Consider the following 144,179-nt stretch of genomic DNA (forward strand, 5'->3'; position numbering starts at 1 on the left):
TCTTACAGCTACCTGGACTATTCCTCTTCCCACCCTGTCTCTTGCAAAAATGCTATCCCCTTCTCACAATTCCTCTGCCGCATCTGCTCTCAGGATGAGGCTTTCCATTCCAGGATGAAGGAGATGTCTTCCTTTTTTAAACAAAGGGGCTTCCCTTCTTCCACCATCAACTTTGCTCTCAAACGCATCTCTCCCATTTCCCGCACATCTGCCCTCACCCCATCCGCCCACCACCCCACTTGGGATAGGGTACCTCTTGTCCTCACCTACCATCCCACCAGCCTCTGAATCCAACGTATAATTCTCCCTAACTTCCGCCACCTCCAACGGGATCCCACTACCTAGCACATCTTTCCCATCCCCCCCCCCTTTCTGCTTTCCGCAGGGATCTCTCCCTACGCGACTCCATTGTCCATTCATCCCCCCCATCCCTTCCCACCGATCTCCCTCCTGGCACTTATCCTTGCAAGTGGAACAATTGGTACACCTGCCCTTACACTTCCTCCCTCACCACCATTCAGGGCCCCAGACAGTCCTTCCAGGTGAGGCGACACTTCACCTGTGAGTCAGCTGGTGTGGTATACTGCGTCCGGTGCTCCCGGTGTGGCCTTTTATATATTGGTGAGACCCGACACAGACTGGGAGACCGTTTCACTGAACACCTACGCTCTGTCCACCAGAGAAAGCAGGATCACCCAGTGGCCACACATTTTAATTCCACGTCCCATTCCCATTCTGATATGTCTATCCATGGCCTCCTCTACTGTCAAGATGAAGCCACACTCAGGTTCGAGGAACAATACCTTATATACCAGCTGGGTAGCCTCTAACCTGATGGCATGAACATTGACTTCTCTAACTTCCGTTAATGCCCCTCCTCCCCTTCTTACCCCATCCCTGATATATTTAGTTTTCCCCCCTCCTTTTTTTTCTCTCTTTCTGCCCATCACTCTGTCTGTTCTCGGTCTCCCTCTGGTGCTCCCCTTTCTTTTTCCCTAGTCTTCCTGTCCCATGATCCTTTCCTTTCTCCAGCTCTGTATCCCCTTTGCCAATCACCTTTCTGGCTCTCAGCTTCATCCCACCCCCTCCGGTCTTCTCCTATCATTTCGCATTTTCCCCTTCACCTCCTACTTTCAAATCTCTTACTATCTTTCCTTTCAGTTAGTCCTGACGAAGGATCTCAGCCTGAAACGTCGACAGTGCTTCTCCCTAGATGCTGCCTGGCCTGCTGCATTCCACCAGCATTTTGTGTGTGTTGCTATGTTCTTCCATGCTCTGTGCCCATGTTGGGGTTGAAGGAAACAAGGTGCCAGACCTTCTAGCCAAGCAATTAATTAAAATTAAGGATGTGAATGTGGTGCCTTTGCATAAAGCGGAAGCAAAAGCCATGAAATTAGGAGAGCCAGTCGGGGCCATGAGAAGGCCTTGGCGAGCAGGATTAAAGATAACCCCAAGGCATTCTACAAGTCTGTGAAGAAGAGGATCAGACTTGAGAGAATAGGACCAATCAAGTGTGCCAATGGAAAAGTGTGTATGGAAACAGGAGTAGCTGAGGTACTTTATGAATACTTTGCTTCAGTATTTACGACGGAAGAGGATCTTGGCGATTGTAGGGTTGACTTACAGCGGATTGAAAAGTTTGAACATTTTGACATTAAGAAAGAGGATATGCTGGAGCTTTTGGAAAGCATCAAGTTGGATAAGTCTCTGGGATTGGACGAGATGTACCCTAGGCTACTGTGGAAGGCGAGGGAGGAGATTGCTGAGCCTCTAGCAATGATCTTTACATTATCAATGGGGACGGAGGAGATTCCGGAGGATTGGAGGGTTGCAGATGTTGATCCCTTATTCAAGAAAGGGAGTAGAGATAGCCCAAGAAATTATACACCAGTGAGTCTTACTTCAGTGGTTGGTAAGTTGATGGAAAAGATCCTGAGAGGCAAGATTTATGAACACTTGGAGAGGGATAATATGATTAAGAATAGTCAGCATGGCTTTGTCAAAAGCAGGTCGTGCCTTACAAGCCTGATTGAATTTTCTGAGTATGTGACTAAACATGTTGATGAAGGTAGAGCAGTAGATGTAGTGTATATGGATTTCAGCAAGGCATTTGATAACGTACCCCATGCAAGGCTTATTGCGTAAGTAAGGAGGCATGGGATCCAAAGGAACCTTACTTTGTGGATCCAGAATTGGCTTGCCAACAGAGGGCAAAGAGTGGTTGTAGATTGGTTATATTCTGCATGGAGTTCGGTTACTAGTGGTGTGCCTCAGGGATCTGTTCTGGGATCCCTTCTCTTAGTGATTTTTATAAATGACCTGGATGAGGAAATGGAGGGATGGGTTAGTGAAGGATACGAAAGTTGGTGGTGTTGTGGATAGTGTGGAGGGCTGTCAGAGGTTACAGCGGGACATTGATAGAATGCAAAACTGGGCTGAAAAGTGGCAGATGGAGTTCAACCCAGATAAGTGTGAGACAGTTCATTTTGGTAAGTCAAATATGATGGCAGAATATAGTATGAATGCTAAGTCACTCGGCAGTGTGGAGGATTAGAGGGATCTTGGGGTGCAAGTCCATAGGACCCTCAAAGCTGCTGGGCAGGTTGAATCTGATTAAGAAGGCAAACGGTGTATTGGCCTTCATCAACCGTGGGACTGAGTTTTGAAGCCGAGAGGTAATGTTACAACTATACAGGACCCTGGTCAGACCCCACTTGGAGTACTGTGCTCAGTTCTGGCCACCTCACTACAGGAAGGATGTGGAAACCATAGAAAGGGTGCAGATGAGATTTAAAAGGATGTTGTCTAAATTGGGGAGCATGCCTTACGAGAATAGGGTTGAGTGAACTTGGCCTTTACTCCTTGGAGCAATGGAGGATGAGAAGTGACCTGTGTTACATACCCTGTGGGTATCTTGTGACTGTCTTATGACCATGATGTAATTGAGTATCTGGTGAGCATGATGTAATGGTCTTGTGATGGTGGGGTGATGTAATTTTCCCGCCAGTGTGAGGTCACGTGATGACATGTTCCAACAGGTACAAAACAGGAAAGCCTGCTGTGACGCAGGAGGTTTGTGTTGAGTCGTCGTTCAATTTGTCAGTTACTCCGTTATGCTGCGTATTTGTCTCATTCCACAGTTTTGTTTTAAAGTGGAGTTTTACTTTCTACTGTAAGGTACAAAATCGTTGTGCCAACAGTTTCACCAATCACTGCCAGTTTTGTTTAATGTATCTTTGATTTAATTTTAAAGTCTAAGTATTGGAGAGTGAAGACTTGACCAAAGTACGGGATCCCGAAGGATCGAATAAAGTTCGGCGCTTTAATACAGGATCAACCTTATTGAATCTTCGTTCAGGAAATAGTGACCTGCATCTGAAATAACTCCTACCTGCAGAGCAGAAAGGGTTGTGCAGTGTTATTCACCAAGAAAAAGGTCAGTTCCTTTAAACCGTTCTTATTTCCTTCGTTGTGAATCCTTCGGACAAAGCATATTTCGGCTGGGATTAGCAGTAATGTCATGTTGTCGAGGAATTTGGTACTCCAGAAAAGTCCCTCCTAATTGACTGTATAAATCACTTGGACTTTCGTATTTACCCCTTTAAGACTGTGTTCGCATTTACCACTTTAAGAACTGTTCCAGAGTTGCCGTATAGCAGTTAAATTCCAGTTGTTAGTTGTTTGAATACTTTTAATTTTTTTTTTGTTGAGCAGAGTTTAATAAATGTTTATTTGTTTATAAAACCTGACTCAATTCTATATTCTTTGTTGCTGGACACGTAACACCTGATAGATGTGTACAAGATGATGAGAGACATTGATAATGTGGATAGTCAGAGGATTTTTCCCAGAGCTGAAATGACTAGCACGAGAGGGCACAGTTTTAAGGTGCTTGGAAGTAGGTACAGAGGAGATGCCAGGGGTAAGTTTTTTACACAGCGATTGGTGAGTGCGTGGAATGGGCTGCCGGCGATGGTGGTGGAGGTGGATTCGACAGGGTCTTTTAAGAGACTCCTGGATAGGTACATGGAGCTTAGAAAAACAGAGGGCGATGGGTTACCCCAGGTAATTTCTAAAGTAAGTACATGTTCAGCTCAGCATTGTGGGCAGAAGGGCCTGTATTGTGCTGTAGTTTTTCTATGTTTCTAATTAAAAACTCCATTCGATCACTGTGGTAACAAAGTTGGGGTAAGGAAAAGGATGGCATTTGTATAAAAATCAGAGGATGGGGGGAACTCAACTAGGAGATGGTTATAAAAGGAGGGAAGAAGTTATACTTGCACATTTACGTATTGGACGTAATTCCTTGTTCAGAATTACTATGCATGATACGGGCATTTGTAGGGAGTGCACTTGTCAGAAACTGTGCCGCATAGATTGTTTGAATGCAGTTCCTATCAGGCGCAAAGGAAACGTCAATTGCTAAATTGAGATCTTTAGGACAGACACAGTTAATGTGGAAAGTTGGTCAGGATATACTGCCACTGTAATCCATAGAAGTGCAGATCTGACTTTCTGAAAAGAAATAGACTTTTTGATATTCCTTGATCTTTATCTTGGAGGGGAATTGAGGCAGATATACTTCCTATCTCTTTGCTCCACACTCCAGCTCAGTAACTTTCATTCACCTTACGTTGGTCTGCCAACCGGCATTAAACATGACTCAAAGTAGAAGAAGAAACTTTTCAGTGGTCTTCAAATATCGTGGTTTATCAGGTACTTTACAAAGGTCTTTCAAAAGAAGTGAGGTTTAAGCTGAGTGGTCATAGTATGAGTGGATAGGGTTAGAGTGGGGAGCTAAAGGCTTTGGCAAGAAGAGGTGGAGGCTAAGCTAAGTTTCTGGTGAGTTGCTTTCATTCCTTGTCTGTTAGGCCTAGCCAGAGCAGTGAGGATGGATCCGGGGTCAGTGGTGTGTTCTTCACGCCAGATTTGGGAGTTCTGTGAGACCTCCAGTGTACTTTATTATTGCTTCAGTGTCAAGTGCATCCAGCTGCACCTCCTTACAGACTGTGTTAGGGAACTGGAGATGCAACTGGCTGACCTTTGGCTCACATGGGAGAATGAGGAGATGATAGATGAGAGCTTCAGAGAGGCAGTCACCCTTAAGTTGCAGGAGGCAGGTACTTGGGTGAACGCCAGGAGACGGATAGAGAAGACAGTCAGAACGGAGAATACCCGTGGCTGTTCCCCTCAATAACAGGTATATCACTTTGGATACTGCTGAAAATCTGTCTGACCCACCACCCCTGGCAGTGCATTCCACCACTTACCAGTCCTGTAAAATATGTCCCTGTGACATGCTCCCGATGCTTTTGTCCAATCACCTTAAAATTATGACGTCTCATATTAGCCATTGCAGCTCTGAGATAAAGGCACTAGTTGTTCACTCTGCATTTGATTCTGAACATCTTGTACACCGTTATCAAGCCAGCTCTCATTCTATTTGCTCAAAGAGGAAAGCCATAACGTGCACAACTTTTCTTTTGTAAGACATGGGCTCCAATCTTGGTCAATCTCCTCTGCACCCTCTCTAAAGAGTTTGTGATGTGACTGAACTAAAACTGTGCTAATTAGGAGCTCAAACTGGGAAATATAAGTATTTGTTCACACAGTGAGGCTCTGGGAGGGGGAAAGAGAGAGAGAGAGAATATGAGACCCCAGGAGAATCAAAGTCATTGTTATTTTTGTTCTTAATTAGGACAAACTTGGCATCTGCTAATATTGGAACATTTTGTTACTGGACTACTGCTCAAACACAGTGTGCGCAACCAGGTTACCATCACAGCTTCAGGTTCCGGGTGAACCCCTCGTATTGCTGTCTGGGAAATGAAGTTCTTTATTATACATACATAATAAAACATCTTTCCCCGCCCCCTTGAAAGACAGACATACAATACTATGTCCTCATAAACCTGCAAGGAACAATAATCTTTTCCAACAAAGATATCTGCATTCCGTAGCTGGTCTCTTTTCTTTTTTTTTGCTGAATTTCCAGCTGTTCAACATTTCAACTTCAATTGTAATGAGCAACTACAGTCCCTTATCCACTCAACAACTTTCAGTCAGTCTCTGAGATGGTTTCATGGTCCTTTTGGTCTGGTAGTTGTTTCCACAGGAGTATTGCTTGCATTTGCTGCGTTACTATTTGTGTTTTTTTCCTGAGAACTCTGATCAACGTGGTCATCTTTTACAAATGCTGACCCCCTTTGCTGTACTGACAGGTAATGTCACAGCCATGGGTCGGAGCCTGTGGTCGTAGATCCATACGGTTCCTTCTCAGAGGTCTCCCTTGCTCTGTCTGAATCTGCTAGGAATGTGGAGTGACTTCCTCTTGCACGTATCCTGACAGGGACCATGTTCCAGAATTGTGAACTCAGATTGGAGTTTGATCTCCAGGCTTCAGAACTGGTAGGCTTTTCGTCAACTTGTCATGATACTGTTTCTGTTTTTCTTTCCCTTTCACTTTAGCCAGTTTGACCTTGTGTGCTGCTGCAGGTGTCAACATGTTTTCATGCATTGGAAGGTTAGTGTGTATGTGTCGACCCATCAGCATTTGGGCTGGTGAAAGGGCATTTTGCAGTGACACACTTCTGTAAATCATGAACACAAAGTACACTGCAGATGCAGGGGTCAAAGCAACACATACAACAAGCTGGAGGAACTCAGCAGGTCGGGCAGCATCCGTGGAAACGAGCAGCCACCTCCTCTCTTACCCCCACCATTCAGTGCCCCAAACAGTCCTTCCAGGTGAGGCAACACCTCACTTGTGAGTCTGTTGGGGTCATCTATTGCATCCGGTGCTCCCCAACCTTTGTGTCATCAGCAAATTTACTGACCCATCCCTCCACTTCCTCATCCAGGTAAGTTATTAAATCCACAGAGTAGGGGTCCCAGAACAGATCCCTGAGACACACTACTGGTCACCGACCTCCATGTAGAATATGACCCATCTACAACTGGTCTTTGTCTTCAGTGAGCAAGCCAGTTCTGGATCCACAAAGCAAAGTCCTCTTGGATCCCGTGCCTCCTTACTTTCTCAATAAGCCTTGCATGGGATACCTTATCAAATGTCTTGCTGAAATCCGTATGCACTACATCTGTATGCTCTGCCTTCATCAACGTGTTTAGTCACATCCTCACAAAATTCAATCAGGCTCATAAGCCACAACCTCCCTTTGACAAAGCCATGCTGACCATTCCTTATGATATGCCTCTCCAAGTGTTTATAAATCCTGCCTCTCAGGATCTTCTCCATCAACTTACTGACCACTGAAGTAAGACTCACTAGCCTATAATGTCCTGGGCTATCTTTACTCCCTTTCTTGAATAAGGGAACAACATCTGCAACCCTCCAATCCTCTGGAACATCTCCCGTCATTGCCAGAGGCTCAGCAATCTCCTCCCTCACCTCCCAGAGTAGCCTGAGGTATATCTCATAAGGTCCAAGAGACTTATCCAACTTGATTCTTTCCAGAAGCTCCAGCACATTCTCTTTCTTAATGTCTATATGCTCAAGCTTTTCAGTCCACTGTAAGTCATCTCTACAGTTGCCAATATCCTTTTCTGTAGTGAATACTGAAGCAAAGTATTCCTCGAGTTTGCACCGTAATTCTGAATTCCCACATGTAACTTTAAGTGAGGGAAATTTTGACAAAATGCTGCGTTTCTCCCTGGGGTGAAAGGCTTATGAATGGCCATAATCAGGGTCAAGGGCTGGCTTAGGTCTTCAGGGTTCTCGACCTGATGTTGCCTGATCACAATAGGTGCCATCCTAACAGATATATCTAGGTAAAACCTCTCCCAGAAATATCTCCACACTAATTCCCACACTACAAAATATAAATAAAGGGTACCAGTTAAACATTACGTACTTACAACCGCAGAGAATGTACTCTGCAATCTGCCACAGATGTGCACCTAAACTCATGAAGCCTGCTGTATTCCTTTGTATCAGTTACACCAAGACACACACACTCGCAAACATGCTTGCTGAAGTACAGTTCCTGGAACGAGTATACACGCCTCCACTGGCATCCCGAACCTTCAGTAACCATCCTTCGCAACTGGTAGCCCCGTCTAATGAAATTAACACACAAAGATTAGCCTCTTACATAAAGGCACGTGCACGCACGCACACTACTTTTATCTACCAGTACAGTTTTCTATTTGTTCGTGATACCTAGCGATCCCGTAGCCACTGACCTGAACAGGTCCAAGTGAGAGTGCTAATTTTAAAAATACTCACCCACTTAGACTGCTGAGATCATTTTCCCCACAAAGGGCCACAAGAAGGTTTCCCACTCCTGACACCAAATGTGGCATGGACAAAGTCACTGGAGAGAAGTAATGGTAAATATTAAGCAGCCTCTCTGTTCAACAAAATGAGATACAGCAGGTTTCAGATGGAGACCCTTTCAGAGGACAATGGTCTGTCTGACCCAACGCTACACGACGTTTTATGTGCTAAAGATCAAAGGAAAATTTTATATTTACAATGCATCCACAATGCTTTCTTTGAACTAGACACAAACCTCACACCTCCCGCTTCGCACCTGCACCACAGACATGTCAGTGAATCTTAATCAGCATTGCCTGGTTTTCCAAATAACTGTGGTTCACAGGAACCTGGGAGCTGCATTTTAGATTTAATCCATAGTTCATATTCGCATCTGAAGACTGGTGGCTCAAAGTCAGTTGCTGAAATTATTTGCCATATGTGCTGACTGCAAAAACATTCTAACAGAGGCCAACTCATTGTGTCTGTTTAAAACAGAGGTTGAAAGGTTCTTGGAAAGGGTAGGAGAATGGGGTTGAGAGGGATAATCAATCAGCTATGATGGGATGACAAGAGCAGACTTGATGGGCCGAGTAGCCTAATGTTTTACGGTCTTATGGTTCAATTGAAGAAGAAATTAGTGAAGCTGCACCTGAAGTATTATGTTCAGTTTTGGTCGCTCTGCTCTCGGAATGATGGCATTAAGCTGGAAAAAGTCAGAGAAGATTTACGAGGCTGTTGCTGGCTCTCATGGGACTGAGTTATGGACAGAGATTGTGCAGGTTTGGACTTTTGCCTTGGAGAATGAGGGGTGACCTTATACAGGTGTATAAAACCATGAGGGGCACAGAGAGAGTGAATATGCATGGTCTTTCCCATAGAACATTACAGCACAGAAACAGGCCTTTTGGCCCTTCTTGGCTGTGCCGAACCATTTATCTGCCTAGTTCCACTGACCTGCACCTGGACCATATCCCTCCAAACCCCTCTCATCCATATACCTGTCCAAGTTTTTCTTAAATGTCAAAAGTGAGCCCACATTCACCGCTTCATCTGGCAGCTCATTCCACACTCCCACCACTCTCTGTGTGAAGAAGCCCCCCCAATGTTCCCTTTAAACTTTTCCCCCTTCACCCTCCATACCTCTGTTTTTTTTCTCCCCTGGCCTCAGTGGAAAAAGCCTGCTTGCATTCACTCTATCTATACCCATCATAATTTTATACACCTCTATCAAATCACCCCTCATTCTCCTACACTCCAGGGAATAAAGTCCTAACCTATTCAACCTTTCTCTGTAACTCAGTTTCTCAAGTCCTGGCAACATCCTTGTAAACCTTCTCTGCACTCTTTCAACCTTATTAATATCCTTCCTGTAATTAGGTGACCAAAACTGCACACAATACTCCAAATTCAGTCTCACCCAGTCTTATACAATGTCACGATTACATTCTAACTCTTATACTCAATACTTTGATTTATAAAGGCCAATGTACCAAAAGCTCTCTTTACAACCCTATCTACTTGTGACAGTTGGGGAATCAAAAACCAGAAAGCACAGGTTTAAGGTGTGAGAGAGAGATTTAATAGGGGCCCGAGGGAAAAATTATTAACCGAGCGAGAGGTCCAAATATGGGACAAGCTGCCAGAGAATGTGGTTGAGGCAGGAACATACATTAACAACATTTAAAAGACACTCAGACAGGTTGATGGATAGAAAGGGTTTAGAGAGCTACAGGCCAAATGCAGGCAGATGGGAATGGCTCAGATGGGGATCCCTCTGCTCCCTCCCCCTCCATTACTCCCCTAACCCCAGGTCATCCAAACCAGCTGGTACAATTGGCTCAAGGATGATAAATGTCATTAACAGATCTGGCCAAATGGAATCCCCTGATTGGCTTTGGGATATTGATATCATTGAGAAATCATTCCAGACCGGTTTCTGTGATTAGCTGTGGGACAATAACATCACCAACTCCGTTGACCGAGCCCTTGGCTGTGAGTGTTCCCAGAACTCGCAACTCCAACAGTTTCTGCAGCAGTGACTCCTGCGATTGGCTGTTGGGTTGTGCCTCCAGTAATGCTGATTGGCTCCAGAGCTTTGATGTCATCATGCAGCCCAACCAATTTCACCCAATTTTAATGGGTTCTGGGTCCTCTCCATTAGCTTGTGGTCTGTCTCACTGGTGATTGGTACATCCACTGTGACACAGTGATTCTGTCCATTCTCACCTATCGATGGTGGGTGGTCCTTCAGCAACAGAATCAGCTATTGGCTCCTATCCAATAACCCCATTGTTTGGTCCACAGAAGGATAGCTACTTAGTGACCTCATTGGCTGGCATGTCATTGCATTCCAGCCTAACATCTTCGTACCACAATATCGATGGGTGCATCACGATTCCAATTCAACAGCTCCTATTGGTCCATTGACTCAGGAGACCAGCTTCTTATCGTCACCACAGTTTACTGCACACTCTCCTGCAGGAGTTTGAGACCCAGTTGTCAAAGGGAAGGCACGTAAGTATTGCCACCATCTGAAAAGTGGACTACTTCTCTGTGGTTACAGCTGTATATTTATAGATAGTAAGACCCATACATTACTGTTACAAATATCATTAGAACTGGTGTGCCCACCGAGTCTGTTGGTGCAAAACTTAGTTACAGATACTCCGCTCCCAGAACGCTGAGAAATTTAAAAACAAGTAGGAGGACAACAAGTTCATTTCTAAAAAAGAATCAGGAAGCTGATGCAGAGCAGTTTGGGCGAGAGTGATATGCTCTCTCATCCTGGTTTTAGTTAAAAGTCTAGCAGTGGTGTTCTGAATGAGTGCAGTTTGTCAAAAGATTGCTTTGGAAGGCCAGTTAAAAATTGCGATGCAGTAATCCAATCTATTCGATATAAAGGCATGAATTAGTTTTACAGCTCCAGTACATGACGAAAATGGCCATACCTTTGCAATATTTGTAAAGTGTAGAAATGCTGCTTTGGTTACTTTCTTCATGTGAGATTAAAAATTCAAATCTGAGTTAAGGATAACACCCAGGCTTGTTACTTCTGATTTTACAAGGGGAACCAAGTTCCCAGGTTTATCAAGAAGTATACTGTTTTATCCCTTCAATATCACCTAGTAAAAGTAATATTGGATTATGAGGAAGTTGCATTCCCGTAATTTGTTCCAATAAAAGTCTTAAATTTGTCCAAAAAGGTTGAATTTTAGGACAAGACCATGTAGAATGTAAAAATGTACCAGTTTCTTGGTTACATCGGAAACACTGATCAGATAAGCTTGGATTTAATTTATTTATTTTTTGTGGTGTAATATATAATTGATGTAACAAGTTATATTGCACTAATCTTAACCGAACATTTATTGTATTTGTCATACTATCAAGACATAGTCTTGACCAATTTGTTTCTTCAATTTTAATATTCAAATCACTTTCCCATTTTTGTCTTGACTTATGGACTCCTTGTTTAATTGCCTGTTTTTGAATCAAATTATACATACAAGATATAAATTTTTTAATATTTCCTTTTTGAATTAAAATTTCTATTTCATTAGATTTCGGCAATAACATTGTTTGACCTAGCCTTTCTCTTATGTAAGCCCTTAATTGAAAGTAACAAAATAAAGTGTTATTTGATACTTTATATTTATTCTTTAATTGATCGAATGACATTAATATACCTCCTTCAAAACAATCTCCTATGTATTTAATCCCTTTTTGAAACCAATTATATAAAAGTTGATTGTCCATTGTAAAAGGAATAAGTCTATTTTGAATTAAAGATCTCTTTGCTAATAAAGATTTTTTTGTCTCATCATCAACATTTATCTTATTCCATAAATCAATCAAATGTTTTAATATAGGGGATTCTTTCTTTTCCCGTATCCATTTAGATTCCCATTTATATATAAAATCTTCTGGTACGTTTTCTCCTATTTTATCTAGTTCTATTCTAATCCATGCCGGTTTATCTTTCTCAAAAAAAGAAACTCAAACTAAATAAATATCAGAAAGAATTCATAAAAATTGCACTGGCTGTAGCCAAAAAGGCTATTGCAATTACTTGGAAATCAGATACATATTTAAGTATAGATTGTTGGAAAAAAGAAATCTATGGCTGTATTCCATTAGAAAAAATTACTTATAATTTAAGAGATAAATATGAAACATTTTTGAAAATTTGGTGCCCTTATTTACAAAAGACAGGATTAAATATATAGGTGCTCTGAAGATGAAATAATTGGTTACTTGGGGAAAGAAATAAATATATATACTAAAGTTATTAAGAACTCCATGGAGCATGTGGAGACCTTCCAACAACCAGGCACTCTTTCTTTCTTTTTTTTTCTTTCTTAATTTTTCTTTTTTTATATAGGGAAGTTAGGGGGGAGGGGTTAAGGGGAGGGGGGAAGGGATATATACTTTTTTTTCCACACTTGTAATCACTTAAAAATGCAATTAAATAAAAAATTTTTAAAAAAGTATACTGTATCTGTTTTGGCTTTGGGACCAACTAAAAGTATTTCAGTTTTATCTTCATTTCTTGTTAGGAAATTATTGCTCATTCATTTGTTTATTGCAGCCATACCAGAAGGTGGAGAAGATAGGGTGTTATCATCATCAAGCTCAACTGAGATATGCAATTGTGTGTCATCGCCATAACTGTAGAAATCAAGCTTATGCTCTCTAATGAAGTCTCCAAATGGGAGCATGTATAAGGAGAAGATTAGGGGACCAAGACAGCTTCCCTGAACAACCCAGTTCTTAAGATTATCTAGGAGAAAATTGTAGCTGTTCTGGGGATTCGGGTCCATGGACTCAATTTCATTCAGAGTGTTGTTGCTTGTTTCTATTGTTTGCATGATTAGTGTTTTTCTTCTCTTTCTCTGCGCATTGGGTGATGGTCTTTTTTCTTTTTTAATTGGGTTCTTTTGGGTTTCTTGCCTTGGGGCTGCCTGAATGCAGACAAATCTCAAGGTTGTATATTTTATACATACTTTGATAATAAATGTACTTTGCATCTTGAATCAGAACTGAGACTGTTGGCATCAGTGCTGAGCCTGAGGTTGCTGATAATTTTGGTAAAGCCTTTAAATACCCTACGCTCCTTCAACACCTCATTTGATTCAAATTGCCTACACCTGATAAGTAATTCCTTCTTCTAAACCAAGGCCTCAACATCACTTAAAAACCAAGGTTCCCTAAACATGTTAGCCTTGCCTTTTATTCCAAGAGGAACATGCAAATTCCTACTTTCAATATTTCACTTCTGAGGATGTTGCAGTTGCGAGGGAAGAGCGTAATAGGGAGGGGGTGGGGGAGTGGATCAGGGAGTCCAAAGTGAATGGTCCCTGCAAAACCCCATGATATCCTTACACTGGAAAGAGGGCAAAGGAGATTTCCAGTGATGTTGCTGGGACTGAGTTGTGAAGGGAGTTTGAGCAGGTTGACTCTGTCTTCCTTGGGTTGAGGAGAACAATGAGGGATCTTGTAGGTGTATAAAATCATTAATTGATTTACTATTGTCCCATGTACTGAGGTGCAATGAAAACCTTGTCCTGCATACTCTTCATACACATCAAATCGTTCCACGGTACTTTGAGGTAGAAGGAGCTAAAACAATAACAGAATGCAGAATAAAGTGTCAAAGTGCTGCACAGGTAGACAAGAAAGTGCAAGATCATAATGAGGTAGACTGAGGGCAAGAGTCCATTTTATCATATTAGGGAACCATTTAATAGAATTATAACAGTGTAGTGGAAGCTCTCCTTCAGCTTTGTAGGACATGCTTTCAGGCTTTTGTATGTTCTGCTCAATGGAAAGGAGAAGAAATAATGTCTGGGGAGGGAGTCATAATAGGCATCCGTTAATCTCGAGAGGCCATGGTTTTGTGCCTTGGAAAGTTTCCAGGGTGCAGGCCTCGGCAGGGTTGTATGATAGACCAGCAGTTGCCCATGCTGCAAGTCTCCCCTCTCCATGCCACCAGTGTTGTCCAAGGGAAAGGCAAGGACCCATGCAGCTTGGCACCGGTGTTGTCGCAGTTAAGTGCCTTGCTCAAGGACACAACACCCTGCCTTAGCTGAGGCTTGAACTACTGACCTTCGGATCACTAGACCAAAGCCTTAACAACTTGGCATAGAACATATTATGAACAGCAGGGCATTAGGGAGTTTGGTGGCACTGAGGAATCTAGGAGTACAGGTGCATTGTCCATTGAAAGCAGCTTCACAGGTACACAGGGTGGTGAAAGAAAGCATTTAGCATGCTAGCGTTCATTAGGGCATTAGAGCAGGGATATGACGTTGCAGTTGTATAAATCATTGGTGAGGCCACTCTTGGAGTACTATGTACAGTTTTGGTCATCCTTTTAAAGGGAAGATATGGTTAAACTGGAAAGAGTGCAGAGGAGATTTGCAAGGATTCTGCCAGGATGAGAAGGCCTCAGTTACAGGGAGAGATTGACCAGGCTAGGTCTTTAATCATCGGAATGCAACAGATGATGCGTGACCTTGGGGAAGTGTTTACAATGGGTTGTTAAGTCCTCAGATAAGGTCTGGAATCAAAAGGTTGAGAATGGTACGACTAATGTTCTGAGCTGCGTATGTTTAATACAAGAAATATTGTAGGACAGGCAGATGAGCTCAAGGCATGAATCAACACATGGAATGATGATATTGTAGCCATTAGTGTGACTTGTTTGCAGGAATGGTAGGACGGCAGCTCAGTATCCAGGGTTCCATTGCTTTAGAGATGGCAGACGGGGTGGGGGGAGATTAAAGGGTGGGGTATGGTGTTTCCAGTCAGGGAAAATGTTACGGCCGTGCTCAGTCAGGTCTAACTGGAGAACTCGTTTAGTGAGGCTTTATGGATGAAACTGAGGAATAAGAAAGGTATGACCACATTAATGGGGCTATATTACAGACCTCCCCCCTCCCCCCCAACAGTCCACAGGATTTAGAGGAACAAATTTGGAGAGACTGTTGCAAGAAACATAAGGTTGATAGATGATTTTAACTTTCCACATATTGATTGGGACTCCCATACTGTGAAAGGACTAGATGGGTTAGAGGTTGTCAAATATGTTCAGGAAAGGTTCCTTAATAAGTAGAGAGAAGTCCCAATTATAGAGTGAGTGATACTTGATCTGTGAATGAGACAGGGTAGGTGACAGAAGTCTGTGTAGGGAACAATTCGCATCCACTGATCATAATGCCATTAGTTTCAAAGTAACTATGGAAAAGGATAGGTCAGGTGCTCTGGTTGAGATTCTAAATTGGGGAAAGGCCAATTTTGATGGTGTAAGAAAGGATCTGGCCGGTGTGAATTGGGTCAGGCTGTTTTCCGTACTGCCACTTACTAAGTGTTCTCACTTGGTAAGTGGCAGTACAAAGCTTTTATGTGGCTGTCAGAATGAAAGGCAAAGATAACAGGTTTAGGGAACTTTGGTTTTCAAGAAAAATTGAGGCCCTGGTTAAAAAGGAGATGCATAGCAGGTATAGGTAGGGAGAAACAATTGAGGTACTTGAGTATCTGAAATGTTTAAGTATGCGAACCCTTTGGAAAGAAATTAGAAGGGCAAAAGGATGGCATGACGTGAAGGAGAATCCCAAAGGATTCGACAGGTAATTTAAGAGCAATAAAATTGAAAGGGACAAAATTGGTCCTCCAGAGAAGATAAGAATGGCAAACTATGCGTGGAGCCAAAAGCGGTGGGCAGACCAGGGCCGGATTAAGCTAGTGCGGGGCCTGTAGTATATGTCATAAAGGGGCCTTAAATTTTAAAATATGCACATAACTATTAAAACATAAATTATTTACTTGCATAGTAAAGTAATTCAACTTTTTAATTTGCTATACAGCCAGATAATACGACAAATGTCTGACACCTCAGTAATAGTATTACTTACATGTAGGTATCGAGTTCAAATGTCAAAAGTAACAAAACTACAATTTAAAAGTTAGATTTTCTAGATTTGGCATGAGCAAATTTGTTGATGATACGGGAAATGTCAACTTCACACAGAAGTTCATGTTCAATGCTCATTAGAGTGAGATTGTTCAATCTGTTTTGACCCATGGTGCTCCTTAGTTCATTTTTGATCCTTTTCAGTTTTGAAAATGAGCGTTCTCCACTGCAGTTAGTAACCATGAGTGACAAAGAGATGCGCAACTAGACCCCGGCCGGTGTTGCAGCCTTTACCCGAAGTACAGCTCCCAATCTCCGCCTTCTCCCCAGACCGCTCCGAGCGCATACCGTCCCGCCCACTGGCACTCCTCAGCCAATGATAACATGGTTCTCCCAGCGGTACTCGCTGATTGGCTGTGAGTGTGTCTGAGGACGGGCTGCTACCGGGAACTGGAGCTGTCAGTCTCAGTTTGTTCTTAGACTCAAAGGAAGTTTCCCGAAACTCAAAGTGAAAAGTAAATTTTATTATCAGAATGAAACTGGGTTCACAGCTTTTAGGAAATGCTTTGTTATGAACTCAATCCACAGTACTTTGTCAAAGAACAGAAGACTGATGGCTGAAGTTTAAGTGTAAATGAATCGTCTATCCAAAACTCACTCCAACAGTCGTGAGAATACGGCGAGAATGCCGAATTCACCGGAGTGCAGTTTGCAAGCATTTAGTGCGGGCGAGGCCCGTAGCATATGCTACTTTTGCTACTAGGTTAATCCGGCCCTGGGGGAGACCTGAAATGGATACTTTGATATCTGTATTTACTCGGGAGATGGACACAGAGTCTAGAATTGAGGCAAAGCAGCAGCGAGGTCACGGACCCTATATAGATTACAGAGGAGAGGAGGTATTTGCTGTCTTGAGGCAAATTAGGGTGGATAAATTCTCAGGGGATTGACTGTGTTCCCTCAGACCATGTGGGAGGCAAGTGTAGAAATTGCAGGGACCCTAGCAGAGATATTTAAATAATCTTTAGCGACAGGTGAGGTACTGGAGGATCGTTAATGTTGTTCTACTGTTTAAGACAGGGTCTAAAAATATAAACCAGGAAATGATAGCCCCGCGAACATGATATCAGTAGTGGGAAAGTCATTGGAAGGTATTCTGAGGGACCGGATATTTGAGTATTTGGATGGACAGAGGCTGATTACAGATAGTCAGCATGGCTTTGTGCGTGGTAGGTCATGCTAAACCAATATTAGAGTCATAAAGTCATTGAGAAATACAGCACAGGAACTGGCAGTTTGGCCCGTGCTGAACTATTTAAACTGCTGGCTCTCTTTGACCCGATTCAAGTTGTTGGCCAGATAATTGGCTTTGTCATGGCTGACCCACTGGATGAGCCAATCAGTGCTTGAGTCATAGGAGCAGGCAATCGGTGCCATTGTGCTTGAGTCATTGGAGGAGATGCTGTTGTACTTGAGCCAATCAGTACTGTCTTAGTTGGATTGTTACGTGAGCCAGTTGGTGTTATCGTTGTTGAGTCATTGGAGGATCCAATTGCAATAGCCATACTGAAATTAGTTGACAAGCCAATCAGAGCTGACACTGGTGTCAATCAATGGGCCAGTCGGAGCTGTGGAATCCGAATCGTGTTGAGCCCATCGGTGTTGTGCGACAAAGATGTTAGTCTGAAGTGCAATGATATGCCAGCCAAGAAGGCCACTGAGTAGTTATCCTTATGTGGTCCAATCAGTAGGGTTATTGGGTAGGGGCCAATGAGTGGGATTATTGGATATGAGCCGATCAGTGATGATGTTGCAGGTCAGCCAATGGACGATGGCAGTCCACTGGGGCCGACAGGTGATATTGTTGCTGAAGGACCACCCATGGGTGAAAGGTGAGAGCTGGAGAGGATCCCTTCACTTTGTCACAGGGGGTGAGCCAATCACCAGCAAGGCAGGCCCAATGGGGCCACAGGTGAAGCTCATCACAGGGGTGAAATAGGTTGGACTGCGCAATGACATCAATTCTCTGGAGCCAATCACCATCGCCATGGGCACAACCCAAGAGCCAATTGCAGAAGCTGTTGCTGCAGAACCTGTTGGAGGTGAGAGTCCTGGGAATAATCACAGCCAAGAGCTTGGTCAGTGAAGATGATGATGATGTTTTCATCCTGGAGCCAATCACAGAGACCGGTGTGGAATGATTGGTTGATGTTATCAATGTCCTAGAGCCAATCAGGGAATTTGATTTGTCCAGATCTGTTGATGACATTATCATCCTTGAACCAATTCCACCAGCTGGTCTGGATGATCTGGGGTTAGGGGAGTAATGGAGGGGGAAGAAGCGGAGGGATCCCCATCTGAGCCAGTCCCATCCGTCTGCATTTAGCCCATAGCCCTCTAAATCTTTCTGATCCGTCTACCTGTCCAAGAGTTTTAAATGTTGATAATGTATGTATCTGCCTCAAGCACTTCCTCTGGCAACTTGTGTCATATAATTTTCCTCTCGGGTCCCAATTAAATCTTTCCCCTCTCATCTTAAACCTGTGCCCTCCAATTCTTGATTTCCCCAAACAGGAAAAAGACTGTGTGCATTCACCCTTTTTGTGGTCCTCATGGTTTTGTAAACCTGTATGTCACCCCTCATTCTCCAAGGAATGAAGTCCCAACCTGCCCAACCTCTCTCCATAACTTAAATCCCTTAACAGCTGACTGCAGTCTTGTGAATTTCCTCTGCACTCTTTCCAGCTTAATGGCATCTCTCTGACAGCAAAGTGGTCAAACCTGAACAGAATACTCCAGGGGCAGCTTCACTAATGTCTTTTTCAAATAGACCATAAGACATAGGAGCAGAATTAGGCTGCTCAGTCCATCGAGTCTGTTCTGCCATTCCATAATGGCTGATTGATTATCCCTTTCAACCCCATTCTCTTGCCTTCTCTCTGTGACCTTTGAAGCTCTGACAAATCAAGAACCTATCAACCTCTGCTTTAAATGTACTCAATGACTTGGCGGCCACAGCTATCCTGGCGATGAATTCCACATATTCACCATATCTGGCTGAAGAAATTCCTCTTCATCTCTGTTCTAAATGGATGTCTCTCTATTCTGAGGCTGTGTCCTCTGGTCCTAGATTCACCAACTATAGGAAACATCCTCTCTACATCCACTCTATCTATCCTTTCAATATTCAACAGGTTTCAATGAAATCCACCCTTATTAGAACATAGAACTCAGAAAAGGACATTTGCTCCACCATTCTATCATGGCTGATTTATTATCCTTCAGATCTGTAACATGATACCAGGTCCTGTAGTCAGTGGGCAAATTGATTGACTTGCTCACCTGGATCTCAAGAGGTCAGATTTTCCAACACTTCTCACCCAGATCTCCAATGACAGCAAACATTCTCACCTCGTGGTGTCCAGCCACAATGACAGGTCCCCTGTGGACTACATGGGGGAGATGGACGCAGTCTGTGAAAGTGAGGCAAAGCAGCAGCGAGGTCATGCACCCTATACAGATTACAGAGGAAGAGCTGTTAGTGAGCATTAGACATGTGGAAGGTTTTTGATGATCAATTGTACGGAGTACAGTAAAGGTCTGTGACTGGTGTTGTGCCGTAGGGATCGGTTGGTTGTTGTAACAACCTGGATGAGAATGTGGTAAACTGAATCAGCACATTTGTGGATGACACCAGGATTGGGGGTGTAGTGAACAGTGGGGATCAGAGTTCAGTTCCAGCACTGTCTGTAAGGAGTTTGTACTTCCGCCCTGTGGAATTCGTGCATTTCCTCTGGTCGCTCCGGTTTCTACCCTCAATCCAAAGGCGTCTGGTTAGTAGGTTATTTATGGTCATTGTAACTTGCTCCGTGATTAGTCTTGGGTTAAATCAGGGATTGTTGGCAGTGTGGTTCAAAAGGCTGGAAGGGACTATTCCACACTGTATCTCTAAATAAGATAAAAAAGAATAAAAATAAGTATTTGATCGAGGTCTACCAGAATTCTGAACCCCTGTTCTCTGCACCAATTCCTCAGCCATTCATTCATATGCACTTTCATCCTATTCCTGCCCTGACTAGCACTGGGAGTAATACAGAGATTCCTACTTTGGAAGTACTGCTTATCTGCCCCTTCCCTAACTCCCCATACTTACTGTGCAGGACATCTTCCCACTTTCTCCCCATGTCGTTATGCCAATGTGCACAACAATATCTGGTGCTCGCCCTCCCTCTTGAGAATCTTGAAGACCTGCACTTTGGTTAGACCAAAAGGCCATAAGGTTCTTACCAAAAGGTTTTTGAGGCTTCAGTTGTGTTAGGGCTGGTGTTGGGAGGTCGTTATGTACCGTGATTGCCATTGATACAAAGTTGCTTCAGGACCTTTCCTGGTTTTTGTTGGGGTTGGACATTTGGGAAGGTGAACAGTGGTTGACACTAGTTGGTTGAGTAGTAACCTCCTTCCACATTGATTCTGGTGTAGACTGTATTGGGTTTAGGGTGAGGTATCAGACTGCAGGCAGTAACACTCATATTTCAATGGTTCAGTGGTTCCATTGTTCAGTTGAATGTCAGAGAATGTAAACCATCTACAACCCAAAATCTTTACGCTTCACAGACATCCACGAAACAGAGAGAAGAAAACACCGAAGAATGAATGACAGGAAAATGTTAAAAACCCAAAGCCCCTTCACCCTCCCATGCACAATCAGCAGCAAAGTATCAACCCTCCCCCTTTTCCCTCCCCAGCAGAAAGCATGAGCCCCCACACCACCCAACACACAAACAATAGCAAACTCCAGAGACTATGATCTATCTTCCATCAAGAACGACTTCTCGTCCCAACACCTCAACATCCCAATCACTTCATTATTAGCCACACTGATTTGATCTAGTCATACAGAACCATGTAATGCCCTGGTTCCCAACTTTACTGTTAGGCTGTACGTATTTCATTTGGAACTTCTGTATGAGCTATCTGTCCTGCTTTCAGCCTTTTTGGGTTATTGTTGAACATAAAGGATGATGAGAAATGTGTGCCATCCAATTAGGATGGTGGAACTGGGGGGAGGTTTTTTTTGTGAGAGACACTAAGGTTGGTCTTGGGTCTTCTGTTCGACGGGAGATGAAGCGAGAAGATGCTGGGGAGAACCTGTCGTAGGATACGACCCAGTGAGAGACCCATTTGTTCGAGATGGATTGCGAGTGATGGTCAGAAGGTGGTGTGTGCTTTCATGCAGACCGAAGGTCCAGTGCATGAGTGACAGAGAAGTTCAAGATGAGTTCCAACTTGTGCACATTTGACCTTTGTTTAGTTAAGTAAGATTCATAAATATAATTCCTTTAGTCATATGCAGTGTGCTGTCTGTTATTTCTTAGCACTGAGTTGTAGCAGGGTAGCAAATTACACAGTATGCACACAAACTGGGGCCTGGGGTGGGAGAGTCGTCTCAATCTCACGGGTTTGGCAGGACCGGAGTGTGTCTTCCCTCGACTTCAGCAGCCAAGGAAGTTTCAACCATACTTCATACAATATGGAGACAGGCCATTTGGCCCAGTTAGTCCATGCTGACCAAGATACCCCATCCAAGCTGGACCATTTTGCCAGCATTTGGCCCATAACCTTCTAAACCAGGGGTTCCCAACCTGGCTTTGATGGACCCCTCAGTTAATGGTAGGGGTCCGTGGCATGAAAAAGGTTGAGAAACTCTGTTCTAAACCTTTCCAATCTGTGTACCTGTTCAAAAGTTGTTATTGTACCTACCGCAACCACTTCCTCTGACAGCTCACTCCATATAGATACCACACTCTGTAAATAAAGTTGCCCCTCAAGTTCCTATTCAGTCTTTTCCCGCTCACCTTCAACCTATGCCCTCTAATTCTTAATTTCTTTCCTCTCAGAACAAAGCAGTGTGCATTCACCCTATCAATGCCCCTCGAAATTTTATACACCTCCATGAGATCACCTCCCTGTTTTCTTCACTTGAAGCAATAAAGTCCTAGCCCATCCAGTCTCCCCCTATAACTCAGTCCCTCAAATCCTGGCAACATCCTAATCAATCTCTGCTGCACTCTTTCCAGTTTAATAACAACTTTCCTATAGCAGGGCAAACAAAACTGAACATGATACTTCAAGTAACACACACAAAATGCCAGAGAAACTCAGCAGGTCAGGCAGCACCTATGGAGGGGAATAAATGATCTCCTCAACTTCTTATTCTGGATTCTTCCCCCTTCCTTTTCAGTTATGATGAAGGGTCTCTGTCTGAAGCGTCAACCATTTGTTCCCCTCCATAGATGTTGCCTGATCTGCTGAGGTCTAATATTTTGTGTGAGTTGCTCTAGAATTTCCAGCATCTGCAAAATCCCTTGTGCACTGTAATCAACAAACGCTTAAACTCAATGTCTGATTAATGCAGGTGAGCGTGCCAAAAGCCTTCTTCATTACCCAGTCAACCTTTGACTCCAGTTTCAGTAAGCCTTGCATGTGTTCTCCAAGGTTTCTCTGTCCTACAACACTCCCCAAGGCCTTACCATTCACTCTGAGTGTCCAACCTGAATTTGACTTTCCAAAATTACAACATTCCAGACTTACCTGAAGTAAACTCCACTTGCCATTCCTCAGTCCATGTACTCAGCTGATCAAAATTTTTGATAACCTTTTTCTCTGTTCACTCTACCATCTATTTCAGTGTTATCTGCAAACTTACTAACCTTACCTTGTACATTCTCGGTGGGCAGGCAAGGAGAGAGGAAAGGAGATGAGGTATGGTGAAGGAGAGGGCGAGGGGGAGTGGGGGGAGGCCATTACTGAATGTTTGAGAAATCGATCGTTATGCCATCAGGTTGGAGACTACCCAGACGGAATATAAGGTATTGTTCCTCCAACCTGAATGTGGCCTCATCACAACAGTGGTGGAGGTGATGGATGGACATATCAGAATAGGAATGGGAAGTGGAATTAAAATAGTTGGCCACTGGCGGACAGAGCGTAGGCGCTCAGCAAAACAGTCTCCCAAACTACGTTGGGTCTCACCAATATACAGGAGGCCATACTGGGAGCACTGGCCACAGTACCTAACCCCAACATCTCACAATTAAAGTGTCACTTCACCTGTGAGAGTTTGGGGCCCTTGATGGTAGTGAGGGAGGAGGTGTAGGGGCAGGTGTAGCACTTGTCCCGCTTGCAAGGATAAGCGGAAAGAGGGAGATTGGTGAGGAAGGACGAGTAGACAAGGGAGCTGCATAGGGAGCGATCCCTGCGGAAGCAGTAAGTGGGGGGGGGGAGGGAAAGATGTACTTAGTGATGGCAAAAGTTCTGGAGAATTATGTGCTGGATGCAGAGGCTGGTGGGGTGGTAGGTGAGGACAAGAGGAACCCCATCCCTGGTAGGGTGACGGGAGAATGGAGTAAGAGCAGACGTTCCGTTGAAGGCAGCATTGATAGTGGAGGAAGGGAAGCCTCTTTCTTTGACAAAGGAGGACATTTCCTTTGTTCTAGAATGAAAATCCTCATCCAGAGAGCAGATGCAGCAAAGACGGAGGAATTCAGAGAAGGGGATAGCATTTTTTACAAGAAATGGGCTGGGAAGAGGTATAGTCTAGGCAGCTGTGAGTATCCGTGGGTTTATAATAGACATCAGTGGATAAGCTGTCTCCAGAGACAGAGACAGTGAGATTGAGAAAGCGGAGGGAGGTGTGGGAAATGGACCAGGTAATTTTGAGGGCAGGGTGGAAACTGCACTGTGGTAAACTATGTATACCTGTCTGGACCTGCCCCTCTGCTGACTGCTCCTGTGTCTCCTCCCACAGACCCCTGTATAAAGGCGATTGGAGGCACTGCTCCTCCCTCAGTCTCCAAGATGTTGTGGTCCCTTTTGCTGCTAATAAAAGCCTATCGTTCACCTCCCGTCTCCGAGAGTCATTGATGGTGCATCATGCACCAATGCAGTTGTCGATATAGCATAGGACACCTATGGTCATCAGTGTAGGCTTGGAAGATAAACTGTTCAACGTAGCCAACAAAAAGGCAGGCATAGCTGGGAGCGATGCGAGTTCCCATGGCTACACCTTTTGTTTGAAGGAAGTGGGAGGAGCCAAAGGAGAAATTATTAAAAGTGAGGACAAGTTCTGCGAGACAGAGAAGAGTGGTGGTGGAGGGGAACTGGTTAGGTCTGGAGTCCAGAAGAAGATGGAGAACTTTGAGGCCTTCTTGGTGTGGGATGGAGGTGTATAGGGATTTGATATCCATCATAAAAATAAGATGATGGGGCCAGAGAGCCTGAAATCCTTGAAAAGATCAAGAGAGTGTGAAACGTCACGGATGTTGGTAGCAAGGGACTGAACTACAGGGGGATAAAACAGTTGAGGTATGCCGTTATGAGTTCAGTGGGGCTGATACAATGTATAAGCAGGTTTATGGATCTTGGGTAGGAGGTAGAAACGGGAAGTGTTTGGTGCAGGAACGATGAGGTTAGTGGCAGTCAATGTGAGATCCCCAGAGTCAATGAGGTTGGTGATTGGGCCTGCTGTTCCTTAGTGGGGAACTGTTCGAGGAGGAAGTAAGATGAGGTGTCAGAGAGTTGTCGTTGGGCCTCAGCAAGGTAGAGGTCAGTCCGCCATACTACTACAGCGCCCCATTTATCTGCGGGTTTGATGGTGAGGTTAGGATTAGCGAGGACGGAGTGGAGAGCACAGCGTTCGGAAGGGGTGAAGTTGGAATACTAGAGAGGAGTGTTGAAGTCGAGACGGTTGATGTCCCGTCGACAGTTGGCTATGAAAAGGTCCAGAGCAGGCAGAAGACCAGGGCTGGGTGTCCAGGAAGAAGAGGAGGGTTGAAGATGGGAGAAGGAGTCATTGGTGCGGGGTGGAGCATCCCTGCCAAAGAAGGAAGAACGGCGGCAGAAGAGCTCATCATCATGGTGGGCATGGAACTCGCTGAGGTACGAGCGCAGGGGGACAAAAGTCAGGCCCTTACTGAGGACGGGACACTCTGCCTCAGAGGGCAAGGTCGGAGGGAGTAGTGAAGACCCAGCACAAATGAAAGCTGGAATCAGAAGGGGGAAGAGGGTTGGTAGTGTCTGAGGGGCAGGGAGGTTTGGGGTGTTCAGGGATGGCGGGGTGAGATGGAGTCTCCGAGGGCTCAAGAGCTGGCGGTGGGACCAGAGAGAGACGGGGTTGCAGAGTGGTGGTGGGGGAAGGGGAGACGGGTTCCAGAGGCAGCACGTGAAGACCTGGCCTGGAGTCAGTTGGAGGTTGCACAATCGGCACTTTGGAGATGTCCGAGGTTGTTGGAACCCGTGATGATGTCTGTGGAGTCTGGATCTGAATCTGCTCTGGATCGTTGGAGCTGTTGAGGTCGGTAGCAGGGATCGTGGTCTGTGATCAGGGGAGACATCCGGGCCTGCCGGTGTTGGAGACGGCAGGTTCTGTGGTCTGTAGACGGGTGATCTTCTGATCCTTGCAGGATGTGAGAAAGTCGAAGAACTGGTGATTGAAAGTGTGGATCTGGCAAAGGATAAAGTAGCAGACAGGTCCATTACAGGCAGTGGAGAGGGAATCCCGGAGTTGTGGAAGTGACTAGGTTAGGGACACCAGGTATCTCCTCATGCGGGAAGTGTGGCGCATAGAACACGATGAGAGAAGCAGTGGGAGAAACAGTCGACGGATTCCCCCTTCTCCAGCCCTGTATCTCTTTCACGATCAACTTCCCAGCTGTTTACTTCATCCTCCCTGTTGTATTCTTTATACGTACTGTGGGTTACTAAGAACAAACCATATTCTGGAAGAATTAAAACTAGAACAGCAACAAAACCGAACTGTGTTTCTTACAGCCATGCTTTCTAGATCATTCTGTCATTTCTGCGCATTCTCAGATTGTGCATACTTGATACTTGTGCTCCAGTATCCAGTTTAAACAGAATATTGTTTTGGTTCACTTGCAATGGAATAGTCCAGTCATTCTTACTTTGTTTATTTTCACAAAGCAATCTATATAAAACTCCTCATATTCATTTTCAAGCACTGCATTTACTCGTTTTATTTTCTTTCTTCTTCTGCAACAGTGTGAAAAAGAATGATTACCGTATATTCCAGAGTATAATCGGACTCAGAGTATAAGGAAAACCCCATTTTCAAGGTTAAAAAAGTGACTTTTTCATGTTACCTTTATATAAGCCGACCCCTTTTGTAGAGGTTTTTGATTTAACCGGAAAAGATTACAAGCTCTCACGTGCCGGTACTCAGGTTTACCGGATCCGAAACCTGGAAATTTGGTGAACCAGTACCTGCTAAGAAAACAGGCCTACACATTGTAGAGCGTTATAAGCAAATTCTTAATAAATAAATCAGGGAGGGAAATTTTGGATTAGGTCTCCAATGGTAAAGAATCCTCTGAAATGTAACCCCCGTGAAACCATTTAGCGCCCATCGTAATCTCGTTAAAACATAACACGAGGTGACAGGATCAGTACGTGTACTCAGTATTGAGTTTGTGACCACCATGTACAAAAGATTAAAACAAATGCGATATGATGCTGGCTTCAAGCTGAAGGTTGTTGATTTTGCTAAAGGAACGAATAATTCTGCAGCTGCTAGGAAGTTTAGTGTAAACGAGAAACAAGTGAGAGAGTGGAGAAAGGCAGAGGACACGCTGAGGGAAACGCCAAAGATGAAATGTGCAAACCGCGGGAAAACATGCCAGTGGCCGGAACTGGAAGAAAAAGTTTTAGAGTGGATGAATCACCAGCAATCGTCTGGATACATCGTTACCAGATAACTGATTCGAATTCAAGCATTGAAATGGGATGAAAAACACCGTGACGTCAGCGAAAATGTCAAAGCTACGCGAAGTTGGTGCACCCAATTTATGAATAGACGTGATCTTGTGTTGAGACAAAAAACAAAGATTGTTCAGAAAATTCCCGCGGGGTGTTGTTTTAGTTCAAGAACGCTGCTGGATGGACGAAGCAGGTTGCTTGAAGTGGGTTAAAGAGGTGTGGCGTCGACATCCCGAAGGTTTTGGGAAGGAAAAGTCGCTATTTGTCTGGGACATGTTCAAAGCGCACTTGTCAGGTGAGACAAAAGCAGCATTGAAAGCTGAAAATACAGACATTGCAGTCATTCCCGGTGGTTTGATGTCCGTGCTCCAGCCACGAGATGTGAGTTTAAACAAACCATTCAAAGAATTCATGCGTCGACAATGGAACGAATTTGACTCGAAAACAGCCAATAAATACGACCTGTCTTCTGTGTATTGGTTTTCGAAAGTTGGCACCCTCTGTATAAGCCGACCCTCTAATTTTAGGACCAAAATTTAGGGCCAGATGCTCGGCTTATACACAGGAATGTATGATACTCTTACCGCAGCCATTGCACATTTTCCAATACGCCGGGCACTTTTGGTTGGAGCTGCTGCCCACAGCGATCACAAAGTTTTTTCCTTTCAGATGACGTCTTGCTCTCTGTTAGTATCATCGCTTCATTATTCTTTGTAATATAGAAACATAGAAAACCTACAGCACAATACAGGCCCTTTGGCCCACAAAGTTGACCCAAACATGTCCCTACCTTAGAAATTACTTGGTTTACCGACAGCCCTCTATTTTACTGAGCTCTATTTACCTATCTAAAAGTCTCTTAAAAGACCCTATCATATCCGCCTCCACCACCGTCGCCAGCAGCCCATTCCACACACTCACCACTGTCTGAGTAAAAGACTTACCCCTGACATCTCCTCTGTGCCTACTCCCAAGCATCTTGTGGCAACCATTTTAGCCCTGGGAAAAAGCCTCTGACTATCCACACGATCAATGCCTCTCATCATCTTATACACCTCTATCAGGTCACCTGTCATCCTCCGTCGTTCCAAAAAGAAAAGGCCGACTTCACTCAACCTATTCACATAAGGCATGCTCCCCAATCCAGGCAACATCCTTGTAAATCTCCCCTGCACCCTTTCTATGGTTTCCACATCCTTCCTGTAGTAAGGCGACCAGAACTGAGCACAGTACTCCCAAGTGGGGTCTCACCAGGGTCCTATATAGCTGCAACATTACCTCTCGGCTTCTAAATTCAATTCCACGATTGATGAAGGCCAATACACCGTACGCCTTCTTAACCAGAGAGTCAACCTGCGCAGCTGCTTTGAGAGTCCTATGTTTGCACTTTACAGCATCTACGCAGCTCTCAATAAAAAGCTCTTTTGCCTGAGACATTGCAGTTTCTGAAGCTTTGCAGAGAATCAAAGCATTTTCCAAATCTCTGTCTGGTTCTCTTAAGAGTCTTTCTCTCAGAACTTTATCCAGAATGCTGCAAACAATTCTGTCTTTTATGAGAGAGTCCGTCAGCTCTGCAAACTCGCATGTTCTTTGTGGCGTCTCAACTCCATAACAAATTGATCAATCGTTTGACCAGGTCTCCGCCAACATTTGAAAAATTTGTATCTTCGATTCTTCCGTTTTAGCGAAACGTAACATTTTTCCCGACCGACTTCTGACACCATGTTGTGTTCTTTATACATATTGTGTGTTACTAAGAACAAGCCATATTCCCGAAGAATTAAAACTAGAACTTTTATTTACAGCAACAAAACCAAACCATGTTTCTTACAGCTATGCTTTCTAGATCATTCCGTCATTTCTGCGCATGCTCTGAACTCTGTCCAATCACGTTCTTACACGTGACACGTGATATCACCACACTCCCCCTCCTGGTTTCACCAATCACCTTGTGTTTCTCTCTCTTTCCGCCACTTTTTATATCTATAACCATATAACAATTACAGCACGGAAACAGGCCATCTCGGCCCTTCTCGTCCATGCTGAACACACAGTCCGGAGACTCTTGTCACTTACTGGACATATAATCAATTTATGTATATAAGCTATTTTATGTATTTATATGTATTAAAGGTATTTTATCACTGTGTTCTTTATCTAATTGTGTTATGTTTGGTGCTGAATTGGTTGAGGAGTAACAATTATTTTGTTCTCCTTTACACTTATGTCCTGGGTTTGACATTTTAAAATCTTGAATCATCAATCTCTCATCAGTTGCTCGTTCCACATACCCATCACCTTCTGTGTGGGAAATGTATCACTCAGGTCCCCTTTAAATCTTTCCCCTTTCACCTTGAACTTGTGCCTCTACTCTTCAGACTCTCCTCTCTTAGGGAAAAGACTGTGACCACCCACGTTATCTCAGCCCCTCATAATTAAACACCCATAAGGTCAACCATCAGTTTCCAGAATTGCAGGGGAAACTATCTCAGTCTGTCCAGTCTCTTAAGCAAACCCCCACCCTGACCCAGTTACACTTTGTGAATCTGTTTTGCACCATTTCCAGCTTATCAGCTCCTTTCGATAACAAGAAGACCAGACTGTGCACAGTGCTCTGAAAGTGATCTCCAGCAGTGACAGGCCTATTGTGGGCAACACTCCCACCTGCTGGTGTCCTGCTGCAATGACAGCTTCCCTGTGGGCAACACTCCCACCTGGTGGTGTCCTGCTGCAATGACAGCTTCCCTGTGGGCAACACTCCCACCTGGTGGTGTCCTGCTGCAATGACAGCTTCCCTGTGGGCAACACCCCCACCTGGTGGTGTCCTGCTGCAATGACAGCTTCCCTGTGGGCAACACTCCCACCATGACAGCTTCCCTGTGGGGAACACTCCCACCTGGTGGTTTCCTGCTGCAATGACAGATTTCCTGTGGTTCCCTGCCACAGTCACAGATTTCCTGTGTCCCACCTGGTGGTGTCCTGAGAGTCAGCAGGCTTAAAGTAGATATCAGTTGATAAGCCATCTCCAGAGATGGAGACAGAAAGATCAAGAAAGGGGAGGGAGGTGTCGGAAATGGACCAGGTAAATTTGAGGGCAGGGTGAAAGTTCCCACCTATGATTGTGACACTTCTCACCCTTTGAACTTTTTTAAATTTTTTTAATTAGTTTTTCAAAACATTTTACAAAATTAAAAACCCCAAATCCCAATGAGGAGCATTAATACAGAGCAAGGTTAAGCATACAATAACAATATGCTACAAAGGAAGAGAATTTAACAAAAAAGCACCTAAATTAAAGACAAGTGAGCTTAGTGTCCTCCCCAAGCCCCACAACACAAGAAAAAAAAACAATTCCAGACCAACCACCACACAATATAGAGAGTATAAGTCCAGACAGTCAAACTCCCAGACTGTGAATACACTTAGCAACAGAGGATAATAATGCCTACTACCAGAAAAAAAAAGGGAGCTGAAAGCAAGGGACTGAAAAGAAAAAAAAACCCTAGTCAAGAGGAAGGTTATGAAAGTACTCGATAAAAGGCCCCCAGATCTCATGGAACTTTAAATCCGAATTGAGAACTGAATAATGAATTTTTTCGAGGTCCAAGCAGGCCATAATGTCGTTAAGCCATTGCGCATGAGTGGGCGGGGCAACATCTCTCCATCTAAGGAGGATCAAGCGTCTCGCCAGGAGAGAGGCAAAGGATAGTATTCGGTATTTGGTCGGACCCAGACATAAATCTGTCTCGCCCCAAAAACCGAACAAAGCAATTAAGGGGTTAGGTTCTAGGTGCTGATTCAGAATACCCGATAGTGTAGTGAAGACATCTTTCCAGAATTTCTCCAAGCTAGGACAGAACCAGTACATATGGATGAGAGAGGCCACGCCCCTCTTGCATTTATCACAGAGCAGACTAATGCCAGAGTAGAATCGAGATAGTTTAGATTTAGACATATGGGCTCTATGAACAATCTTAAACTGTAAGAGACAATGGTGAGCACAAAGAGAGGTTGAGTTAACCGATTTGAGAACTGAGTCCCAGCTCTCCTCGGATAAGGAGATATTTAAATCCTGCTTCCAGGCCATTTTAATTTTATCCACAGGGGCCCGTCGTAAGGCTGCTAGTTTATCTTGGATAATTGAAATTAAACCTTTACCTAGTGGATTAATGGAGAGAAATAGGTCCATAGCATTTTTCGCAGGCATTTCAGGAAAGTTAGGAATTAAAGGAGCAGTAAAGTGTCGGATTTGGAGATATCTGAAAAAGTGAGCGTTAGGCAGGTTGAACTTAACAGAGAGCTGTTGAAAAGAAGCGAAGCGGTTATCAATGAAGAGATCTTCAAAATGTCTAATGCCCTTCCTGTACCAAACATGGAATGCTGAATCGAATGTGGTAGGTAAAAAAAGGTGATTATGTGCGACAGGGCTAGAAATGGAAAACCCCTGGAAACCATAGCATTTCCTGAACTGAGCCCATATACGCAAAGTGTGTCTAACCAGAGGATTAGCTATTGATCTGGGCAGACTGCTAGGGAGTGCAGAGCCAAGAAGTGCAGATATAGATAATTCTTTAGTGGAGCTCAACTCCATTGCCACCCAGTTAGGGCACTCAGGTTGACCGTGGAAGAAAGACCAGAAGGCAGCACAACGTATATTAGCTGCCCAGTAATATAAGCGAAAGTTAGGTAAAGCCATGCCACCCTCTTTTTTAGATTTTTGGAGGTGGATTTTATTAATTCTAGAGCGCTTATTCTGCCACAGATATGACAAAATAATAGAGTCTGAGGAATCAAAAAAAGATTTAGGAATAAAAATTGGGATAGATTGAAATAAGTATAAAAATTTGGGGAGAACATACATTTTGACAACATTGATACGACCTACCAAGGACATAGATAGAGGTGACCATTGTCCTTTGAACTTTTTCAATGATTTTAAGTTCCCTGGCCCCCACCGCCTTATTTTTACCATGTACGTCCAGTCCCTATATACCCCAATCCCCCACCAGGAAGGTCTCAAAGCTCTCCGCTTCTTTTTGGTTTCCGGACCTAACCAGTTCCCCTCTACCACCACTCTCCTCCGTCTAGTGGAATTAGTCCTTAGTCTCAATAATTTCTCCTTTGGCTCCTCGCACTTCCTCCAAACCAAAGGTGTAGCCATGGGCACCCGTATGGTCCCAGCTATGCCTGTCTTTTTGTTGGCTTTGTGGAACAGTGCATGTTCCAAGCCTGTACGGGTATCCGTCCCCCTCTTTTCCTTCGCTACATCGACGACTGCATTGGCTCTGCCTCCTGCACACATGTGGAGCTCGTTGACTTCATTAACTTTGCCTCCAACTTTCACCCTGCCCTCACATTTACCTGGTCCATTTCCGACACCTCTCTCCCCTTTCTTGATCTTTCTGTCTGCATCTCTGGATCCTCACCTACCACCCCACCAGCCTCCGGGTCCAACATATAATTCTCCATAACTTCCGCCACCTCCAACGGGATCCCACTACCAAGCACATCTTTCCCTCCCCCTCTTTCTGTTTTCTGCGACTCCATTGTCCACTCGTCCCCGCCATCCCTTCCCACCGATCTCCCTCCTGACACTTATCCTTGTAAGTGGAACAAGTGCTACACCTGCCCTTACACTTACTCCCTCACCACCATTCAGGGCCCCAGACAGTCCTTCCAGGTGAGGCGACACTTCATCTGTGAGTCCGCTGGTGTGGCCTTTTATATATTGGTGAGACCCGACGCAGACTGGGAAACCGTTTCGCTGAACACCTACGCTCTGTCCGCCAGAAAAAGCTGGATCTCCCAGTGGCCACAGATTTTAATTCCATGTCTGATTCCCATTCTGATATGTCTATCCATGGCCTCCTCTACTGTCAAGATGAAGCCACACTCAGGTTGGAGGAACAACACCTTATATACCATCTGAGTAGCCTCCAATCTGATGACATGAACATTGATTTCTCTAACTTCTGTTAATGCCCTTCCCCCCCTTTTTACCCCATCCCTGATTTAATTATTCCCCCTCTCTTTTCTTTCTCTGCCCCTCTCACAATCACTCTTTGCCTGTTCTCCATCTCCCTCTGGTGCTCCCCTCCCCCTTTCTTTCTCAATGGATTTTAATAAGGTCCCCCGTTTCCTCATTCTTTTTAGCTCCAGGCCCAGACCCAGAGCCATCAAACACCCCTCATGTTAACCCGTTCATTCCTGGAATCATTCTTGTGAACCTCCTCTGCATCTTCTCCAATGCCATCTATTTCTCAGATATGGGGTCTAAAACTACTCACAGTGCTACGTGTGGTCTGACCAATGTCCTATAAAGCCTCAGCATTACAGACTTGCTATTGTATTCCAGTTCTCTGGAAATGAATGTTAACATTGCATTTACCTTCATTACACCAACTCAACCGGCAACCCAGGGATCGGTTGATTGTTGTTTGTCATGTATATCAACAATCTGGATGAGAATGTGGTAAACTGAATATACTGAATGTACTAAAGAATATCAGACGGAGGGTAATGCAGACAAGTGTAAGGTGTTGCACTTTGGGAGGACAAACCAGGGTAGGACTTACATGTCGAGTGGAAGGGCACTGAGGGGTGCGGTAGGACAGAGGGATCTGGGAATACAGATCCATAATTCGTTGAAAGTGGCATCATAGATAGGTAGGGTTGTAAAGAAAGCTTTTGCCCATTTGGCATTCATTAATCAAAATATTGAGTACAAGAGTTGAGATGTTTTCCTAATGTTGTCTAAGGTGTTGGTGAGTATCTTGTGCAGTTCTGGTCACCAACCACCAGGAAAGATGTGAATAAGATTGAAAGATAGATTTTACAAGGATGTTGCCAGTACTAGAGAACCTGATTTATAGGGAAAGGTTGAATATGTTAGGCCTTTATTCCCTGGAGTGGAGGAGAGATGGGGCACCACAGTAGTGTAACGGATGGTGCGACGCTATTACAGCTCAGGCAGTCAAAGTTCAGGGTCAAATTCCAGTGCTGTCTGCAGGAAATTTGTACGTCCTCCCCATGGAATGTGTGGATTTTCTCCGGGTGTCCCAATTTCCTCTCACAGTCCAAACACCTAGTAGTTGGTAGGTTGATTGGTCATTGTAAATTGCCCCATGATTAGTCTCGGGTTAAATCGGCGGTTTCTGGTGGTGTGGCTGTAAGGGCCTACTCCGCGCTGTATCTCCAAGTATAGATGTCTGCAAGATTATGAAGGGGAGAGAAAGGGTTAGGCTTTGCTCCCCTGTGGTCAATACTGCCATCTGGTGGCGTTCCACTGCAGTCACGTCTCCACTGTGGGCAACACTCCCATCTGGTGGTATCCTGCTGTAATGACAGATTCAGGGTCAGCAAGTAAACCATTTATTCATTTCACCCTCATCACGTCATTGTAACCCAGCCGAATGACCAAGGCGTTTACTAAATATGGAGATGTTGAGGGTAACTGGCCTCACCTGGGCCAGACTTCCAAGTAACTGGCAGTCTGCAGAAGGACTTGGACAGATTGGGAGAATAGGCAAAGTGACAGATGGAATATAGTGTAGGGAAGTGTGTGGTCAAGTGCTTTGATAGAAGGAATAAAGACATAGACTATATTCTAAATGGGGAGAAAATTCAAAAATCAGAGGTAGAAAGGGACTTGGGAGTCCTTGTGCAGGATTCCTTAAATCCCTGTGTAGGGATCCTACCACTAAACATATCTTTACCTCCCCCCTGCCCCCCGCTTTCCACAGGGATTCCCTTGACCATTCGTCCCTCCCCACTAATCTCCCTCGAGACACTGATCTCAACAAGCAGCCTAAGTGCTACACCTGCCTATATGCCTCCTCCCTCACCTCCACTCAGGGTCCCAAACAAACCTTCTAAGTGAGGCAACACTTCACCTGCAAATCTGCAGAGGTTGTCTATTGTGTTCAGTGTTCCTGATGCAGCCTCCCTCCTCTATATTGTTGAGACCCGTCGTAAATTGGGGGACCACTTCATTGAGCAGCTCTGCACCATCTACCACAAGCGGAACTTCCCAGTGGCCAGACAGTTTAATTCTGATTCCCATTCCCGTTCTGCCATGTCAATCCATGGCCTCCTTTTGTGCCAAGGTGAGGCCACCCTCAGGGCGTGGAGCGATATCTTATATTCTGTTTGGTTACCCTCCAACCTGATGGCATGAATATCGATTTCCCCTTCCAGTGACCAAAACACCCCCCCCCCACCCCCTTCCTCTATTCCCCACTCTGATCTTTCACTTCTTCTCACCTGCCTATTACTTCCCTCTGGTTCCCCTCCTCCTCCTTGATGGGCTGAATGGCCTCATTCTGCTCCAATGTCTTCATGGTCTTACGGTTTTATGTCAGGGTTTGAACTCTCCCTGAGTGGTCACACCTCAACATCTACGTATTTAGCAAAAAGCCTTGGTCGGTCATTGGCTGGGTGACAATAACGTGATGAGGGTGAAAGGAATAAATGGTTTTCTTGCTGATCTCAGATCCACCAGGTGGGTGTTATCCACAAGGGACCTGTGATTGCGGCAGTGTTGACCATAGAGGACCTAACCTTAACCTTTTCTTTCTCCCCCATAACTTTGTAGACCACTATCAAATTTTCATTTTATTTTATTTGGAAATACAGCGTGGAATAGGCCTTCCAGCCCTTTGAGCTGCACCACCAGCAACCCCCGATTTAACCCAGGACTAATCAAGGGGTAATTTACAATGACCAATTAGTCTTTGGACTGCGAGAAGAAACCAGAGCACCTCGAGGAAATCCACACATTCCATGGGGAGGACGTACAAACTCCTTACAGACGGCGCCAGAATTGAACTCCAAACTCAATCAGCCTGAGCTGTAATAACATCGCACGAATTGCTACGCTACCATAGCACCCCATCTCTCCTCGTTCTCCCCCATTTTAGGGACTAAAGGCCCTACATGTTCAACCTTTCCCTATAAATCAGGTCCTCTAGTACTAGCAACATCCTTGTAAAGTTTATCTTTCAATGTAATTATGCTGGTAAGTGTGAGGTGCTACAGTTTGGTAGGAATAATCAAAATAGGACATACATGGTAAATGGTAGGGCATTGAAGAATGCAGTAGAACAGAGTGATCTAGGAATAATGATGCATAGTTCCCTGAAGGTGGAATCTCATGTGGATAGGGTGGTGAAGAAAGCTTCTGGTGTGCTGGCCTTTATAAATCAGAGCATTGAGTATAGGAGTTGGGATGTAATGTTAAAGTTGTACAAGGCATTGGTAAGGCCAAATTTGGAGTATTGTGTACAGTTCTGGTCACTGAATTATAGGAAAGATGTCAACAAAATAGAGACAGTACAGAGGAGATTTACTAGAATGTTACCTGGTTTCAGCACCTAAGTTACAGAGAAAGATTGAACAAGTTAGGTCTTTATTCTTTGGAGCATAGAAGGTTGAGGGGGACTTGATAGAGGTATTTAAAATTATGAGAGGGATAGATAGAGTTGACGTTGATGGGCTTTTTCCATTGAGAGTAGGGGAGATTCAACCAAGAGGATATGAGTTGAGAGTTAGGGGGCAAAAGTTTAGGGGTAACACGAGGGGGAATTTCTTTACTCAGAGTGGTAGCTGTGTGGAACGAGCTTCCAGTAGAAGTGGTAGAGGCAGGTTCGATATTGTCATTTAAAGTAAAATTGGATAGTTATATGGACAGGAAAGGAATGGAGGGTTATGAGCTGAGTGCAGGTCGGTGGGATTAGGTGAGAGTAAGCATTTGGCATGGACTAGAAGGGCCAAGATGGCCTGTTTCCATGCTGTAATCGTTATATGGTTATATGCAGCTAATTGACATCTTTCCTGTTGGTAGGTGACCAGAACTGCACAAAATACTCCAAATTAGGTCTCATCAACATCTTGTACAACTTCAGCCAAACATCCCAGCTCTTGAACTTAGTATGTTGATATATGAAGGCAAATAGGTCAAAAGTTTTCTTTATCTGTGTCACGGCTTTCAAGAAAATATGGATCTGTATTCCCAGAACCCTCTGTTCTACCGCACTCCTCAGTGCCCTTCCACTCGACATGCAAGTCCTACCCTGGTTTGTCCTCCCAAAGTGCAACAACTCACATTTGTCTGCATTAACTTCCATCTGACATTTTTCAGCCTTTTTCACCAAGCAGTTCAGATCCAGGTGCAAACTTTGATAGCCTTCCTCACTGCCCAGTACACCCCCAATCTTGGTGTCATCCACAAATCTGCTGGTTTAGGTTACACGTTGTCATCCAGGTCATTGATATCCTGACAAACAACAATCAACCGATCCCTGCTGCACAACACCAGTCACAGGCCTCGAGTCAGACAGGCAACCATCTACTACCTCTCTTTGGCTTCTCCCAGAAAACCAATGTCCAATCCAATTTACTACATCATCCTGAATGCCAAGCGACTGAACCTTCTTGACCAATCTCTCATATGGGACCTCATCAAAGACCTTGCTAAAGTCCACATAGACAACATCCATTGCCTTACCTTTGTCATTTTTCCTGCTAGCTTCCTTGGAAAAATCAATAAAATTGGTTAGATATGATGAAACAGACACAAGGACATGTTGACAACCCCCAATCAATTCTGGTCTATCCAAATACTTACATAGCCAGTCTGTCAGAATACCTGCCAATAACTTATTTTCTAAATGGGAAGCAAATTCGAAAATCAGTGGTGCAAAAGAAATTGGGAGTCCTCGTGCATAATTCCCTAAAGGTTAAATTGCAGGTTGAGTTGGTGGTAACGAAGACAAATGCAATGTTAACATTCATTTCAAGAGAACTAGATTACAACAGCAAGTCTGTAATGCTGAGGCTTTATAAGACATTGGTCAGACCACACGTAGCACTGTGAGGAGTCTTAGACCCCATATCTGAGAAAAGAGGTGCTGGCAATGGAGAGAATCCAGAGGACGTTCACAAGAATGATCCCAGGAATGAAAGGGTTCACAGATGAGGAGTGTTTGATGGCTCTGGGTCCTGGCCTGGAGCTAAGAAGGATGAGGGAGGGGGGAGTCTTATTTAATCCTATTGAATATTGAAAGGCCTAGATAGGGTGGATGTGGAGAGGAGGTTTCCTTTAGTGGGGAAGTCTTGGACCAGAGCACAGCCTCAGAACAGAGATGAGGAAAATGTGTCATTGCGGCAGGGAACCACCAGGTGGGAGTGTTGTCCACAATAATCCTGTCACTGCCGGAGGCCACATTCAGAGTACTGTGTGCAGTCTGGTCTCCTTGCTTTGGAAAGGAGCTGATAAACTGGAAATGGTGCAAAATAGATTCACAAAATATGACTGAGTCAGGTTGGGGGCTGGGTTAGAAGAAGAGGCTGGACAGACTGAGACTGTTTCCCCTGGAATTCTGGAAGCTGAGTGGTGACCTTATGGATGTTTATAAAATTATGAGGGGCTTAGATAAAGTGGGTGGTCACAATCTTTTCCCCAAGGGAGGGGAGTCTGGGAGTAGATGCCACAGGTTCAAGGTGAAAGGGGAAAGAGTTAAAGGGGACTTGAGGGATACGTTTCCAAACAAAAGGTGGCGGGTATGTGGAATGAGAGATTGATGATTCAAGATTTTAAAATGTCAAATCCAGGACATAAGTGTAAAGAACAAAATAATTGTCACTCCTCATCCGATTCAGCACCAAAAATAACAAAATTAGATAAAGAACACAATAATGATAAAAATAAATACGTAAGATGGCTTATATACATATATTGATCATATGCCCATAAAGTGGCACTAGGCACAGGAGTATCTGTACATAAGATGTCTGTCACAAATATCGCAAATGTGGGTTCAACTGTTTAAGAAGAATAACCAGATGGCTTGAGTCGCAAAAATAGATTGAGGTGCTTTTATTTACAAAAATAGTGGAAAAACAAAAACCTGGATGTCCACATCAAAACAAGAAAAAAATACAATATATGTATTTTCAATTGCTTGCAATTGTCACCTGTCTGGTTCACAGCCACCCTCAGAGTAAACAGGGAAAAAAAATCCCAAAGCCTTGGGAACCCGAGGCTTATAACTGCTAAGCCCCTCCCCCAGACCAACCAAAAGCTAATTAACTCAGTTATCTTCCATTTCACACAATCTGAAACTCTCTTGCCAGTTCTCACAATAAACACATATACCTCATTATAGGAGTCACCATTTTCAGGTTAAATAACTTAAATAAACCCCAAAACTTTACCACAAGATGAGTAATTAGGTAACATAACCCTTGACCCAGTTAAAGATGTTATCCTCCACCATCAGCACACCTGTGCAGGTTGCTGCTGCCTCTCTATAAGACAGCTCTATGCAGCAGCTCTGTTTCAGACCCAGTGACTGTGGAGGAGAGAAACGTCAGATTATCACGACACTTCGGCAAAACACTTATTGGAAAGATGAATATGAGTAAATTGACCTGAGATAATTAAACTGTGACATAGAGTGTTTCTTTTTTTTCATACCTATTACTGCTGGGGATGAGTGTAAAATTGTGACTGTTGATTTATCGTGATGTGTGCACTCACCACAATGACAGAGGGGAATAATGTGTGTGGATGACCCTTTGAGAGTTTTACTGAATGTGCCATGTGCCATCCGTAATCAGTGACGGGCCTTTGTCACATTACCACCCTCCTCTCCTGCAGCGGCAGTGTTTGGCAGTCTTGACAGGAAGTCCGCTGTGACTGCTTTGTGCCGCACACAGAACTTGAAAGGTTGAAGTTCCAGGTACCACCTCGTCACCCTGGCATTCCAGTCCTTCATTGTCTGGATCCAGGTCAGGGCTCTGTGGTCCGTCTGGAGGTCAAACTCCCTCCCAAGAAGGTAGTACCTGAGGCTGTCCAACACCCACTTGATTGCCAGACACTCCTTCTCGATTGTGGAGTACAGGGTTTCATGAGGCAGAAGTTTTCTGCTGAGATACAACACAGGACATTCCTCACCTGGCTCTCCCTGAGCCAGTACTGCCCCGACGCCTACGCCTGAGGCATCCACCTGCACCAGGAAATGGCGTTCGAAGTCAGGACTCTGTAACACAGGGAAACAACATAATTCCTCCTTCAGGCCCTGGAAAGCACTTTCACACTCCTCACTCCATTCCACAGGATTAGGGGCCAACTTGCAGGCGAGGTTGGTCAATGGGGCTGTCAGGGTTGAAAAGTGAGGGATGAACTGTCAGTACCAGCCCACTGGGCCAAGACCGGACCTGGGTCTTGGTACGGGGCCTGGGGCTGTTCAGAACGGCCTCAACTTTGTCCACCTGAGGCCGGACTTCACCTCTCCCCAGCTGATACCCCAGGTACCGGGTTTCCTGCCTGGCCCACTCACATTTCTGCAGGTTGAGTGCAAGTCCTGCTGCACTAATTGCACCTAGGACTCGATGAAGGTGCTCCAGATGTTCCTCCTAGGTCAGGCTAAAAATGACCACATCATCCAAATAGGCGGCGCTGCAGTCCTCACAACCTTGCAGCACTCTGTCCATAAGCCTCTGGAATGTGGCTGGAGCACCATGTAAGCCAAAGGGCATCACCGTGAACGGAAAGAGGCCTAGAGGGGTCCTGAATGCAGTGAGGGGCTGGGACTGGTTCTCTGGGGGACCTGCCAATACCCCTTGCAGAGGTCCAAAGTGGTGATGTGGTTGGCTCTCCCAATCCTCTCCAGCAGGTCCTCAATCTGGGGCATCAGGTAGGCATTGAAAAATGAGATGGCATTCAGTTTCCTAAAGTCAATGCAAATGCGAAGAGTTCCATCCTTCTTCGGCACAATGACAATAGGGCTACTCCACTCACTTTCAGACGGTTCGATGACTCCCAGCTCCAATATCAAGCGGACCTCCTCCTTCAACGCCTTCACCAGACGTTCTGGTACTCAGTAGCATGCCTGCCGTACTGGAATCTGACTTGGTTTGACTCAGATGGCATGCTGCAACACATCTGTCTGGCCTGGTTTCTGTGTGAACAACTGAGGGAAGGTGTCGAATATGACTTACAATTCAACTGGCTTCTCACTATCCAGGTGAGAGAGATCCACCTTGGCAGGCTGTTTCCAGGCCTCCACTACACCTTCAGAGTCATCTTCCTCAATCACCCGGCGTGCCAGTAGTGAGGTGATGGAAGGAGGGCTGCTTCTTCCCTCCCAGGCTTTCAAAAGGTTCACATGGTAAGTTTGCTTTTGTTTCCCCTTCTCCAGATGTAGGATCTCATATGTTGTAGGCCCCATCCTCCTGATAACCTCAAAAGGTCCCTGCCACTTGGCCAGCAGCTTGATGGATGAGGAGGGCAGGAGCAACAAGACCTTTTGACTTGGTTTGAACTCACATTGGCGTTCCTGCTGGTCATACCACCACTTCCGAGTCTTCTGGGCCTCCAGGAGGTTGAGTCTGGCCTCCTCTCGGTACCGCTCCAACCGGTCCCTCATCTGGAGGACATACTGTACAACACCTTGCCCCTCTACAGGATTAGCTGCCAGCTTCTCCTCCCAGTTCTGTTTCAGCAGATCCAGGGGCCCCTGGACTGGCCAACCATACAGCAGCTCGAAAGGGGAGAATCCGGTGGGCGCCTGAGGCACTTCCCTGTAGGCAAAGAGCAGAAAGGGTAACCACTTATCCCGATCCTTCCCTGTATCAGATACAAGCTTTCTGAGCATCCTCTTGAGGGTTTGGTTAAACCTCTCCACCAGGCCACCTGTCTCTGGGTGATAAGGAGATGTCCTGATAGTGGTTATGCCCAACTCCTTATGCAGCTGGCTCATCAGGCGAGATGTAAAGTTGGTTCCCTAGTCGGTCAGGATTTCCTCTGGGATGCCTACACAAGAAAAGAGCTGCACAAGAGCACTGATCAGTTTTGGAGTGGTTACTGACCGGAGAGGAAAAGCTTCAGGGAATCGTGTGGCATAATCACATACAACAAGAATGTACTGATATCCTGCTGAGCTTTTGTCCAGGGGTCCCACAATGTCCATTGCAATCCACTTAAATGGGGTGGTAATCACTGGCATGGATTGGAGGGGTGCTCGGTCTGATTTACGGACAGCACTGATTTTTTGACACTCTGGGTACGTTTTGCATTGAAGGCCAAAAGAACCGAGAGGCCAGCCTGAGATATGTCTTATGGTGACCTAAGTGTCCTGCCCAGGGAAAGGTATGTGCAAGGTGTAGTATAAGTGACCTGCAATTACTTGGCACCACTAACCTCCTGTTGCCTGGCTCCTCTCCCTGATAAAGGATGCTGTTGTGAAGGACATACACTGAAACACCTACCTGGGCGGTGTAATTAACAGAGGTTAAGACCTTGGTTAACAGAGACTTTAACAAAGGATCAGACTGTTGTAACATGGTGTTATTTTCTGGCACTTCCCACTTAACACCTGACACAGCATTTTCAGGCATTTCACAAGATAAAGGTGTACCAGCATGTTTCTCTAACCGCCGGGTCTTTCTGGGCCCTTTGGTTCCAGCATTGCACACATTACACATAAGTCTGGCAAAGGTTGTATCCCAGACTGAGCTTAGGCTTTTGCCTGGGACTGTGTCATGACAAAACAAGAGACATGCATTTTCAGTTCTGACACAGGTTCATGAGCATTACAGAGACTTTTACCCCTGCTTAGGAGATCATACAGAACAGGCAAATCCCAGCCCAAAAGCATCTCCACTGGTAAATTCTCCACCACCCCCACTGTCATCAGATACTTTTGTCCATCTACCTCCACTCTAAGTTCTACCTGTGGCTCCGGCTTACAGTCACCATGTACACATAAAGCCTCTGTCCGCTGGCTGTAGTCAATAGCACAGGGCACACAACTTTTTCTTATGAATGACATGGAACTGCCAGAATCAAGGAGAGCAGTAAAGGGTTTACCATTAACTTTTACCGGAACAGATCTAGACTCTCCCTCCCTGTCCTGGAAGTCACTCTGCTCACCTTGTCTAGGCACATAACACAGTCCAGCCATTTTTGGACTCTTCAGGGGGCAAACAGACACTTTATGTCCCTGCTGCTGACAATGATAGCATACCAAAGTCTTAGTAAATGACTGAGCAGTGTGTCCCTTGTCATTTGCCCCCCGATTACCTTCAAAGTTCTTTGTAAAGCTGTCACTGGGGCAGTTGTAGCCCCTGGAATCCACCCGTGTTGGTTGTGACGGGGCCCCCTTTCTGGCGTTCAGGTACTGCACGGCCAACTTCGCTGCCGTCAGTCCATCCTCTGGTTCATGTTCTCTCACCCACGTCCTGATGTCTGGAGGAAGCACCTGCAGCAGCTGCTCCAGGGTGATGGTCTCCCCCAGCAGATCCTTACTCCTCTGCCCTGGCCACATCCAGTGACGATAGAGGCCCTTCAGCCGGTGATACATCTCTGCCGGTGTCTCCCCAGATGGTGCTGAGGTGGCCCAGAACTGTTGACGGTAGATCTCTGAAGAGATGTCAAATTTGGCCAACAGTGCCTCCCTCAGGTCCGTATAACAGTTAGACTTGTCTTCATCCATGGCTGTGTAGGCCTCCAGGGCTTTCCCGGTCAGCAGGGGAATCAGTCGACAGGGCCACTCCTCTCTTGGCCACTGCCATGTTTTTGCCATGCGTTCAAAACGTAGAAGGTAATTTTCAATGTCCTCACCTTGTCGATACACTGGCATCTTGGGTTCCTTCTGCTGGGCGGCTAAAAAATCCCTGAAGAGATTTACCACCTCTGTGGTTGAGGGACTCCCAGGCTGCAGCTGTCGGGTTTTGGATGTTGCCCCTTGTATCTCAAAACCTTGTGCCTCTTCCTCTGACATCACCGCTGTCTCCCATTCATCCTCATTCTTCATCCAAAGTTACTGGTTTTGAGACCATAGCCCAGTTCATTTTTTAAAAGCACGCTCAGTTTGGCGACTGGCCATCTCACCACTGCCACCATATATTACAGATAACCGTGGGTCAACTGCCTAAGAAGAATAACCAGATGGCTTGAGTTGCAAAAATAGATTGAGGTGTTTTTATTTACAAAAATAGTGGAAAAACAAAAACCTGGATGTCCACATCAAAAAATACAATATATATACAGCTTGCAATTGTCACCTGTCTGGTTCACAGCCACCCTCAGAGTAAACAGGGAAAAAAAATCCCAAAGCCTCTCTCTCTCTCCGTCTTGTTTTACGGCGGTTTGCACCCAGCTTAATGGTGCATTACCGCCACCTTCTGTTCCGGAGTATGCGATGGACTCACATTCTAAATCCCTTCACCCAATCGCACACATACACATACCCTAACCTACACTTTATCCTCCCCATCCTAGTACCCTATTTCTGTTTATCCATCATATCCTATAAAAAAACCCTGTACCCCTTAAGAAAGCTAAAAATACCCTAATCTGTGTTCTCTCACCCATGCCCAGCAACCTTTTAATGTGAATTCCTGCACCCCCAATTCCCTTAGATTAATTCTCATCATCTCTCTCTGTATCCCATACTTCCTGCAACTCAGAACTACATGTTCTACTGACTCCTCTTCCTGACATTCCTCACACAGTCCTGCCTGGTGTTTCCCTATCAATTTCAATGTTTGGTTTAGTGCACAGTGCCCCAGCCTTAACCTGGTCCACACAATTTCCTCTCTTCTGTATCTACTTCCTACCCTAGTACCTGCAACACTTTTTTGTATTTGATATAAATGCCTCCCTTTCCCCTCCCTGTCCCACCTTTCTTGCCACATTTGGAAAATCCCAAAGCCTTGGGAACCCGAGGCTTATAACTGCTAAGCCCCTCCCCTAGACCAACCAAAAGCTAATTAACTCAATTATCTTCCATTTCACACAATCTGAAACTCTCCTGCCAGTTCTCACAATAAACACATATACCTCATTATAGGAATCACCATTTCCCGGTTAAATAACTTAAATAAACCCCAAAACTTTACCACAAGACGAGCAATTAGGTAACATAACCCTTGACCCAGTTAAAGATGGTATCCTCCACCATCAGCACACCTGTGCAGGTTGCTGCTGCCTCTGTATAAGACAGCTCTATGCAGCAGCTCTGTTTCAGGGCTGGCTGGAGTTGATGCATGTGTGAATGTGGTTTGGAATTTGTTGAGGGAAAGAGAGTGGGGAAGGATTGGGAATTGCTGGGAGGGGGTTGCCGGGGTCTGGTAATGGCAGACAAGGTGAGAGGAGGGGCTGAGGGAAAGAGAGTGGAGGAGGGGGATAGGGATTTGGGATCAGAAGTAGGCAGCTGGGGAGAAATGGATTATTGTGAAGGGAGAAATGAAGGGGATGAGGAGATAGTGAGGGGATGGATGAATGAAAACCAAGACAAAGGGAATAAAAGAATAAGAAATGACAGTGGAGAGAGTTCTGAAAGGGAGGAAGATGAACGTTCAGAGAGGAGGTGTTGTCATAATTAGGTTTAATGAGAAGGCACAAGGACACATGAAGAAAATTAACCCGTTTGTGCTAACAACAACTCTGGCAAATAAGATAGGGGAAATAGTATTTGCAAAAGTCCTTAATGATGGCAATATATTGGTAAGATGTGCGAATGAGGAACAACTTGAGAAAGCACTCAAGCTAAAAGAAATAGGAAAATGCAAGGTGGAATATACAGGGAGGGTGAGAGCACGAAATGGTGGTTGTAAAGGAGTGATCACAGGTGTACCAATGAGTATAAACATGGAGGAGTTAAAGAGGAATATCAAAGGGGGAAAAGTAATTAATGTTCTAAGACTGAAAACAACAAAGGAGGGAATGAAAAAGGAAAGTGAATCAGTATTGTTTGAATTTGAAGAAGAAAGAGTGCCAAGGAAAGTGTTCCTGGGTTTCATGAGTTACCCGGTAAGGGTATATTTGCCAAAGCCATTGAGGTGCTATAATTGTCGAAGGTTTGGACACATAGCTAAAAACTGTAATAGGCAGAGGAGATGTGCTAGATATGGGGGTGATCATGAATATGGAAAGTGTGGAACAGGAGTGCAACCAAAATGCTGTAATTGTGGAGGAGCTCATAATGTGGCATATAGTGGGTGTGAGGTTATGAGATGGGAGAATAAAATTCAAGAAATAAGAGCGAAAAGAAAGATCACTTATGCAGAAGCTGTAAGAATGTCAAGAGAACAGAATAATGCTCCTAATGAACGGAGCAATAGGGATGCGAGAGATGCAGCAAAGAACAAATGACAGGATTCATGTAGACAAAAAGGCTCTAGTAACATTCATTGCAGGAGTGATTAATAGTACAGCTGAGGTAAAGTCAAAAAGTGACAAAATTCAGCTGGTGGTCAAAGCAGCAGTAAACCATTTAGGGGTTAGTAGGACTGATGTGGGAAGAAGTGAGGGAGAACCTCACTAATCAGTCAAGCCAGGAAGTGTCATAGGTTGGTTAATACTCATTTTGGTGATTCTTTTGCAATGGAATGCAAGGAGTTTACTGGCCAATGGCCAGGAATTTAAGAACTTTATTAAGGAAATGGTTGTAAAACCGGATGTAGTGTGTATTCAGGAAACTTGGTTGAAACCAGCTTTAGACTTTGTGGTATATGGGTATATAATGATAAGTAAAGATAGAAATCTCGGGGGAGGAGGGGGTTGTGCTATGTTAATCAAGCAAGGTATACTGTATAGGGTACTGGAAAAAGGAGATGATCAGGAATACATAGTGGTGGAAATGTGGGAGAGAGGGGAGAGAGGGGAGGGAGTGGTTATAATTAACTACTACAATCCATGTAAAAGGTTGGATTTGGACAGCCTATTAAGGATACAAGGACAAAACAGACATAAAGTAGTGTGGTGTGCAGATTTCAATGCTCACAGCACAATATGGGGGGGGGGGATCCGATTACAGATTCAAATGGAAAGGTTATTGAAGATTTGATGGAAGAAAGGGATTTAGTTTATATGAATGATGGTAGAGGAACAAGGATAAACATAACAACAGGAACTGAGTCGGTATTAGATATTACGTTAGTGTCTAACATCTTGGCTGGCATTAGTAACTGTGGAGTTTGGACTGCTTCAACAGTAGGCAGTGATCACTACCCAGTTTTATGTTCAGTGGATGAAAGAGTTGAAATAAGACCAGGTGGTGGAATCCCAAAGTGGGTGTTTGGAAAAGCAGATTGGGGTAAGTTCCAGAAGTTAAGTGAAGAAGCATTGACAAAGATTGACATTTCTGGAGATATAGATGAATTAAACAGTCAGGTGACTTCAGCAATTATTATGGCAGCAGAAGGATCTATACCCAGGAGTAAAAATAGGATGAATAGAAAACTAGTACCATGGTGGACAGAGGAAAGTTGTCAGGCTGTAAAAAAACAGAAATAGAGCATTCAGGCTAGTTAAAAGAACCCATAATATGCAGCATTTGATTCAATATAAGAAGGCACAGGCAGTGGTGAGAAGAACTATACGTCAAGCTAAAAGGGCAAGTTGGAGGAGTTTTTGCAACAAAATAGGAAGAACAACGCCTATGGGAGAGGTATGGGGAATGATTAAGAGGATGGGGGGAGATAGAAGGGATTGGGAATATCCAGTAATGATATCTGAGGAGGAAATAGCAGTCTCCAGCAGGGATAAGGCTGAGATCGTGGCCAAGTCATTTGTAAAGATACACAGTTCAGAAAATTTGTCTGAAGAAGGGAGAAGGAGAAGGGAAATAACAATGTTATGTGTGTTAAACAGGAGGGAAGAAACAGATGATATAATTGATGATCCATTTACTTTGGCAGAAATGGTGAGAGCAATAAAGAGATCGAGACCAATCTCCCCAGGGAAAGATCTAATATGCTATGTTATGCTAAAAAATCTAGGAGAAGGAGCACTCTTGAAGTTACTGCATTTTTATAACAGAGTGTGGGAGGAGGGAAGATTACCAAGTGCATGGAAAGAAGCAGTAGTAATTCCAATAAGGAAACCTGGCAAGGATCAGTCAAAACCCACTAGCTACAGGCCAATAGCACTAACATCAAATATACGTAAGGTAATGGAAAGGATGATAACTGAAAGGTTATCGTATGATCTTGAGAAGAGGGGAATGCTGGCAAGTTATCAGAGTGGTTTTAGGAAGGGAAGGAATTCCATGGACTCAGTGATAAGGTTAGAGACTGAAATAAGAAAGGCCCAGGCAAATAAAGAGTCAGTAGTTGCAGTGTTTTTTGACATTGAAAAAGCCTGTGATATGATGTGGAAGGAAGGATTATTAATTAAACTGCACAAGATGGGGGTTGGGGGAGAGTTTTTAATTGGATTAAAGATTTTTTGTTTGGTAGAAAAATTCAAGTTCGGATTGGATCAGAATGATCAAAATAGTACATAGTGGGAAATGGCACACCTCAGGGTAGTGTGATTAGCCTGTTACTTTTCATCATTATGATCAATGATGTCTTCACAAAGGTACCAGTGGATATAGGTAGGTACTGTTTGCGGATGATGGGGCCTTGTGGAAAAGAGGCAGGAACATGGAGCATATAATCAGAAAACTACAAGGAGCAATTGATGAAGTGGTAGAGTGGGGTTATGATTGGGGATGTAGATTTTCAGTAGAGAAAACTCAAACTATTTTTCACTAGGAAAAGAATTGAGGTAGGGAAGAAGTTAAGGATGTATGGGATTGAATTAGAAAGGGTTGGATCATTTAAATTTCTGGGAGTTATATTTGATTCACGATTAACATGGGCAGACCATATCAGGAAAGTTGAGGAGAAATGTAAAAAAGTAATAAAAGTGATGAGATGTCTGACTGGTAGGGAATGGGGCGCAAGTTGTTCAGCATTGAAGAGAATGTATGTGGCTTTAGTAAGATCTGTGTTGGATTATGGAGGTGTAGCATATGGATCAGCAGCTAGGTCTCTTATAAGGAAACTGGATGTGATTCAGGCTCAGGTTTTGAGAGTGTGCAGTGGGGCTTTTAAAACATCACCAGTATCAGCCCTGCAGGTAGAAATGGGAGTAATGCCTTTGGAATTAAGAAGGATGCAATTGATGGCAAACTACTGGGCTAATTTGCAGGGACACAATGATTCTCACCCTGCTAAAGGAGTGTTGCAGGAGTCCTGGGAAAATGGGAGGTTTCAGAGGGAAAACTTTAGTCGGGTAGGGCATGATATTGCTAGATCATGTGGAGTGTTTGATCTAAGGATAAGTCCTTCAGTAGTTTATCTGGTTGTAGCTCCATGGAAGCTGGTATGGCCTGATGTAGACTGGCATTTGTTAGAGGTAAAAAGGAAAGGAAAATATAAAACTGATTTGGTAAGTGCATTTAACTGTCGTGTGATGGAAAAGTATAGTGATTATACCAGCAAAAGAAATTGCAATCAGCAGAAGAACATCTGATAAGTTAGCGGTGTATACAGTGGAGGTGATGGCAGTGTTGGTTGCGTTGCGTTGGGTGGAGAAAGCTAGACTAGTCAAAGCGTTGATATGCTCAGATTCATCTTCAGTTCTAGCAAGTTTAAGGTCTTCTCACTCAAACAGCTGGCAAGATGTACTTCAAGAGTACATCAGACCCCACAAAAGGTGTTGGTTGATATAGACAGCAGGACGGTGGCCATGGAAGTCGGAATCCGCTAAGGAGTGTGTAACAACTCACCTGCCGAATCAACTAGCCCTGAAAATGGATGGCGCTGGAGCGTCGGGCCCATACCCGGCCGTCGCTGGCAGTCACGAGAGTACGCCCGCGGGGGCTACGCGGGCCATGGAAGTCGGAATCCGCTAAGGAGTGTGTAACAACTCACCTGCCGAATCAGGTGAGTCACAAGAGTTGCAAATCAGGGAGGTCAGGTTAAATTTCTATGGGTTCCAGCTCATGTAGGGGTGAAGGGGAATGAAGGGGTGGATGAGTTGGCAAAGAGGGCATTAAAGAAAGAAAATATAGAAATGCACATTAGTATCAGTAAAGCAGAGGTTAGGTGTGTAATCTGGGAAAAAATCAACCAAATGTGGCAAGAAAGATGGGACAGGGAGGGGAAAGGGAAGCATTTATATCAAATACAAAAAAGTGTTGCAGGTATTAGGGTAGGTAGTAGATTCAGAAGAGAAGAAATTGTGTGGACTAGGTTAAGGCTGGGGCACTGTGCACTAAACCAAACATTGAAATTGATAGGGAAACACCAGACAGGACTGTGTGAGGAATGTCAGGAAGAGGAGTCAGTAGAACATGTAGTTCTGAGTTGCAGAAGTATGGGATACTGAGAGAGATGATGAGAATTAATCTAAGGGAATTGGGGGTGCAGGAATTCACATTAAAAAGGTTGCTGGGCATGGGTGAGAGAACACAGGTTAGGGTATTTTTAGCTTTCTTAAGGGGTACAAGGGATTTTTATAGGATATGATGGATAAACAAGAATAGGGTACTAGGATGGCCAAAGATGGGAGGATAAAATGTAGGTTAGGGTATGTGTATGTGTGTGATTGGGTGAAGGGATTTCGAATGTGAGTCTATCGCATACTCCGGAGCAGAAGGTGGCGGTAATGCACCATTAAGCTGGGTGCCAACCGCCGTAAAACAAGACGGAGAGAGAGAGAGAGCTCTGTTTCAGACCCAGTGACTGTGGAGGAGAGAAATGTCAGATTATCACGACACTTCAGCAAAACACTTATTGGAAAGGTGAAAATGAATAAATTGACCTGAGATAATTAAACTGTGACATAGTGTGTTTCTTTTTTTTCATACCTATTACTGCTGGGGATGAGTGTAAAATTGTGACTGTTGATTTATCGTGATGTGTGCACTCACTACAATGACAGAGGGGAATAATGTGTGTGGATGACCCTTTGAGTGTTTTACTGAAGGTGCCATGTGCCGACCGTAATCAGTGACGGGCCTTCGTCACAGTGACTCAGACAGGAAATGATAAAGTAGTGGTGGTTGGGGGTGCGGAGGGTGGGTTAGTCAGTGGAGGTGTTGACTGGCTTTACTGTTTGGGGAAAGTAACTGTTTCTGAGTCTGGTGGTCTTGATAGGAGTGGGACAACTAGCCCATGAGCAGGGTGGGTGGGATCCTTCATGATATTACTGGCCCTGTTCTGGCACCTATCTGTATCTATGTCCATGGTGGCAGGTAGGCTGGTGCCAGTGATGCTATAGGCAGTTTTGACTACCCATTACAGAGTCCTCCAGTACGCCACAGTACAGTTTCAGTCCCAATCAGGGATGCAGCATGTTAGGAAGCTCTCTACTGTGTACCTGTAGGAGGATGTGTGTACTGATGTGCATAGTCCAGCTCTCTTCAGCCTCCTCAGAAAGTAGAGGTGTTGGTTAGCTTTCCTGATGGAAAGAGGCTCTTAACTCTACCAATCGTAGAGGAAGTAGTAGCTGTGGGTACAACTACAAATACAGTACTTAAATGCCATTTGAACAGGTACTTGGATAGGAAACATTCAGGGGAATCTGGGCAAAAAGCTGGCAGGTGGTACTAGCTCAGGGAGGTTTTTTGGGCTGAAGGGCCTGATTCCAAGCTGTATAACTCTGAGTCTATGATCGGTATCCTTTTGCAGGAAAACTGTCTGAGATATTAGATTCATCATTAGTGACAGGTGAAGTGCCGGCAGACTGGAAGGTAGCAAATATGCCTTGATATAAAACCAAAAGACCATGAGATATAGAAGCAGAATTAGACCATTCAGCCCATCAGGTAGACTCTGCCATTCCATCATGGCTAATTTATTGTCCCTCTTAACTCCATTCTCCTGCCATCTCCCCACAACCTTTGATGCCATGATTAATCCAGAATCTGTCAATTTCTGACTCAAATATACCCAGTGATGGCTTGCACAGCTGTCTGTGGCAATGAATTCCACAGATTCAGCAACCACTGGCTAAAGAAATTTTTCCACCTCTCTGTTTTAAACGGATGCCCCTCTATTCTGAGGCTGTGCCCTCTGGTCCTAGACTCCTCCACTATAGGAAACATCCACTCCACATCTGGACTTTTCAACATTCAATAGGTTGCAATGAGATCTCCCCCTCATTTTTCTAAATTCCAAGGACCACAGGCCCAGAGCCATCAACTGCTTCTCACATGTTAACTCTTTAATTCCTGGGGTCATTCTCATAAACCTCCTGTATACCCCCTTCAACACCAGCACAATTTTTTGTAGATAAGGGGCCAAAATCTGCTCACAATGCTCCAAGTGTGGTCTGACCAGTGCCTTAAAAAGCATCAGCATTGCATTCTTGCTTTTGTATTCCAGTCCTTTTAAAATGAATGTGAACGCTCTATTTGGTTTCCTTACCACTGACTCAACTTGCAAGTTAACCTTTAGGGAATCCCAGACAAGGACTTCCAAGCCCCTCTGCACCCCTGATATTTGGATTTTCTCCTTGTTTAGAAAACAGTTTGTACTTTTATTCCTTCTGCCAAATTGCATGACCATGCTCTTCCCTCCGTAATATTCCATCTGCCACTTTGCCCATTCCCTTAATCTGTCTAAGTCCTTCTGCAGACACTCTGTTTCCTCAACACTAGCAGCCCCTCCACCTATCTTCATATTGTCTGCAATCTTGGCTGCAAAGCCATCAAATCCTTCATCCAAATCATTGATATAAACGTGTAAAGAAGCGGTCTCAACAACGGCTCTGTGGGAAATCACTCGTCACCAGCAATCAATCAGTAAAGACCCCCTTTATTCCCACTCTTTGCCTTCTGCTCATCAGCCAATCTTGTATTCATGTTAGTATCTTTCCTGCAATACCAAGGGCTCTTGTTAAGCAGCCTCATGTGTAACATCTTGTCAAAGACCTTCTGAAAATCCAAATAAACAACATACACTGACTCTCCTTTGTTTATCCTGCCTATTATTTCCTCAAAGCGTTCCAACAGATTTGTCAGGAAACATTTCCCCTCCAGGAAACAATGCTGACTTTGGCCCATTTTATCATGTGCTTTCAAGTACCCAAACTTCATCCTTAATAAGAGATTGCAACACCTTCCCAAACTCTAAAGTCAGGCGAACGAGCCGATAATTTCCTTTCTTCTGCCGCCCTTCCTTCTTAAAGAATGTCGTGACATTTGCAATTTTCCATCCTCAGGAGCCACACCAGAATCTATTGATACTTGAAAGATCATTAATAATACCTCCACAATCTCTTCAGCTACCTCTTTCAGAACCCTGTGGTGTAATCCATCTGGTACACCTTCATGCTTTTCAGCTTCCAAGCACCTTCCCCCTTCTCTTCAGTGATAGCAATGACACTGTAGCAAATCATAAGACATAGGAACAGGTGGGCCATTTGGCCCATCATGTCTATTACACCATTTCATCATGGCTGATCTTTTTTCCTTCTCAAACCCTTTCTCCTGCCTTCTTCCTATAACCTTTCACACCCTGCCTGATCAAGAACCTGTTATCCTCTGCCTTAAATAAACCCAATGATGGGGCCTCTACAGCTGCCTGTGGCAACAGATTCCACAGATCCCGACCTTGTGGTGAAATGAATTCCTCCTTATCTCCATTCTAAATGTGTGTCTTTCTATTCAGAGGCTGTGCATTCTGGTCCAAAGCTCCCACACTATAGTAAAGATCTTCTCTACATCAACTTTATCGAGACCTTTCAACACTCAATTTGTTTCAATGAGGTCCACCCTCATTTTCCTAAACTCCAGGGAGTAGAGGTCACAGCCATCAAATGCTCCTCGTATGATAACCCTTTCATTCCCAGAATAATTCTCGTGAACCACCACTGAACCCTCTCCATGTCAGCAGATGCTTTCTTAGATAAGGGCCCAGATCTGCTCACAATATTCCAAGTGAGGCCTCACCAGTGTCTTATAAAGACTTGCTTTTCTATTCCAGTCCTCTTGAAATGAATGCTAACATTGCATTTACCTTCCTCACCACCAACTCAACCTGCAAGTTCACCTTTAGGGAATCTTGCACAAGGACTTCTAAGTCGCTTTGCAATTTGGATTTTTGAATTTTTTTCCCTACACTTTAATTCTTTCTACTAAAATGTATGACTATACACTTCCTAACACTGTATTTGATCTGCCTCTGCCACTTATTTTCCCATTCTCTGTGTCCTTCTGCAACCTCCCTGCTTCCCCAACACTACCTATCTTCATCTCAACTGCAAACTTGGCCACAAAGCCATCAATTAGTCAGACAAATCATTGACTATAACATCGAAGGAAGCAGTCCCAACACAGACCCCTGTGGAACACCACTGGCAGCCAACCAGAAAAAGCTCCCTTTATTCCTAATCTTTGCCCCTGCTGATCAGTCAATGCTCTGTCCATGTTAGTATCTTCCCTATAATACCATGGGCTCTTATCTTGTTAAATAGCCTCATGTGTAGCACCTTGTCAACTTTGTTCCAAGAGGTAGGGAATTAAGAATTAGAGGGCATAGGTTTAAGGTGAGAGGGAAAAGACTAAATGGGAACTTGATGTGAAACTTTATCTACACAGTGTGTGGTATGTATATGGAGTGAGTTGCCAGAGGAAGTGGTTGAGGGAGGTACAATAACAACTTTGAACAGGTACATAGACTGGAAACGTTTAGAGCAGGGGTTCCCAACTTTTTTATGCCATGGACCCCTTGTTGTGCCCACGGGCTCGGCTGCTCAGCATATTCTGCAATTCTGCTCATGAATATACATGGGTCAGCTAATTATTATTTCATTATGGTGGTATTTAACTCCCTTCTTTTTGCTGTCGCACTTGTCGAGGCTTAAACAAAGCACAGCAATGTTTCGCTGTCTTCTAGCGTTCAGTCTTGCCTGAGAAAGTGGACTATTAAGTTGACTGAAGCTGAAGACTAGTGGTATTTGTTTTATGTTTACACATTCCTTTCAGGCGAGTGTTGGTTTCTGGTTTTCCATTTGAGTTTTAGTTCATGGCCCCGTTTGGCCAAGCATTTCTTGCTTTCCTTTTCCTTTTAAGCCTGTTTGCATTAAAGTTTGTGCACTATCGACCTGCTTCAGTGTCTCTCTCTCTCCGCTCTTGGGCCATATCCAAACGTAGTGACAACAATTCTTGACCACACAAAGATGGACCCAGCAGAGAGAGAGCAGCTGACCTCGGCCCCTGAGATTCATTGGTCAGGTAGGGGACAAGCTACAGGCAATTGAATCTGTTCTGGGTAAAGTCACTGAAGCAATGAGGCAAATAATCTCATGCCCACATGCCCAGTCTCATCTGAAGGTATCATCCTCTGCCACAACTGTTCAGCAGCTCACCACAGACAATTCGAGTCGGGTGTCTGCGATTTCCACTCTCACGGCTGCCATCCACAAACTCACTACGGACAGCCAGCATCAGCTGACGGCCACTGGAGCTCTTGCCAATGCAATTCAGCAGCCTCTGGCCGCCCCAGTCCCACTCCCAGCATCTCGCAGATCCTCTTTTTCTGCTGCCCTGACAATCTCTGCCACTAAGGCTCCTGCTCCCACTTTCGGCCCCTTACAGACTCCCACGTCCATATTTGACCACCAAGTATTCCACCACCAGGCAGATATTCTGGTGATCCCAGTGGTTGCAGGAATTTGATTACCCAATGCAAGCTGACATTCCAAGCACAGCCTGGTCGTTTTAGTGATGATGTGCAAAACCTGGCGTACATGGTCAATCTCCTAGATGGACCTCCACTCAGCCTATTCAACGCTTTACGGGAGCAAGGATATCCCACAGTCCAGTTCTGACATTTTGTTGCAGTTAAGGAAGATTTTTGACCTTCCAGTACGGGGTCAGGAGCCTGCCCACCGACCCTTGGACCGCACCAAGACAGAGGGATGGTGATAGCCTATGCAGTCAAATTCTGTATGCTTGCAGTAGAGACGGGATGGAATGAGAGATCTCTCATCACTGTCTTCCAGCATGGACTGAACGCAGGGGTCCCGCATGAGATCGCTGTATGGAACGAGCAGGGTAGTCTGGATTACCTGACTAATCTGGCTATTCAAGTTGATAACCAGGTAACTGAGTGGCACAGGAAAAGAATGTCTCAAGCTCCCTCTGCATTGTCTATCCTCACCCTCTTCCTTACCACCCAGCACCCAGTCCTCAGCCTCCCCTAATTGTGTAATGCTCGCACCTTCTTTGTCGTGGAGGTCTCAGACCCATGAACTTAAGGCCTTTGTCAACTCTGGTGTAGCCGGAAATCTCATGGACATCTCTCTCGCCCAAAGGTGGGGAGTTCCAACTCAGGAATGAAGAGGAAAGATCAATGTCAAGGCCTTGGACAGTTGATCTCTGGGCATCGGCCAGATCCACCTTTCCACTGAACCCCTCCAACTTATGCTCGAAGGCAACCATAGCGAACAACTTTGCTTTTATCTGGTTGATTCACCTGAACTGCCACTGGTGTTTGGTCTCCCCTGGTTATCCCGACATAACCAAACAGATGGATTGGTCTCTGAAAGCACTCCAAGAATGGGGACCAGCATGCCTGTCTAGGTCCAGCTCAAGCTCCATTCCATGAATCCCCTCCTGTGTCAGCTAAGGATATGGACCTGTGTGGGATTCCAGCTGAATATGCGGATCTTCTTGAAGCCTTCAGTAAAAGGAAGGCCACCTCCCTTACCCTACACTGGCCGTACAACTGCACCATAGACCTCCTACCTGATAATAGTCCTCCCCAGGGCCGGTTCTTTTTCCTCTCTTGTCCTGAAATGGTGGCCATAGATGAAAGAGGCATTGGCCATGGGATTTATCTAATCATCAGGAGCAGTTTACTTTTTTGTAAGACAGATTGCAAGCTCAGTCCCTGCGTCGACTATCGGCCCCTGAACAATATCACTGTGAAAAACCGCTACCCTCTTCCCATGCTGGCATCTGCGTTCGAACATCTCCAGAGAGCAACCATATTTTCCAAGATTGATCTTTGCCATGCATAGAATCTCTTTCATATGAGAGAAGGGGATGAGAGGAAGACAGCTTTCAACACGTCTAATGGGCACTATGAGTACCTTGTGATGCCCTGTGGTTTGGCCAGTCAACTGACGCTGGAGACCTTTCAGCCCCAGTATTGGCATCTAGTTTTGCATTTGAAAGTTTTAGTTAGTGGCCTAGTGTTTATTGTTTTCCTTTCCCTTAAAATCCTGTTCCCATTAAAGTCTGTGAACTATTGACCTGCTCCAGTGTCTTTCTCTCTGCACATGGGCCATATCCAAATTAACCAAGGGGTCCATCGAAACCAGATTGGGACCCCCTGGTTTGGAAGGCTATGGGCCAAATTTCGGCAATTTGTCTCACTTGGATGGGGTATCTTGGTTGGTATGCACTAGTTGGGCTGAATGGCCTGTTTCCATTTTGTATGAAATATGTCTCTGTATGACCAGATCAAAGTTACCAATGTGGCTGATAATGAAGTGACAGGAGCAAATACAAGTGTTACTGCCTGCAGTCTGATACCTCACCATAAACACAATACAGTCTGAATCATAATCAATGTGGAAGGAGGTTACTAATCAGCCAACTAGTGTGAACCACTGTTCACCTTCCCAAATATCCAATCCCAACAAAAACCAGGAAAGGTCCTGAAACATCTTTGTATCAATGGCAATCACAGTACATAACCGACCTCCCAACACCAGCCCTAACACAACTGAAGTCTTAAAGACCTTTTGGTAAGAAACAAACTGCAGGTCACCAAGATTCTCATGAGGGAGGGAGAGCATCAGCATTTGCAGTGCACATTGGCATAATGACACAGGTCGAAAAGGGGAAGATGTGCTCTGCAGTGAGTATACGGAGTCAGAGAAGATGGGGAAGAGCAGGACTTCCAAGGTAGTAATCTCTGTATTACTCCCAATGCCACGTCTGAGTCAGGGCAGGAACAGAATGAATGTATAGATGAACGAGTGGCTGAGGAAGTGGTGCACTATATTGGGTTGGGTTGATCAGGCGAAAAAGACCCAAACCAATTCGAGTGTCCAGGAAATGTGGTGATAAGCATACAAGCACAACAAAGTAATTTAAACCTAATTTATTATCATAGAACAGAGAGCTCAAATAAACCACACAAAATACTACATAGTAAATTACAGGGCTCACGATTCTAAGTCAAATTCAATGGTTCTATAGTTCCATTTAATGTCAGAGAATGTATACAATATACAACCTGAAAATCTTACTCTCTGCAGACATCCTTGAAACAGAAGGAAAACCCCAAAGAATCACAGGAAAAAAAAATGTAAGAACCCCAAACACCCTGCCCCCTACCCATGCACAAGCAGCATCAAACCGTCTCCCACTTATTCTAGCAGAAAGCATCAGCATTCCCACTACCCACCATGCAAGCAACATCAAAACCCCAAAGAGAGACCATGGTCTACAGTCCATCGAAACTAACTGCTCACTCCATCAGTTTGACATCCCTCACGACCTTTCTCTCACTAACAAGGCAGATAACAAGAGAGATCATTCCTTCCGCAGCGAGAGGGGAGACGAACAGTCGTTATGTCGATGTTACTGTCTGCCTGTAATGGTGCTTTTATTTCAAGATTCCACCGTCTCAAGATTCAACAGTAAACCCTCACTCACCATTGAGAGAGAGAGTGGAGGTTTCTGACAACCCCACTCACTGTCTGAATGTTCCAGCTCCCTACAAGGCTTCAATTTGCGACATCAGCGAGAAATCGTGCCCACAGGGCTGCATCCTGATGGTGTCCAATTCTCTTGGAGATATCAAAAACGCAGCCAATCGGCAATCTCCAAGAATGGGAACATGTCACCATGCAGAACCGCAGTTTGAGTGCAGATGTAGATCATGGTCTCCGACAGAACCCCAGTCACCTTGAAAATAAAAATAGAAACATGAGAAGAAGGATTTAAACTGTTTCGCTGATAGACCAGGAAAACTCATCCTCTGGTGCCATCTTTTGCTGTTTTAATAGGCCATTCATTTGTTGAATCAGACCATTGGCCTAAGGAGAATAAGGGACATGAAATTCCCACTGTAAACCATTGGAGACAGCCCACTCTTGAACCCTGGAACCCATAAAGTGTGAACTATTATCAGATTGAATTTCAACTGCAGCACCGTATACAGAAACAAAATATTCTAATCCCAAAAAGTATCATCCTGATTAGCTTTTGAAGGGATTGCCTTCGAAAGACCAGCTACCGTAGTGAAGGGATACTGGAATTGCTCTGTAAAGGAAGGGGACTGACAGAATCTATTTGCCAAATCTTAGCAGGTGCATGCCCACGGTGGATAGCAGCCAAGGGTTGTTTTAAAAGCTGTCGTTGCTTAATTTCTAAACAGAGCCCACAATTCCCTATCACTGTACTAGCTATGTCAGTGGGAAGGAATAACCCCCATTGCCTATTCCACTCTACAGTACCCTGCACCCCTAAATGACCAGAAGACTCAGGGATCCACTGAGCAAAAGGCAATAACAGGATATGAGGCTGGCGGCTAGATGTCGCTGTGTCAACACAAGCAAGTTTTTCAGCAACGTTGTTAAAACTTGTCATTGACAAATCATCTTTCAAATGGGTGTTGACTTGGTAAACTATAATTATAACATGTGATGATTGGTTCCAAATGTCCCTACATAAATCCGTTCCCACTGAGGGTCGTCCCACAACAGTATAAGACTTTTGATTCCATTGGGGCAGCCAGACTGCAAGTCCATTAGCAACAGCCCAAGAATCAGTATAAATATGGGCTTCTTCATTTTCATGCATGACAGTATGCACTGCCACAAGCTCTACATATTGACTCAAGCCATCAGAGCCTTCCTTCTTCAGAACTTGTCAGGTGAGAGGGTTAAAGGCAGCACCTTCCAACGACGACCATTTTTCCTTATCGCAGAGCCATCGGTGAACCAGGTATGCTGAACAGGAGTCAGAAAATCAAAGGGAATACCCCACTCAGCAGGCAAGACTTCAGCTGGAGTAACTGGAGTGGGTGACGTAGTCTGAGGGGACTCAGCAACCAGTTCATGTATTTTACTAATTCAGTTTGTTTAATGAGAGGTCCACGAGATGTGTAGTATTTTTCTCCAGCACCACAGTTCAAAGGCATCAATAAGCTTCCTCTCCCTTTTTACCGTCCAACTTTCACATCCGTATAATGTCATTGAAAATACTATCACCTGCACAAGTCAAATCTTTGTATGTAAAGATGGATTCCTGTTCCCAAGGTTCTTCTCTAAATCCTTCATGGGTGACTTTCGTGACAGCTTCCCACTTCGGTGTAATTTGAAACTGTCAACCACTTCCACTTCCTCTCCATCAGGATCGAAATTGGTTGTGTTGCCAGTAGTCATAAACTTAGTCTTCTTCAGGTTAAGGTACCTATCAGTTCAGAGATTACCCATCCCATAATAGAAAGTTCAGGGTGGAGGGAGATGAGCGAATCTCCTCTTTGTGTTTCAGTCTCTACTAAAGCTCAGTAACAGGCATGAAGCTGTTTCTCAGACAGTGTAGCTGGTGGCAGCATCAGGTTGCTTTCGGGACCAGAAACTCAGAGGCATATTCCTCGCTCCATACTTCTGACACACTGCCACATCATCTCTAACAAAAACTTGCATTTCAAAGGGGATACCTTCTCGACTGGAAGACAGGGGTAAGGCTGCAGCAATGGCCTTTTTTGCAGCCTCAAAAGCTGATTGTTGCTCAGGGCCCCATACGAAATTAAATTTCCTTCTGGTACAAAGGGTCAAAGCAGCATAGCGAAATGGGGTACATGGCATCACCAGTATCTCAAAAGGTCAACAAAGTGTTGGGCTGCTTGTTTTATCATAGAGGGTGCTATGTCTAGGATTTTATTTCTGACCTTATCCAGAATTATCCTATCACGCTTAGTCGATTGTAGTCTCAGGAAATGAACAATCGTGGATGGACCCTGTGTTTTACCAAGGTTAATTTCTCATCCCCTTGGTCACATATTATCAAAGTATTAAGGGCTTCAGAAACCTCCTCGACAGAGGATCTCTGCAATAGCACATCATCTATATAGTGAGCTACTTTAAGGCTGGGGGAGAGGACACACTCACGCAGATCTTGTGCCACCACACTATAGCAAATAGTAGGACTATGGACATATCCCTGTGGAGGTCCATGTAAAGGTGAACTGAAGGCCCTCCTATATAAATACAAACTGGGCTTGTGACCGCTCAGCAATAGGAATAGAGCAGAAAGCAATAACAGCATAATAACCGTCACTGTGAATCACTGTGGGAGACATTAGCAGTATGCCAGAAATTAAAGAATGGCAGGGGCAGAAGTGAATGTAGTTGCAATTACTGGGGAGAAAGTGCTAGGGAAGCTGAAAGGTCTGAAGGTAGATAAGTCACCTGGACCAGATGGACTACATCCCAGGGTTCTGAACGAGGTAGCTGAAGAAATTGTGGTGGCATTAGTAATGATCTTTCAAGAACCAATTAATCCTGGTGTGGTTCTGCATGACTGGAAAATTACAAATGTCACTCCATCCTCCAAGAAAGGAAAGAGACAGAAGGAAATTATAAAAAACACACACAAAATGCTGGTGGAACACAGCAGGCCAGGCAGCATCTATAGGGAGAAGCGCTGTCGATGTTTTGGGCCGAGACCCTTCGTCAGGACTAACCGAAAGGAAAGAGAGTAAGAGATTTGAAAGTAGTGGGGGAGGGGGAAATGCGAAATGATAGGAGAAGACCGGAGGGGGTGGGATGAAGCTAAGAGCTGGAAAGGTGATTGGCGAAAGTGATACAGAGCTGGAGAAGGGAAAGGATCATGGGACGGGAGGCCTCAGGAGAAAGAAAGGATGGGGGGGGGAGCACCAGAGGGAGATGGAGAACAGGCAAACAACCAAATATGTCAGGGATGGGGTAAGAAGGGGAGGAGGGGCATTAACGGAAGTTAGAGAAGTCAATGTTCATGCCATCAGGTTGGAGGCTACCCAGCCGGTATATAAGGTGTTGTTCCTCCAACCTGAGTTTGGATTCATTTTGACAATAGAGGAGGCCATGGATAGACATATCAAAATGGGAATGGGACGTGGAATTAAAATGTGTGGCCACTGGGAGATCCTGCTTTTTCTGGCGGACTGAGCGTAGGTGTTCAGCGAAACGGTCTCCCAGTCTGCGTCGGGTCTCACCAATATATAAAAGGCCGCACCGGGAGCACCGGACGCAGTACACCACACCAGCCGACTCACAGGTGAAGTGTCGCCTCACCTGGAAGGACTGTCTGGGGCCCTGAATGGTGGTGAGGGAGGAAGTGTAAGGGCAGGTGTAGCACTTGTTCCGCTTACAAGGATAAGTGCCAGGAGGGAGATCGGTGATCTTATCCTTGTAAACGGAACAAGTGCTACACCTGCCCTTACACTTCCTCCCTCACCACCATTCAGGGCCCCAGACAGTCCTTCCAGGTGAGGCGACACTTCACCTGTGAGTCGGCTGGTGTGGTGTACTGCGTCCGGTGCTCCCGGTGCGGCCTTTTATATATTGGAGAGACCCGACGCAGACTGGGAGACCGTTTCGCTGAACACTTACTCTCAGTCCGCCAGAAAAAGCAGGATCTCCCAGTGGCCACACATTTTAATTCTACGTCCCATTCCCATTTTGATATGTCTATCCATGGCCTCCTCTATTGTCAAAATGAATCCAAACTCAGGTTGGAGGAACAACACCTTATATACCGGCTGGGTAGCCTCCAACCTGATGGCATGAACATTGACTTCTCTAACTTCCGTTAATGCCCCTCCTCCCCTTCGTACCCCATCCCTGACATATTTAGTTGTTTGCCTGTTCTCCATCTCCCTCTGGTGCTCCCCCCTCCTTTCTTTCTCCTGAGGCCTCCCGTCCCATGATCCTTTCCCTTCTCCAGCTCTGTATCACTTTCGCCAATCACCTTTCCAGCTCTTAGCTTCATCCCACCACCTCCGGTCTTCTCCTATCATTTCGCATTTCCCCCTCCCCCACTACTTTCAAATCTCTTACTATCTTTCCTTTCGGTTAGTCCTGACGAAGGGTCTCGGCCCAAAACGTCGACAGCGCTTCTCCCTATAGATGCTGCCTGGCCTGCTGTGTTCCACCAGCATTTTGTGTGTGTTGTTTGAATTTCTAGCATCTGCAGATTTCCTCGAGTTTGCGAAGGAAATTATAGGCCAGTTAGTCTAATGTCGGTGGCTGGGAAGATATTGAAGTCCATTGTTAAAGATGAAGTGTCACGAGTACTTGGAAGCATGATAAAATAGGTCAAAGACATGCTTTCCTTCAGGAAAAATCTTACCTGACAAATCTGTTAGAATTCTTTGAGGAAATAACAGGCCAAATAGACAAAGGAGTGTCAGTGGATGCTGGTTACTTAGATTTTCAGAAAGCCTTTGACAAGGTGCCACACAGGAAACTGCTTAACAATATAAGAGCCCATGGTATTACAGGAAAATACTAGCATGGATAGAAGATTGGCTGACTGGTAAAGAGTCAGAATAAAGAGGGACTTTTCTGGTTGGCTGCCAGTTACTAGCAGTGATTTGCAGGGATTGGCATTAGGACCAGTTCCTTTTTTTGTTATATGCCAATGACTTGGATGACAGAATTGATGGCTTTGGTGCCAATTTTGCAGATGATACCAAGATTTGGGGAGCGGCAGGTCGTGTTGAGGAAACGGGGAGTCCGCAGAAGGACTAAGACAGATTAGAATTGGCAAAGAAGTTGCAGATGCAATATAGTGCAAGGAAGTGTATGGTTATGCATTTTGTTCCGGAGGTTGAATCTGTGGAATTCGTTGTCACAGACAGCTGTGGTGAAGAAGTCATTAGTTATATTTAAAGCAGAGTTTGATGGGTTCTTAATTATTAATGGTGTCAAAGGTTACGAGGAGTATACAGAAGAATGGGGTTAGGAGGGATAATAGATCAACCATGCTAGAATGGCAGAGTGGAGCCTATTGGCTGAATGGCCTAATTCTGCACCTATGTTTTGTGGTCTTATGGTAGTGTTCGGCCATAATAGTAGCTCCTCCCTGTGGACAACAATCCCACTTGGTGGTGTTATCCCGTAACGACAGGTCCCTGTGGACAGCACTTCCACCTAAAGTTCAAAATAAATTATTATCAGAATCAAGTTTAATATCACCAGCATATATCGTGAAATTTGTTGTCTTTGCGACAGCAGTACAATACAATATATATACATTGTATTATATATATATATATATATATATAATAGTTCAATTAAGTAAGTAGTGCAAAATAAACACTTTTAAAAAGCAGTGAGGTACTGTTCATGGGTTTGATGTCCATTCAGAAATCAAATGGCAGAGAAGAAGCTAATTCTGTGTCATTGAGTGTGTGCCTTTAAGCTCCTGTACATCCTCCCTGAAAACAGGGCATGTCCTGGGTGATGGGGGTCCTTAATAATGGATGCCGCCTCTTTGAGGCATCTCTCCTTGAAGATGTCCTGGATACTGCTGAGGCTAGTGCCCGTGATGGAGCTGACTAAGTTTACAACTCTCTACAACTTATTTCGATCCTTTCTGAAATTCACAATCAGTTCTTTGGTCTTACTGACGTTAAGTGCAAGGTTGTTGCTGTGACACCACTCGACTAGCTGATATATCTTGCTCTTGCATGCCCTCTCATCACCATCTGAAATTCTACCAACAATAGTTGTGTTGTCAGCAAAGTTATGGAAGGCATTTGAGCTATACCTAGTCACACAATCATGGGTGTAGAGAGAGTAGAGCAGTTGGCTGAGCACACATCCCTGAGATGCGCCAGTGTTGATTGTCAGTGAGGTGGAGATGTTATTTCCAATCCACCCAGATTGTGGTCTTCTGGTTAGGAATCAGGATCCAGTTGCAGATGGAGGTACAGAGGCCCAGGTTTTGGAGCAAAGTACATATAATTCACCACATACAACCTTGATATTCTTTTACTTATCAGCATACACAGTAAATCCAAGAAATCAATAAAAGATCGCACCAAACACGATGAACAAACAACCAAGGTGAAAAAGACAACAGACTGTGCAAATATAAGAATAAAGAAGAAAAAACAATAATACATCAATAAGCAATAAATATTGAGAACAGAAACTGCTTGGCCATTGTTACGTGTGGGGACTTAAGGCTTTTGCTGTCACAACTTGAACCAGATATTTCAACCCTTGCCAAAACCATCAAGCTCATTGATTTACAGTGCACTGGTAATCTGGGTTTAAAGATACTGTATAAATAAAAATTTTCAAGGAGAATTATTTTTCTTATGTTAGCATCTGGTAGACATGGTTTTACACTATGGGGGCGGCAGTAAGTACGGTATATTGTGCCTAGGGATGTTGGCAAGTATGAAAGTGCTTTTGGGGGTGGGGTTTGGCAAGGATGTAAGTTCTTTAGGGGGGTGTTGGTCAGGAAAAAGGTCGGGAAACACTGTACTACACCACACATCTATAGAAATTTGTCAGTTTCACGCCGAATCTTCACAAACACCTAAGGAAGTAGAGGCACTGCCATGCTTTCATAGTAATGGCGCTTACGTGCTGGGCCTAGGACAGATTCTCTGAAACTATAACAATGAGGAATTTAAAGTTGTTGACCCTCTCTATCTTTGATCCCGCACTGAGGACAGGATTAGCCTCACAGTCATACTGATGGAGATCGTGGAGGTATTGAGGCCGAGATCTTGAAGCTTGTTGATTAGTTTTGAGGAGATGATAGTATTGAATGTAGAGGTGTACTCGATAAAGAGCAACCTGATGTATGCACCTTTGCTGTCCAGATATTCCAGGGTTGAATGAAGAACCAACAAAATGGCTTCTACTGTGGGCCTGGTATGCCTGTAGGCAAATTAGAGCAGATGCAAATCACTTCTCTAGCAGGAGTTAACATGTTTCATCATCAGCCTCTCAACATACTTCATCACAGTGGATGGAAGTGCTACTGGACGATAGTCATTGAGGCAGACATTACCACATTCTTCTTAAGCACCTAGTAATAAACACAAGAGATTCTGCAGATGGTGGAAATCCAGAGCAACACATTGGTTGTTTATTTTTCATGTAGCCTTTCAGTGATTCTGTTGTGTTTCTTGATTTACTGTGAATGCCTGAAAGAAAACCAATCTCAGGGTTGTATATGGTGACATATATGTACTTTGATAATAATTTACTTTGAATTTTGAAATTTAGGTGGGAGTGTTGTCCACAGGGAGGAAAAATCATTCTGGTGGAAAACCACCATAACACCACCAGAAACAGGTGCAGAATTAGGCCATTGGGCCCACCTGCTCGGGTCTGTGATTGGCTGATTGGCAGGAGGCAAAGAGTGGAAATAAAGCAGGCTTTTTCTGGTTGGCTGCCAGTGACTGTGACAAGTAGTGTTCTGCAGGGCCATTGTTGGAATCGCTTCTTTCTATATCATATGCCAATAATTTTGATGACAGAATGAGACCATAAGACCAGAAGACATAGGAGTAGAATTAGGCCATTTAGCCTATCGAGTCTGTTCCACCATTCTATCCTGGCTGATTTATTATCTTGCTAAACCCCATTCTCCACCCTTCTCCCCATAACCTTTGATGACCCGACTAATCAAGAACCTATCAAACTCCACTTAAATATACTGAAATTCTTGGTCTCCATAGTCGTCCATGGCAATGAATTCCACAGATTCACCACCCTCTGGCTAAAGAAATTCCTCCTCAATTCTGTTATAAATGTAAGTTCCTCTATTTTCAGGCTGTGCCTTCTGGCCCTAGCCTCACCCACCTTAGGAAACATCCCCTCCATGTCCACTCTATTTAGGCCTTTCAATATTCAATAGGCTTAAATGAGATCCCCCCCCCTCATTTTTCTAAACTCTAGCAAGTACAGGCTCAGAGCCATCAAACCCTTCTCATATAATAAGCCCTTCAATGCCAGAATCATTCTCATGAACTCCTCTGGATACTTTCCAATGCCAGCACATCTTTTTGTAAATATGTGGCCCAAAACTGCTCACTATACTCCAAGCGCAGTCTAACCAATATCTTATACAACCTCAGCATTATATTCTTGCTCTTACATTCTAATCGTCTCGAAATGAATGCTAACATTGCATTTAGCTCCCTTACCACTGACTCAATCTGCAAGTTAACCTTTAGGGAATCCTGCACAAGGGCTCCCAAGACACCTTGTATCTCTGATTTTTGAATTGCCTCCCAGTTTAGGAAGTAGTCTACACTTTTATTCCTTCTAATAAAGTGCCTGACCACACACTCCCCTACACTATACTCCACTTACCACTTCTTTGCTCATTCTCCCATTCTAAGTTCTTCTGCAAACTCTCTGCTTCCTCAACACTACCTACCCCTTCACTTATCTTTGTATTGTCTACAAATTTGGCCACAATGCCATCAATTCCATCATCCAAATTGTTGCCAAGTAAGTGAAAAGAGGTGGTCCCAATAACTACCACTGTGGAACACCACTAGTCACCTGTAGCCAACCAGAAAAGACCCCATTAATTCCCACACATTGCCTCCTGCCAGTCAGCCGATCTTCTACCCATGCCAGTATCTTTCCTACAATACGATGGGATCTTATCTTCTTTAACGGCCTCGTGTGTGGCACCTTGTCAAAGGCCTTCTGAAAATCAGACTCTCCATGTTCTCTCCTTTGCTTTTTGTAGGAAAGGCAGATGAGCTCAGGCATGGATCAATACATGGAATTATGATGTTGTAGCCATTAGTGAGTCTTGGTTGCAGGAGGGGCAGGACTGGCAGCTCAATGTTCTGGGGTTCTGTTGTTTTGCACATGAAACATGAGGGATTAAAGAAGGAGGATGGCGTTACTAGTCAGGGAAAATGTCACGGCGGTGCTCAGTCAGAACAGACTGGGGAACACGACTAGTGAGGCATTATGGATGGATCTGAGGAATAGGAAAGGTATGACCACATTAACGGGGCTATATTACAGACCCCCAAAAGTCCACAGGATTTAGAGGAACAAATTGTAGAATGTTGCAAGAAACATGAGGCTGTTATAGTAGGTGCTTTTAACTTTCCACGTATTGAATGGGACTCCCATACTGTAAAAGGTCAAGATGGGATAGAGTTTGTCAAATGTGTTCAGGAAAGTTTTCTTAATTGGTATATAGAAGTCCCAGTGAAAGAGTGTGCAATACTTGACCTGCTGTTGGGGAAGAGGCAGGGCAGGTGACAGAAGTGTGTGTAGGGGAACACTCTGCATCCAGTGACCACAGTGCCATTAGTTTCAAGGTAATTATGGAAGAGGATAGGTCTAGTCCTCAGCTTGGAATTCTAAATTGGAGTAAGGCCAATGTTAATGGTATCAGAAAGGATATGGCAAGTGTTGATTAGGACAGGTTGTTTTCTGGCAAAGGTGCACTTGGAAAGTGGGAGGCCTTCAAAAGTGGAATTTTGAGAGTACAAAGCTTGTAGGTGCCTGTCAGAATAAAAGGTAAAGATAACAGGTTTAGGGAACTTTCATTTTGAAGAGATACTGAGGCCCTGGTTACGAAAAAAAGGAGGTACATAGCAGGTATCGACAGGTAGGAACAAAATGAGGTGCTTATGGAGTATAAGAAATGCAAGAGAACACTCAAGAAAGAATAGACATGAGGTACTGCAGATGCTAGAAATCTAGAGCAATACACACAATCAGCAGGTCAGGCAGCATCGAGTACATATGGAAATAAACAGCTGATGTTTCCGGCCAAGGCCTTTCATCAGGACTGGAAAGGAAGAGGAAGGAAGTCAGAATAAGAAGGTGGGGCAGGGGAGGAAGAAGTAAAAGATAGCAGGTGATAGGTGAAACCAGGAGAGGGGGAGGGGATGAAGTAAAGAGCTAGAAAGTTGATTGGTGGAAGTGATAAAGGGTTTGAGAAATGGGAGTCTGATAGGAGTGGACAGAAGACCATGGAAGAAAGAGGAGCACCAGTGGGAGGTGATGGGCAGGCAAGAAGAGAAGGTCTGAGAGGGAAACAAGAATGGGGAATGGTGAAAGAGAGGACGGGGATAATTAGAATCAGGTTTATTATCACCGGCATGTGACATGAAATTTGTTAACTTAGGAGCAGCAGTTCAATGCAATACACAATCTAGCAGAGAGAAAAATAATAATAATAATAATAGTAGTAAATAAAATAAAAAAATAAACAAGTAAATCAATTACATATATTGAATAGTTTAAAAAATGTGCAATAACAGAAATACTGTATATTGAAAATAAGTGAGGTAGTGTCCAAAGATTCAATGTCCATTTAGGAATCTGATGGCAGAGGGGAAGAATCTGTTCCTGAATCGCTGAGTGTGTGCCTTCAGGCTTCTGTACCTCCTACCTGTTGGTAACAGTGGGAAAAGGGCATGCCCTGGGTGCTGGAGGCTCTTAATAATAAAGGACACTGGCTTTCTGAGACACTGCTCCCTGAAGATCTCCTGGGTACTTTGTAAGCTAGTACACAAGATGAAGCTGACTAAATTTACAACCTTCTGCAGCTTCTTTTGGTCCCGTGCAGTAGTTCCTCTGTACCAGACAGTGATGCAGCCTGTCAGAACGTTCTCCATGGTACAACTGTATTAGTTAATGAGTGTATTTGTTGACATGCCAAATCTCCTCAAACTCCCAATAAAGTATAGCTGCCACCTTGCCTTCTTTATAACTACATCGATATGTTGGGACTAGGTTAGATCCTGACTGGAAGTTTGAGAAATTGATGTTCATGCCATCAGATTGGAGGCAACCCAGACAGAGTATACGCTCCTCCAACCTGAGTGTGGCTTCATCGTGGCAGTAGAGGAGGCCATGGACTGACATGTCAGAATGGGAATGGGAAGTAGAATTGAAATGGGTGGCCATCGGGAAATCCTGTTTGTCACGTCGAAGCACCCAGGACATCTTTAGGGAGCGATGTCTCAATCTCACTGTTACCATCAGGTAGGAGGTACCAACATTTCTATATTTGGTATCATTCTAAGGAAGCTAGAGGGAAAGACACCTAAGTCATGTCACCTCATGGTCTACAGCTGTAGGCTAGAGGTCAACAGCACACAGTCTTATGTCTACAGTAGTAGGCTAAAGGACAATACCAGAGATAACCTCACTGGTCCAGCAGAAGGCCAGAGGGCAACACCACAATTTTCTGCTGATCGAGGCATTAAGCTATACAGACATACAATTCTATAGTCTCACAAAGGTCACTAACCTGACCCGGTTAGCCAAAATCCTCTACAGCCTGACATCAGTAGTGAGAAAGTTATTGATTGATATTCTAAGGGACAGGATATATGAGTATTTGGATAAATATGGACTGATTAGGGATAGTCACAACAGCTTTGTGCATGACAAGTCAGGTCAAACCAATCTTTTAGAGCTTTTTGAGTAAGTAACCATGAAAGTTGGTGGAGGCAAGGCAGTGAATGTTATCTACAGGGATTTCAGCAAAGCATTTGACAAGGTCCCACATGGGAGGTTGCTCAAGAAGGTTCAGTCACTCGGCATTCAAGATGAGGTAACAAATTGGATTAGGCATTGGCTTTGTGGGAGAAGTCAGAGAGTGGTAGTAGATGGTTGCCTCTCTGACTGGAAGCCTATGACAAGTGGTGTGCCACAGGGATCGGTGCTGGGTCTGTTCTTGTTTGTCATCTCTATCAACGATCTGGATGATAATGTGGTTAATTGGATCAGCAAATTTGTGGATGAAACCAAGATTGGGGATGTAGTGGACAGCGAGGAAGGCTATCATGGCTTGCAGTGAGATCTGGACCAGATGGAAAAATGGGCTGAGAAATGGCAGATGCAATTTAATGCAGACAAGTGTGAGGTTCTGCACTTTGGAAAGACAAGAGTAGGCTTTACACAGTGAACGGGCAGACACCGAGGAGTGTTGTAGGAAAAATGGATCTGGGAATACAGGCCCATAATTCAATCAAAGTGGCGGCACAGGTAGATAGGGTCATAAAGAAAGCTTCTGACATATAGGCCTTCATAAATCAAAATATTGAGTACAGGTGATGGGATTTTATGTTGAAGCTGTATAAGATGCTGGTAGGGCCCCAATTTGGAGTATCGTGTGCAGTTTTGATCATCTACCCACAGGAATGATGTAAACAAGTTTGAGAAAGTACAGAGAAAATTTACAAAGATGTTGCTAGGACTGAAGGACCTAAGTTATCAGGAAAGATTGAATAGGTTAGGACTTTATTCCTTGGAACGTAGAAGGTTGAGAGAGATTTGATAGAGATATACAAAATTATGAAGGGCATAGATAAGATAGATGCAAGCAGGCTTTTTCCACTGAAGTTGGGTGGGACTACAACTCGAGGTCATGGGTTAAGGGTGAAAAGTGACATGTTTAAGGGGAACATGAAGGGAAACTAGTGAGAGTGTGAAATGAGCTGCCAGTGCAAGTGGTGCATGTGAGCTCAATTTCAATGTTTAAGAGAAGTTTGCATAGAGAAGTTGATGGTAGGGGTGTGGATGGCTATGGTCTCGGTACAGGTAGATGGGAGTAGGCTATTTTAAACCGTTCAGCGTAGTTTTCTATGATTCTATGACTCTCTAACTCCTGCCTGTTATTTCCTCAAAGAATCCCAAAAGATTTGTCAGGCTGACTTTGGCCTTCTTCATCAAGTGCCTCAAAGTACCCCAAAACCTCATCCTTAATAATAGGCTCCAACATCTTCCCAACCACTGAAGTCACACTACCTTGTCTACAATTTCCCTTCTTCTACCTTTTTCAAGTGTGGAATGACATTTGCAATTTTCCAGTCCTCCAGAATTATTCCAAGATCTAATGATTCTCAAAAGATCATTACTAATGCCTCCACAATCTCTTCAGCTACCTATTTCAAAGCCTTGGGGTGTAGTCCATCTGGTCCAGGTGACTTATCTACCTTCAGACCTTTTGGCTTTCCGAGCACCTTCTCCCTAGTAATAGCAATAGCAACTACAGTCACTTCTGCCCCCTGACACTCTCATATTTTTGGCATACTGCTAGTGTCTTCTACAGTGAAAACTGAAAAAAAAATTAAGTTCATCTTCAGAGTGAAGACTGGGCAAAATACTTATTGTTCATTTGCATTTTCCTGGTTCCCCATTACTACCCTATCTCGCCAGTGTCATATTCCAGTGGTCCGATATCCACCCATGCCTCTCTTTTATTTTTTTTATAAACAATACTGTGCAAAAATCTTAGACACACACACACATATATATGTATATGTATATATATATATGTGTGTGTGTGTGTGTGTACATATATATATAGCTATGGTGCCTTAGACCTTTGCACAGTACTGCAGTAATTTTATGCATTGCACTGTGCTACTGCCGCAAAAAAACACAAATTTCATGACATATGTGGGTGACGATAAACCTGATTCTGATACGGGTCTCTATTCTGGACTGAGTGTAAGAAGGATATTGGGAGAGGGGATTCATGGTTGGGAAAAGGGAAAGGGAGAGGGAAGGGAGTGGGAAGCACCAGAGGAGATATTCTGTAATGATCAATAAACCTATTTTTTGGATTCAAATTACCTTGCCTGGTGTCTCAGGGCTGGGTGTGTCTGCACCATGCTACCCCACCCGCCTATCTCTGGAACTCCTTCTTTGCCACCTGTCCCACACACATCCACTCTCACCATTCCCAACATTCTTTGCTCCCACCAGATTGACAAACTTGCTCTCACTCTGCATTGACAAATACAGTACTAATCAAGTCTTAGGCACCCTAGCTATATATAGGTCGACCTTCTACAATCCGGCAACATTGGGACCTGAGGAATGCTGTATTAGTGAACATGCTGAATTACAGAAGGATCACATTAAGCAATAGCTAATCACCTCATCAGACCTTTAAAATATCATGTAAATCAGTTACTGAGGGAATCCTCATTAGTTTCTTTTCCTCCGCTTAGTAATACAGGTGTCCACCATTTTTCAAACGTTCGCTTTACGACACTTCGCTGTTACAAAAGAACTACATTAGTTACCAGTTTTCGCTAACAGAAGGTGTTTTCACTGTTACGAAAAAAGTCAGCGCGTGCGCTGAGCAGCCAAGCTCCTCACCCGGAACTGCATTCTAGCCGGCATTGCTTAAACACGTGCCTGTGAGCATCTGTGCTTTATGTCGATTTATTTTGTGCATCTGTTAGCAAGATGAGTTCTAAGGTATCGGAAAAGCCTAAAAGAGCTCATAAGGGTGTTACACTTAGCATAAAACTAGACTTAATTAAGCATTTTGATCATGGCGAACGAAGTAAGGACAAAGTGAGTTTGGCCTGTGGAAGTTGATGAAGATGATGTTTAAGAGGTTTTGGCATCCCATGACCAAGAACTGACAGATGAAGAGCTGATGCAAATGGAAGAGGAAAGGATAACAATCAAAACCAAACGCAGTAGCAAATGGCCTGAAAGTGAAGTCGTCCAGGAACTGAACGTGAAGCAACTGTGTGAGATTTTCGCTGCGATTGACAATGCTGCAATGATTGCAGAAAAGTACAACTTTAATTTTGAAAGGGTACGTATGTTTAGGGCATATTTGCAGGATGGTTTGAGTGCTTACAAAGAACTGTATGATAGAAAAATGTGTGAGGCTAAGCAGTCAAGCATACTGTTGTTTTTCAAGCCTTCCACATCAGCCACAGCAGAAGACGAACCTCAACCTTCGACATCGAGGCAGACAGACATAGAAGATGACCTGCCTACCCTGATGGAAACAGACAATGATGAGATGACACCCCAGACTCCTCTACCTCCCACCACCCCAACCTCCGACAACTCAGCCTAATACACCATCATCAGTGTGCTCGCTGTCTTCCCGATTCCGATTAGTGAAACTACACTGTACATACATTATTTCTACTTTACACAATACTCCAAATTCGGCCTTACCAATGCCTTGTACAATTTTAACATTACATCCCAACTCCTATACTCAATGCTCTGATTTATAAAGGCCAACATACCAAAAGCTTTCTTCACCACCCTATCCACATGAGATTCCACCTTCAGGGAACTATGCACCATTATTCCTAAATCACTCTGTTCTACTGCATTCTTCAATGCCCTACCATTTACCATGTATGTCCTATTTGGATTATTCCTACCAAAGTGTATCACTTCACACTTATCAACATTAAACTCCATCTGCCATCGTTCAGCCCACTCTTCTAACTGGCCTAAATCTCTCTGCAAGCTTTGAAAACCTACTTCATTATCCACAATACCACCTATCTTAGTATCATCTGCATACTTACTAATCCAATTTACCACCCCATCCTCCAGATCATTAATGGATCAACATTGGACCCAGTACAGATCCCTGAGGCACACCACTAGTCACTGGCCTCCAACCTGACAAACAGTTATCCACCACTACTCTCTGGCATCTCCCATCCAGCCACTGTTGAATCCATTTTACTACTTCAATATTAATACCTAATGATTGAACCTTCCTAACTAACCTTCCGTGCGGAACCTTGTCAAAGGCCTTACTGAAGTCCATATAGACAACATCCACTGCTTTACCCTCATCAACTTTCCTCGTAACCTCTTCAAAAAATTTAATAAGATTTGTCAAACATGACCTTCCACGCACAAATCCATGTTGACTGTTCCTAATCAGACCCTGTCTATCCAGATAATTATATATACCATCTCTAGGAATACTTTCCATTAATTTACCCACCACTGACATCAAACTGACAGGCCTATAATTGCTAGGTCTACTCTTAGAACCCTTTTTAAACAATGGAACCACATGAGCAATACGCCAATCCTCCGGCACCATCCCCGTTTCTAATGACATTTGAAATAATTCTGTCAGAGCCCCTGCTATTTCTACACTAACCTCCCTCAAGGTCCTAGGGAATATCCTGTCAGGATCCGGAGATTTATCCACTTTTATATTCCTTAAAAGCGCCAGTACTTCCTCTTCTTTAATCGTCATAGTTTCTACAACTTCCCTACTTGTTTCCCTTACCTTACACAATTCAATATCCTTCTCCTTAGTGAATACCAAAGAAAAGAAATTGTTCAAAATCTCCCCCATCTCTTTTGGCTCCACACATAGCTGTCCACTCTGATTTTCTAAGGGACCAATTTTAACCCTCACTATCCTTTTGCTATTAATATAACTGTAGAAACCCTTCGGATTTATTTTCACCTTACTTGCCAAAGCAACCTCATATCTTCTTTTAGCTTTTGTAATTTCTTTCTTAAGATTCTTCTTACATTCTTTATATTCCTCGAGCACCTCATTTACTCCATGCTGTCTATATTTATTGTAGGTATCTCTCTTTTTCCTAACCAAGTTTCCAATATCCCTTGAAAACCATGGCTCTTTCAAACGTTTAACCTTTCCTTTCAACCTAACAGGAACATAAAGATTCTGTACCCTCAAAATTTCACCTTTAAATGACTTCCATTTCTCTATTACATCCTTCCCATAAAACAAATCGTCCCAATCCACTCCTTCTAAATCCTTTCGCATCTCCTCAAAGTTAGCCTTTCTCCAATCAAAAATCTCAATCCTGAGTCCAGTCCGATCCGTCTCCATAATTATATTGAAACTAATGGCATTGTGATCACTGGACCCGAAGTGCTCCCCAACACATACCTCCGCCACCTGACCTATTTCATTCCCTAACAGAAGATCCAACACTGCCTCTTCTCTAGTTGGTACCTATATGTATTGCTGCAAAAAACTATCCTGCACATATTTTACAAACTCCAAACCATCCAGCCCTTTTACAGTATGGGCTTCCCAGTCTATGTGTGGAAAATTAAAATCTCCCACAATCACAACCCCGTGCTTACTACAAATATCTGCTATCTCCTTGCAATTTTGCTCCTCCAATTCTCGCTCCCTATTAGGTGGTCTATAATACACCCCTATAAGTGTTACTACACCTTGCCCATTCCTCAATTCCACCCAAATAGTCTCCCTAGATGAGCCCTCTAATCTATCCTGCCAAAGCACCGCTGTAATATTTTCTCTGACAAGCAACGCAACACCTCCCCCCCTTGTCCCTCCGATTCTATCACACCTGAAGCAAAGAAATCCAGGAATATTTAGTTGCTAATCACACCCCTCCTGCAACCATGTTTCACTAATAGCTACAACATCATATTTCCAGGTATCAATCCATGCTCTAAGCTCATCCACCTTTCTTACAATGCTACTAGCATTAAAATAAATGCATTTAAGAAATTCTCCACCTCTTCCTCTCTGTTTATCTCTAACAGTACAAAGAACTTTACTGTCTTCTTTTTCTTCCTTCTCCCATACATCTGTTCCTACATTCTGGTCCCCCTCCCCCCTTGTATCTAGTTTAAATCCACTGGAGCCTCTCTAGCAAACCTACCTGCAAGAATATTTGTCCCCCTCCAGTTTAGATGTAAACTGTCCCACCAGAACAGGTCCCACCTTCCCTGGAAAACTGCCCAATTATCTATATATCTGAAGCCCTCCCTCCTGCACCATGTCTTCAGCCACGAGTTGATCTGCACTATCTTACTATTTCTAAACCCACCTGCACGTGGCACTGGTAGCAATCCTGAGATTGCTATCCTGGAGGTCCTGTCCTTTAACTTGGTGCCTAGCTCCCTAAACTCACCTTTCAGGACCTCCTCACTCTTCCTACCTACGTCATTGGTCCCTACATGGACCACGTAAAACTTCCCTTGTCAGCCACAGTTGCCTCACCTTTCCTTTAGAATACTTTAGAATGGATTTGGAGCAAGAAGACTGCGAGCGAACGGCTTATTTTCCGGAGCGAAGGGAGGTTTTTACTACTCGGGGTAAAAAGGAGGCGAGACTGAGCAGGTGCGTGACATCAGCCAGTAGCGCGCGAAAGGTTTAAAAAGACGGCCGTCATATCCAGCGGGCAGAAGAGTGATAGGGCTTTGGCTCAACAGGCTTAGGCAGTAACGAGACGAGGCAGTAACGAGGTAGGTTTCACTGTGTTATTGTGGAAAGGAGGAAATGTGAATGAGGCCAGTTTTCTGAGCTTGGTGTCATATGTGGGGGGTCCTGGAGACTCCCAGTCTCCTAGACGGCCATATCTGCACCAGGTGTGTCGAGCTGCAGCTTCTGAGGGACCGAGTTAGGGAACTGGAGATGCAGCTCGATGACCTTCACCTGGTCAGGGAGAGTGAGGAGGTGATAGAAAGGAGTTATAGGCAGGTGGTCACACCAGGGCCATGGGAGACAGACAGGTGGGTCACAGTCAGGAGGGGGAAGGGGAAGAATCAAGTACTAGAGAGTACCCCAGTGTCTGTACCCCTTGACAGTAAGTACTCCTGCTTGAGTACTGTTGGGGGGCGGGGACAGCCTACCTGGGGGAAGCAGCAGTGGCCGTGCCTCTGGCACAGAGTCTGACCCTGTGGCTCAGAAGAGTAGGGAAGGGAAGAGGAAAGCAGTAGTGATAGGGCACTCTACAGTTAGGGGATCAGACAGGTGATTCTGTGGTCGCAGGAAAGAAACACGGATGGTAGTTTGCCTCCCAGGTGCCAGGGTCTGGGATGTTTCTGATCACCTCCACGATATCCTGAAGTGGGAAGGTGAACAGCCAGAGGTCGTGCTACATATTGGTACCAATGACATAGGTAGGAAAAGGGAGGACGTCCTGAGAACAGACTACAGGGAGTTATGAATGAAGCTGAGAAGCAGGACCTCAAAGGTAGTAATCTCGGGATTACTGCCTGTGCCATGTGACAGTGAGTATAGGAATAGAATGAGGTGGAGGATAAATGTGTGGCTGAGGAATTGGAGCAGGGTGCAGGGATTCAAATATAAACAACATTCAACAAGTTCAAAGCATGAAATCCTCACATTAACTAAATTCCAACATATTCTGACTCTTCTGAATTTAAATCTATCATTTTTTTGGACTTAAATTATAGGAACTGTTTGCTGTCGAGTTCTGGGCACATTACCATAGCTGAAACAGCAGATTTGAGCGCTGTACTGCCTCCAACAACAGCTTCCCTGATTGGGTGAAGGTACATTCCAGTATGGTGTTACTACCCTTCTGCAATCTCTATTCTAGTTTTTGTCCTGATCTGCATTCTCCACGATATCCTGTATATTTTCTTGAAGGGAAAACACTTCATTGCTTCTGGAGTATTCTTAAAGTTGCAATCTAACTCTTGCACTTCCTTCTCCCATGCTCTAATCATTTTCCTAAACATCCACGACTCAGTATGTGCCCTGTCACTGGGATCAAACAGTTCCAACATCTTTCTAGATTCTTCGGTGCTGTCAGACATTAATATTCTTAACCATCTATTTGTGGGTTCTGGCTCTAAATGATCTTGATCTAGTATTGATGCATACACCGCTTGGAACACCATCCACAAATGGGATGCAAATGCAATGGGGTGTTCTCCTTTCCTCTGGTAACATTTATGTAACTCATCTATTTGGATCCCCATTGTTATTACACAGTTAGTATTGCATTCTTTAATTCTTCATTTATTCCCTTAGCATGTCACTGTGTTTCCAGTAAAGTGGAGTGATTGTTCAGATGCAAGCACATTATAATCAATCTCCTTGCCTCGTTTTATCATCTAGTCTCTGAATTTCTCTCTGGTAACTAATTACTTGGAATGGCTCTCCAGAATCATCCCCAGGCACATATGCCCTGATATCCTTAACTATATCACTCAACTGCTGTAGCCCAAGCAGGGTAGTGTGTGTTATATTTTTGGTTTTAATTTCCAGCCCTGGCTCCCCCTCTCTGATAATAACTGGGGTGGGGGGGGGGGGGTGCAATTGTGCCATTGGTGGCACAGGTTCTTTTTGGTTGTACATTTTACATTGGTTGGGAGATCCTCAGGTGGAGGCTCCTCTTCATAACTATATCTGGTCACCTTATCTGCTAAATCATTTCAAACTATATTTCCATATTCATCTTCTTCCCCTCTTTCAGATCCAAAAGCACATATTCCTCTCTGTGCAGCAAGTTGGCTCTGCAGGTTTGTATCTGCTTCAAACACTTTGTATAATTTCCATTATTACCTTTCTTTTCACATGCTGATTTCTCTTTCTGGATGAAGGAAAGACGCAGCCTGCCCCATCATCCTTATTTTGTTCTGTTTATGTTTTCAATATTCTATGAACATACTAGTTTTCACCAGAGCGTCCTGTAGGGTTTAATAAATTTCAGTATTTAGTTCCGGTGCCCCTTGTCGTTATTGGGTGGTTTACTAATTTTTTTTTCTTATATTGCCTCAGTAAAATTCCACGCATCCTTGACGCTGGGTCGAACTATATAAGTGTCCCCGACACAGAACCATCCAATATGTTTGTGCACATCTCTTTCACACATCCCAGACACAAGGTAGATTTAAAAAGAACACCTTTTTTTACTCAAAGTTTCTGTCATCATGTCGAGAGAAACTGATCCACTCAAGACTATGGTATTGATCGCAGTGCATAGGGTGAAAGCGAGACAAAACTGAAATCTAACTGCCAGGAGTAAAAGATTTACAGAAGCAAAGGAAACCTACTTTTTCTTCAGCAATTGCTACTCCTGAAGAGTTTCCCCTAGGCAATTCTGTCCTTGGAATTTACCGTGTCGCTGTGGGAATGCCCTTCCCACAGCATTCCCGCCTGGGGAGGGCAGGAACAGGAAGGCTTTAAAGCGAGGCCGCGAAGTTTGAATAAACCTCTTTTGCAACTGCAGCTCACCGACTACGTGTTGTTATTTCAGCGCTGCGTGTAGCACACCGCTGCAATTGGTGACCTTGACGGCCCAAACGATATTTGGACTGGAGATGAATGATGCCGCATCTGTTCATGCAGTTCCGTTAAAACTGCCAAGCTTCTGGACGCTCCGACCTCACCTATGGTTCCAGCAAGCAGAAGCCCAATTCCACATTCGGCAGATAACCTCGGATGCCACACGTTACTACTACGTGGTGAGCTCCCTCGACCAGGAGACAGCCGCCCAGGTTGAGGAGTTCATACAGTCGCCCTCAGAGGTTGGCAAATACACAGAATTCAAAGCCCTGCTCATAAGGACTTTCGGACTCTCATGGCGTGAGCGAGCTGCCCGCTTAATGCACCTGGATGGTTTGGAAGACAGGCCACCGTCGGCTTTGATAAACAAGATGCTATCCCTGACCGGAGGATACAAGCCCTGCCTCATGTTTGAGCAGGCGTTCCTGGAGCAGCTGCCCGAGGACATACGCCTGCTGCTGTCCGACGTGGATTTCAGCGACCCCCGGAAGGTGGCGGCCCAGGCAGACGTACCGTGGAAAGCCAAGAAGGAGAGTGGGGCGTCCGTCGCACAGATCACCAGGCCACGCTCCCAGCAGCAGACCAGACCAGGCCCGGCCGCAGAGCCCACTAACCCCAGAGGCAGGGGTGAGGAGACCAACGAACAATGGTGCTTCTACCACCAGCGGTGGGGCGCAGAAGCCCGCCGCTGTAGCCTGCCCTGCAAGTTCCCAGGAAATGTCAGGGCCAGCCGCCGCTGATGGCTATGGCAGCTGGCCATCGGGATAGCCTCCTGTATGTCTGGGACAAGCAGTCAGGACGCCGCTTTTTGGTCGACACCGGAGCCGAGATCAGCGTCTTACCTCCGACGAGTTACAACACCCACAACAGAGAACCGGGTCCCACCCTGAGGGCCGCAAACGGCAGCACAGTAAGGACCTACAGCACCCGTACGGTGCGGCTACAGTTCGGCTCCAGCCGGTTCACATGGGGCTTCACACTGCCTGCCGTAGCCCAACCACTCCTGGGAGCGGATTTTTTGTGAGCTCACAGCCTACTGGTCGACCCACCAAGGAAGAGACTGGTCCATGCCGAGACCTTTCAAACGTTCTCCCTGGGTGAAGCCCAGTTGCCGGCCCCACACCTAGACTCCATCACGCTGTCCGACAACGACTTCACCAGAGTCCTGGTGGATCTCCCATCGGTTCTGGCACCGCAGTTCACGGCAGCCATGCCCAGACACGGCGTACAGCACCACATCCTGACACAAGGACCACCCCTCCACGCCCGTGCTCGAAGGCTTCCCCCAGACAAGCTCCGACTGGCGAAGGAGGAGTTCAAGAGGATGGAGGAATTGGGGATCATACGGCGGTCCGACAGCCCATGGGCCTCCCCCCTGCACATGGTGCCCAAAGTAACAGGGGGCTGGAGACCATGCGGCGACTACCGCAGGCTGAACGAGGGTACAACACCAGACCGCTACCCTGTACCGCACATTCAGGACTTTGCAGCAAACCTGCACGGCGCACGGATCTTCTCCAAGGTAGACCTCCTCAAGGGATATCATCAAATCCCGATGCATCCAGACGACGTCCCCAAAATGGCACTCATCACCCCGTTCAACCTTTTCGAGTTCCTCCGCATGCCGTTCGGCCTAAAGAATGCCGCACAGACGTTTCCGCAGTTAATGGACGCGGTGGGACACGACCTGGACCTTGCTTTCATTTATTTGGATAACATCCTCATAGCCAGCAGTAGTCGTCAGGAGCATCTGTCCCACCTCCGTCAACTCTACGCCCGACTGAGTGAATACCGCCTAACAATCAACCCGGCCAAATGGCAGTTCGGGCTCGACACCATCGACTTCCTGGGCCACAGGATTACTGAACAGGGGCAACCCCTCTGCCTGCCAAGGTAGACACGGTCCGCCATTTCCCCCGACCCAACACAATCAAAGGCCTTCAGGAATTCGTGGGTATGGTGAATTTCTACCACCGCTTCCTCCCTTCAGCAGCCCGAATCATGCGCCCCCTGTTCGCCCTGATGTCAGGTAAGGGCAAGGACATTACCTGGGACGAGGAGTCCGCCGCCACTTTCATTAAAACCAAAGAAGCCTTGGCAAACGCCGCGATGCTAGTGCACCCCAAAACGGACGTCCCTACTGCCCTCACAGTAGATGCATCTAACACGGCAATCGGTGGAGTGCTGGAACAACTCATCAAGGGTCGCTGGCAATCCCTGACGTTTTTCAGCAAACACCTATGACCACCCGAGCTCAAATACAGTGCTTTCGACCGGGAACTGTTGGCACTATACCTGGCAATCCGGCATTTCAGGTACTTCTTAGAAGGTAGGCCCTTCACCGCGTTCACAGACCACAAACCGCTTACCTTTGCGTTCACGAAAACATCCGACCCCTGGTCATCCCACCAGCAGCGACATCTGTCCTATGTCTCCGAATACACGACGGATGTCCGGCATGTCTCGGGAAAGGACAATGTCGTGGCGGACACTCTCTCCAGACCTAACATCCAAGCCCTGTCCCAGGGGGTAGACTATGAAGCGCTGGTGGAGGCGCAGCAGGCAGACGAGGAGATCCCTTGTTACAGAACCACAGTCTCCGGTTTGCAACTCCAGGACCTCCCCGTAGGCCCAGGTGAGAGGACCCTACTCTGTGACGTCACCACCAGCCAACCCCCGCCCCATCGTCCCTGGCGGCGGCGCGTTTTCGACTCCATTCACAACTTAGCTCACCCCCTCCATCAGGTCAACCGTCCGGATGGTAGCCAACAGGTTCGTTTGGCACGGATTCCGCAAGCAGGTCAGTGAATGGGCCAAAACGTGCATGCACTGCCAAACAGCCAAGGTGCAGCGGCACACCAAAGCCCTGCCGCAGCAGTTCCACCCCACCCGCCGGCGTTTCGACCACATTCATGTGGATATTGTGGGCCCCCTGCCAGTGTCGCGAGGAGCGCGGCATCTCCTGACTATCGTGGACCGGTTCACAAGATGGCCAGAGGTGGTCCCTCTCACCGACACCACCTCCGAATCCTGCGCCCGAGCACTGATTGCAACCTGGGTATCTCACTTTGGTGTACCGGCCCACATTACCTCCGACAGAGGCGCCCAGTTCACTTCCAGCCTGTGGTCAGCTATGGCCAGCCTTTTGGGGACACAGCTGCACCACACAACTGCCTACCACCCACAGTTGAACGGACTAATGGAGCGTTTCCACCGTCACCTGAAGTCGGCTCTCATGGCCCGCCTCAAAGGGCCTAACTGGTGGACGAGCTTCCCTGGGTCCTGCTCGGAATCCGCACGGCGCCCAAAGAGGATCTGCACTCCTCGTCGGCCGAGTTGGTGTACGGCGCACCCCTGGTCGACCCAGGAGAATTCATACCAGCCCCAAGGGGGCAAGAGGAAGAACCCGCAGCAGTCCTGGACAGACTACGCGAGAGGCTCGGTAACCTGGCCCCCATATCCACTTCACAGCATGGGCAGAACCCGACCTGCAAAACTGTAAGTTCATTTTTGTACGACGGGGCGGACACCGGGCACCGCTACAGCAGCCCTACGAGGGGCCGTTTACGGTAATCAGAGACAACGGGTCCACATTCGTGCTGGACATTGGGGGGAAAGAGGAGGTTTTCACAGTGGACCGACTCAAACTGGCCCATGTGGACTTGGTGCAGCCGGTCGAGATTCAGGCACCGCGACGCAGAGGCAGACCTCCCAAACAGAGTCCGACCCAGACTGAGGACATTTGGGGGGTGTATCGCCAGTTCTGGGGGGGGGGGGGGTTATGTGGTGACCCACTTCCCAGTGCACTCGAACTGGCTCACAAAGTGGCGTGCGCCGGTATTGAGGCCGGTCCCAAAGAGGGCGCCAAGCCTGCTTCACCAGCAAGGGGAAAAGCCCGCGCGTGGGACGGGAGTGTGAATATGCATTCCCGCCCGGGAAGGGCGGGAACAGGAAGGCTTTAAAGTGAGGCTGCGAAGTTTGAATAAACCTCTTTTGCAACTGCAGCTCACCGACTACATGTCGTTATTTCAGCGCTGCATGTAGCACACCGCTACAGTATCACTATTACAGGTGAGTAACTGAAATTACAGAGGCATAAAAAGGCTAGCTGGCCAAAGTTGATTGGAAAGGGACACTAGCAAGGATGATGGCACATCATCAATGGTTGGAGTTTGTGGGGGCAACTCAGAAGGAGCAGGATCAATACATCCCAAAGATAAAGTATTCTAAAGGGAAGATGAGGCAGTGTGCTGACGAGACGTCATAATACAGCAAAAATTAGTAGGTAGTTAGAGAACTACGAAGCCTTTAAAAACTAACAGAAGGTAATGACATAAACAATTACAAGAGGAAAAATTAAATATAAAGGTAAGCTAGCCAATAGTATAAAGGAAGATATGCAAAGCATTTTCAAATTTGTAAAGAATAAAAGAGGTGAGAATGGATATTGAGCCAGTGGAATATAACACTGGAGAGATAGTAAAGGGGGACCAAAATGGCAGACAAACAGTAAGTATTTTGCTCAGTCTTCACTGTGAAAGAAGCTAAGCAGTATGCTAGTAATTTGAGAGTGTCAAGAGATAAAAGTGAGAATAGTTGTGATAACTGAGGAGACATTGCTCAGGAAGCTGAAAAGTGTGAGGTAGCTAAGTCACCTAGTCCAGATGGACTGCACCCAAGGGTTCTGAAATTGGTAGCTAAAGAGATTGTGGAGGCACTAGTAATAATCTTTCAACAATTACTAGATTTTGGAATAGTTCTGGAGGACTGGTAAATTGCAATTCTCATTCCATACTTTAAGAAGGGAAAGAAGCAGAAGAAGGGTCAGTATAGGCCAGGTAGCCTGGCTTCATTGGTCGGGAAGATGTTGGAGTCCATTATTAAGGAAGAGGTTTTGTCATACTTTGAGACATGATAAAGTAGGTCAAAGTCAGCATGGTTTCCTTAAGGAGAAAGAAATCTTGCCTGACAAATCTGTTGGAATTCTTTGAGGAAATAACAGGCAGGAGAGAACAAGGAGAGTCAATGGATGTTGTTTACATTGATTTTCAGAAGGCTTTTGACAAGATGCTGCACAAGATAAAAGCCTATGGTATTCGAGAAAAGATATGAGCATGGTAGAAGATTGGTTCAACCTTTCAGGAATCCAGCACACAAGCTCCCAAGTCCTGTTGCACCCCTCATTTTTGAATTTTCTTGTTGTTTAAAAAAAGTCTACGCCTTTATTCCTTTTACCAAAGTGCATGGCCACACATGTCCCCACACTATATTCCACCTGCCACTTCTTTGCTCATTCTCCCAATCTGTCTGTCCTTCTGCAGACTCTCTGCTTCCTCAACACTATCTGCCCCTCGACCCATCTTCATATCGTCCACATACTTGCCCACAAAGCTTTCAATTTCCTATACAAATCATTGACGTATAAGGTAGAAAGAAGTGGTCCCAACATCAACCCCTGCGGAACAACACCATTCACTGGCAGCCAGCCAGAAAATGCTCCCTTTATCCTCACTCTTTGCCTCCTGCCAATCATGTATCTATGCTCGTCTCTTTCCAATAATACCATGGGATCTTAAACAGTCTCATGTGCAGCTCCTCGTAAAATCCAAGTATACAACATCCACTGATTATCCTTTGTCTATACTGCTAGTTATTTCTTCAAGAATTTGAACAGATATGTCTGACAAAATTTCCCTTCAGGAAGCCATGCTGGCTTCAGACTATTTCATTATGTGCCTCCAAGTACCTTGAGACCTCATCCTTAAGAGTCGACTCCAACATCTTCCCAACCACTGAGGTCAGGCTAACTGGCCTATAAATTTCCTTTCTTATGCCTCCCTCCCTTCTTGAAGTGTGGAATGACATTTGCAATTTTCAAGTCCTCTGGCACCATGCCAGAAACTATTGATTCGTGAAAGATTATTCCTAATGCCTCTTCAGCTACCTCTTTCAGAACCTGGAGTGCAGTCCATATGGTCCAGGTGACTGATCTATCTTCAGACATTTCATCTTCCCAAACACCTTCTTCTCAGTAATAGAACTGTGCTCACTTCTGCCCCCGACACTCTCAAACTTCTGGCAAACTGCTAGTGTCTTCCACAGTGAAGAACAAATCAAAATACTTATTCAGTTCATCCGCCATTTCCTTGTCTGCCATTAATACCTCTCCAGCATCATTTTTCAATGCATCAATATCTATTCTTGCCTCTCTTTTATTTCTTATATATCTAAAAGATTTTTTGGTATCCTCTGATATTATTGCTAGCTTAACTTCATGTTTCAATTTTTCCTCTCCTTATGCCTTCTGGTGTATTTTAAAGCTTCCCAAATCCTCTAACTTCCCACTAATTTTTGGTCTATTATATGCCCTCTAATTTGCTTTCATGTTGGCATTAACTTCCTTTTTTAGCCATGGCTGCCTCTTTACTCCATTGTCATACTGATCCATCCAACTTCAGCTTCTCCCTCTCAAATTGTAAGGTAAATGCTATCATTAATGATTACTACTGCCTGAGGGATCGTTTACCCTAAACTCCTGAATCAAATCCTGCGTATTACACAAATTCCAATCCAGAATAACATTTCCTCCAGTGGGTTCAACAACAAGCTGCTCTGGAAAGTCATCTCATAGGCATTCTGCAAATTCTCTCTCTTGGGATCCAACACCAACCTGATTTTCCCAAACATGTGCAAATTGAAATCCCCTATGACTAACATGACATTGATCTTTCTACATGCCTATTTTATCTCCTGTTGTAATTCATATTTCACACCCTGGCTACTGTTAGGAGGCCTGTATATAATTCCCATCAGGGACTTTTTACCCTTGCAGTTTCTTAACTCTGCCCACAAAGATTCTGTATCTTCTGATACAATGTCACCTTATTTTTAGGATTTCATTTCATTTTTTAAACAGAGCCAAGCCATCTCCTTTGCCTACCTGCCTCTCCTGTTGATACAAGGTATATCCTTGGATGTAAAGCTCCCAAACATAACTTTCTTTCAGCTACAACACAGTGATGCCCACAACGTTATACACCACCAATCTCTAACTCTACTTCAAGATCATCTCCCTTATTCCATATACTGTGTGCATTCAAATGTAACACCTTCAGTCCTGTATCACCCTTTTCGATTTCGTCTCCATGGTTCACTTCAACTCATCCCACTGACAGCAATTTTGCCCTGTCATCTTCTTGCCTTCCTGATAGTCTCACCACACATTGCAACCGCTTGTATACCAACTGCCCCATCCTCGACCATATCACTCCAGTTCCCATCCCCCTGCCACATTAGTTTAATCCCTCCCCAACAGCTCTAGCAAATCTGCCGCACTCATTTCTGCCTCCTGACACTCTCTTCTTTGGCATTCTGCTTGTGTCTTCTATAGTGAAGATTGACACAAAATACTAATTAATGTTTTCCACCACTTCTGCGTCCCCTATGACAATCTCCCCAGTTGCCTTCCGATGTTTTTTTAAAACATTCCAGTCCTCTGCCTTCCCTCTAATTTTTGCTGTTATATGCTCTCTCTTTTGCTTTCATGCTGTCTTTCACTTCCCTTGTCAGCCAAGGTTGCCTCAGTTTTCTTTTAGACTACTTCCTCATCTTTGGATGTATCTTTTCTGCGCTCTCTGAATTTCTCCCAGAAACTCCAGCCATTGCTCTTCTGCCATCAGCTCTGCTAGTGTTTCCTTTCAATCAACTTTAGCCATTTCCTCTATCATGCCTCTTTAATTCCCTTTACTCCACTGTAAAACTGATATATTCAATTTTATCTTGCCCTTCTTAAACTGCAGAGTTAATTCTATCATATTATGATAACTATCTTCGGAGGATTCCTTTACCTTAAACTTCCTAATCAAACCTGTGTCATTACATAACGCCCAACCGAGAACTGCCATTCCCCTATTGGGCGCAACCACAAGCTGCTCTAAAAAAACCATGTTGTAGACATTCTATAAATCTCTTTTGTTGGAATCCAGCACAAACCTGATTGTCCCACTCTACCTGCATATTGAATCCCCCATAATTATCATAACATTGCCCTTTTGACATGCATTTTCTATCTTCTATTGTCATTTAGCTACTTCATCATGGCTACTGTTCAGGGGCCTGTATATAATTCCCATCAAGGTCTTTTTACCCTTGCAGTTTCCTAACTCTGCCCACAAGGATACTATATCTTCTGATCTTATGACACTTCTTTCTCAGAATTTGACTTCATTTTTTGCCTACAAAGCCACCCCATCCCATCTGCCTACCAGACTGTCCTTTCGACACAATGCTCCTCTTGCAGGAAGTGGGAAGACAGGGAGACCTCCAGTGTCCTTGATGACTACACCTGTGAGAAGTGCATCCAGCTGCAGCTTCTAGCAATCCACTTTAAGGAGTTGGAGCTGGAACTGGATGAACTCTGGATCTTTCAGGGGGCTGACAGGGTGATAGATAGGACATATAGAGAGGTAGTGGAGTCTCCTCTCAGCAGCCCATGGAGTAAGATGCATGTTGACGCTACTCCTTCCTTTTACAACTTACTTTCCACTGCTAGTTTTGCTTAAACTTCAAAGATTTATTAATTTTAGTGAAGGATTTACGATTTAATTACGATGGCTGGTACCTGAACTGGAATCGAATTAAGAGATGGCAAAATTGTTTCCCAAGCTGAACAAACAAAGGAGGCAGAGGAAGTCTCTACTTCAGAAAGAATGTTTTCTTTGATGCAGGATATTAACTCCAAGATTGGAATGGTTGGCACTAAGATTGATAAACTGACAAATGCTAATGAAAAGCTTGAAAAAAACTGTCTCTGCTGTCCAGGAATCTTTGAGGAATCTGGAATTTTAATATCAGACGCTTAAAAAGGACACCAATAGAATCGGAAGAGAACAAGAGACAGTGATTCAAGTGATTAAAGAACAAGAATTAAAGATATCTACTATGGAAAAGAAAATTGTTGAGGTTTCTTTGGAATTATTAAGAATTAAGAAGAAAACGATTGATCTGGAAAGCAGAAGTCGTAGGATGAATTTACGTATGTTGGGTTTGTCTGAAAACATGGAAACCGGTGAGCCACTAATATCTTTTGTGAGTATGTTATACTCACTTTTTAGTGAGATACTTGAAGCTCCTCCGATGATAGATAAGAGCTCACCGAATTCTCCACCTGAAGCCTTTGGTGCAGATGAAACCTCGCCCGGTGATTTTATGTTTGCATTACTTTGCTATTAAAGAAGCAATTCTTCGAAATGCTAGGAAGCGGGGGAAGCTAATTTATAATGGAGTAGAAATTCGTATAGTTGAAGATTTTGCCCCAGAGGTTTATGCAGAAAGAATTAAATATCAGGAAGTGATGTCTGAACTCTATAAGAACAGTCGTTCCTCTTTGCGTTATCCAGCTTGTTTGAGAATCTTCCCGCCTATGCTCGCCCAAGATGGTTTGACTCCCCAAAAGAGGCGTGGAAATTTATAAAGAAGTTTAAGCCCGTCTTGCGAGCAACCTAAACACTTAATCCTTAGCTGGGAGTCGTGTGTAGCTGGATCGTTGAAAGTTCAATCTACATTTTATGTCTGCCCAGACATCGTTTTGGTTGTTTTATTTTTTCCTTTAGGATTTTTAAGAGCTTAACACTAGTCCTAACATATTATTTGCTTGGATCTATCTTTTTTGAATATATGATCAATTTTTATTAAATGATTTCAAGATGGCCACTGTTAACTACGTTCTAACCTCTGTTAGACATAATATCAAAATATTTGAAATTTGTTTATTTCTTTATGTCTCTGTTGTTGTGTCTTCAGTCAGTGGTGTTAGCGTATAACTTTTTAAAAGTCTTCCTATTGAAGACAGGGGTTTAGGGATTTTAGTTTAGCATGCCGCCCGCTTATTGGATGGTTTTCGGGCTTTTGGGGGAGAGGGGTGGGGCTATTAGTTTAGGCTTTTTCGACTGGGCAGTCCTGAGAGGTTTTCCTGTCAATCATGTTGTTTTTTCTCTCTGATCGAATCCATAATTTGTTCTTCCCTGCGGGTTTGGTCTGTCCCGGCGCACTAACTTATTTTATAAAATCTTAAATTAAAGCCTTATTACAGATGTTAATAAAATTAATATAATCTCTTGGAACCTGAATGGCTTGAACCACCTATTAAGCATAGAAAGATCTTTAAGAAATTAAAAACACTCCAAGCTGATATTATTTTTGCTCAAGAGACCCATATCCATAAGGAGGATGAAAACCTTTTTTTTTATTTTGGAGGGTCTCTCAGTTTCACTCTTCATCAGTAACTAAAATTAGAGGGGTATCTATTTTTATTAATTTTAAAATCCCTTTTGCACATTTTAATGTCACTGATTCAATTGGAAGATACTTAATTGTTACTGGTTTGTTATGTGCTCAAAAGTTGGCTTTGGTGTGCATGGATGCACCTAATGTAGATAGCTCTGAATTTTTTTAAGAAGTTATTTTCTGCATTGCCGAATTTAAGTGAAGATAAGTTGATCATGGGCGGTGACTTTAACTGTTGTCTAAATCCTTCGATTGATAGATCATCAACCAATCCGTGGCTTCCTAATAAGGCTGCGACCTGTATTAATTCTTTTTTACTAGAATACGGTTTGGTCGATATTTGGAGATTGCTCCATCATAAAGGCAAGGATTTTTCTTTTTTTTTCGCATGTACATCATAAATATTCAAGAATTGATTATTTTTTGTTGAATACGCGATTGGTGCCTTTTCTTGCTGACTGTACGTATGACGCTGTTGGATCATGCGCCCACAAAACTATTACTGAAGTTCCCTGATAATATACGGAATATATCTCAGTGGAGATTTAATGCTACACTGCTGCATGATTCAGCATTTGTAAGTTTTATTAAAGAGCAAATTTCCCTATTTTTTTGAACTAAATACACCTGAGGGTATATCAAATTTGGTTATTTGGGATGCGATGAAATCTTTTCTTAGGGGACAGATCATCTCATATTCAGTAGCTTTAAGAAGGAAAACTAAAGCGGAGCTTTTAGTGATTACTAACAGGATTAAAGAAATAGATAAAGTTTATTCAGTAACACCTAGTGAAGATCTATATAAGGAAAGGGTGGAACTTCAAACACAGCATGATCTGCTTTTGACTTTTCCCATTGAGCAGCAACTTTTGAAATCAAAAAAGTCAATTTTATATTCATGGGGATAAGTCAGGTGAATTGTTGGTCGGTCAACTTAAAGCAACTACGGCTAGAAGGCAGATTTTGAAAATACGAAGAACTGATAGAACTGAAATGTCAGATTGTCAGGAAATTAGTAAGGTATTTTTGGATTTTTACTCTAACCTTTATAAATCTGATTTTCCAGACAGCACTATTTTTATGAATAGATTCTTGCAAAGACTGAATATACCCAAAATTTCTATTCAAAATATGAATACATTAGATGCGCCTACTAAACGAGAGGAAATAGCAAGGGCTATATCCTCTTTTCAATCAGGTAAATCTCCAGGACCGGATGGATTTACAGTAGAATTTTTTAAGACATTTACTGATATACTTACACCTCATTTATGCCAAATTTTCACTGATTCTATATCTTCTGGGACCCTCCCGAAAACTTTCTATGAGGCATCAATTTCATTAATTCCCAAAAAAGATTTATCTGAATGTGCCTCCTACAGACCAATTTCCTTATTAAATGTGGATTCTAAATTTCTTTCTAAGGTTTTGGCTAACAGGCTCGAGAGTATTTTACCTAAGGTTATTTCTAAGGATCAAATTGGATTTATTAAGAATAGATATTCATATTTTAATATCCAGAGATTACTGAACATTATTCATTCCTCTCCATCTAAAGAATCCGAATGTGTGCTTCCCTTGATGCAGAGAAAGCCTTTGATAGGGTAGAATGGTCTTATTTTACTTTACTGTCACCAAACAATTGATACTAGAGCGTACAATCATCACAGCGATATTTGATTCTGCGCTTCGTGCTCCCTGAAGTACAAATCAAAGTAAATATAATAAAAATTTAAATTATAAATCATAATTAGAAAATAGAAAAGGGAAAGTAAGGTAGTGCAAGTCAGGTTCGGATATTTGGAAGGTACGGCCCAGATCCGGGTCAGGATCCGTTCAGCAGTCTTATCACAGTTGGAAAGAAGCTGTTCCCAGATCTGGCCATACAAATCTTCAAGCTCCTGAACCTTCTCCCAGAGGGAAGGGGGACAAAAAGTGTGTTTGCTGGGTGGGTCGTGTCCTTGATTATCCTGGCAGCACTGCTCCGACAGCATGCGGTATAAAGTGAGTCCAAGGACAGAAGATTGGTTTGTGTGATGTGCTGGGCTATGTTCACGATCTTCTGCAGCTTCTTCCGGTCTTGGACAGGACAACTTCCATACCAGGTTGTGATGCACCCTAGAAGAACGCTTTCTATGGTGCATCTATAAAAAATTAGTGAGGGTTTTAGGGGACAGGCCAAATTTCTTCAGCTTTCTCAGGAAGTAAAGGCGCTTATTCGAGGTTTTAGAAAGATTTAATTTTGGTCCAGGTTTTATTTCCTGGATTAAGCTGATCTATCAAGCTCCTATTGTGGCAGTTATAACTAACAATCAAAAATCTACTTATTTTAAGCTATACAGAGGTACCCGGCAGGGTTGTCCGCTGCTATTCAACCTGGCTTTAGAACCTCTTGCTATTGCTCTTTGGGACTCCAACAATGTTCAAGGTATTAAGAGAGGAGATAAAGTGCATAAGGTTTAGTTGTATGCAGATGACTTGTTAGTTTATATTTCAAATCCTAAGAAATCTATTCTTGCTTTGTTATCCATATTTTCTGAATTTAGTAGTTTTTCTGGATATAAATTAAATTTGCACAAAAGTGAATTATTTCTTATTAATAACTACTCGTATTAATATGATCAAATTCCTTTTAGCACTGCAAAAATTAACTTTACTTATCTTGGTACTAGAATTACCAAAAATTTTAAGGACCTGTATAAATATAACTTTCTTCCATTAATTGAATACACGCAACAAATACTTTCTTAATGGTCTCCTATGACATTATCATTAATTGGTCAAATTAATGCTATTAAATTGATAGTGTTACCGAAATTCTTATACGTATGTATTCCAAGCAATCCCTTCCTTCCTTTGTTCCTAAACTGTTTTTTGATAGAATAGGCTCTACAATTTTAGCTTATATTTGGAATAATAAAAATCCTAGATTGAGTAAACCTCTATTGCAGAAATTAAAAAGCATGGTGGTATGGCTTTGCCAAATTTTAGAATGTATTACTGGGCAATTAATATTCAATATATTTCGTTTTAGATTCATTATTCAGACATACATGACTGTCCTTTATGGGTGGATTTGGAGAAAAACTCGGTAAAGGGGTATTCTTTGCCCTCTTTACTGAGAGCTCCACTCCCTTTTTTGTTTTCTAAGATTGGTAGTCGAGACCTCAATCCCATTATTAAACACACATTAAGAATTTAGTTTCAGTTTAACAAACTTTGTTCTTTCTAGTAAAATCCATCTTAATGGATTTTTTAAACGATCAATTTCTGATCAGACCTTTTTAATCTGGAAAACCAAAGAAATAATAACTTTTTTAGACTTGTTTATGGGGATTGTTTAACGTCTTTCACTCAGTTAGTGGACAAATATTACTTATCTAATGCACACTCTTTTAGATATTTACAAATTAGGAGGTTTTTTTTTACATAGTTTACTTCCAAATTTTCACTCTGCTTATTCACCCAATATGATAGATACTCTTTTTCAGGTTAAACCATTTCAAAAAGGACTGATAGCTATAATTTATAAATGGTTATTGAATTTGCAAATGGAATCTAAGGATAAAATTAAAGCTGCGTGGGAATTGGAATTTTGAGAGTCACTTTCGGATCATCAATGGGATAAAATTTTTCATTTGGTAAATACTTCATCTATTTGTGCCCATCATTCCTTGATACAGTTCAATGTAGTACATCGGACACATATGTCAAAGGGTAAATTAGCCTGTATCTTTCCCAATATTAATCCTATTTGTGACAGATGTAATATTGAGGTGGCTACTTTAACATATGTTTTGGTCTTGTATCAAGATAGATAATTTTTGGAAAGATGTCTTTAAAACTTCATCAAAAGTCTTGAATTTGGACCTGCAACTGAATTTATTTAGAGCAATTTTTGGGATCACTCCACCCGAAGCAGGATATATTCCTGTTTCCGCTCAACAGATGATAACTTTTACAACTTTATTGGCTAGGAGAGGCATTTTGCTTAAATGGAAGGACTCTAATCCACCTGTTTTTTATTGGCTTACCTCCATTATGTCCCGTCTAAGTTTAGAGAATCTAACAAGTCGGACATTTGATACATCCTTTAAATTTGAAGAAACCTGGCGACCTTTAATTCAATATTTGCAAATGGTTTGATTTATTGCTCTTCCAGTTACTTTCTCGAAACTTTGGATTTGATCAGAAAGTCTTTTTCTTGCATTTACTCTCAGTACAGGTTGCCCAGTCCCCTTTTGTTGTTTTTTTTAAGTGGGGGTTTTTTTTAATGTATATAAAATTACAAAAGTTTCTTTATCTTTTTTCTTCTTTTCATGGAATGATAAGAGGAGAATTGATTATCTTATTTTTTATTACATACTATTAGATTAATACTATGTATGATCTTGATAATGTTTATTTTAACTTTTATATGAATTGTTATTAATATAGATATTTGAGATAATTGTGCTCTGGTTTATATATATGTAAATTTTTAATTAATAAAGATAGATAGATAAAGAAAGAAAGAGAAGTAGTTACACCCAAGGTGCAGGACACAGGAAACTGGGTGACAGGAAGGAGAAAGGGGTTACGGAGCCAGTGCAGAGTACCCCTGTGGCCATTCCCCTCAACAACATCAGTTTGGATATTGTTGTGGGGGAGGGGTTGACCTAACAGAGAAAGTCACAGTGATCGTGTTACCAGCACTAAGTCTGGCTGTGTGACTCACAAGGGAAGTGGGGAGAAGAGGCACGCTCTGATGATCGGGGATTCATTAGTTAGGTGAATGGACAGGAGGTTCTGTTGACGAGAACAAGATTCCCAGATGGTATGTTGCTCCCTGGGTGCCAGGGACTGGAACATCTTGGGTTGAGTCCTTGGGATTCTTAAGTGGGAGTGCAAACATGTATAGTAGGTCCCAATGACATGGATTGGATGAGTGACGAGGTTCTGCATAAGGAGTTCAAGGAGTTTTAAAGAGTAGGACCTCCAGGGAGGGAACAAGGTTTTTGGATGATTGAACTCTCTTTCAGGGAAGGTGGGACCTGTACAGAAGGGATGGTTTGCACCTGTAAAGGAGGGGGCTAACATCCTAGCAGGAAGGTTTGTTATTGCTGCACGAAGGGGTTAAACTGGAGCTGTAGGGGGATGGGAACCAGACTGCCAGAACAGTTCGTGGAGAGGTTGTAGAGGCAGGTTGCAAGACCTCAGACAAAGTCTGGAATCAACAGGTTGAGCATGGTGTGATTCGTGTCCTAAGATGCATATATTTCAATGCAAGAAGTATCGTAGGAAAGGTGAATGAGCTCAGGGCATGGATCAACACCTGGAATTATGATCTTTCAGCCATGAGTGTGACTTGTTTGCAGGAGGGGCAGGACTGGCAGCTCAATATTCCGGGGTTTCTGAGTTTTAGACATGAGAGAACCAGAGGGATTAAAGTAGGAGGGGTGGAGTTATGTGTCAGAGAACATGTCACGGCAGGGCTCTGTCAGGACAGACTAGAGAACTCAACTAGTGAAAGCATTCTGCACTCAACTGAGAAATAAAAAGGGTATGACCATATTAATGGGTCTATATTACGGATCCTAGGGATTCAGAGGAACAAATTTATAAAGAGATTGCAGACTGTTGTAAGAAACTTAAGGTTGTTCCAGTAGGTGATTTTAACTTGCCACATACTGACTGAGAATCCCAGACTAGAAAAGGACAAGATGAAATAGAGTTTGTCAAACGTGTTCAGTAAAGTTTCGTTCATCAGTTTGGTGAAGTCACAAAGAGAGAAGTTGTAATACTGGATCTGCTATTTTGGAATAAGACAGGGCAGGCGACAGAAGCTTGTGTAGGGGGTCACTTTGCATCCAGTGACCACAATGCCATTAATTTCAAAGTAAACAGGTCCACAGGTTGAAATTTTACATTGGGGAAAGGCCATTTTTGATGGTATCAGAAATGATCCAGCAAGTGTGGATTGGGACAGGCTGTTTTCTGGCAAAGGTGTACTTGGAAAGTGGGAGGCCTTCAAAAGTGAAGTTTTGAGAGTACAAAACTTGTATGTGCCTGTCAGAATAAAAGGTAAAGATAACAAGTGTAGGGAATCTTGGTTTTCAAGATATTGAGGCCCTGGTTAAGAGGGAAAAAAAGGAGGTGCATAGCGAGTATAGGCAAGTAGGAACAAATGAGGTACTTACGGAAGACAAGAAATGCAAGAGACCACTTATGAAAGAAATCAGGAAGGCTAAAAGAAGGCATAAAGTTGCTCTAGTGGACAGGGTGAAGGAGAATCCTAAGGGATTCTACTGGTATGTTAAGAGCAAAAGCATTGCAAGGGACAAAATTGGTCCTCTGGAAGACCAGAATCTATCTGTGGAGCCAAAGCAGATGGGGGGTGGGGGGGGGGGGGATCTTAAAATGGATGATGGCAAGGCAGTGGGTGTTGTCTGCACGGCGTTTGACAAGGCCCTGCATGGAAGGCTGGTTAAGAAGGTTCAGTCACTCGGCATTCAGGATGGGGTGGTAAATTGGAGACCTGTGACTAGTGGTTTGCCGCAGGGATCGGTGCTGGGTCCTTTGCTGCTTGTTATCTCTATCAATGATCTGGATGATAAGGTGGTTAACTGGATTTGCAAATTTGCGGTAACACCAAGATTGGGGGTGTAGCGAACAGTGAGGAAGGCCATCATGGATCGCGGAGGGATCTGCATCAGCTGGAAAACGGGCTGAAAAAAATGGCAGATGGAATTTCATGCAGACAAGTGCATGGTTTTGCACTTCAGTAAGACCAACCAACTATTGATGTGTATTGTTTACAGGTAAATTAATCAAGGAATTTGGCCAAGCATTCAGCTTTACGTCTCCTGTATCAACCCCAATCCTCAGAATTAGTAGAAAGAGAAATAGAGTATTAAAAGATACATTGGCTAAAGTATGTCAGGAAAATGGGATAAACTGGCTGGAGGCCTTTACTATGACTTTATATACCCGACAATTAAATTAATCCCATCCTAAGTGTTAATAGGACAGCCAATGCCAGCCGGATTTCAACTTCCTTTAAAAATTGCCCGAATCTCTCTGGTCTGGACCAACAAGAAAACTATCAAAATTGTTAAATTCTTGGGTGAAGCCACAAGATTGAATTAGAGGTAACTGGCAGTTGCATTACCTCAGCCAGAAGGAGGAAATATTCATCCCTTTAAGCTGGGAGACTATGTGAATGTGAAAACTCTTGTTCTCCTAGGTAGGACAAGAACTGCAGTGAAGGTGGAAGGGAAGCCTGACTGGATACATGGAACCAAGTGCAAGTTGTCTTCTCCTGAGGAAGAGATGATGGAAGTCTGACTCATGAAGGCTTTATTGTTGATATTCAGACTGTTGGGGTGTCTTCAATTGGGAAAAGCTTATAATACTTATCTAGGCTAAGATTACGAATATGATAGTTGCACTAATATGTCCAGTTGTTGGGTGTGCATGCCCATACCCACCCATGTTGAGTTAGGAAGGACGGGAATCCCCCGGTTGTGATACCATTTGATAAAAAGCAAGATGAAGGAAATAAGGTGGTGCTGCAAAGTTTTGGGTTCTATTATGTGGGGATATGACTCTGCTATAAGTGGCCCCCCAATAGGCACCGTCGGGGGGGGGGGGGATGGACTGTTTGTGATCTGGGGAAGGAAGGCACTAGGATTACTATTTATATGGGTGGAATGTCTGGAATTGGGTTAACAAGGATATATGGAATTCTGCTTATTTCCCCTGTTACCTGAACACAACCCATCCAGCTAGATTTATGACATATAAAACAAAGGGTAGCAGCTGTTGGTGCAAGAAGGGAACCAGGAGGCAGGGAAAAGCGAGTGCGACACCAACAAAACTGATTGGACTACTAATGCTCCCACTACCAAGGCCCCTCCTCCCTTGCCAAATGATTCATTTGGATATGTGGAAGCTATGCATATCCCTGGTTGCCCACTGACAGGTATGGGTGCTGTTACCCAGGGTACGTAGTACCAATTATGTGAGTGAGAACTCAGCTAGAAGAGCATCCTCATATAAGAGTGTGAAACAAATACGTAAAATAGAAGAATTCCATGACTATAATCCTCACGGAGCTTGGTGGCCAACGATAGTGCATTACAGACTGATACTGGTATTGATAGTAGTGAGCTTTAGATTTATGTGTGCCCTGATTCCCAAGTCCCAGCTGGACCCACAGGGATGTTTCCAAAGATGAAGTTGGAAGCCTTTGATCCTGAGTATGATGAAGACACTTGTTTAGACATGTGGCCTCTGCCCCCTTATCTTCAGATGAGGAAGAGTACAGTTGATCTGGCGATCAAAAAGGAGAGGATGTGGAAGAAAATATTGCTTGAGGACTAAGGGTTGACAGAATCATGGGGATTGGGCAATAAAAAGTAGAATGTGACTAACAACAGATCTTGTGGTTAATGAGGAACCATTAACCTTCTGCCTGGAAAGCATCACAACTAACAACTTGTTTCTGTGGTTAATGGGGAACTGACTGCATTTGTGGGGACCCTAGATATAATTTTGTGTAAGGTATGGGTACATCTGGGTATTTGCTGATACCTAACAGGGCTGAGCAGAAACTTGCGACCTCTGCAAACTGAACTGCACGTACTCTAATGTATAAAAGACAGTGTTTATCCTTGCTTAGACAGAGCCATAGACCTTGTAAGGATCACATAATAAAGTAATTAAACCAAATACCGAGTTCTGAGTCTTTGTTAAAGTCTAATTGGCAACATTAATTTTCTCTGACAATTTGGGATAGTCTTGGTGCATGGTAGGTCATGTCTAACCAATCTTATGGAGTTTTTTGAGGATGTTAACAGGAAAGTTGATGAAGGCAAGGCAGGTGATGTTGGCTACAAGGTCCTACCTGGGAGGTTGGTAAAGAAGTTTCAGTCACTCAAGACAAGGTAGTAAATTAGATTAGATATTGGCTTTGTGGGAGAAGCTAGAAAGTGATTCCAGATGGTTGCCTACCTGACTGGAGGCCTGTGACTAGTGCAGGGATTGGTGTGAAGTCGATTGTTGCTTGTCATCTGTATCAACGATATCAATGGTAATGTGGTTAAATGGATCAGCAAATTTGTGGATGACACCATGATGAGGGGTGTAGTGGACAGCAAGGAAGACTGTCAAAGCTTACAGAAGGATCTGGAACAGCCAGGAAAATTGGCTGAAAAAAAGGCAGAGGGCCTTTAATTCATACAAGTGCGAGGTGTTGCACTTCGGCAGGACCAACCATGGTAGGTCTTTACAGTGAATGGTAGGGTACCGAAGAGTGTGGTAGAACAAAGGGATCTGTGAATACAGGTCCATAATTCATTGAAAGTGATGTCACAGGTTTATAAATAAAGCTTTTGCACATTGGCCTTCACAGATCAAAGTATTGTTAAAGGAATTAGGATGTTATGTTGAAGTTGTATAAGATGTTTGTGAGACCCAGTTTGCAGTATTTTGTGCAGTTTTGGTTTTCTACCCTCTGGAAAGATGTAAATAAGATTGAAGGAGTACAGAGAAATGTTACAAGAATGTTGCTGAGACTGGAGAATCTGGGTCATCAAGAAAGATTGAATAGGTGAGAACTTCATTCCCCAGAACGTAGAAGATACAGAGCAGATTTGATAGAGGTATACGAAAATATGAGGATTATAGATAGGGTAAAGGGAAGCAGGCTTTTTGCACTGAAGATGGGTGGGACTACAACTAGATTATGGATTAAGGATGAAAGGTGAAATGTTTACAGGGAACATGAGGGGAAATTTCTTCACTCAGAATGTTGTGAGAGTGTGGAATGAGCAGAAGTGGTGGATGCAATTGTGATTTCAATGTTTAAGAGAAGTTTGGCTTGGTACATGGATGGAAGAGATATGGAGGACTATGGTCAGGGTGCATGTTGATGGGACTAGACAGTTTAAATGGTTTGGCACAGACTAGATGGGCTAAAGGGCCTGTTTCTCTGCTGTAGATTTCTCTGATTTTTCAATAAGGAAACCTAAAAAAACATAAGGTGAGACGGTAAAATATGAAGCCAATAATATCCAAGAGGATATCAAAAGTTTTTTTCAGATATATAAAGAGTAAAAGAGAGGCAAGAGTGGATATTGGACTGCTGGAAAATGATGCTGGAGAAGTAATAATGGGGTACAAAGAAATGGCAGACAAACTAAATGAGAATTTTGTGTCAGTCTTCAATGTGGAAAACACGAATGGTATGCCAGAAATTCAACAGTGTCAGGGAACAGAGGGTAGGTGCTATTATTAAGGAGAAGGTGCTTGGGAAGCTGAAAGGTCTGAAGGTAGATAAGTCACCTGGACCAGTGATCGGGATTCATTAGCAATTGCAAATTAAAATAAGGCAGTGGCAAGAGAAGCGTTCTTTGTTGGACTAGACAGTAGTAGAGAGGGGATTTTGAGGCTTTAGGCAGTTTAAATGGTATAGCATGAATTCGATGGACCAATGGGCCTAAATCTGTGCTGTAGTTTTTTATGACTGTATCTCCCCAGTCCCATCCATTTACCTATTGAAATTTCTCTTAAATGTTGAAATATTCTAGGTGTACCATGGAGAGCATTCTGACAGGCTGCATCACTGTCTGGTATGGAGGGGGGAGGTGCTAGTGCACAAGACCGAAAGAAGCTGCAGAGGGTCGTAAATTTAGTTGGCTCCATCCTGGGTACTAGCCTGCAAAGTACTCAGAACATCTTCAAGGAGTGGTGTCTCAGAAAGGCAGCGTGAATTACCCAGCACCCAGGGCATGCCCTTTTCTCAATGTTACCATCAGGTAGGAGGTACGAACACTGAAGGTACACACGTAGTGATTCAGGAACAGCTTCTTCCCCTCTGCTATCCGACTCCCAAATGAACATTGAACCAATGAACACTACCTCATTTTTTAAAAATATATATTATTCCTGTTTTTGTATGATACTTTTTAAATTCATTCACTCTACATATACTGTAACTTATTTATTTTTACTTTTCTTTTTTCTATATTATGTATTGCATGGAACTGCTGCTGCTGCTAAGTTAACAAATTTCACGACATGCCAATAGTAGCAAACCTGATTCTGAAATCAGCCCCACGTCCACCACTTACACTGGTAGCTCATACCACTCTCACCACCTTGAGTGAAAAAAATTATGTTTCATGTTCCCCTTAATGTAATGAGCAATGATCTATAAATATTTAATGATCTTTCAAGAATGACTAGATTTTGGAATTGTTCTGGAGGAATGGAAAATTTACAAATGTCACTCCATTCTTTATCAAGGGTGGGAGGCAGAAGAAAAGAAATTATAGGCCAGTTAGCCTGACTTCAGTGGTTGGGAAGATATTGGAGTCCATTATATGTCAACAATTTGAATGACGGAATTGATGGCTTTATATCCAAGTTTGCAGATGATCCAAGGAGAGGTGGATGGGCAGGTAGCATTGACCAAACAGAGTCTGCAGAAGGACTTGGACAGATTGGGGGAATAGGCAAAGAAGGAACAGATAGAATAGAGTACCAGGAAGTGTATGGTCATGTACTTTGGTAGAAGGAATAAAGGTGTAGTCTATTTTCTAAATGGGGAGAAAATTCAAAAATCAGAAGTAGAAAGGGACTTGGGAGTCCTGAGCAGGATTCCATAGGGGTTAACCTTACAGGTCTAGTTGGTTGTAAGGAAGGTAAAACAATATTAGCGTTAATTTCCAGAGGACTAGAATATAAGAGCAAGGATGTGATACTGAAGCTTTGCAGTTTTGGTCAGACCACAGTTAGATAAGTATCCAAAACTGCTCAATACTCCAAGTAAAGATGTGCTGGCATTTGATAGATTCCAGAAAAGATTTCCATGAAAGAAAGGGTTAACGTATGAGGATTGTTTGATGGCTCTGGGTCTGTACTCACAGGAGTTTAGGAGAATGAGGGAGGATCACATTGAAACCTATAGAATATTGAAAGGCATTGATGGAGTGGATGTGAAGAGGATGTTTCCTGTTTCAGGTCTAGGACCAGATGGCACAGCCTCAGAATAGAGGCCGTCCATTTAGAACAGAGATGAGGAGGAATTTCTGAAACCAGAGGGTGGTGAATCTGTGGAATTAATTGCCATAGAAGATTGTGAAGGCTGTTGTCACATGAACAAAGTCACCGGAGAGAAGTACTGGTAGATATAATGCAGTCTCTTCATTCAACAAAATTAGGTAGAGCAGCATCAGATGGAGCCCCTTTGAGGAAGGTGGTCTATCTGACCCAATGTTACATGACATTTTTTGCTCTAAAGATCAAAGGAGAGTTCCATGTTTACAATGCATTATTTGAACTACACATAGACTTAACACCTCCCACTTCACACCCACACCACAGACATCTGAATGAATTTTAGTCAGCATTATCTGGTCTTCCAATTAACTGTGGTTTTCAGTTCTTAGGAACCCATTGTTCAGGGCTGCATTTTAGATTTAATCTACAGTTCCTATTTGCATCTGAAGACTGGTAGCTGAAGTCAGTTGCTGAAGCCATTTGCTAAACCCAAGAAACATTCTAAAAGTCCTTCCTCTTGATCCTCATGGACAAAAATAAATTTGTCCCAGGAAAGGCCAACTTTAAGGAGGATCAACTCAAATCGGGGAGAAAAAAGTCCTGCCTCAGAATTCCTCCCAATTACTCTACGTTCATCCACTGTACATCTACCCTAACATCCCTAATAGCTACTACAAGATGCTAAGCAGAGAATTTGAACAACAGTCTTTTAAAATGCAGCTTTGTCATTTGTATGCCTGTTGCATTCCCTGCTGGCCTAATGCAGTTTTGATCACATTCTGCATCTTTACCCTTTCATTCTCTGATAGCTAAAACTTTCTCTTTCCAGGGGCACCAGCCGGATAAATGTATTAGGGTTCGCATGCCCTCTGATCGATGAACAGAAGGGGTTGGGGTGGCCTCTATTTGAATGACTTCAAAGACCTCTCCCCGGTGGCACCCCTTCCAAACTATCCAGTCGATCGCTGGCCAACCACTGAAAGGGCCCAGCTCATTTGTATTGACTGCCCATTCAGGCTGGGGGTGACTGCTTTCAGATGCAATGTGCAATTTCTTCTCTTTCTCAGTCTGCCATGCCATCAAAGTTGTGGAACCTGATGTCCCTGCTGTAACTTGGATCCATTCCCATCTATTTTCCCCCAGTATCTTTTCTATTCTATGCTATACAACTAATTATCTACCTTCAGCAAACAACCTTCATTACACAGTACCATTAACATTGCACTTTAACATGCTAGTCACGGCTTTCTGTCATGCACTCTCAGTGTCCTCTGCCTTTGCGTTTGCTGTGGGTCTGCTTCTATCAACTGTGGTCAGGTCTGGTGCAGCTGGCTGGTGTTCATCACTTAGGTTTTCTGTAATTACACTGTTACTGGGTACAGCTGGTCTCCCACTCTGTGGGGGCAACAAGGTGGTGAGTCATACTGTTTAATCTGAGTCCAGTGTTTCCACTGGCTACCTCACTGAGTCTGCACACATACAAGTGCCATTTGCTAAAAGTACCATCTGTGGTCCTATCTATCTGGGAGAAAACCCTGCATTTTCAGGCAGCGCCCTCACCTTGACTTGATCACATGACTGTGGAAGGACTGTCTCCTTTCCCTCCGGCTCTCTCTGAGCATCAATGTGCTGCTGTTGTTTTACTCATTCCTTCAACACTAAGCTGGTTATGAAGGTTTTTCACATACTGGGTCATTCTATCCCTGTAAATCCCAGGCTCAATGTAACCCGTAATTACCCCATAAGGGAGCTGCATTGCTCACCCCATCAATAATTCGTAGCAGTGAGACCCAGCGGGCAGTTTAGGGTTGCTTGCAATCTCATCAGGATTCCTGGTAATATATCAACCCATGTCTTTCCCATCTCAGTTATAACTTTGGCTCAGGCATTCTTGATTGATCAGTTCATCCTTTCTACCATTCCTGAGCCCTGAGAGTGGTCAGATATGTGGACTGACTTGTCTTTGGGGATGAAACTGTCTCTCACGCTGCCCTTCTGCTGCTGGTGGCTGCTCTCAGCCTCCCTGTATTCAGGAGCTCCACAACAGTATGGGGTATGTGTAGTACAACTGATTCGCTTACTTGCACTGCCCACTCTGCAGTCCATAAGGACTTTGGCAACTGTGGGGATGAATTACAGCGGACTGAAACGCTTGAGTGTATAGACATTAAGAAAGAGGATGTGCTGGAGCTTTTGAAAGGTATTAAGTTAGATAAGTCACTGTGACCAGAAGAGATATACTCCAGGTTATTGTGGGATATGAGGGAGAAGATTGCTGAGATTCTGGTGATGATCTTTGCATCAGCCCACACCACTGGGAACTGCTAGCAAAATAATCCATGGACACCATCCTGGCTTCAGTTTCTGATGCTGGCTAAGTTGTGTACTTTGTTGGTTGTGCACACAGGCTGCCCCTGACGTCTATATTATTTCTCCCTTTCTGGAATTGATAACGGCGCCTGCCTCTCTGAGGATGTCTATTCCAAGGGTAGTCCCCTCGTTATTTGAACCGACCCAGAAATCTACAGGAAGCTGCAATCCCTCACTGGCCCATGCAACTATTGTGAGTAGGTTGATCCCACTGCTAACCCCAAATCTAAAATTTTGTGGTGGGCTGAGCAGCTTCAAAACGACTGGGTCATCCCTCCCTGGATTATCCAACCCTGAATACTCCTCATATGATCAATATTTACATCCTGCATAATCCATGGTTGTCTCACCAGCTCTTTAAATCACTGCCATTATCATTCCCCAATTACCCTCACCTCCCTCCCCCCAGTCGCTGCCTCACTTCCCCTTTAAAAAAGCGGCATCTCTTGCACCCAGGCCACACTGTCCTACATATTTCTCAGGCACTGTGCTTTTTCCCAACACGTGTATATCTTTAGGATGCATCTGGTAAATTTGAAACATTTCCTCAAACTTGCACCAGAATTCTGAATTTCCTTGTGAAGTGAGGGCAACTCTGACAAAATGCTGTTTCTCCCTGGGGTGAAAGGCTTATGAATGGCCATAATCAGGGTCAAGGGCTGGCTTTGGTCTTCAGGGTTCTCGACCTGATGTTGCCTGACCACAATAGGTGCCATCCTAACAGATATATCTGGGTAAAACTTCTCCCAGAAATATCTCCACACTAATTCCCACACTACAAAATATAAATAAAGGGTACCAGTTAAACATTACATACTTAAAACCATAGAGAATGTACTCTGCAATCTGCCACAGATGTGCATCTAAACTCATGAAGCCTGCTGTATTTCCTTGTATCAGTTACACCAAGACACACACACTTGAAAACGCGCAAGCTAAAATACAGTTCCCAGAATGAGTGTACACGCCCCCCACTGGCATCTCAAACCTTCAATAACTATCTTTCACGACTGGTGGCCCTGCCGCACCAAATTAACAAAGTTTAGTCTTACAGAAAGACACAGACACACCACTTTTATCTACCAGTTCAGCTCTTTGTGCTTGTGATACCTAGTGATCCGATAGCCACCAACCTGAACAAGTCCAAGCATGAACGCTAATTTCAAAAACACTCACCCACTTAGACTGCTGAGATTGTTGGCTGTAAGATGGGTCGCAATAAGGTAAACCACTTCTGACACCAAATGCTGTCGTGTGAACAGAGTCACCGGAGAGAAGTACCAGTAGATATGATGCAGTCTCTCTATTTGACAAGAGATACAGCAAGCATGAGATGCAGGCCCTTTCAGAGGAAAATGGTCTGCCTAACCCAATGCTACATGAAATTTTACATGCTAAAGATCAAAGGAGAATTCCATATTTACAATGCATCTGATAAGGTATGTAAAAGGATTAACATGTTAGTTAAACAATAGCAGGCTGCTTTTCTGAAAGAAACTGCTCATGATCAACAGATGTACTAAATCACGCTGAGCCATATTTCTTCTCCGAGTTGGACAGTGGTTCAAAGTCTTTGTTTCTTTGTGCAGTCATGCGCAGAGATAAGACCACTCCAGCTTGTTTGTGTATGAGGCCATTATGCCTATTCTGTAATTTGTCTCTCGGTCCTGTCAAGCAATAGATAAATATGACTCCTGCTTGGTACATGTGGGGGTATCTGAATGACTGTATCCATTTTTTAAGAGGAATTGTGAGTTAGTTGGCGGATCGGGCAGGAACAGTCAGGGACAGATTGTTCCTGTTTGAGCGACTAACTGAGTAAGCCCCGGGTGCTTTGAATAAAGAGCTTGCACTTATACGGTCTCTTGAGTGACTTTACCCAGATTCGACTTCCACATATCCACGATGCTTTCTTTGAATTACACATAAACTTCACACCTCCCACTTCACACTCACACAAGAGACATCAAAATGAAGTTTAATCAGCATTGGCTGCTCTTCCAATTAACTGTGGTTCATAGTTCTTGGGAACCTGTTGTTCTGTGCTGCATTTTAATTTAATGTACATTCCATATTCGCATCTGAAAACTGGTAGCTGAAGTAGGTTGCTGAAATTATTTGCTATATGTGCTAACCCTAAAAAAAATGCTCTAACAGAGGTCAAGTCATTGAGTATATTTAAAACGGAGGATGGTAGGTCCTTGGTTTGTCAGGGTGTCAAAGGTTACAGTGAGAAGGTAGGAGAATGGGGTTGAGGGATAATTAATCAGCCATGCTGGAATGGCAAGCACAGCCTCATGTTTTATGGCCTTATGGTATAATTAAAGAAGAAATTCGTGAAGCTGCATTGTGCTCAGTTTTGGTCTCTCTGCTATAGGAAAGATGCCATTAAGCCGGAAAGAGTGCAGAGAAGATTTACGAGACTGTTGCCAGGTCTCATGGGACTGAGTTATGGACAGAGATTGGGCAGGTTGGGACTTCTTGCCTTGGAGAATGAAGGGCACAGTCTTTTTCCCCAATGGTTGTGGAATCAGGAACCAGAGGGCATGGGTTTAAGGTTAAAGGGGAAAGATCTTATAGAGACTCAAAGGGAAAATTATTAACCCAGAGAGTGGTCCATATGTGAAACAAGCTGCCAGATGACATGGTTGAGGCAGGTACATAAATTAACAACATTTAAAAGATACTTGGGCAGGTAGATGGATAGGGAAGTTTTAGAGGGATATGGGCCAAATCCAGGCAGATGGGACTGACTCAGATGGTGACCCCTCTGCTCCCTCCCCCTCCATTGTTCCCTACGCCCACATCATCCAAACCAGCTGGTAAAATCGGCTCAAGGATGATGACGTCATCAACAAATACAAACAAATTGAATTCCCCAACTGGCTCTGTGACATCGATGTCATCGAAAAAAATCCTTCCACACCAGTCTGTGATTGGCTCCAGTATGATAACATCATCTTCATTGACCAACCCCTTGGCTCTGATTAGTCCCAGGATTCACAACTCCATCAAGCTCTGCAGCAATGACTCCTGTGATTGGCTCCATAGCTTTGATGTCATCATGCAGCCTAACCAATTTCATCCATGATGGGCTCCTAGCCCGTCTTACTGGTGATTAACTCATCTTCTGTGACACAGCATCAGGATCCTCTCCAACTCTCACCTGTCACCTGAGGGTGGTCCTTCAGCAACAGAATCAGCCATTGGTTCCAGTGAACTGCCATCACCCATTGGCTCACCTGCAACATCATCATTGATTGTCTCCTACCCAATAACCCCACTATTGGTCCATATAAGGATAGCCACTTAATGACCTCATTGGTAGGTATGACATTGCACTCCAGCCCAACACCTTCATACCACAACACCAATGGGTTAATCACAATTCCAATTCAACAGCTCCAATTGGCCCATTGACTGACACCAGAATGTCAGCTTCATTGGCTTGTAGAGTAATACCAGTATGGCCATTATAATTGGATCCTCCAATGAGTCAATGACACCACCAAATGGCTCAGGTAGCAATTCAACTAAGGCAGCTCAAATACAACAGCACCTCCTCCAATGACTCAAACACAGCACCACTCATTGGCTCATCCATTGGGCCAGCCCTGACGGAGCCAATTAGCTGGCCCAATAACTTGGATCAGGCCGTGCTGATAAGCTTTTTGAATGATCAGTGGCTGACCAATCTTGGGGCAACTCCCAACGGTTCCACTAGTGACCCCGTCTCTTCAACCCATGGCCTCACCTCCTGTCCCACCCCTCCCCTCCTTTACACTCCTTCCCCCCACACCCCTCCACTAGTCTTGGCTGTCCTCAATGTCACTGCTTGTCCTCCAGTGAGTGAGCACATCCCTCCTCCCTCACACCCTAGCCTCCATCTCCCTGCCTCTAGGACCTCACTCCCCTTCCCCCTCTGGAATTGGCCCCAGTCCCTACCCCAGGCAGGGGGCGAGCATCAAGTTGCCATGCCTGCAAGAAAATGAATCTTAAGAAAGTACGTATATGGTTAACATACTTGATAATACATTTACTTTGAAACGTAATGTTTGTAAAACATGTACTGATGAGAAACTGTCTCAATGAAGGTCTGAGAGTGGAAAACGAACCAGTGTTCAGCTCCACTGCTCTGTGCCAGACAAGAGCAGAGATGACAGCAGAGCAGCAATGGTGGGAGTTTCTGGGGCAATTCAGAAGGCACAGGATAGATACATCCCAAAGATAAAGAAGTATTCCAAAGGGTGCACAAGGCAAACACGGCTGACAAGGGAAGTGAGAGACAGCATAAAATTAAAAGGGAGGACATACAATATAGCAAAAATTAGTAGCAAATTGAAGGATTGGGAAGCTTTACAAACCAACAGAAGGCAACTCAAAATGCAATGAGAGAAAAGATGAACTATGAAGATAAGCTAGCCAATAACATAAAAGAGAATGCCAAAAGTTTATTCCCCCAGACATATAAAAAGTAAACTCAAGGGCAGAGTGGACATTGGAGTGCTGGAAAATGACACTGGAGTGTGGGCAAAAAGGAAAAAGTAAATAATGAACAAACTGCATGAATTTTGCCAGCAGGGGGCAGAAGTGAGTGTAGTTACTTAAACTAAGATGGGGCTTGGGAAACTGAAATGTCGAAAAGTCACATGGACCAGATAGACAACACCTCAGGGTTCTGAATGAGGCAGCTGAACATCAGGGAGGCTTTAGCAGTGATTTTTCAAGAATCAGTAGATTCTCAAATGGTTCTGAAGTACTGGAACATTATCCCTCTGGGATGGAGGTAAAAGACAGGAAACCATAGGTCAGTTAGCCTTTTTCAGTGGTTGGGAAGATGTTAAGAGTCCATTATTAAGTATGAGCTGCCAGGGTACTTGTGTCGGTCCTCACTATAAAATAGGCAGCGTGGTTTACTCAAGGGGAAATTTTACCTGACAACTCTGATGGACTCTTTCTTGAGCAAATAAAAGGCAGGATTGGTAAAGGTGATGTTGTTCACATGAAAATTTTCATGAAGCTTTTGACAAGATACCACAGATGAGGCTACTAAACAAGAGCCCATGGTTTTACAGGAAAGCTACTACAATGGATAGAAGATTAGCTGACTGGCAGGACGCAAAGTGGTAATAAAGGGGGCTTTTCTGGTTGAATACCCATGATTTGTGGTGTTCAGCTGGGGTTGGTATTGGGTCCACTACTTTTCATGTGATATGTTAATAATTTGGATGATGGAATTGATGGCTTTGTGGCCATTTTGCAGAGGATACAAAGATGGGTGGAGGGCCAAGTAGTGTTAAGGAAGCGTGGAGAATGGGCAAAGATGCGGCAGATGGAATATAGTGTAGGGAAGTCATGCACTTTGCTAGACAGAATAAAAGGCAGAGACTAGTTTCTAAATGGGGAGAAACTTCAAAACTCGGAGGCACAAAGGAACTTGGGAATCCTGGTGCAGGATTCCCAAACGTTTAACTTGAGTCAGTAGTAAGGAAAGCAAATGAAATGTTGCATTCATTTTGAGAGGACAAGAATTAAACAGGATGTAACACTGGGGCTTTATAAGGCATTGGTCAGAACTGATTTGGAGTATTGTGAGCAGTTTGGGGCCTGTTACCGAAGAAAGGATTTGCTGGCATTGGAAGCTTTGATAGCTCAGACTATACTCACTGAGTTTAGAAGAATGAGGAGGGAAATTTCACTGATACCTATTGAATATTTAAAGACCTCAATAGAGTGCATGTGGAGAGCACGTTTCCTATAGTAAGGAGTCTAGTAATAGATGGCTCAGCCTTAGAATAGAGGGACGTCCATTTAGAACAGAAATGTGAGGAAACTTCTTCAGCCAGGTGGTGGTGAATCGTGGAATTCATTACCGCATACAGCTGAGGGCAAAACTTTGGGTATAGATAAAGCAAAGCTTGATCAATTATTGATTCATGTGCATGAAAGGTTACAGGTAGAAAGGTACAGGAAGGAAAGTGGAATTTGAGAGGGAAAAATCAATCACCCAGGAACAAATGGTGCAGCAGACTCAATGACTGCTCCTATGTCTTATGGTATTATGGTAAGGTAGTGGGAGTGTGAAGCAGTCAGGAAGTAGGTGCGGGTGCAGGTAAGAGCAAGTCTCACGGGAGGAGATGATGGAGATACAGCCAGGCTGCTCTCACCAGTACAGGTCCCCAAGCACCTCCCTCCTCGGTCGCTGCCAGAGCTCCGCTATGGGGTCCATGCCTCACCGCATAGCCAAGCTGCTCTCACTGCTACAGATCATTGCACCGCAAGCATCTCGCTCTTTGGTCACAGATGGAGCTGCATTGTGAGGCCTGTGCCTCGCCGCACCACCATTCGAAGCCAACTCGCACTCTTAATTGATTCCTGTCCTGAGCCCACTACGCATGCGCGTTGCTGCTGTACAGTTCAATACAGTTGCCAGAAACTGCGACATTCCCGGATGGATGGAGGTCTTTCCCTCAACCTCCTGTCTGTTCTCAGCAGGTCGGACAGTGCCTGTGCTGCCGCTGCACCGCCAACTTCCTTCACAGAATGGCAGCTTTGGAGAAGTTTTCCTGCTCTCTCCAGTGGGAGTTCTATGAGGCCTTCCCTCACACTTCCTCCTGACATTTCTGATTCAGATTTATTTCTCACATGGAGATCAAACTGTACAGTGAAATGCATTGTTTGTGTTAATAATCAATACACCCCATCCTCACCACATTCTACAGAGGATATATCGAGAGTATCCTGAGCAGCTGCATTACTGCCTGGTTTAGAAATTGCACCGTCTCAGATCGTAAGACCCTGCAGCCGATAGTGAGGTCAGCTGAAGGGATCATTGGGTCTCTCTTCCAACCATTACAGACATTTACACCACACGCTGCATTCACAAAGTTAACAGCATTGTGAAGGACCCCATGCACCCCTCATACAAACTCTTCTTTCTCCTGCCATCTGGCAAAAGGTACCGAAGCATTCGGGCTCTCACAACCAGACTGTGTAACAGTTTCTTTACCCCAAGCCATTAGATTCCCCAATTCCCAGAGTCTAGTCTGACACTAACACACACACACACCTGAACACCACTCCACTCCCTTTGCAATTTTTGCTCATTTCTTTCTCAATTCCTGCTAAGACATTGTTTACATTTACATCATTTATTATTATATTGTAATTTTCCCTTTACTGTGCCTATTGTCTTGTTTATTAATTATTGTACTGTCTAGCACTGTTATGTGCACTTTATGTATTGCCGTGTAGGTCTGAAGTCTAATGCAGTTTTGTGTTGTTTCAGGTAGTCTAGTGTAGTTTTGTGTTGTTTCATGTAGCACCATGGTCCTGGAGGAACGTTGTTTCATTTTTACTGTGTACTGTACCAGCAGTTATGGTTGAAATGACAATAAAAAGCAACTTGACTTCACTTGAAGAATATACTGAAGCATCCTGCAATTCTGGCACCAACACAGCATGCCAACCACGTTCAGCTTCAGGAGATTGATGGCTGCTTCGATGACAGGAACAGGGAAGACTAGGGTCTCTCCCATGGACTGAATCCAGCCGCTGACTCATATGCTCACCCTATCTGCGTTTGGTGTTTCCAGCGTAGAGACCACGGTGTGATCACCTAATGTAGTAGACTATATTGGAATTAAATTATGAAGTACACACCAACTGGGGTATAATTACTTCACTAACTACAAAGTGTCATAGTTGTCAGTTTGTCATTTCTATTGACTTTTAACACCTGTACTGTGAATGGTGATTGATCATGCAAATAAGGCAGTTGAGCATTGTTTACCAAATGGTCAATTTCCAAAAACTGCTGGTCAATCCTGTATTAAAAAATGGATTCTTCTGTTCACTACTTCAGCTGGAAGGACAGTTCAAGCCCCTGGATTGGGATCGCAGGATGAGGCAAGAGTCATAGAGCACTGAAACAGGCCCTTCAGCCCATCCAGTCTGTGCCGACCTGTTTTTCTGCCTAGTCACATCTTTCCACATCCAGACCATAGCCATCCATAACCCTCTCATCAGTGTAACTGTCTAAACTTCTGATAAGTTTTGCAATTGATCCCACATCTACTTCCACTGGTAGCTCTTTCCACTTTCCTTTCACCAAGTGAAGAAATTCCCTCACATGTTCCACTTATATATTTCATTTTTCACCCTGAACCAATGATCTAGACCAGTGATCACCAACGGGGTTGGATTCTTGCAGGTGGAGGGGGTGATAAGCGGCACCCTAACTGGAGGCACAAGACCTGACTGACTGTTGGTAGAGCAGGCACTTCCAAAACACACAAAAGAAAAAAAAAATGGTTTATCAAAAATGAAAAAAATTATGAAGAGATTCTCTTTTGTAAAATGGTAAAAACAAATATCAATGGAGAATCAATCTATGACGAGCTCAAAATGTATATTGAGGACAGAAATATTCCAATTAGGCACTCAATTTCTTGTGCAACAGATTGGAGCGCTATATATTACATATCGCCATGCTGGTTTAGTGACATTTACAAAAAAAGAAATTCCAAGTCTGTTTTGCAATCTATTGTGTAATTCATCGTCGGCATCTCGTAGCCAAAAACCTCAGCTAGTGAATTTTTTTCCCCCATGTATGACTCTTGTAATATCTGCAACCAACAAAGGTAAAGCTCATCCATTAAATAGCAGAATGTTTCACCAGTTTTGTCAAGATAGAATAAGAGATTGATACTTGCTTCTTCACACTGCAGTGCATTGGCTGTCAAAAGGCTGCTGCTTAAAATATTTCTTTGATCATCTTGACACAGTCATTGAATTTTTGCAAAGTCAACAAGAGCTTGGGAAACAAGATTGAACTTCTACATTGAGATGTGGCATACATAACCAATCTGTATCACAAAATTAACATTCTAAATATGAAACTGCAGGGTGAGAATTTCAATTTAATCCAGGCAGAAGATGCAGTGCCTACTTTTATTGAAAAATTGGAAACATACAAGCAAAACATTGGAGGAGAATGTTCTCACAGTTTCCCTGCATGGAAAGTTTGCCACTCCCTTTCACAGACAGTGATTTGCAAGAGTACTGCTTACACCTGCAATCACTGCAGAAGAATTTTAAGAATTGATTCAAGGATCTGAACAATCTGGAAATTCTGGACTGGGGAATTAACCCTTTTCTTCGCAAGGTGGAAGAACAGGAAGAGAGCTTACAAGAAGAAATTATAGACATTCAGAATGATGAAGAAACAAATTTGTTTTTCATAACATTGGCTTTTGTGGTATGTGGCTACACAGACGTATAAAGTTTTGTGGTCTTTGGACTAGTATCAGACATGGTCCACAATTTGAGCTGTGAATTTGAGTCCTTTGCCAATGTTTGGCGGTGGGGGGGGGGAGTCGAGTCAAGCTCACATCACTCAAAATCTAATGGCCTAGCTGAGAGGTCAAGGTAGTGAAAGGTCTCTTGATAAAAGCACAAGATGGATAAGAGGATTTACACAAAAGTCTAATGATTTACAGAAGCATGCCACTGCAGAATGCCCTTTCACCAGCCCAAATGCTGATGGGTTGACATATATACACTAACCTTCTAATGCATGAAAACCTGTTGACACCTACAGGAGTACACAAGGTCAAAATAGTCAAAGTGAAAGGGAAAGAAAAACAGAAACTGTATCACAACAAGGCTGCGAAAAGCCTACCAGTTCTGAAGCTTGCAGATCAAATGCGAATCTGAGATCACAATTCTGGCAAATGGCCCATGCAAGGATATGCGCAAGATGAAGTAGCTCCACATTCCTGCCAGATCCAGACGGAGTGAGGGACACCTCTGAAAAGGAACTGCATGGATCTATGACCACAGGCTCTAACCCATAGCTTGACTCGTCACCTGTCAGTACACCAAAGGAGTCAGCATATATAAAAAAATGAACAGAGTTCTCAGAAAGACACATAGTATTTCAGCAAATGCAAGCAATACACCTGTGGAAACAAATAGCAGACCAAAAAGAACCATTAAACCATCTTAGAGACTGACTGAAAGTTGTTGAGTGGAGGGGACTGTCGTTGCTCATTACAATTGAAGTTGAAATGTTGAACAGCTGAAAATTTGAAAAAAGGAAAAGAGATCAGCTACAGAATGTTTGTAATCGTTGTTGGAAAGGGTTATTGTTCCTTGCAGGTTCATGAGGATATACTATTGTTTATTTTTCTCTCGGGGTGGGGAGGGGGAGGGGAAGAAATGGTTATTATGTATAACTTTGGAGGAGTGGAGCAAAGTTATGATGGCGCTAAATGGCGACTCCTTTGCTTGCATCTTTGGAAACAGCTTTATTTCTATCTTTGATATCTCTTTTTTCCCTTTTCAAACTTCTTTTGAGGACCCTGACACTTTGGGGGAATGGGACCCCCTCTCAGGGCCTCACAACTGTCTGCTTTTTGATGTCCTAAAGATGTGGCCTGGAAGACTAGCGTACCTTGACGATGCCAGATTTTCATGGCTCTGGAGACAGGCTGATTCTAGGCCGGTGCGCCTGACTGAGGCGTCGTAGGAGAATACGGAACATCCGGAGCAGCGGGTTAGCTACCGTGGGTTGTGTCCAGAGACCCGAGCCTTTCTGGGGCTGACTCTCTGGACACAGAGCTCAGAAAAAGCAACACAACAGACTGATAACATCATAAATCAGTGAGTTGTTTGTTACATCTCCCCTGTCGCTGTGAAATGGGGACACCTCGTTTTCCCTTATTCAGGAGAGAGACAGATTGTGCTATGTGCTATGGAGAATGTGTGGAGCAGGTTAAGACCTACAAGTATCTGAGAGTACAGTTAGACGAGAAGCTAGACTGGACTGCCAACACAGATGCCTTGTGCAGGAAGGCACAGAGTTGACTGTACTTCCTTAGAAGGTTGGCGTCATTCAATGTTTGTAGTGAGATGCTGAAGATGTTCTATAGGTCAGTTGTGGAGAGCGCCCTCTTTTTTGTGGTGGCGTGTTGGGGAGGCAGCATTAAGAAGAGGGACGCCTCACGTCTTAATAAGCTGGTAAGGAAGGCGGGCTCTGTCGTGGGCAAAGTACTGGAGAGTATAACATCGGTAGCAGAGCAAAGGGCGCTGAGTAGGCTACGGTCAATTATGGAAAACCCTGAACATCCTCTACATAGCACCATCCAGAGACGGAGAAGCAGTTTCAGCGACAGGTTGCTATCGATGCAATGCTCCTCAGACAGGATGAAGAGATCAATACTCCCCAATGCCATTCGGCTTTACAATTCAACCGCCAGGAGTAAGATATGTTAAAGTGCCGGGGTTAGGACTCAATGTATTTAAGTAAACTACTTAAGAACTTTTTAAAAGCTATTATTAGTGCTTTTTGAGAGGGTGATTTTAGATGCATATCATATTTTTACTGAGTTAAGTATTGTATGTAATTAGTTTTGCTACAATAAGTGTATGGGACATTGGAAAAAATGTTGAATTTCCCCATGGGGATGAATAAAGTATCTATCTATCTATCTATGTCAAATACCAGGTGAACAAGTAGTCTTCGGGGTACTGCAAGTTTGTGCCTTTATTGATGCTTTGTTATATGCTTGAGTACTTAGTGGAGGGCACCGATGCTTTTTTTGCTGGTGGGGGGGGGGGGAGATCATTGCCTTGCTGCTGCTTATGCATGGGAGGGGGGAGCTGGGGGGCTTTGGGGTTCTAACATTAACTGTCAATCATTCTTTGGGGCAGTCCTCTTTTTTGTGGATGTTTGTGAAGAACATGCATTTCAGGATGCATATTGTATACATTTCTCTGACTTTGTGTCCCTATTGAAACTTATAATAAAGAGCTTCAGTTCCCAGGAGGCAATGCGAGGAGTTCACCCAGAACTGGAAGCTATGATGGTGACAGGGATGCACGTGCACAGGGTTGAGAAGCAGTTCAATAATAAAATGCTCCAACATAAATCTACGTCAAGTACGTCTTTAAGATCAAATATAACAAGGATAATAAGATTCCCTTCCATTCTCCTGGATCCCTTCTCTCTCTCCGCATCCCCCCCCCCCCCCAGAGACTCGTTGCATGAATAAATACTTATTATTCCCAATTCAAGCTCCTCAGTGGCACAGTTTTAGTTTAGTCATAACAGGAACCCTTTAGAGAAGGTGCACAGGAGATTTACCAAGATATTGCCTAAATTGGATCCCATGTCTTATAAAGAAAAGTGGTGCACGTCACAGCTTTTCTCTTTGGAGCAAAATAGAATAAGAGTTGGCTTAATAGTGGTGTTTAAGATGTTAAAAGGCAAATGCAGAGTGAACAACCAGTGCCTTTCTCCAAGGGAGGCAATGGCTAATTTGAGGGGTCATAACTTTAAGGTGATTAGATGAAAGGATGGGGGGGGCATGTCACAGGGAGAATTTTTCCTGGAGTGGTAAGCTGGCGGTATAGACAGATTTTCAGCAGTATCCAAAGTGATATACCTGTTATTGAGGGGAACAGCCACGGGTATTCTCCGTTCTGACTGTCTTCTCTATCCGTCTCCTGGCGTTCACCCAGGTACCTGCCTCCTGCAACTTAAGGGTGACTGCCTCTCTGAAGCTCTCACCTATCATCTCCTCATTCTCCCATGTGAGCCAAAGGTCAGCCAGTTGCAGCTCCAGTTCCCTAACACAGTCTGTAAGGAGGTGCAGCTGGATGCACTTTACACTGAAGCAATAATAAAGTACACTGGAGGTCTCACAGAACTCCCAAATCTGGCATGAAGAACACACCACTGACCCCGGATCCATCCTCACTGCTCTGGCTGGGCCTAACAGACAAGGAATGAAAGCAACTCACCAGAAACTTAGCTTAACCTCCAATTCTTTTCACCAAAGCCACTCAGTCTATGGCCACTCCACTTAAATCTCAAAGTTGTATAATTAGAACATTCTTTGATAATAAATGCACTTTGAAACTCTGAACTTTTTAAATAGGCCTTTGTCAAGTACCTGATAAACCGCAATATCTGAAGACCACTGAAAAGTTCCTTCTTCCGTTTCTAGTCATGTTTAATGGCGGTTGGCAGACCAATGCAAAGTGCATGAAAGCTACTGAGCTGGAGTGTTGAGCAAAGAGACAGGAAGTAGACCTACTTCAATTCCCCTCCAAAATAAAAATCAAATAATATCAAAACATCTAATGTTTTTCAGAAAGTCAAATATGTACTTTTATACATTACCATGGTAGTGATATCCTAACAAACTTTCCATAGCGACTGTGTCGGTCCCAAAGATCTCAATTTAGCAATTAGATGTTTCCTTTGCATCTCACAGAACTGCATTCAGACATTAAATTCTGCATTGTTTCTTGACAAGTGCACTCTCAACAAATGCTCATATCATGCATATTAATACTGAGTAAGAAATTATTCAACCTCGTATGTCCCATATGTAAACCTGAAAGTATAATTTCTTCCCTCCTTTTATAACCATCTCCCAGTTGAGTTTCTACCATCCCGATTTTTATATAAATGCCATCCTTTCTTTTCATTACCCCAACTTTGCTGCTACAGTGATTGAATGGAGTTTGTAAATTATGGCTTTTACCTCCCCTTTATGCAAAGCCACTACATTTACACCTTTATTTTAAGTGTTTGCTTGGTGAGAAGGTCTAGCACCTTGTTTCCTTCAATCCCAACATGGGCAAGAACCCGCACAAAATGTATTCACAACCCTGCAGCCTCAACAGATGTTGTCCAATCTCAAGCAGAATGTCTGACTTACAATTTGAAGTACGTGTTCTAAAACACGTCAACTTCCTGTGCCACAATTCTTCTTCATTGTGATCTTTTCTTGAAGGCAACAGCAGGTAATGGGAAAAACCATGGAAGAGTGATAGAAAGGGTACACTGGGACCATATTCCACATTAAACAATGCAATATTTTGTGCCCATTCACTTTCCATCCACCCAAAATGAAGACCTTGTGATACGTTGCTCCCAACACTCTACGAACATTGCCAATATTAGATGACCAAATTTATGTTCTCTTACATTAACCCAATAACGATTGCTAACTTTAATCTGCGTAGATGTAGATACTTCACCCATTTCTACCCGTAATGCTGAAATTGGGATCGACTTAATAGCACCACAACATAATCTCAATGACTGAGTTTGATCTTTCTCTAGGGGGCCTCAAGACCTCTGGTGAGGCTGACCCATAAGTAATACATCCACAATCAAAGGCAGATCAGATTAAAGCAATATACATTTAAGAGACCTGCTACTTGCACCCCAATCACACCTAAGGAACTTAAGCACATTTAAGGAAATTAGTTACACATCTCTAGAATTTTATTCACATGCACATTCCATATTAGCCTTATGTCCATCCACATACCGAGAAATTTATCACTGACTTGTTTAAGAGACTTACCGTACAAATTGAGATGAATTGTGGGTGCAATGTTCCTTTCAGGAAAAACAAATAACACGAGTCTTTGCAACGGAAAATTTAATCCCCCACTGATGTCCCCATTCCTCTACTTCATTACTAGCTGCTTGCATTTTCCTAACTATATAATTTATATTCCTACCTCTCTTCCACACTGCACCATCATCACCAAAAAAAGGCTGATATTTCTTCTTCTTCTGGCTTTTAATGGTGGTTGGCAGTCCAACTTCAAGGTGCATTACCTCCACCAACTGGACTGGAGTGTTGTGTAGAGTTGGGAATTAAACCCCTACTAGTTCTTCATCCACTGAAAACTAAATTAACCCAAAAAGACCTATAGATTTTAAATAAAGACAATATTGTGAATTAAAGTCACTTCCATAACTTAAAAGTTTTTAAATGAAAATTGTCAACCCCCAAAGCTAGCAGTGCAGCCTGCATTTTCTTTCTTTCAACCTTGTATGCGTCACATTGTCAAAAAATGTGTTTCATGATGATGACATCACTTAAGGCTGATTTATACTTGTGCGTACGGGCTACGTCGCAGCAGCTTGCGCCGGAACCCTGATTTTTACTTCTGCGTCGCTCTACGCCATAGCGAGCATGTGTTGGTGTGGGCCAAAATGTTAGTTGGCGCTGGGGTTTCTATGCCACTGTGTTGAGTTTCTTTGTGAGAAACATGGACGAGGAAATGCATTTCAAACATTTTCGCATGTTGGCAGGTAAATTTAACGATTTGGTTCATCTATTTCGCATCGGTGTACGCACAGCCTACAGACCTGGTGGAGAAAAAGCAACCAGAAATGCATAGGAAGAAATGCGATGTTACCAAGTGGACCAATCACAGTTGTTGCGGTCTGCATCGCCACGATGCGAGGAACTTTTCTGGAGAAGTGCACTTAGGGTACAGCGTAGGTACGGCGTAGGGTACACGACACCTATGGCGTAGATGCGACGCACAAGTATAAATCAGCCTTTAGACACCCCAGAGTGATGTTTTCCAACAAGATACAAGGGATAATTAAGCATTAGATGCCCAATTCTAAGTCAAGTCAATATAATTCCTTCCCTTTTTGTCTTACCCACTTCTCACATCAATCCAACAGTTTTATGTATTCTGTAAAGGTGTCTCCCCTTATGTCTATTATCTCACAGGTCTTGCCATAATCCCCGAATTCTTATCTCCACCAATCCCTTGGCTTCCGATTTGCTCAGTGAAAGGTCTAAATCCACAGCTGAAATTTAACAGCTTTTTTAGCCAAACAATTAATCCACTCATTCCCCTCAACACCTCTATGTGCAGGGACCCATAAATAGAGGACACGTAGACCAATACTTTGAATATGAAATAAAGTTTGAAGAGCCTCCAGCAGTAAATCAGACCTACTGCTGGAACGACATGTTTTAAGACTAGTCAAAACTGAAAAAGGAGATGAACAAATTATAGCTTCGCAAGGACAGATTTCCTCCACCCACTGCAAGCCCAAAATGATGGCAGCCAGTTCTGCAGTATACACTGATAAATAGTTAGTAAGATGTTTCTATGTTACCTGTAATTCAGGCACAAAAACAGCCACACCAACGTTCCCAGTTAAATTACAGTATCTTTTGATCCAGCAGTAAAAATGGTTAACGTATCACAATAATGTTCCTTAACATACGGATGAACCAACAGATTAACAGGCATATTAGGATCCTTTGATTTAATTAAATCATGCAACCTAAAATCAACTAAAGCCACGGAGAAAACCTTGGTGGGGTTACCGAAAAAGCTACAGTGGTACAAATTACATAATCCAGCAAACCCATTTTCTTAGTGTGATAAGAACCCAGCCACCCAAAACTAAAAACACTCTCGTCATGTTCCTAACATTCTTCCAACACACTTTTAACAGGGTGATCATTTCTCTGCCCCCCCCCCACTTAACACAGTATGTTAACAACTTCATCCTCTGCAACTGTAAGGGTAATTGTCCCATTTCAACCAGTAAAGCTCAAACAGAAGATGACCTTACTGCACCACAACAGTTTTAAAGCCTGAGCTTGAATCACATCCAAACACTTTCAATTTGAAGACAAAGCTGATCCATAAATCACAGTCATGATCAAGTAATGAACTAATTAAACAAATATAGTCAACAGGGATTTTCGTGTAGCACCCAAGGATATTTAATGCCACTTTACCTTTGTCAATTATCTTACTGATATGGTGCTTCCATGTCAGCTTATTATCCAGCCACATGCCAAGAAATCTTACCACTGACCTTCTTCAAGAGTCTGACTATATAATTTCAAATTAACTATAGGTCTATTGATCCTCTCTGTAAAACATATAACTTGTGTTTTAGCTACTGAAAGCTAAAAACCCCAACTATTTGCCCACTGTTCAACCTTATTAACCGCTAATTGTATCCTACATACAATTAAATTGTTTTTTTTCCCTCTGATCCACAAAGTGCCATTATCTGCAAAAGTGATTTACCCACCTAATATCTACCTCAGAGAAAATATCATTAATCATAATATTAAATAATAAAGGGCTGCAAATACTGCCTTGTGGAGTCCCATTCTCTAGTTCATAGACGCCCAAAAAGGCTTCAGTCGTAATGCCTTCTCACACTGTTTATCTTTACAAACGAGTAACACCTTACCTCCTCCTGAAGTACAAGCACAATTTGTATTCCCCATGGCTGATTTCAACTTCACTCCAACCCGTCCTGACCCGAATCCCCATTTCTTTTTCAGATCGTCCCCCTACATGAACCTACACTATTTCCCAACATCGCCACACCATTCACTGTCAGCACCACCAACCACGCTCCTCCAAACAAGCCAGGTCGAGCCCCCTGGTCACGCTGTCATTTCCAAAGACCCCGCTTGTTGTTTAAATCTCACGCTGACTTTCGCGATATCTCAATCCCGCTGAATGGCTCCTTTTGCAGCCAGTCACCTCCACAGAAACGGCTGCCTGGGTCCCTGTCCCACTCCATTGGCACCTTGTCGGCCCGTCACATCCCTGGGCACCAAGAGTTCTGTATAGGGACACACATTTTCTTTAATTGCAAAGCTGCACCCACTTGATCTCGTGTCGGAAGGGAAGGGATGGGGGAGGTGGGAGGGAGGGGGAAAGGACGGAGCGAGGTGGGGGGGAGGAGGAGGGGTGGGGTGAGGCAGGGAGAGGGGTGAGGTAGGGGGGAGGGATGGGGCAAGGTAGGGGGAGGGGGCAAGTTGGGGAGGGAGATGGAATGGCAGAGCTGGCAGGGAGGGGATGGTATGAGGTTGGAAAGACATGGGGCAAGCTTGGAGGGGTGGGGATGGGAGGTTGGAGGGGCGAGGAACGGGGGAGGGAGAGTGAGGGTATGTGGGGTGATGGGTGGGTGAGAGGGATGGAATCCCGGAGGGGTGTGAGTGAAATAGGGTGATGGGAGGGAAAGTAGGCAGAGGATGGGGGTGCAGGAAACTTAGAAGCCCACCAATCTCTGTGATGTTATTGTTTAATGCAGAAGATCTCCCTCCCTTCTCTCTTTCCCATTTCTGCTCATTCCCTCCAAAAACCCATACAGGGTCGCTTGGAATTGCAGGTCACTTTGGAGGAGCCTCAAACTAAGCTGTGCCCATGTACTCAGTCCAATCCCGATCTTCGACTGGGCCTGGTGCCTGACCCCTCACTCCCCGTTCCATATCAAATGTAAACAACTCCCCTCCTCCTTCTCTTGAACCAATGATTTTTACCTGGACCCATAGGGACTTCTGGACTTTGTGGCAGGCCTGGCAGCAGTGGCCTTAGCTTGGTGCTCCCTCAGCAGCTTCCTTATTGCCTCCAGTGAAGTAGAAGTTGACCCAGTACTCAAGATTAGTGCGGGACTTCCAGACCAACTGGCTGTCTGAGACTGGGGTGGATGAGGAATTGGTTCTGCAGTTGGTTCAGGCTCTGCACCCGACAGTAAAATCCATTCGGGAGTGTGTGGCCGAGAGTTTTAATTATATCCCTGCTTGAGCCTTCTCCTCCATCAGGCCTGGGTTTCAGCCTCCCCTTTGCCCCTCATATCTGGCGTTGTCTTCCACCGGAGGGGAGGCACTGAGCATGGGTGTTCTCCTGGGCCTGGATGGGGATGAGCAGGCTTCTCATCCTCCTGCACAGTCATGGCAACCGGCCATCAGAGAGGAATCAGAAGATCATATTCGAAAGTGGAAGGATGTCAGAATGTTGAAAAAAATGTTTTCCAACTTCCTACACACACATTGTGCTCCCAGTGTTCCTGACCCAGGCACAAGGATTGGGGAACTGTGCATAGTCTTCTTGGAGTGCTGACCAGTGACTCTGGAGATGAGAATCGTTCTTCTCCAGCAGCCAGATGACAGGAGGGTGGTGTCGGCACTGCAGACATGATGTCCAACTCTGAAAATCCAAGTTATTTATTCCCCTGCGGCTTCACCGCTGGAATGGTCACATTTGCAGCAGGACAGGGAACCTTGACTGCAAAGCAGACCTCTCCAGTGGCCAGCTGCTATGACCATGCAAGCCTGACAGCTGACTACAGAGGTTGCAGACTGCTGGTTCACTGCGGGATATGGAGTGTGGCCATTGATCATTGTGGTAAGGGCTAGGACAAGGGTGAAAGCATTCGGAGACTGGGACTGCATCAGCACCAATATTAACTATACCTGACAGCATTCAGTCCTTTCCGGAATTAATCCAATCAACAAACCCACTGCCCAACCCTTAGTACCTGTGAGTGAGGTTGACTTGAGTTGTTTCCATTTTAATTGATGCTCTACGGAGTTTCAGAGATTTCTGTCCAGTGGGAAAGGGAATAGTGTGCAGAGTCGGAGCAGAACCCGCATCATGCATTCTCTCGATGACAGGCCAGGGTGGCAAAAATTAGCATGGCATTGTCAGGAATCAGAAGATCATATTCGAGAGAGTGGAAGGATGTCAGAATGTTGAAAAAAATGTTTTCCAACTTTCCACACACACATAGTGCTCCCAGTGTTCCTGACCCAGGCACAAGGATTGGGGAACTGTGCACAGTCTTCCTGGAGTGCTGACCAGTGACTCTGGAGATGAGAATCGTGTGTTCTGCTCCTAGTGTGGGTCTGATCCACAGGATACGGACATGGGAATCATGGACGGTCTTCCCATGGCGAGTCTGGCACAACCCTTTCCAGATTTAACCCATGTTTGACAATCCTACTGCCAAACCTGTAACTGTGCCTGTAATTGATGCTGCAGGGGCACATGAGTTTCTCTCATGTTCCCTACTAGTTTGTGGAAAGTCAGAGTCTTGCAGCAGGGAACAGAGGCTTGTCTGGGTTCCGATCATATACGACTCCTTACCCTGCTGCTCGTCCACTAGATGGACTGCCACACCTGCAGCAGGACTGGGAACCCAGAATGATTGCACTGTGCTCCATTCCCGATTTAATCCATGTTTGACAGACCCACTGCCAAACCCTCAGTACCTGTAACTGATGTTGCAGGGGCATGTGAGTTGCTTCCATGTTCCTTGCTGGTTTGTGGAATGTCTGAGCTTTCCATCACGAGACAAAGACTTGTCTTGGTTCTGACTGTATAAGATTCCTTACCCTGCTGTTCATTCACCGGAATTGTAGATGGACTTTCACAGCTGCAACATAAGATGGAACACAGTGGAAAGAGATTGTAAATTTCCTGAAACTTTACTTTGTGCTAGACAGTTGTCCTGGTGTGGTCTGACCCAGGGAAATGGGGACCAGAACCATGCACCATGTTCTCAGAAGCAGAGGTTTGCCATCAATTGGAGAACTGGCATTGTCCCAAGTCTCACAAATGATGTTAAAATAAACAATTGGAACATACAAAGACAGAATCAAGAGCAGTAAAGACAGATTGGTTTTAATAAGTTGCTGCCCACTGGTTGTAGGCGGGTGGGGCAAAATTTCCTGCTCAGTATGTGTTGAATCTTGGGATAGTTTCTCCTTTGGGGAATATCGAACAGGCACACACCACTTCACGTGTTGGAAAAATGTCCTGCGCATCTATGAATTTGTACCTGTCACATCAAACGCATGATATCTGGTATTATACAATTCCAGATTGCAAAGGGGAAAATATTCCAGCTGTCTATTCTATCTTTGCCTCTCAAAATCTTATAAATTTCTGTTAGGGCTTCCCTCAACCTTTTTCTCGCCAGAGAAAACAAACCAAGTTGTCAGAACATTTCTTTGTGGATAGTCTTTTATTGAGACACTGGGATGAAATTTTCCTCCCACTCTTATTTCCCCCACAGGGTTTTGTCAGTGGAGAACTCACTGACAAACAACATGTCCAATAAGACAGAAATTGCCTCAAGGTGTTGAATTCAGAGACAGCACAAGGGTTCTCTTCCCATCCCAAATTTCTCCTTTTCATGTCATCTGCAGTGGGACCGGAACAAAGGGAGCTTCACTCTGATGGTTTTGATCACATGTACCTCATACACATGCAAAACACCACAATCTTATCGGAGAGGACTGCATGTCTTATGCCCAATTCCAGAGGGGGAGGGGAGGGCAGTGTGTTCGGTGTCTGCTCCCAGAGTGGGGAGAGGATGATGTGGCTGACAGCCAGTGTCGGGGGAGAGAGAGAACGATTGCCATCGTTTAGTTTACTTCTGCCCCTCACTGCAGGCCTAGCTGAAGAATTATCCTGCAACACCCATGTGTATTCATCCACCTCCCAGGGGAATTTGCTATAAACTCGCCTCCAATCGTCATTGAGCCTCAGTCTCCCACCCTTCCTACACTCTCCTGTAAATCCCCACCCACCCCTCTTTCTAGTTCTCTCACCTTCCCTCTATTATCTGGCAGGCAGTTGCTAGTCTAACAAGAGATGTGTTTGGTTCCTGTAGGATACAGTAATTTCTAGGTCTTCAGCAATGACTTAAAGGTGCAGACGGAAAGAGACTGCACTATGATCCTGACTCTCTGGGCTCACTCCAGAAAAGTCTGTCCTGCTCTTCGCCTCACTGCCGGATGCCAGGGTATGGCAGCTGTGTGACTCACACAGAGGTAGATGTCTCAGGGTGAGAGACAGGGAAGGAAGTGACCTCTCAACACCCCCTCTTAAAATATGAGCTGGACCTGTGGCAGCATCCCACCCTCCCAGCACAGGGCAAGGCATGTCAGTCTCTCTTCTCCCTACCTCTCGTTGGGTAGAAGATAAAAAGATACTGATAACATTTGTACCAATCTCAAGACAGCTCCCACTCTGTTGTGATAAGATCCAATCTCACAATCATTATGGCCCTTGCACCTTAATGCGAGTTGAAGTAATCAGTATGAATAACATGCAAATCATTGAGTTGCATTGAACCTGGGTACATGTAACAATAATAAACCATTTTGTATGGACATTGTGCAAGCAGAAGGATCTAATTTAGTCGGACAGTTCATAAGTTCATTACAGCATTGTGGGCCAAATAGCCTGTTCCTGTACTGCATAATGTTCTATAATTTGTTATATTTACTTGTGAGGGGGGGACGTCACGTGATGACGTAGGGTCGAGACGTTGGAAATCCAGCTCCCTCGTAAAAAGTAATGAAATAGGGTTTAAATGAAGAAGAGTTAACTAATATCTATTAGAAATTACTTATAAGCAACTCGGGAATATCTTTTGATATGGCTCCTAAACTGAAACAGAAGAAAGCTATTACTTCGAAGACTGCGCAAATTGGTGGGGAAAAAGGCCTAACCGCTTCGGTGAAGCATCGGACTCAAGTTGGATCTCCTCCCGGCGAAGTGCACGGTACTTCTGATGATGAGGGGAAGGAAGTTGTAGCAATGTCGGCGGTCTCTAAGAAGAAACGGAAGGAATGCATGCGCGAAAGTATCTATGGGAAGATATCAACAGAACTACAAAGCCTAACTACGGCTGGAAGTGAAATTGGATCGGAATCGGAAGGAGACACAGACTCTTCGGGAAATTCGGAGGAGGAAGAAAAGGAAAAGAAGAAAGAGATTAAAGGAGACATAAAAGATATCCTGAGATATATAACGAATGAATTAAAATCTATAAGAGCAGATATGATGAAAGAATCAAAAGTTACAAGAACAGATATGACAAAGGAATTAAAAGCTATAAGAATAGATATGACGAATGAATTAAAAGCTATAAGAACAGATATAAAAAGGATACAGAATACATTTGATAATGTGGTGGAAAAACAAAAGAAGATGGAGAAGGAAGTCAAAGAGATGGAAGTAAAAGTGGAAGAAAATACTGAAAGAATAGAAAAAATAGAAAATGATAATTCTGTCTGGATAGCAGAAAGAAAATGGATGCTTGAAAAAATGGATGCGCTTGAGAACTCTAGTAGATGAAATAATATTAAAATTGTTGGTCTTATGGAAGGTACAGAGGGAGAAAATCCAATAAAATTCTTTCAAGATTGGATTCCGAAAATTTTGGAAATGGAAGAAGGAAGTCAAGTAATTGAAATTGAAAGAGCACATAGAGCTTTAAGACCAAGATCTCAACAAGATCAAAATCCAAGATCAATTTTGATAAAATGCTTAAGGTATCAAGATAAAGAAATGATCTTGAAGGCAGCTACTCAGGGTGCCAAAGAGAGAAAAGGGCCATTGATAATAAAAGAGAAAAGAGTTTTTTTTTGTTTGTTTTTTTTTAAAACACAGACATAAGTTACGATCTTCTGAAGAGGCGGAAAGAATTTAATCCAGTGAAAAAATCTTTATGGGAAAAGGGTTATAAATTTTTATTGAGCTACCCAGCAAAATTGATAATTTTTCTGGAAAATGGAGAAAGAAGTTTTTTTGTTGACTACCGGAAAGCGGAGAAATTTGTACAAGAACTACCCGATGTTCATGAAGAGGACTAATGAATTATAGAAATGAAATGGACTTATGATGAAGATTGAAATAAGGTTGGACTTGATGGACATTTATAAAGAAAAAATAGTTGAAGAGAATTAATTGGGAGTAGAGATATTAATTATTTTCTTTTTTTTTCATCATTAATATATATATATATGTTTTTTTTCTTTCTTTTTGCGGGGGAGCTGGAGGAGCTCCTGATCGACGGCTGCGAGTTTCACGTGTACAATCATGGCGATTGCCATGACCCGTAAAATGGGGGGGGGGGTAATGTTGTGTTCTTTTTATTCGCAACATTAGTGGGGGGGGGGGTATTTTGTTTTTTTTTCTTATATATTAGTTATCTTTTTTATATCTTTCTTCTTTTCTGCCTGGATGGTTGGGGAGAGACTCATAGCAACATGGAGAATTTTAAAGAGTTCCCAAGGTATTACGAATGACTAATTTTCTTAATTTATTAAGTTTTAATGTTAATGGAATTAATGGACCTGTGAAAAGAAAGAGAGTTTTAACATATATTAAGAAAATGAAAGGAAATATAGCTTTTTTACAAGGAACGCATTTAACAGAAACAGAACATAAGAAATTAAAGAGAGATTGGGTTGGAAATGTTATTGCAGCTTCATTTAATTCAAAATCGAGAGGAGTTGCAATTTTGGTTAATAAGTCTTTACCAATTAAAATACAAAATGTAATAATTGATTCTGGGGGAGATATGTAATTATACATTGTCAAATTTTTTCAGAATTATGGACTTTTATGAATATTTATGCACCAAATGAAAATGAAACAAAATTTATACAAGAAGTCTTTTTGAAATTGGCTGATGCACATGATAAAATATTAATAGGTGGAGATTTTAATTTTTGTTTGGATCCAGTTTTGGATAGGTCAACTAAAGTTGCTACAAAATCAAAAGTAACAAAATTAACTTTATCATTAATGAAAGAATTAAACCTGATTGATATATGGAGAAAAATGAATCCAAGAGAGAGAGATTATTCATTTTATTCAAATAGACATAAAACTTATTCAAGGATTGATTTTTTTATTATCAAAAAATATTCAAGATAGAGTGAAAAGTGTGGAATATAAAGCAAGAATATTGTCAGATCATTCTCCCTTGATAATGACAATGATAATGATGGATAAGGAGGAATCAATTTATAGATGGAGATTTAATTCAATTTTATTAAAACGTCAAGATTTTTGTGATTTTATGAAAAAACAAATTCAGTTTTTTTTTATACAAATTTACATTCAGTAGAGGATAAAATTGTATTATGGGAAGCGATGAAAGCATATTTAAGGGGTCAGATTATAAGTTATAAATCAAAAATCAAGAAGGAATACGCAGCAGAAATAGATCAGTTGGAAAAAGATATTATAAAGTTAGAAAAAGAATCTCAAAGACACATGACAGAAGAAAAACGAAGACAACTTGTTAACAAAAAATTACAATATAATACACTTCAGACATATCGTACAGAAAAAGTAATTATGAGAACTAAACAGAAATATTATGAACTGGGTGAAAGATCACATAAAATTCTTGCTTGGCAGTTGAAAACAGAACAGGTTTCTAAAACAATAAATGCAATTAGAACAAGTGTAAATAAGGTTACTTATAAGCCTTTAGAAATTAATGAAACTTTTAAATTTTTTTATACTGAACTATATCAATCAGAATCAAAAAATAAGATTACTGAGATAGATACATTTTTATCACAAATAACCCTTCCAAAATTAAATTTTGAAGAACAGAAAGGATTAGATATGCCTTTTACATTATAAGAGGTTGAAGAAGCTTTAGGATCACTTCAGAGTAATAAATCTCCAGGAGAAGATGGTTTTCCTCCTGAGTTTTATAAAAAATTTAAAGATTTATTAATTCCTCCTTTTATGGAATTAATATATCAAGTGGAAAGAATGCATAAACTCCCACAATCTTTTTTAACAGCGATCATAACTGTACTGCCAAAAAAAGATAGAGATCCTTTAAAACCAGCATCATATAGGCCTATTTCTTTGTTGAATACAGATTATAAAATAACAGCAAAAATTTTATCTAATAGAATATCTAAATATTTACCAAAATTAATACATATGGACCAAACAGGTTTTATTAAAAATAGACAATCAATGGATAATATAACTCGGTTAATTAGTATAATTCATTTGGCACAAAAAAAGAGAGGAAATGCGTGTGGCAGCTGCTTTGGATGCAGAAAAAGCATTTGATAGATTGGAATGGGATTTTTTATTTAAGGTATTGGAAAAATATGAATTAGGAAAATCTTTTATACAATGGATTAAAATTCTAAATACTAATCCTCAAGCTAAAGTAGTTACAAATGGTCAGATTTCAACACCATTTTCTTTAACAAGGTCAACTAGACAAGGCTGCCCATTATCACCTGCTTTATTTGTATTGGCAATAGAACCATTAGCTGAATTAATTAGAACAGATTCAGATATTGAGGGCTTTAGAGTTAATCAAGAAGAATATAAGATTAACTTATTTGCTGATGGTGTTTTGATTTACTTAACAAACCCATTGCAATCTTTGCAAAGATTATCTTTTAGATTGGACGAATATGGGGAAGTATCGGGTTATAAAGTAAATTGGGATAAAAGTGAAATTTTACCCCTTACCAATGGAAATTATAATCAATGCCGATTAGCAACTCAATTTCGATGGACAATAAATGGGATAAAATATTTAGGTATTAGAGTTAATAATGATGTAAAAAATTTATATAAACAAAATTATTTGCCATTAAAAACAATAAAAGAGGATCTTGATAAATGGATGATATTACCAATAGCATTAATAGGTAGAGTTAATGTTGTAAAAATGAATATATTTCCTAGATTGCAATATTTATTTCAAACTCTACCAATACAATTACCTCAGAAGTTTTTTCAAGAACTGAATAAATATGTAAGGAAATTTCTTTGTAAAGGAAAGATGTCAAGAATATCATTGGAAAAATTGACATGTAAACTTGATTTAGGAGGGTTACAACTTCCAAACTTTAAGAATTATTATAAAGCAAATCAACTTAGATTTATTGCGTCTTTTTTTGATTAAGAAAAACCGGCATGGATTAGAATAGAATTAGATAAGATAGGAGAAAATACACCAGAAGATTTTATATATAAATGGGAATCCAAATGGATATGGGGAAAAAAAGAATCTCCTATATTAAGACATTTGATTGATTTATGGAATAAGGTAAATATGGATGATGAGATAAAGAAATCTTTATTAGCAAAAAGGACTTTAATTCAAAATAGGCTTATTCCTTTCACAATGGATAATAAACTTTTACATAATTGGTTTCAAAAGGGGATTAAATATATAGGTGACTGTTTTGAAGGAGGTATATTGATGTCGTTTGATCAATTAAAAAATAAATATAAAATATCAAATAACACTCTTTTCTGTTATTTTCAATTAAAAGCTTATTTACGAGAAAAACTGGGACAAACAATGTTGATACCAAAACCTAGTGAAATAGAAATATTAATTCAGAAAGGAAAAATTAAAAAATTTACATCTTGTATGTATAATTTGATTCAAAAGCAGACAATTAAATTAGGAATTCATAAATCAAGACAAAAATGGGAATCTGATCTGAATGTTAAAATTGATGGAAAAAATTGGTCAAGATTATGTTCTGATAGTATGAGAAATACAATAAATGTTCGACTTAGATTAATACAATATAATTTTTACATCAATTATATATAACACCACAGAAAATAAATAGATTAAATTCAAATATGTCTGACCAATGTTTTCGATGTAAACAAGAAATTGGTACTTTTTTACATTCTACTTGGTCTTGTTCTAAAATTCAACCATTTTGGATTAATTTAAGATTTTTATTGGAACAAATTATTGGAGTACAACTTCCACATAGTCCATTGCTATTTTTATTAGGAGACATTGAAGGGACAATAACGAAATTTAAATTGAATAAGTATCAGAAAAAATTTATAAAAATTGCTTTGGCAGTAGCCAAAAAAGTTATTGCAGTTACTTGGAAATCTGATTTAAATTTAACTATGGATCATTGGAATAATGAAATACATAGTTGTATTCCATTTGAAAAAATTACGTATAATTTAAGAAATGAATATGAGATATTTTTGAAAATTTGGTCACCATACTTACGAAAGATAGGATTAGATACACAGGTCCGTTGAAGATAAAATTATAGTAATTGGGGAAAGTGAAAATAAATATCAAAATTATTTTGAACTCCATGGAACATGTGGGGATCCTCCGATATCCAGGCAATCTTTCTTCTCTTTTCTTTCTTTCTTTTCTTTTTTTTTCTTTAGATAAGGATTAAGGGGGGAGGGTTAAGGGGAAGGGGGAGGGTTAATATCACTTTTCTTACAATTTCATTATTACATTTATTCTTGTAATTTCTAAAATTCAATAAATAAATAATATTTTAAAAAAATATTTACTTGTGAGGACTGCGCATCTGATGATATGTGCCTGTGATGCTGATGTCAGTAAAAAAAACAATTCAACAAGTCTTTTTTTGTCAAGCCATGTTTCTTACTCTGTAGTCACTCTGTAAGGTTGAAGCATGAGGGTATTGTTGATTGACTGGTTTTGGAGAATTTGGAAATATTAACAGAGGGCAGGGGTGAGCCTGATTTGGTTGACTGACAGGAGGGTGAGTGGGGGCAATATCTTTGGTTAATGTGCAGGTGCATCAGAAGGGGAGGGGAGGTGGTGGAGGAAGAACAAAGAATAAAATGCCCCACAAAAAAAGTGTGTGGGTGTGTTGTTGATGAGGAAGGGGCAGGTCTAGCCTCTATATTAGGGGGGAACAAGGGGTTGAGATTCTGTTCCCCCCCCCCCCCCCCGTGATATCACCAAGGTGTTACAGTATCCTGATGTCTCCCTCTCTGGGACGTCATACAGTTGACCCGCCCTAACATCAGGTGGTGAGGTGAAATCCTGGGCAGGTATTTCCAAGTTGAGCCCAGAGAATCAGCATCATCATAGAACTCTTCCCAGGCCACTATCACGGAAAAAAAATGCTGAAAATCTGCGAACTTCAGACACCAAACGGACCACTGAGGGAAGGTGGGTGAAAAGGGTGTTGGGGGGTGGCGGAGCGGGGCAGGACTTGAATGATGGTAGGAGTGCAAGGATAAATTTATTTAATAATGTTGTTTATTTTATAGACCTTCTGCTGGTACCTAAGGATATAGCAAGTGTGTGTAACTCTCCTTCCTGCGAAATTAGCAGTAGTTATCCCTCTATTGAAACCAGGCAGGGATCATTCAGATCCTTCCAGTTATAGACAAGAGAAAATCTGCAGATGCTGGAAATCCAACCAACACACACAAAATGCTGGAGGACCTCAGCAGCCAAGCAGTATCTATGGAAAATAGTACAGTCAACATTTCAGGCCGAGACCCTTCAGCAGCCTTCTAGTTATAGACTCAATTTCCTAATTTCACATGTAATGTAATTAATGGTTATAGCAAGGCTTTCTTATTTTGGGGAGAATAATGGAAAATTAGCTGCATACCAATCTGGATTTTGTTTCGGGAGAACAGCCATGGACTCAGTGTTAAATTTGGAATCTGATATTCATAAATTAATAGTGTCAGTAGCAGCAGTTTTCTTTGATGCAGAGAAAGCTTATGATATATTTTGTACACAAGGGTTGTTGCTTACACTGGAAGAGATGGCAATAGGTGGTAGAATGTTGAATTGGATTCAAGATTTTTCATGTGAAAGGAAGAAAGAAGTTAGGTTAGAAACACATTCTCTCAGGAATATGAGATTGGGATTGGGACTCCATAGGGGACTGTGTTTTTAATATTACGATTAATGATATTTTCTTAAATGGTGGCTCAGACATTTCCTAACCATATATGTTGACAATGGTGCAGTGTGGAAAAGAGTTAGGAATATAAATTACATAGTTTGAAAAATGTAGGCAACTATTTGTAGTAAAGGAATGTGGCTGAGCCTATGAATCCTATGGACTTATATCCAGAAAAAGTACCAAATTCCATAAATATATATAACATAGAAGGAATAGATTTCTTAGGATTTGAAATGTAAACTAATAAATCATCCACGTATAACAAAACCTTATGTAATTTATCCCCTCTCCTCATACCCTGCACAGAATTAGAATCCCTAAGAGCAATAGCAAGTGGTTCTAAAGCCAAATTAAATAATAAAGGACTGAGGGGACAAACCTGACGGGTACCTCTATATAATCTAAAGTAAGGAGACTTTGGATTATTAGTTAGAACCGCAGCTACCGGGGCATGATAAATCAAATTAATCCAGGAAATAAATCCTGGACCAAAATTAAACCTCTTCAAAACCTGAAATAGATAAGGCCAATCCACCCTATCAAAGGCTTTCTCTGCATCCAAAGATACAATACATTTAGATTCTTTGGCTGAGGGGAATAAATGATACTTAATAATTTTTAAAATCTGTCTTCTGACCATCCCAGCCTTTAACTGACCCGCTAAAAGTTCAGCAGATTTTCCCCCATGTATATAAAATAAACTTTTAGATTTAAGGATTTGCTGTTCAATGGGAAAGGTCAGAAGCAAATCATACTGTGATTGAAGTTCGACCCTTTCTTTATATAGGTCTTCAGTAGGTTTAACTGAATACGCTTTATCTATCTGCTTAATTTTATTAATAAACACTGACAATTCCGCTTTAGTTTTCTTTCTCAAGGTGTGTAAATAATGTCCTTAATGTACTCGGGTGCATAGTTGGTGTGATGAGGGAGCGAATAGGAGGTCACTTTAACAAATGTATATTCACCCTCTCCTCGTTATATGTGGGGGATACGTTCCTCGCAGTCCATACATAATGTGAATAATTATTTAAATGGAGAAAATAGGGATGCGTTCTGGAGGGCTTCCTAAATGTTTTAGCTGTAATTTATTCACATTTTCATACTAAAACGACACAAAAGCAGTACCACAAGGCAACATTTATATTATATTTCATCAATTTAAGGTAATATTCAACGTAATAAATCACAGAAAGTTAACATACTAGGGTGTACAGTACTCACCAACAGTGGCAGGTGTGTTCGCTCCGGGAGATGAGGTGGATGGTTGTGTGTTGTCAGGATCATTAAGGACAGCAAGGGGTGAAGGAAGACTCACAGAACTGACCTCTTTCAATGTTGTTGATGGCATCTCTGATGTTTTCCACCATTCCCTCACTGTTGGTAAACTCCCGGGATTTCGACGGTCTTTGATGCTCCCGGGAGCATCTGAGAGACAGTTCGCCATATAGAGAAAAAACGCCTTGAATGTGGATACGAGCACAAGCTCGCACACCCACACCCACACCCACACTCACACCCACACTCACACTCACACTCACACCCATACCCACACTCACACCCACACCCACACCCACACCCACACCCATACCCACACTCACACTCATACCCACACCCACACTCACACTCATACCCACACCCATACCTCGCCAAAACCGATGCGAGACTGACGGGAGTGAGACTCTGAGGCGCGCATTGGCGGGAAAGCGGTGCTTCTCGTCTCAACTGTCAGGCGTGCGCACGTGACTTGTATTGGCGGGAAAGCGGTGCTTCTCGTCCCAACTGTCAGGCGTGCACACGTGACTTGCATTGGCGGGAAAGCGGTGCTTCTCGTCTCAACTGTCAGGCGTGTACACGTGACTTGTATTGTCGGGAAAGCGGTGCTTCTCGTCCCAACTGTCAGGCGTGCACACGTGACTTGTATTGGCGGGAAAGCGGTGCTTCTCGTCTCAACTGTCAGGCGTGCCCACGTGACTTGTATTGGCGGGAAAGCGGTGCTTCTCGTCCCAACTGTCAGGCGTGCGCACGTGACTTGTATTGGCGGGAAAGCGGTGCTTCTCGTCCCAACTGTCAGGCGTGCGCACGTGACTTGTATTGGCGGGAAAGCGGTGCTTCTCGTCTCAACTGTCAGGCGTGCACATGTGACTTGTATTGGCGGGAAAGCGGTGCTTCTCGTCCCAACTGTCAGGCATGCACACGTGACTTGCATTGGCGGGAAAGCGGTGCTTCTCGTCCCAACTGTCAGGCGTGCGCACGTGACTTGTATTGGCGGGAAAGCGGTGCTCTTTGCCTAACTGAGTTTTGGAGATGTTGGTAGAAATAGGTTCCTCACATTACTGTGAATCGCTTTGTCTGAAGACGCACGTAACGAGGATAGGTTGTTGCTTTAATCAGATCTATCTTTGATTATGGGTGTACAGTACTGCTTATGGGTCAGCCTCACCGGAAGTCTTAAAGCCCCCCAGATAAAGTTCAAATTCAATCACTGAGATTATGGTGCTATTAAATCATCCCCAATTTCCGCATTACTGGTAGAAATGGGTGAAATACCTTTACATCTATGCAGGTTACAGTTAGCAATGGTTTATTGGGTTAATGTAAGAGGACATGAAGTTGGTCATACAATATTGCCAACATCAGTGGAATGTTGGGAGCATTGTATTCATCAAGTCTTCAGTCTTGGGTGGATGGGAAATGAATGAACATAACATCTTTGGTTGTTTAATGTCCCCAGTATACCCCTTTCTGTCACTCCTCCATGGTGTTTCCCTTCTGTGGTTGCTTTAAGCCTTCAAGAAAAGATCAAGATGAAGAATGATTGTGGCACAGGAAGCTCAGCAATATATTCAAGGCAGATTTTATAGCTTCTTATGGATCTACATCTACGTACATAGTTGGCTCAAAAGATCCAGCGACAAGTTGTTCCGAAGTTTCAAGTGACTATTAAGGACAGATTGTCAGACAAATATCAGTATTGATCTCTGAAATAGTTGCTATCATTTTAGCCTTGGAATAGGTTGAAGAAGTACATCCCGATTATGTACTTCTAATTTGTTCACAGTTTTAACATCTAACAGGTATTTTAAATTATAGGCCATTGTCCTAGAGATTGGACAACATCTGTTGAGACTGCAGTGTCTTGGCTTGAGTATACATTTCTTACGGGTCCCTGCCCTTGTTGTGGTTGAAGTAAAATAAAGGTGGCAGACATTCTCGCCAAGCAGTCACTTAAAATTAAGGATATAAATGTGGTGTTGTCTTGCCATAATTGGGAGATGAAAGCCATAATTGGAAGTATATTTAATCACTGTGGCAACAAAGTTGGGATAAGGAAAAGAAAGGACGGTATTTATATAAAAATCAACATACGGTGGGATCTCAGTTGGGAGGTGGGTATAAAAAGAGGGAAGAAGTTATACTTAAATGTTTACTATTCTGCCTTTTGGGCAATTGGTTTGCATTTTTATTATGTGATTAAGCCCATTCGGCCTTTATTTTGAAATGTGTGGTTTCAGATCTGTTTTAGGTCACTTCCTGTGCAGTCAGGAAATAGTAAGTAGGAAAGCACATTGGCTGGAAGAAGGCGAGAGGTTTTGGCTGGCAGAAGGAGGTAAAGAAGTTTTTGTCTAAATCCACCCTGTTGTTTCCTCAACAGAAGCATTGTTTTTTTAATCCTTATTCACTATGTCATGCCAGTGAGCGTCTCGTTTTACATTACTTCAGTGAGGGCAGTATAGTGGAAAAGCAGAGGTTAACTGGTGCTTCAGCAATTGCGGCTACAGATAAAACCTCCTTACATGTAAAAACTGTGTCATTGAACAGAAACAAATTGATAATGCTTCTGTATTCAGCTTTAAGAATTCTTGTACATCAGCCTCATCAGCTCATGCAGTAGCAAGAGCCCACACCAGGGTAGAGGTGGCAAAGCACGCACTTCATTTGCTGAGTAGGAAGCAAAGCTTAAGTTGGAAAAAGCAAAGCATCAGTTTGAAAAGACAAAGTTAGAGAGCAAAGTCCATGCACATACCCTTTACTGAGGAAGCTGCAGCCATTACATAGGCTGAGGTCTTAGAGGCTGCCAAAGAACAGGAGTTGGAAAGGGCCGGCAAAACAGTGCCAGAAAAGGAAATTGTCAAGCATACAGTTGAAGACATGGAAGCACAGTTTGAACTTTGTGCATCACAGAACCAAACAGTTTTTCCTGCCACTTCAGTGTTTCCTGATGGCTGCTTATTGTGTAGCGATCTCCTTCAGAAGATGGCTCACGCTGGCAACCCGACAGAACTGGTAAGTCATCTGATGCTAACGATGCATTTATCGACATCTTCATACCACTTCCCAAAGATTCCAATACAAAGGCCCACCACAGGTAGAATAAGCAGTGGATGGACAGTGAGACAGCTCAGCACCCCCACAGCGCACCACTGAACGCTGTAGGTCACTCATATGTTCCACAGAACAAGGTAGCTTTCACCAGCCCAACATCTGCAACAGGACATCTTACATGATATCTGGCTTGCTGCGACTCAGTGAGCACAAGCCTTTATCGGTTTGATGACAAACCTGAGAGCTACAGAACGTGACAGTCATCATTCAACAATGCCTTGAGGGAGCTTGGCCTCAAAGCAACAGAAGTGTTGGATATGTTGACAAAGTAGCTCAGCAAAGAATCCAGTGCACATACACTCAGTGCATGTTAGTAACCCTGTCGCAGTTCTAGAGAAGGCCAGGGAACGGCTCTAGGAACGTTACGCCATGCCAGAAATTATTGAGAAGTCTCTATTTAAGAAGTTAGACGATTTTCTGAGAATCCCTGCCAAGGATCCTGTCAAGTTAAGGGAACTGGAAGATCTTCTTGTGGAACTTCAGTGTGCTAAGGAAGAGGGGTACTTACCGGGTTTCACCTACCTGGACATTGCCCACACCATTGGCCCCATAGTGGAGACACTTCCCCCATGGACTCTAGGAAAAGTGGATATCTGTTTGCTCAAGATTCAAGAAAGAGAATGGTAACTGATTTCCTCCATTTGATCTCTTCACCAGGCTCATCTGCCAGGAGGCATGCAGAAGAAATGACCCCAGCTTCACTGTTCAGAGTAGCAACAGTGTACCAAGGCCAATGTGAAAGAGCTGTCAGCATGTACATCATACTCAACAACCCAAGTAACTGCTCCCGCCACTAATTTCTCTCTTACCACTCATTGAGTGCAAGAAGATACTCAATAATCACTCTGAATTACCAACACTTGATGCAGCTCTTCACATTTACATCTGAGAAGTATGGCAGCACACATTCGACCCCAATGCAGAGATCCTCATTTTGTTTGGGATAGACATAGTAAAGGTGTATAAAGTCAGGGAGCAGGTCAGTGGACCACAGGATGGCCCTTTCACATTGAGACTGGATCTGGACTGGATGCTGGCGGGTGATGTTTGCTTGGAAAACACACATAAGCCAAGTGCAGGCACATTCAAGACTAGTGTGCTGGAGAATGGCCATCCTTCTATCCTTGCCTCGTGCAGCTAAAAGGAGAAAGTCTGATGGGGAGCAACGTGACAGTCTGTCCAAGCTTAGCAGGGTTAACAGAGGAGACACTGGGACAAAGCATGTTCGACCGGACAAAGTCTGACAACAAACATGCCCCATCAATTGAAAACAATCTTCCTGAAAGCAATGGATGAGGAAGTCTACTGGGTTGAGACAAATAGTTGTGTTGCTCCTTCTCCCTTTGGAGTTTCCCAGCAGTGCTTACCCAACAACTGCCAACAAGCCCTTACCCAAATCCTCTTCCTACAGTGAGTGCTGAAAAGAAAGCCAGAGATGAGAGAGCAGTTTGTTGTCTTTACAAGCAAGATATCTCTCAATGACGTGCTCCTTGCAGCCCAGACCTCAATAACTCCTTTCTGGGAGTTTTGATCTGCTTTTGGGAGGAACAGGTTACTATCCTTATGGACATGCAACAAATATTCTGTTGTTTTCTCATTCAAGGTAACTACAGGAGCTACCCTAGGTTCCTGTGGTAGAGGGACAATGACATGACTAAGGACGCCATCGACTGTAGAATGAAAATCCATGTCTTTGGCATCAGCTCCTCCCAAGCTGTCACCAGCTATAGGCTTAGAGCCATCCGAGAGAGCGCTGGTGAACATGGAGCCAACGCCGTTTGGTTCATGGAATATTAATTCTATGTTGACGACGGGCCTGAGTCTGTACCTACTGATTCTGAAGCTATCGGCCTCCTGCAGCGGACCGAAGCATCTCTCAGTGAGTCAAACCTGTGGCTGTATAAGTTTGCTTCAAACAGTGAAGCTGTTATGAAAGCATTCCCACCTAAGGACTGTCCAGCAGTTGCTAAGGACCTGGACCTCACTGGAGAAGCCACACCTACGCAATGCAGCTTGGGACTCCTGTGGCAGATAGTGACAGACACTTTCACCTTTGCAGTATAAAACAGCAATAAGCCATTCACTCAGTGTGGTGTGTTGCCCACAGTGAACAGTGTATTTGATCCCCTGCATTTGGTGGCTCCGGTCACTATCCAGGGCAGAGCTCTCCTTGGGGAACTTCCCGCAGAGTAGGACACGCTCCACCCAGAGGAGAAACTCCACAAGTGGGAAGCTTTGGGCAGTATTTTTATGTACTATTGGATATAGTAGGTTAAATAATTCCTTGTTCAGAACTATACATGATATGGGCATTTGTAGGGAGTGCACTTGTCAAGAAATAGTGCAACATAGATTGTTTGAATGCAGTTCCTATGAGATGCAAAGCAAGCGGCGAATTGCTAAATTGAGATCTTTGTGACAGACACAGTTCAGCATGGAAAGTTTGTTTAGGATATCACTGCCTTCGGAATGTACATATATAAGTATGTATTTGACTCTGAAAAGCATCAGTCTTTTTGATATTATTTGAGTTTTTGTGGGACAGGAATTTAGTAGGTGTACTTCCTGTCTCCTTGCTCCACACTTCAATTCAGTGAGTGGTGGTAATGCACCTTGTGTTGCTCTGCCAACCACCATTAGAGATCACAGGAAGAACTCTTTGGCAGGCTACAATCACTGTGAGATGTTATTTGTTGGTGAAGCAGGGCAAGGTTTAAAAAGAGTTTCAAGCCTTTCAGAACTTCAGTGGACTGCAGTCATAATGCAGTCACTCGGCAGGTGCCAATAAAAAGAAGTGAGGTGTAAGTGAAGTGGCCATTGTTGGAGTGGACACTGTTAGAGTAGCGAGGCATTCGGGTGACAGGCTTAGGCGAGAACAGGTGCAGGCTAGAATTTAAACTTTTGCTGTTAGAGGTATAACAAGTGTCGGCAGAATGATAATTAAGGCAGTGAAATGATCCTCCTGGAAGATATGGGTTTGCAGGGTACCTCATGGTCTCCCTGATGACTAAATCAGGGAGTGCATTCAACTTCAGCTCCTGACTGACAAGATCAAGGAACTGGAGCAGGAGCTGGTTGTACTCAGGATCTATGGGAACCTCATAGATGAGATTTTTACTGAGGTGGTCACACCAGAGTGCATGCTTCAGATAGTAGATGGGTGGCCACCAAGAGAAGTAAGAGGAGTAAGCAATCAGTGAAGAATTCTCCTGTGGGTATTCCCCTCAGCAATAAGTATACCCCTTTGGATATGGCTGGGGAGGGCAGGGTGGTATGACCTATCGGCACAGCAGCAGCAGCCAGGCCAGAGGCACTGTGCCCAGCTCTGAGGCTCAGCATGGACGGGAAAAGTCAGGTAGAGCGATGGTGATAGAAGACTTGTTAGTATAAGGGGGATGGACAGGCAATTCTGTGACCATGAAAGAGATGCCAGGATGGTGTGTTGCTTCCCAGGTTGTTGGGTCCAGAATGTCTCAGAGGGGCTGCAGAAGATTCTCTGGCGAATATCCAGAGGTTGTTGTACATGTTGGTACCAAAGACATAGGTAGAAATGGAGAAGACATTGAGTATAGAGGCTGAAGACCAGGACTTTCAAGATAGTAATCTCTGGATTATGAGTGAGTGGTTGAGGAAGTGGTGCAGTGGCCATGGTTTTCAGATTTCTGGATCGTGGGGATCTATTCTGGGGAAGGTATGACCTGTACAAAATAGACGAGTTGCACCTGAGCCAGAGGAGGACCAATATTGTTGCGGGCAAGTTTACTAGAGCTGTTGGTGGAGGGTTTAACTAATTTGGCAGGGGGATTGGAACCGGAATGATAGGGCTGAGGATGGGACAGTTGGTGTATAATTAGATGCATTGTGTAGTGAGTCTGTCAGGAAGGACAGGCAGTTGATAGGGCAAAATTGCAGACAGCAAGATGAGTTGAAGTGTAATATGGGGGCAAAATTGAAAAGGATGAACGCAGGACTGAAGGTGCTATATTTGAATGCACTCAGTATATGGAATAAGGAAGATGATCTTGTTGCGCAGTGAGAGATTGACTGGTATGACCTTGTGGGCATTAATGAGTCAAGGCTGAAAGAAGATCGTATTTGGGAGCTAAATGTCCAAGGATACACATTGTATCAAAAGCACTGGCAGAGGGGGGACATCACGTGATGACGTAGGATCGAGACGCAGGGACCCAGCCCTCCTGTAAAAAGTTAATAAATTAATGTTTAAATGAAGAAAAGTTAGGCAATACTTTCTAAAAGTTACTTATAAACGACTCCGGACTGTGTCAAGCTATGCCTCAAGGAAGGAAGATGAAGAAAACTAATACCGGGAAGACTACGCAAGTTGGAACAAGAACAAGGCCCACGTCTACCGAGGAACCGCGGTCTCAGGTACATTATATCACCGGCGATACGGAACAGGAGACTGTGGCAACATTGGCCACAGGAAAAGACCACCGTGAGCTCCGCAAATGCGAAGGATGGAGCATGCGCAAACGGGAGCAACAAGAACTACAAAGCCCAGCTACCACTGCAACTGAAAGTGATAGCGAATCGGAGGGAGAGTTAAATCTCTCGGAAGGATCAGCTGAAGGTGGTAAAAGTCCTTCTAGAAATATAGAAAAGACTTTGAGGCAAATAATGCGTAAATTAGACACATTAAAAGTAATTAAAAATAATCAAAAAAGACTCGAAAAAAAAATGACCAAAATGGAGATTATGCTTGATAAAACGACAAAGAGACAGAAAAAGATGGGAAAAAGAATTAAGGACTTGGAAACTACAACGGAAGACATGGTTGAAAGAATGGACAAAATAGAAAAGGAAAATACTGCTTGGACATCAGAAAGAAAACAATTTATGGAAAAAATTGATAAGCTTGAAAATCTCAGTAGACGAAATAATATTAAAATTGTTGGACTTAAAGAAGATATAGAAGGAGAAGATCCAATAAATTTTTTTCAAAACTGGATCCCTAAAAAATTGAAAATGGAAAGAGAAACTCCAATTGAGATTGAAAGGGCGCATAGATCTTTAAGGTCAAGACCTCGAGCTGATCAAAACCCACGATCAATTTTGATAAAATGCTTACGATACCAAGACAAAGAAAAGATCCTGAAGGCCGCTGCCCAATGTGCCAAAAATAGAAACGGGCCACTGATGATAGCAGGGAAACCAGTTCTATTTTATCCTGATATAAGTTACAACCTGTTGAAGAGAAAGAAGGAATTTAACCCAGTGAAAAAAGCCTTATGGGAAAAGGGTTATAAATTTACAATGCGTCATCCAGCAACACTGATAATTTTTTTGGAGGAGGGAAATTTTTCTTTTTCCGATTATCGAAAAGCGGAGGAGTTTGTACAAGAACTTCCATCTATTCGCTAATTACACATAGAGGCTTCCAAACGTAATGGATTAAAGATGAAGATTGACCCAAGGAACAGAAGGAATGGACATTTATGGATATTATAGAAGAGAAAAGCAAAATTTTAGAAATACTAAATGAGAATAGTATTTTTTTTTCTCTTATACATATACTTTTCTATGTTGCGGGGGGGCTGGGAGGCTGTGGATCGGTTACTGCGGGATTCACGTGTGTAATCATGGCGGTTGCCATGACCCGTACAGCAGAGGGGGGTAATGTTGTGATTTTTCTCCACAACATTAGTAGGGGGGTATTTTGTTTTTTTTTCTTTATATTTTAATTTTTTTCTATCTTTTTGCCTGGATGATTGGTGAGGACACACATAGCAACATGGAGATTTTTATAAAGATTTCCCAGGATACCACAAAAGTGGAAAGATTAGGTATTATTATAGATTGGAGTAATATAATAATAAAAAATAATGACTAATCTACTAAATTTTTTAAGTTTTAATGTTAATGGGCTTAATGGGCCAGTAAAAAGAAAAAGGATTTTAACATATATTTAAAAAAAATGAGAACTCCGTGGAGCATGTGGGGATCTTCCAACATCCAGGCATTCCCTTTTATTTTCTTTCTTATTTCTTTAATAGGGATGTTAGGGGGGAGGGGTTAAGGGGAGGGGGGCTGGGTAACATTTTTTTATACACATTTATTCTGTAACTATTTGAAAACAATAAAAAAAAATTTAAAAAAAAAAAAAAAAAAAAAAAAAAGCACTGGCAGATAGGCAGAGGGAGCGGGGTGGCTCCGTTGCTAAAAAATGGAATTAAATCCTGAGAAAAAGGTGACAGGATTTGAAAATACAGAATCCTTGTGAATAGAGTTAAGAAACTACAAAGAGTAAAAGGACCCTGGTGGAAGTTATATACAGAGCCCCAAACAGTAGCCAGGATGTGGGTTACAAATTACAATGGGAAATAGAAAAGGCATAACAAAAAGGGAATGTTATGGGGGATTTCAGTTGGGAAAATCGGGTTAGT

At 43.3% G+C, this 144,179-nt stretch overlaps 1 long non-coding RNA gene across 1 annotated transcript; it reads right to left on the reverse strand.

The window, feature by feature from the left end:
• Nucleotides 1–58,457: 58,457 nt before the first annotated feature.
• LOC140741619 (uncharacterized) lies at nt 58,458–118,872 on the reverse strand. Its single transcript, XR_012102097.1, has 4 exons — nt 118,808–118,872; nt 113,943–114,130; nt 63,789–63,906; nt 58,458–58,672 (listed from the first exon to the last, which is right to left on the reverse strand). It is a non-coding gene; the product is annotated as an uncharacterized lncRNA (long non-coding RNA).
• Nucleotides 118,873–144,179: the final 25,307 nt, after the last annotated feature.

Source organism: Hemitrygon akajei, chromosome 18 (assembly GCF_048418815.1).
Source record: "Hemitrygon akajei chromosome 18, sHemAka1.3, whole genome shotgun sequence".
Classification (NCBI taxonomy): Eukaryota; Metazoa; Chordata; class Chondrichthyes; order Myliobatiformes; family Dasyatidae; genus Hemitrygon; species Hemitrygon akajei.